We start from the raw sequence: 122,857 nt of genomic DNA on the forward strand, positions 1-122,857 counted from the left end.
GGCAGCCGATTGGCCGGTGGAGGGAGAGGCGGGCGGCGGGAGCCGGAGAGAGGAGGGAAACCCTGCGTGCAGGCGGCCGTTGCCATGGGCTCTCTCGCGCCTAGTAACCACAGCTCTGGGGGAGACAGAGAGGTGGAGGGGGTGAAGGGGTGAAGGGTCCCCCGCCTCCCCTGCGGCGCCTAAATCGGAGCGCTCTCAGCTGCGCAGACCTTGGTGACCCATTCTAAGGCTCGGGATGCTGACAAGCCCCCGCGTTTCAGCCTGGCTGGGAAGACAGACTGACCTTTCCCCACACCCTAACCTGGCCATACCCATTTGTGCTTCTCCCTGTGACATAGTGGATGCCATTCTTTTATTGAAGACACAGATAAATCAGTTGTGTCCACGTGGCTTTGGAGAATGGCAGCAGTTAACTAGAGATGGACAAGCCATTTTTCTCAAAAACCACGCGTACATAACTGATTTATCTGTGTCTTCAATAAAAGATTCTAACTCAGTTGTGATTTGATGACAGTTGCCCTTGTATGTATCCTGTCTAGGCATTGGGGGGTGAGGGTGGAGAGGGTGTGTTAAAGGGCAGCTGGTGGGAAAATAAAGGAAGAGGAGAAAAAAAGTAAGAGAGGTGAGAGCAATATATGGGGGTATGAGTGTGTTGGGCTGAGGAGGAATGTTTAGGAAAAGGAAATAGAAAATATTGCCTTTACAGCCAACTGTCTCTAATCTGTCTGTGTCTTCTAAATTTTTTAATCCCATAATTCTATTTTTATGGCTATTTATACAGGGAAATTGGAAATATTGTCAAAGTTGGGAGAGGTGATTAAAAACATTTTCGGTCTAAATTTTAGAACAATGTAAGTTCTTGCAATGTATTCTTTATCGTTGTTCTTGGAAATTACTCAGAAACAGATTTGGGACATTTTATTCCAATTTGTACCATCAATATCAATGGTATTCTTTTCCTTGAGTGCTGTGTTGAGAATCAGTAGTTTTGGAAACTATGACCTGTAACTGGGTATGGGATCCAAATGGCCTGCATGCACAGAATATAACACTAATATTTACAGAAAAGTGCTTTGTGGGGTGTTTCTTGGCAACTTAATTGAGTGTGTGATGTGTTCATTGAGAATTTTATCATTTACAACCACAGGAAGGTAGTATCAGTTGTCACTTTATGTTTTGCTTATGTTACTAGGTTATTTATAGGGGTGTGAATCACCATTGGCTTTTTTCATTGAATGACTGTTTCATGACATGAAATTGCAGCGCACACCTCGTTGAGAGTATTCCCAGAGAGCCAAGGTACACAGACTCTATCAAGTTCAGATATCATATTCTAGTTCACTTATTTAGCAAGTGAGGAGCTGTGTCCTAGAGGCTAAATGACATGCCCAGGGTCGCATTTCTGTGTGTGTCCTTCAGATCAAGTAGAAAACAGTAGACTCCCACAGCCTCTCTTTCCTTATGTTTCCATCAGAGCCATTATGTCACCATCGTATGTTTTCACGTATTGTCTTCCCCATTAGACTATGTCCCTGCAAGGGCAGGGACAATGATTTTCCAGCCTTAGTCACAGGAACCATTTTTGAAGCACTTGCTCTGTGCCAGCTTCATACACATCATTGATGACCCTCATCATAACCCCATAAGGTTGAAAATATGATTCCCCTTTTACAGGGACTTACAAGTTAAGTAACTTGACCAAGGTCACATTAGCCAGGAGGTCATAGAGCTGGAGTCTAACCTAGGTCTGTCTGACCTCAAAGCCCATGGTCTTCCCCCTACATCAAATAACTATATTCCTTCTTGTATATTCTCCTTTCCATCCTCAGCACCAGCCTTCGAGCTTGGCCTATGGTGTACTCCTAGTGCATGTTTGTTGAATGAATGAATGAGCACTTGGAGAAAGGGACCAGCTTCCCTCCCTGATACTTAATAGTGATGATTTGGGGCAAATCCCCAAATCACGCCAGGTCTGTTGTATCTCTCCATAAAATGGGGCTAATGATGCTTCACTGGCCTGAAAGTAAGAGCATTAATCAGATGCTCTATTGAAATCCTTCCCAGAAAATAGATTGAAATTCAGATGCTCGCTTATGAGTAGTTCTGGGAAAGCTAAGTGTATTTAGCCCACCTAAGGGGAATGGCACCCACTTCTACAGGGACAGTTGGACTGCTTCTCTTTCTCCCTGAAACAAATAAAACTCAAGGGAAAAGCAACCCAGATTGGAGCTATCAGGTGAGGTGTGTTATGGAGTATTAATCAGAAGCCACCCCAGCAGCTGAGATAGCTAGACAATTAATTGATCTCCATGACCTAAAGTCTTATATGATGTGGGATGCCTCTGAAATCTAATCTTAAAGTTCCATTAAGATTAGACCATTTAGAAGGTCCTGGTATTTATTGGCAGTCCAACGTCATCAATTAATCATCATCCACAATAAAGATGACTCATTTTAAGTGCTGCAGGGAGATCCTGACAATCTAAAGGAGGAGAGAAACAAAGACACAAACAGGACACTTTAAAGATGTTAAGAGTCATGCAGTGTGAGACTTCCCTGGTGGCTCAGTGGTTAATCATCTGCCTGCCAATGCAGGGGACACGGGTTCAATCCCTGATCCGTGAAGATCCCACATGCCGCAGAGCAACTAAGCCCGCAAGCCACAACTACTGAGCCCACGTGCCACAATTACTGAAGTCCGCACACCTAGAGCCCATGCTCCTCAACAAGAGAAGCCACCGCAATGAGAAGCCCACGCACCGCAACGAAGAGTAGCCCCTGCTCACCACAACTAGAGAAAGCCTGTCACAGCAACAAAGACCCAGCACAGCCAAAAGTCCATTTTAAATTAATTAATTAATTAATTAATTTTTAAAAAAAGAGTCATACAATGGTATATGTTAGGTTGTGGATTATACTTCATGCTACGTATGAAAAAACAGGGCTATATCAAGGCTACTTAAAATTCTGATCTGGCATTTTAGGAGCTGAGGCCATTTTGTAATATTCTCGTGAAGATTCTGCAGAGACTGCATTATTTTTTGAATGTGACTGTTACAAGACTAACGGGTCTGCGTAGGCTGGTTTTTATCAGCGATACACTGTATTTCATCTAGATGAGCCTTCATCAGTTAAGAAAAATTAGCTTCTGAACTCAGCTACCACTGGGAGGTTGTTAAACTTTAGTCAAGGAGATAGAACATGTCAAACAGAGAGTCAGACAGTCAATGTCTTGAATTTACTGGACCAAGATCCCTCATGCAATAGCTGAAGGCATTTTAGCTGTGGGCATGCAAGGCAATGAATTAGACAGGTAACTGGCAGTAGTTTGATTTATAGTGGCTCACAACAGCCCATTGTGAAATTTGCAGGAATTTTGCAAGGCCATTGTTAAAGAGTCCCCTTATTAAGAGCTAAATTATATCAATGTATAATTAAATAAATTATATCGAAGCAATGGTAATAAATACTCAAAACATCACTTTCTAATTCTTTTACAACACTTTACTGTTTTTCATCCTTTTGAGTTTATCTTCATCTGTTGCATCATTATGGTGGAAATACTACATAATGACGGTATCCCTTACCATTTTTAAGTTCAGCAATGTCACATTGGTAAATTGGGATTGACCATGATGGGAGTATTTAAACTATGGAAATCATTAAAAGCTACAAATCAAGGCTTCATTTATTGTTTCCTTGATTGTCTAGACTCAAGAAAGTCATAGAGAAAATGCTATAATGCAGATGAAACTTTAAAAATGTCTTGTGTCTGTGGCCTAAAACACAAGCTAGGAATCGCCTCAGGTGGACCCAATTTTCTGGTCACTCATCAAATTCTTAGGGAAGCGTCCTGAAAACTATCAGGGAGGCCGTAATGATTCAGCAGAAGCAAAGTGAAGTCAGGATAGTATTCAAATCAGTGGAGCGGTGAAGATGGAAGGGAATCTGGTTGCGATATCGAAAAGCTGAAAGGATGCAGACGAGTGTTCGTGCTTGCGGTAGAAGCAGCAGCTGAATGCCCTTGTCTTCCATGTCCCCTCCTCTCCCAAGGTGAGGCTATCAACCTAGGGAGGAGAGCGGTAGCAGAAAGAAAGAGCAGGAAGGCTATAAACCAGGAAACTCTACAAACCAGGAATGTTGCGCCCTTTGGCCCTTGGCTCTCTGAGTCTTTGGCTGCCTTTTGCTCAAGAAAGCATGTTAGTTCTAGGGATCAATGGAAACTCAGGAGTGTTGTCTGGGCTTGCTCCAGGTTCACCCTATAACTGAATTTAAAAGGAACTTCTGGGCTTCCCTGGTGGCGCAGTGGTTGAGAGTCCGCCTGCCAATGCAGGAGACACGGGTTCGTGCGCCAGTCCGGGAAGATCCCACATGCCGCGGAGCGGTTGGGCCCGTGAGCCATGGCCGCTGAGCCTGCGCGTCCGGAGCCTGTGCTCCGCAACGGAAGAGGCCACAACAGTGAGAGGCCCGCGTACCGCAAAAAAAAAAAAAAAAGGAACTTCTGACCTAGCTCTGCTCACCAGGGCCCCAGAAGAGACAGGGGCTCAGGGCAGACATCTCTGTTCAGAAATGGAGGTTGAACAGTCCTTGGGGTAACAGGTCAAGCAGGGTGTGGAGAAGAGAGATACCAAACTACAACCCTCCATATCGAAGATGGAAGGCCAGCACTTTACAGGCTGCGGCAAACAAAGAGAAGCTGTGCTTGCCTGGAATCAACATCAGCTCCTGCACGCCCACCCCGCACTTCTCTGGAATGCTCGTAAAAATACTAAGCGCTCCACATAGGCCAATAATTAGCTCGCCAGAGTCACAATGCAGGGACATTGTTGCTCTGCTAGGACATTCCCAGGTGAAGAACGGGACACATCAGAATTTCCCAGAGATCTTTAAAAATGCATATTTCAGGATCTCAGCCCAAGAGGATCTGATTCTGTAAGTCTAGGGCGGGACCTGGAGATCCAGGCAAACTTCAGTACCAAGGAGGACTTTACTTGGATTTGAGCAATGATACCTGATCTTACATTTTTGTTCAGATGGCCCTTACTTTAATCTTTATTAAAAAGTTGGGGAATTTTAAAGGCGAAGAAGACACCTGTATCCCGTTTGAGATGAATATTTGTCTACTTACCTAACTTGCATTGGAAATAAGTTGCCCATTTTTTGCTTGTGGGTGAGAATTTTTTAATAGTTATATTTCTCATTTAAATTAAGTTTAAAAAATTTTTTTAAGTATTCAAGAGGGATCTTTACATCTCTCCTGTTTCTCTCTTACCTGTCCCATTAAGCACACAGTGTCTTTGGAAAGAGGTTTCGGGTAACTGAATCGAAGTTAATGGAATCACAGAAAGTGAAATCTAGAAGGATCTTAATACCTCCCCAGTTCAGCCCCTTTATTAGATGAGGAAACAGACCAACGAGTTTAACTTGCACCATGTCACCCAAGTGGCCATGGAGACCTGCCCCCAACAGCCTTTGATGCTCCCCTGCACCCAGAGGCCTGGCGTGAGTATTATCATCTCACTGAAGCTTTTTTCCTAGTCTTGTTCTGCAAACAGCACTTCTGGCCCAGCTGAGCAGGGGTAGGCTTGCTGTCTCTGAACTCAGCTCATCATGGGGTGCTCCGTCTCCCCTCTGCTTGATCAGACCCTAGCCACGGGGATCCATCCATCACCGCTTGAGGCTTCCCTCAGGAAGAGCCTTCAAGGTGAACATTTTTTAATTAAAAAAAAAAAGCAGACTTCATCATGCCTCAAGATACTTTCATGTCTTCTCATTTACCTAAATCCCTGGAGCCTGCTTTCACATATCTTCTGAGAATATATTCACCTATACATTCTCTCTCTCTCTCTCTCTCAATATATATATATAATATCTATATATATACACACACATACTCTCTCTATATATATATATACATATATACATATATGGATACACACATATACATACACCTATACATTCTCTCTCTACATATATGTATATCACATACATATATACTCTCGCTATATATACATACACATATATATGTATACACTACATATAGGCACATATTCTCTACTTCCTCAGAAATTATTTATTTGAGTCCAAAGTGAGAGTCATCAACCCCACGCTGTATTAGTTCTTCTTATCTCATTTTGGACTGTCGTCCATGGAGAGAGAAGGAGAGAACGCTGTGGGCAACGCCATGACCAGTAGGCAATCTCCTGCCACCTCCTGCTCCCAGGGACAAGGGCTGTCACTCATAACCGCCTGCAGTGTCCCTCCACATTCCTCCACCATCCGAAGTCACCACTGCTCCAAGGACACTAAGTGCGTCATCACCGTGAATTCGAAAAGTGACCATCCATTGCTTATCCCATGAAGGGACGCAGCTCTGCAGAGGTCCCACTGCGACAGAGGCTGTTTCCTTAAGACCAGGTCTGCATGGCACCTGCATGGTGGGTCAGCGCCCCAGCACCCAGGCCAGCACAGTTACCAGGGTGCCTCCTTCAGCAGTCAGATCAAGGTCAGGCCCCTGGCCTCCAGCCTTGGCCAGCTTCTGCCGTGTAACCCAAGCTGCCAAATACACGTTTTCCTTTTCTCTATGAGCCACGATGTGGAAAGGGTGAGGCAGCCCCGCTCCGGACTCACAGCTGCCAGGCATCCCTGAAGAACGCAGCATCACCTGCAGCCACTTCCCACGCCCCCACCCGGGCACCTGCCCCAGCCAAGGAGCTGCGTGTTCCAGCCAGGGAAGAGCTGTGGAGAAGTCTTTCTGCCTGAGGTGGACCCTCTGTGTGTCGGAAAGAACATGGGGTCGGCAATGACATGGACCCAGACTGCAGCCTTGCTTCTGCCCCTGCTGGCCCGAGACGATGAACAAGCCATTTAAACCTCATTGAGACTCAGTTTCCTCATCTGCAATGCTGGGATAATCATAACACCTTCCCAGCTTCTTACGCAAGTTCAACGAGAACACAGGTGAAACAGTACCTCCCCTCCCCTCCACAGAATCCTGTTGTTCCTGTGAGACGAGAGAGGGGTACCTGAGGGCAGGTTTGGGAACCTACACAGCCCCAGGTAGCTATTTTCTCCTGGCGGGAAGGGGTGCATCACATCATCTTACAGCAGAACCACAGCAGGATGGGACTTAATTATATGTGGCTGCAAGTCAGCCACAACCTGGGAGAGTGCATCAGCTCTTCCAGAAAATGACCAAGGGCTTCTTGAAAGGTGACAACTATTTTTAAATAACTAAACTGGAAAAAAAAAAAGAGTTTTCTTCTCTCTCCTCTCAGCTTAAGGCAGATGGGCCCAAGGACTAACTTAGATCAGGGTTTATTATGAATCTTGGGGCTAATTTTTTTTTCTCCTAGAGTTCCTAAGCGTTCCAAGCACACAGCCTAGAAATAATCATGGAAACAGATTACCTGATTCCTGACACACACGTCCAGGAAGTTTAATTTATCTGGTAGTGCAGTCTTTCCCTGGAGTCTCTAATGGAGCCCAGAAGAGACGGCAAAGGATGGGGATGCAGTGAGGCTACCATGGCTCGAAGGGCTGCTCTCAGGAGGCACAAAGCAGAGGAAGGGGCAGGAAAGTGTCTCACTGGGTCTGGGGCATTGTCCGAGGTGCAGCCCAGCTCCCCTCTCCAGCCCAGAAGAGACCAGCGGACTATTGGACTCGCCCGCTAGAGGTACTGAAACACTTTCCAAGGGCCAGGCGGGCCCTCCAGTGGTTTCAAGGCATCCATTTCCATTCTGTACATATTCATTTCTACAACTGATCTGACCGGAGGGGAGCAGGGTCCTGGAATCCTCCTCCTGGCTCCCCGCCCCTTTCACAGACACTCTTCTGACTTTCAGGAGTGTGTTGCCCTTGGGTGAAAAACATCCCAGGGTGTCCAACCAAGGGACAGTTCAGACTTGGTAATGGGTTCAGCAAGTGTATCACTCTGATAATTAGGTAGTGAATTTTGTTGCCAATCCAGTGGTTTCCAGTTTGCTTCCTGCAACAAGGAAGGAAGAGCTAAACACTTTTCCATTCATCAAACAATTTTTGGTGATAGATGATCTTGTCATTTTTGACACATAACTCAGGTGTTCTATTTCCAATTGAGTAGCATTGATATAAGAATACTCCTTCCATCAGTCAGAAAGAGAAAGACAAATGTCATATATCACTTATATGGGGAATCTAAAATAGGACATAAATTAGCTTATCTACAAAATAGAAACAGACTCACAGACATAGAGAACAGACTTGTGGTTGCTGAGGGGTAGAGGGATGGGATGGAGTGGGAGGTTGCGATTAGCAGATGCAAACTATTATATATAGAATGGATAAACAACAAGGTCCTACTGTATAGCACAGGGAACTATATTCAATATCCTGGGATAAACCATAATGGAAAATTATATATATATATATAATATAGTATATGTAGTATATAAATATATATTATATAATATATAATTTCTGTACACCAAAAAATAACACATTGTAAATCAACTATACTTCAATAAAATAAATTAAAAAAATAATAATACTCCTTCCAGGCCTATCTAATTTGTGTGAACAAGGTTTCTCAACACCAATAGCTCGAAAAATGAGGCACTGGCACAGAACTGATACTGAAACTAAGGTCAGTTTAGCAATGATATGTGCATTGATTAAATAAGTAAATAATATCCCATCCATCTCATCAAGAAGAGCATTTCCAATAAAGTTTTGCTTTGGGGGTTTAACAATAAATTTATGTAGTTTCGATTCACAGTTTGTTTGACTAAAAATAACCACAAGATTTAAGAACATGTTTTGGGTTTAAATATTAGCCAGAAGTGAAAGAAGGGGCTCAGGCCAGTGCAAGAGAGCCTTTTCAAGACTTCAAGAAAGAGAGCAACTGGTGCATTTTTACTTGGTAGTTCTGTTCCACAATCATCACACTTATATAGACCAGCCCCAATTCCTTTGGGTTACTCACCCAAAGGAAGGAAGAACAGACCTTTAGAGCTAGAAACATGTCAAGTGGCTTTATTTTTATTTCTGTCTTATTCCGGTATCAATGTTTTTGTTCCACAGGAAGTGAAAAGTATATATGCTTGCACTTTTTTTCTGGAAAAAGTTCATCCCTGACCTCTTCCTCTTGTTCTGCAAAGCAAAGACTACTGGAAATCTAAGGAAACTCAAAAAGTATACCGTTCAATCTCATCTCTTTACAAACAAGGAAAGAAAAGGGGAGCCCAGGGAGTTGCGACAGTCACAGTGTTGGAAGGTTCTGGACCAGAACACAGATGCTCTGACCCCAGCCAGGAGGAGCATTCCCCACCCCCAAGTCATTATGGCTTTCACGGAGCACATGTGAGCTCCACTCTGCACAGCTGACATCCTGAGACTTTCATTTACCTTTTTTTTTCTCCATTAAATATTGTTTCCTGGCTCCATTGCTTTCCTCCATTTCTGGTTTTCTCTCTCACTTTAGTGGAATAAATCTTTACAGTTTCTTATGCGAAGGTTCATGGTCAGTAAATGTGTACTTCTCTTTTCATCTGAAAATGTCATTATTCTTCCCTCACACTTGAGTCCCAGTTGGTCTCAGTAGTAAATTCTAGGTTGAAAATAATTTCCCCTCCGAATTTTGTCATCTACCGTTCAGGGCTGTGTGATACCATTTTGACTCCTAATCCTTTTTGTATGTGACCTGGTTTCCCTCTTGTAACTCTGTGTCGTTAATCACTATTGTTCTGCAATTTCATAAAAGTAGACTTCTTATGCGTTTGATTTCTTGTTGATTGTTTGTTTGTTTTATTTGTCATGATCCCGGACACTTGGTTGGTTACTATGCAGACTGTCATGTCCTTCTGTTCCAGAAAACCTTCTTGCACTATTTGTTTGATAATTTTCTCTCTTCCATTTCCTCCGGAACTGATATTAGATGATTTTTTGTTTCTTTTAAATTGATCCTTTTAATGTTCCCATCATTTCTCTCCTGTTTTCCATTACTTGGTCATTTAACTTTTACATTGTGGAGTATTTCCTCAATTATATCCCCCATTTGTTTTACTCCCATACTTTTAATTTCCAAGAGCCTTTTAGCGTGACCTGATTTCTGTTTTATTCTGAGAGCAACACTCTTGCACGACTGCAATGCCATCTTGTACCTGTTTGGAGATATTAAATTACACAGTATTTTAAGTTTTCTTCTCTGTCCTGCATAGTTTCTTTCCTCTTCTCCTGTTCATTTTGGACCCTTGCCTCAAATGCCTGGTAATCTTTGACACCCTTTTATTATATGTGTCAGAGCAAGGCTCTAAGAAAGACACTGGAAGCTCTAAATATGTGAATAAGGCTTCTCACCTGGTGGCCTCCACATTGGGCACTTCCAGATTTCACTGTGTGGAGCTATTTCCTCTGGGAAAGAATTCCCAAATCCCCACGCCTGCATATAGCTGCAGGGACTCTGTAAGCAGAGCAGGGAAAAGGGGCAGGGAGGGGGTTAGGGGATCAGACGTTCATTTCATACCTGTTTTTATACCTACACCACACCCCTTCCCCCCCAGATTGTACCTGAAATGTCCAGGACCAGAGCTCCTTCTATTTAATTTGTCCAGAACATAAACCTGCAGTCTTCTGAGTGGAGCGGGGCAGAGCTAGAAGACCAGGAGCCCTGGATGGAAGCAGTGGTCCTGTTTCCCATTTCCAGCCTCCAGCTTGCCTCCAACTTTCTGGGATGCTACCAGGTCCAGAGCCTTCAAGGCGTTTTATGGAAGTAAATAGCTTGTTTTCCTTCAGTATTCCCTGCCTACACACATTAGAATGTAGTTGCTTCCTCTTTACTTAGTTCCTCTCTCCCATCTGTTTTCCATCTTGTAGAAATCTGTTTAAATCTCTTGTCCACTGGGGGCTCCTGTCTGCCCTTCTTAGCCCTCAGAAGCCTTACACTTTTGTCCTCCTGTAATGTTATTTTAGGGCGGTATGGGCAGAGAGGTGGGGAGAGAGGAAAGATACATACATGGATTTAATCTGTTATCTTTTATTGGGTCTTTTATTTTCTTCTATTGTTGTCTAGTTTCAAAGTTAAGCTCATAGTATGAACTGGGAACGTTTACATCTTTTTCTAGGCTCTGGGAAAGTTCCTATATTTCTTGGTAGAATTTGTCCAAAACAGGATCTGGGCCTTATATCCTTTCAAGGGTTGGATTTTAGACTGCCTTTTCCATTTTTCTATGGTAATCGGTTTATTTAGGTTTTCTACTGCTTCTCAAACTTTTTCAAAATGTGGTGTTTGGAGCTCCTGGGTCTCCAGTCCAGATCTTTTACCTTTTGTTTCATTCTTTCTTTCTTTTTTTTTTTTTTTAATATATTTATTTATTTATTTTTGGCTGCATTGGGTCTTGGTTGCTGCACGCGGGCTTTCTCTAGTTGCGGCGAGCGGGGGCTACTCTTTGTTGTGGTGCACAGGCTTCTCACTGCGGTGGCATCTCTTGTTGCGGAATACAGGCTCTAGGCACACAGGCTTCAGTAGTTGTGGCTCTCGGGCTCTAGGGCGTAGGCTTGGTAGTTGTGGCGCATGGGCTTAGTTGCTCCATGGCATGTGGGATCTTCCCAGACCAGGGCTCGAACCCGTGTCCCCTGAATTACCAGGCGGATCCTTAACCACTGTGCCACCAGGGAAGTCCCTGTTTCATTCTTTCATCTGTTTGTTCTATAGTATAAAAATCCAGGACATAGAGGCATTATTCACAATAGCCAAAAGGTGGAAGCAACCCAATTGTCCATCAATAAGTGAATGGATAAGCCAAAGTGGTGTATGCTTACAATGGAATAATATTCAGCCATAGGTAAGAGGGAAATTCTGACACATGCTACCTCATGGATGACCCTTGAGGACATGATGCTAAATGAAATCAGCCAGTCACAAAAGGACAAATGCTGTAGGACTCCACTTATATGAGGTCCCTAGTGTAGTCAAATTCATAGAGACAGACAGTAGAAGGATGGTTTCCAGGGCCTGGGTCGGGGGAGGGGGGCAGGAATGGGAAGTTAGTGTTTAATGCGGAGTTTTCAGTCTTGCAAGATGAAAAGAGTTCTAGGGATGGATGGTGGTGACGGTTACACATGATGTGAATGTACTTAATGGCACTGAACTGTACATTTTTAAATGGTGACAATGGTAAAGTTTATGTTATGTGTATTTTACTGCAATTTTTAAAAAAATTAATCTACATTTTTTAAAAATCAGGGAGAATTTCTTTTTTTAATTAATTTTTTTTCATGGAAAGGCATTTTATTTGAAATGGAGCAGTGTGTACATGTCAATCCCAAGCTCCCAAATTATCCCTGCCCCCTACCCTTCCTCATAAATAGAATAGTACAGTCTATAAATTTTTGAGGCTGAATCCAGCCCACAGCAGTGAAAGCGCCAAGTCCTAACCACTGGACCGCCCAGGAACTCCCCCCAAATCAGGGAGAATTTCCTGCTTTGACCATTTGGTGTCTAGATTTATTTTTTATATTTAGTTACTCATTCCATATATTGAAGTATTTTTTAAATTATCTTATTTTGAATTTATAAAATTTCTACTTGATTCTTTTTTAACATCAGTCATTATTATGTTGTGATGATTCCTCCCAATTAGCCCATCATAAGATAATAATTATCTATATTTTAAAGTATTTTTCTGTTTTCACTATTGGCAGGGGGATGATTTTCACCCTTGTTAAGCTTGGTGGTTCTCTTTCATGAGGTTGATCTTCTGGAAAGGCCGGTGATTCTTGTGCTTCCCTTCATTTGGGGGATTCTCTCTTTGCCTGTAGACCCGTTTATTCTGTGGACCTCACTATAGGGGATTGTGAGCAGGGGTTTTCTGGGTGTGAGCAGGTCTCCACTCCTCCCTGGGTTCAGTAGCCTCTGGGGACACCTCCTTCCTTCTTAGCCCCAAATACTCACTATCCTAGTCAGTGGACAGAAGTCATTGTTTCTTGAAGTAGGAGCTGGAAAAGGGGGTTGTCTAGCCCAACTCACCTTCCAAAGGCAGCTTCCAACTATACCCCTAAAGTAAGACTAGGGGTCTCCTACCTGAGCCTGTGTTTCTGTCTGGAGACTCTGGGCTTCCTCACATCACTACATCTCATGGCAGCCTTTCAATGGATTGTCCCGTGCTTTGGCTTTTCTGCTATTCTGGTTGCCCACCCACTGCATCTTCAAAAACTGTCCTCCATCCTTACTGGCTCATGGTGTGCCATCTTATTTTTTCATGCTGTTATTCTTTCAAGAAACTTTCATACAGGTGTTCAGCCCACCCCCTCATGTCATTCCTTTGTCTCCTTTAGAGAAGCCTCTCTGGGTAGGACCAGGTTTCTTCTTAGGCCAACACCCAGTAGGTGGACTGAATATCTTTGCAAGGTGCTGACTGTTCCCCATGCTGGGCTGGACCTGTAGAGTTAGTGCCCAGGACATGGGCCCAAACAGACAAAGGGGACCTTATGGCCAGTGGAGGTGCTTCCCACCAGGCTGCTAGGTGAGTGAAGCTCATCATTTCCCACTTCCCCAGCCTCACAAGCACGTCCCCAAGAGCACAGGAGACCCACGGCTGTGTCCTGTGTCTGGGAGCAGACCGTCCAGAGGAAACACTGGCAGTTTTGATACCAACACCATAAAGAATCAATGCACAGCCATGGGGTAGAGAGGACACAGGCATCCTTTTGTTCACAGCAATTAATGCATTCCAGCCAAGCCAGTTCTGGGCAGGGGGCAGAGGGAGTCACCACAAAATGGCCTTTGTCTGAACTCCCATAAAAAATTCCAGCCAGTGGGAGTGAGCACAGACAGAGTCCAGGGACTCGACTGTAGATGTCCCGGATCTCGGCTTTTACAGTGAAACTATTCCAGGAATTCGTGGACCGTGGTCTATCCAAGGAGGAGGAGAGCAAATACCTCCTCAAGAAAAGGTGCCGCTTTCAAAAGAGCTGATTTGATGGTTGAGGATTTATTGTTCTAAAAAGCTCTAGATCTCTCTAGAAAGCTGGGTGGGTTCTTTTGTTAATGCACTTAGATAGAGCCATAGAGAGACATCTTTCCATCTTCCCTCACCCGACACCTACACCCAGTTCCCTCATGACACACAGAAATAGGTATGTGGCCATTTGGTTCACAGCTAAATAACCTTAAAACTGTGTTGCATCTTTCTAATGACAGACACACAATAAAACTTGCTCACTATGTAGCATTATCCCTGCTTTAGAACTGGGGGAAATGATGATCCAAGTGGTTAGGTAGCTGGATGAAGGTCAACTGGCAGGGCTGAAATGTTAATCCAGGTCCACCTGCGTTACCTGGACGTCAGATCCACCACACGGTAAGACGGCCCAGGTCGGAATATTGCCTCCTTGACCATAGGCTGTAAGGTGAGCACAGCTCTGTGCTTTGCTTTCCTCGGCTCTACAATGGCCACGACCACACTGCCTCCATCACAGAAATTCTCCAGTGATGGACAGTGGGGAGTCCTATAGAACAGAAGCTGGCACTTAGTGAGCAGTAAATGGACCTATTTCAATTAGGTCAAGGGCACAGAGGAAGAGCCTGCCCAAGATTAGGAGGATGTGCTTCGAAAGATTTTTCCAACTTGGAGGGATTTGCACTGATCCACATATTTTTAGTCTCATTTTGAGCTAATCATGTACACTCAGAAGGGGGCTGGCCGTATTAACGATGCACTTTGTTTTCTTTTCTTTTCTTTTTTTTTTTTGCAGCATTGGGTCTTCATTGCTGCACACAGGCTTTCTGTAGTTGCAGCGAGCAGGGGCTACTCTTCATTGCAGTGCGCGGGCTTCTCATTGCGGTGGCTTCTCTTGTTGTGGAGCACCGGCTCGAGGAGTGCGGGCTTCAGTAGTTGTGGCTCGCGGGCTCTAGAGCACAGGCTCAGTAGTTGTGGTACACGGGTTTAGTTGCTCTGCGGCATGTGGGATCTTCCCAGACCAGGGCTTGAAACTTTGTCCCCTGCATTGGCAGGTGGATTCTTAACCACTGCACCACCAGGGAAGTCCCTAATGATGCACTTTTTGACGACCAGGACATTAGCTGAGGGCAGATGCCTTAAGGGCTGACCACCACTGGGCAGAGTGCACAAGAGGGATGGGGCACATCCTAGTGTCCTAGTGTCCACTCTAGAGGGGACGCCCTAGCTTTCCTTTTGTCCAAGAAGATAGGATTTGCTCCATGAACTCTCCTAAGAACCTTGAATAGAAGGCATGAGATCCTTCTATGCTTCCTGGGGCTTCTCATTCACTCAGTGGGGGCCTTCACTTCTTCATCTGAACAAATAACAAGAGGAAAGGAGTCCTCATCTATGCTTTCCTATAGTTCTAGAAACATAAAATTCTGCAGCATTACTTCTTTGTGAAAATCAACCATGGTTTGTCTCAAGGCTGGATTCCAGCCAAGTACCATACAAAGGAGCAAATCCAAATCTCTGAGTGATGCACAGTGATTTCAGGTGAATTGAACCAACTCTCAGCTGTCAAACCAGAAACAGTGCGAGCAAAGCCTTTGCAAAATAATAATAAAGCACAATAAGACATACTTGGGCTCTTCCTAGGTGGTAAATTCATCTTCTTACCTTGTACAGAATACTTTTTGGATGTTTCCCCTCTAATGATTCATTTCCACTGGACTTTGGCATATAACTTAATTCTTATGAAGTTTGAACTTTTTATTAGTGGGAGGGTAGGAACAGGTTGTGAGTTTCATGCCTACACTGAAAATCATCTCACGGGTCCGTCCTGACCCACCTGAAATGATTCACAATGTCTTCATCGCCATCTTCAGAATAGCTGTCCTTCCTCAGTCACTGTGTTCCCCCCGGGGCTCACAATAAATATCCTTACACGACTCACAACCCTGCAAGGGAGGGGGCCTCGAGTTCCTTAGACCTGAGGAGTCACTTTCCCATCCTGCTGGAGGGTCTTCACTATGATGAAATATATTAATGCAGTTGAAGTTTAGTTATTTTGAGTTACAGATAATCAATATATAATCAATATGAGTACAGCAGATTCTTGTTATTCACGGCATTTCTGTTTTATAAAGTCATTGAGAACACTGAATTAGCAAATCGTGAGCCTTTGCTCCTGGGGGAAATATAGGGCTAGGCTCCTGGGAGCCTTTGATGACAACATTTTCATCGACCAATCGACACATAACCTTGTTTTATGTGTGTTTCTGTTTAAAGACACTTTAATATATATCGTTGATTCACTAAACTCATGGCCATCAGCACTACAACAGGTGCCCGACAAAGCCTCCCTAACACGTGTGTTTCCTCCATAAGGGACCATCACAGCCTACTTGCACTTCGGATCACTGGACAGGAACTCAGCACTATTCTTGGAAGCCATTCTAAACACAAAATCACCGGCAAAAAGCGCAAAAATCCACACAGCTGTAAGTTTGTAGACATTTCTGAGCATACCACCCTCTCGCTTTTGTAATAACTTATTTCCACTGGACTTTGATATATCATTTTCTTTTTATGAACCTTAATATTCTGCTTGCTAGAAGAATAGGAAAAGGAGTGACGCTGATATTTACACAACATGTGGCTACACCCATTTGGCCCAGAGTCAGGAGGCATGACTCACTGGGTCCTACATGGTTGTTTAATCTCAGATAGATTTAATCTCAGATAGGTAGATCTCAGATAACACATGTGCCTTATAGTCTGAATTGTGGAGCCAAAGAACGACCATCAGGTGACAGCTCACCACATCACAATTCTGTTTCCTTAGAGTATCAACAAACTTCTTTTCAAGGTTGAATTTGCAGACTGAAATGTTGCATATTCACTGTGCATGGTGACTGGAGTTAATAATACTGTATCTCATCACAAGAAAAAATAAAGTGTAATGATGAAATGTAGGACAAGATGGCAGTTGAGAAAGAGCAGACAAAATAAAAACTACAAATAACATTATGAATAGTCATCTCAAATACAAACCGTACAAATTCATTTGTTAATTTTCAGTGCACCTTAATCCAAAAAAAACAGGTTTATCGATGGTATCAGAATAATGAAAATCACCATGATCACCATGCTTATTAACATCTGAGCTGTCCCTGGGGAAGGAGAAGGGCAAGAGAGCACAAGGGTTATGGTAGGAGTTTGCTTCAGCACAGGAATGGGGAAAGACAGCCGTATTCAACCAGAGCTTGCATTTTTATTGTTTGAAATGACATCGTAAGAACATCTAGGAAATGCTAGCCCAGAGATGGCAGATACGAGAATCTGCTGCATCAGCTCTAGCTCATGGCGGGTGGTCCCTCAGAGCCCTGTTGCAGAGGATTCTGCCATAAAGCTTAGTGGGAAACGGAGCCACACACACAGGACGTCAAGTCTGACTTCATCCGGGCCCTGTGATCACTGCTTTCTATGCACTAGCTCGTGGATTCATCCCAAGGAGCACCGTTAATATCGCCATTTTATGGATGAAGAAAATTGCACAAGATCCATCGACTAACAAAGCTGCCCAGGGGGATTGTCAAGATGCTTCACTGTCAGACCCTCTAGCTGGGAGGCAGTGCCTTTGAATGTAGTAGTTCCTGCTTATAACACTTAGTAGCCTTGAGACTGTGGGCATTTTTTTAACCTCTCTATGCCTTCATTTTTTAACCCACCTCATAAAGGCAATAATAGTATCATAGTATAATAGGGTTGTTATGATGGGGACAGTGCCTGGCAGACAAAATGTGAGCTGTTATTATTGTCATCACTGAACTGCCAGCCAGCACTGTCCATGGTGACTCGGATGCTGCATCCCCAGCCCCACCCGAGGAGTGAGCGGCCAAAGTCCTTTGATGGGAAAATAATGTAAGTTCATCCAAAAAGGATGACGCTGCCTCTTAGCAGATCAACTTTGCTCAGACTACATAAAACTGCCCATCAGGTAATCTGCCTTTATGGCAGATCATCAAACTATGCCAAACAGTACAAAACTCCTTTCCCAAAGACCCCAGAAATGACACCATATGTACAATTTGAATGTGCTTTTATTGCAGAGATGATCATAGTACATTGTAGAAAACAGAAAACGCAAATGAACAGAAAGATGACACTGAAAAGGACCCACAACACGCCCTCTGAGATAACCGCTATCAATGAGTTTGCATATATCCTTCCAGACTTTTTCTACCTCTATATGAGTATTTATTTTTCACACACACACACACACACACACACACACACACACGAAGTAATCATACGGTTTTGCAGCTTAGCTGATTTCACTGGCTGCGTTCCATCTTTTCATGTGACTTGATCACGCCTGCCATTTGGGACCCTGGCAGCCTGCCAGCAGCCGTCCCAAGCACCTGTCCAATTTTCCTGACCCAGTGAGGTTGGCATCCTTAAAACCACTCTCAAAGGGGAATATTAATGCTTTGAGAGCTTAAGTAAACTCGCCAAAGTCCGCAGAGCCGGCAGGCCTCGGAGCCAGGCCTCATTGCCGGCACCAAGGCCTGTTCTGCAAACCAAGCCTTATGCTTCCGCAGAGGCTTTGCAGACATGAATCCACTGGGACAGAACCAGGCTTTATTTAACCCGCCTCCCATGACTGTGCACGTAGAATGTTATCAGTTCTTTTCACTATTATGAACAACGTGGTACCAAATATCTTTATATATCCTTTAGTTATTTTCTTAGAAAAAAAATATTTCTAGAACCAGAATTGCTGGATGAAAAGGTTTGTATGTTTAAGGCTACTAATACATAGTACTAGGTCAGCCTCCAAAATACTGCACCATTGAAAACCCTCCATAGTCCCTTTCCCACGTCATGTACCCCTTTCATCAACAAGTATGTAGTAAGCACCTATTAGATGCAAGGCACTTATTAAGCACCACACATTTGTAATCATTGGATTTTTATTATATGATAATATAACATAGGTGGAAAGGTACATATTTGTTCACTGACACAATAATCCAGGAGAGAGGCAGAGAAAGAAATGCTTCGGAACAGGAAATAGACACCCACGGAGTTTCAGGAGCCCACCTGAGGTCACACTGCTGGCAAGGGACGGAGCAAGGATCAGGGCCAAACCCATCAGGCTCCAAAGCAGAAGAGGTCTTGCCTTTCTGCCACCCAGCCAACCCCAGACAGCAAGGATCATCTGAGGGGTTTTGTGTAATTTCCTGTCCCTTCCCCACACGCTGCCTATTTTGACCATTAAAGGGAAACATGCAGAAGAGCTGACTGAGGGAAAGTTGAAAATGGGGTGACACTTCCTGAACTTCAAGGCTGGCTGGAGTAGGGTGGTTGTCCAGATTCTGTCCATTGAAAGAAACCCAGCAGCAGATGCATGGCAAGGTGATGGCTCCGCATACCAGCTGCAAATAATATTGAAACTGGAAGAGATTCCAGCTAGCATCTGGCCCAGCTCCTTTATTTTACCTCCTCAAATGGCAGCCCTGCTCTCTTTCCATAAATCTTTTCTGAACAAGCTCAGATGGTCCTGAATCTTTTCTCCTAATGTCCAGAACCCTCCTCTCATCCCAGTGGCCCATCAGTGCCAAAGGAAAGTCCCTGGAATCTTTATCTCCACGTCTCACCCTTCACAATCCTGCTGGAAAAATGTAAAACTCTGATGTGAAAAAAATGTCAACAAAACATAATAAAAAACTGGTAAAAAAAAATCTGCACATCATGTGAAATATATATGTAAATATTAATTACTAAACAAATCATACAAATCAACAACAACAAAAAGCCAAACAATCCCATAGAAAAATGGCAAATAGTAACAAACAAGCATTTCAGAGAAAAAGAAACACAAATGGTCAGTCCACTTAAAAGATGCTAAATCTCACTCATAATTAAAGTCAAACCAAAATAAAGGCAATTATTTAATGAATAAATAGTAAAAGTGTAGTGAAAAATAAAACAATGGTATCTCATTTTAAATAAAGCTAGCAAATATTTAAAAATATTTCTCAGTCTTTGGCTTCTCCTTGCTTTTTTTGTCATCCCGGTAACATGGAGGGAATGTTTCTATTATTTGCTATACTAACTGAACAATTTTTTTTTAAGTTAAACATATACTTACCATATGGCCCAGCCAGTCTGTGTCTAAGTATTTATCCCAGAGCAATGGAAGCATATGTTTATACAAGAACATATACCTAAATGTGTATAACAGCTTTATTTCTAATACCCTTAAATCAAAAACAACCCAAATGCCCATCAACGGGTGGGTGAATAAACTAAATGTGGTCTATCCATCTGACAGAATACTACTTAGCAATACAAAGGAATGAACTATTATTACATGCAGCAACATGGATGAATCTTAAAATAGTTATGTCAGATGAAAAAAGACTACAAACTATACTGTATGATTCCCTTTGTATAATATTTCAGATAATGCAAACAAATCTATAGTGATTAAAAAGTAGATCAGTAGTTCCCCAGGGAGAGGGTAGGGGCAGGGAGAAATGAGAGGGAGAGGCAAGGAAATTTTAGTGGGTGGTGAATATGTTCATTACCTTGATTGTGGTGATTGTTTCATGAATATACTATATGTATGTAGGTATGTATGTATGTGTAAGAACTTAAAAATTCCTTATGTCATACCCAGACAAAATTATAATTCAAAAAGACACATGCACCCCTATGTTCACAGCAGCACTATTCACAATAGCCAAAACATGGAAATAACCTAAATAAAGAAGATGTGGTACATATACATAATGCAATGGAACATTACTCAGCCATAAAAAAGAACAAAATAATGCCATTTGCAGCAACATGGATACAACTGAGATTATCATACTAAGAGAAAGACAAATACCATATGATATCACTTATATGTGGAATCTAAATTATGGCACAAATGAACCTATCTACAAAACAGAAACAGACTTACAGATGTAGAGAACAGACTTGTGGTTGCCAAGGGGGAGGGGGAAGGAGGAGGGAAGGACTGGGAGTGTGGGATTAGTAGACGCAAACTATTATATATAGGATGGATAAACAAGGTCCTACTGTAGAGCACAAGGAACTATATTCAATATCCTGTGATAAACCATAATGCAAAAGAATATAAAAAAAGAATGTCTATATGTGTATAACTGAGTCACTTTGCTGTTCAGCAGAGATTAGCACATTGTAAATCAGCTATACCTCCATTTAAAAAATTAAATTAAAAAAATTTTTTAATTTGTTTCTGTCAATCATACCTCCATTAAACAAAGGCTAGCTACTAAACAACACCATAACTTGCCTTGTTCTCCCCGGCATAGCCATCTACCTCGTGTTTCCCTGTGATTTCTAGTTTCTCCTGCCCTCTTTCTTGGGGCTTCCATTCTTTTACAGTTGTTTGTACTTCTTTATTTGTTGTTTGAATATTTAAATATTCACTGCATGAATTTTCTTCATGTTCCTATATTTTTCCATCAGCTTCTCTCGCTTATGAATTTGAACCAAGAAAAAAACCTGGAAATAACAGTAAGATCATCGCAACAAATGCAAGGCGGGGAGAGCAGAAGTGACTATCACCCATCATGGAGAAGGACACTCAGTTCAGAGCAATTCAATCACCTGTGTAAGATCCTAGTCGAGTGCCGTTTCTACTACACCTCATGCCATCCACCCTCTTACTCACTCAGATGCTGACAAGAAGGGAAAATATTTTTCCCTTTGTCCCCACACTTCAGCCTCAGCCCAGAGGTCAAAGAATCATTGAAACTTCCAGTTTACAACCTGTGATTTCCACAGGAGCTGGGGTTGATGATCTGATGTGGGGGAGTCTGTGAAATTCACTGGGTCTTGTTTGATGGGGGAGGTGGTGTACATCCATGCACGGGGTCTCCCTGTTCCCAACCCTCTGCATCCCAGACTGTAAGTCCAGTCCTGTCCGCTCTGCATGGACCACCCTAGATTCCTAGAGTCCATGTGGCCTCCTGACCAAAGCTACAGCCACCCATTCAGCTTTCCCAGGGAGCTCTGCCCTGGGACTGGGGCATATCTGCCATGTTCCTGGGCCTTTCACTCTGTCTCAGAGGGGAGAAGGGTATGCATCAGAATTCATGCATCAAAACCAGTTTGTAAATCCCTAACTCTAATCTCCATCACTCTGCCACCTCCCACCTCCTCCAAAAGCCCACTCTTGACACCTACAACTCATGCATTCCTTCCTTTATGAGGCAGGCACATAGAATCTTAAGCAACATTAATTTTACGATCCAAAAGGACTCCCCAGAACCCATGAAATGAGATTAGTGTGGCAAAAACTGCAGGCTAACCGAATTAACATCCATTCCCCGCTTCCTTCCTTGGTAATAGAACCCTAACTAGTAGTTGGGAACATTGCTGATCGGAAAAGGAAAAAAAACCGATTTCCAGCCACCCTCACAGTTAGGTCTGACCACTGAGACAGGAACAGGAATGCTGCATGGAACTTTCTGGAAGGAAGGCTGCTTAAAAGAGCTGCCTGAGATGCGAGGGGCTCGTCTTTGCTGCCTGGAGGGCAGATGCCCTGGTGGAAGTTCCATCAGCCTCGGAGGACCAGGGGGCGAGGAAGCCACACTTTGACGATGGTAGAGCAGGAGACGAAAACCTGGTTTCCTGATGCCCGAGAGCCTCATACCAGCTCTGAATTGCCCATTTCTGGACAGTTTTTATGTGCAAGAGAAATACACTTCTATCCTGTGGAAGCCACTGTTATTTTGAGGGTTTCTATTCTATACATTGGATCCTGATCTAACCAATGTAGTTTGTCTTCTGTCTCTGTGTCCACAGCACTTTGATGGCTTATTGAATTCTACTGGGATTATCATCCGATGTTCACATCTCTCCACTAGACTGTATCTGGTAAGAGCACGGACCGTATTTTAGTAGTCTCCAGATGCCTGGTACCCACCCCCACCCCCCCACCCCCCGTCGAGCATGCAGCAGGTACCTGGGGAATATTTTTAAATATTTGAAGGAATGAATTTCCAAGATGAAATTCAAAAGCTGTCTGAAGGTGGGGAGCTCTATAATCTTTGCCCCTGGGGTAACCCCTGCTCCTCTAGGTGACTCATGATGTCTGGCCCCAGGGCTTCCCTCCCTGGCAAACTCAACTCGCTGGAGACCAGAAGTATGGGTGTAAAAAAAGCCATTGTTAGCTCCCCCGGCATCTTCCTCCTCTCTCGCTGATGACAAAACAGAGGCTTTGTTTAGGCAAAGTACAGTGTTACATTTCTGACCTCTCAGACCCCAAACCTTCAGGAATGGAGAAAAAAACAATTTTACCATTACTCCTTGTATATCCAAGCCAACATTTATTTAAAATATCCAAACACTGTTTTAGTATATTTTTCTCTGTCTCAGATTTCTACCCAGTTATTGAAAACTGCCCCCCCCACACATCTACCCTTCTATCTGCGGTATGTCCAACATTCCTATCTCCTTATTTACTACGCTCCTTTTTTTCTGTAAATGAATTACGTTTAAAAATATTTGTTGGGCATTCATAAATGCTAAACACTGTGCAAGGTTCGGGGAATATGAAGATAGCTTTGATTACAAGTTGGGATTGGCCACTAGGTGTAAACAACAAAACACAACTTGGCAATTGCTGTAATGGGGGTGCCAAACACAGTGGTTGCCTTGAGGAAGGACCACCTCAGTTTTTCCAAGACAGTTGGAAGAAGCTTCATGGAGACCATGGTGGCTGGGAGATCCTTGAAGGACCATCAGGAGGTCAGCAGAAGAGCAGAGTGGGCAAGTATTTTGTGCAAATGTGAGTTGAGTGAGAAATATTCTAGGTGGCATGGGTGCATGTGAGGAATGAGGCAGATCGTGCTATGGCAGGTGGTCAGAGGTGAGGCTGGATGGCTGGGCATGGGTTAGACCAAGCAGGGCTCAGAAAGCATCGTATCCCAGTTTGGACCATCACCTGCAGGCACTGGAGAGATATGGAAGGGATCTGTGCTGTAGAGTCATCTCCATGATGGTGTCCAACTTTAGAACGATCTCCCTGGCAGGAGTATGGAGAACACACAGGGGTGAAGCCCAGAGCAGGCAGCCATCGTGATACTCCAAGTGGGGGATGGTGGGTAGGGCTCTGAGAGATGTTAAGGTCTTGGAAACAGCAGGGCTCAGTGCCCACTGAATTTGGGGGTGATGGTTTTGACTTTATGCAAGTACATGGTAAATACATTTGAGACAGAAATCACCCCATCACTTCTACTTGCCTTGGATATTATCTTACCTGAGAGAAGAGGCTATGGGTGGAGGGATCATCTCCCTCAGCAGAGAGGCTGAGCCAGGGGAGATGCTGGCCCTTCATTTTACACTGCCCAACCATCCCTCCCCACTTTATGCTGACCTGTATTGACCTCCACCTTCCCTAACTCCCATGCCTGTGTTGCCCATCCCACCCTACTCTCTCATTTCCAGTAGGTCTCGCTTTTAGAGAATAGTACATGGCAGATCATGGGCTGTCTCAATCACCAGAGCATCTCTGAAGCAGGGAGACTGGGCACTTCTTCATTGGAAGATGCCCAACACACAGTAATCAGTCCATGAGAACAAGACAGGTGCCAGGTGGGCAACCACTGGCCTTGGGGACTGGAGGTTGGGGGCTGGGCAACCAAGAGAGTTACCTGGGCCAGGTCTGTGCTCCGACCTGCCTGATCTCTTCACACTCTCTTCTAACATCCCCAGTGACTACAGGGAATAGTTGTACTGCCTGGGGGAGAAAAGAGAATTGAGTCCCTCTTAGGCAGCAAAGAATAGGAAGAATATATTTTCATTCTATACATCTCTTTGAACTTAGTCACCTGGTCACATCTAGCTAGCTGCAAGGGAGGCTAGGAAATGCCTTTATTGTGGATGAGCATATTCCCAATTAAAGACTGGGAGTTCTAGGCTTGTGGTTGCCAAGGGGGAGAGGGTGGGGGAGGGATGGATTGGGAGTTTGGGATTAGCAGATGCAAACTATTATATAGAATGGATAAACAACAAGGTCTTACTGTAGAGTACAGGGAACTATATTCAGTATTCTCTGATAAACCATAATGGAAAAGAATATGAAAAAGAATGTGTGTGTATATATATATATATATATATATATATATATATATATATATATATATATGTATAACTGAATCACTCTGCTGTACAGTAGAAATTAACACAACATTGTAAATCAACCATACTTCAATAAAATAAGTTTTTAAAAATTGGGAGTTTCTGTTGTAGGAGGTGGGGAAAATTAATATTGGACGACAGCTCTGAACATCTGCTGCCCCCTTGTTCAGGACTACTTGTTCTACCCAGCCTTTGCTCACACCCCCACCTCCTCCACAAGCCACCTTTCCATTTCCTGAACTCCTAGTTTATCTGACCTTCCCTCCCAGCACATGTCTCTTCCTACTCTCTTATGGCCCTCTGTGTTCTTTTATTATATCCCCCGCTGTACTTTGGTCACCCATAGGGCAGTATTCTGCGCTGAACTCACTTGAACATCTCCTGTCCTCACCAGCAATGGGTACATACGGGGCAATGTTTATCACAGTAATCTACAGTGCTCTGGCTCTTGGCCAACCTCCAAATTCTGACCCAGTGTCTGTGAGCAGTTTCCACGATGACGATGATGATGATGATGATGATGATGGTGATGTTTCAGGTGTACAGAATCATAATTCAACATCTGCATACACTGCAAAGTGATCACCACAAGTCTAGCCACCATCCATCACCAAAGAGTTGACCCCTTCACCTATTTTCCCCAGCCCCCAATCCCCTTCTCCTCCGTGTTTGTTTTATTTTGTTTGTTTGTTTTTTTGATTCCACATATGAATGAAATCATACAATATTTGTCTTTCTCCATCTGACTTATTTCACTTAACATAAGACCCTCCTGGTCCATCCATGTTGTTGCAAATGGCAGGATTTCATTATGTTTATGGCTGAATAGTATTCCATTTTGTGTGTGTGTGTGTGTGTATCTCACATCTTCTTAATCCATTCATCCAACAAATAAACACTTAGGCTGTTTCCGTGTCTTGGCTATTATAAATAATGCTGCAGTGAACATGGGGGTGCAGACATCTTTTCGAATTAGTGTTTTCCTGTTCCTTGGATAAACACCCAGGAGTGGAATAGTTGGGTCATATGGATTCTTTCTTTTCCTGATAATCCGTTAGTAGTGTATAGAAATATCATTGATTTCTGTATATTTATTTTATATCCTGCAACTTGACTATTTATTACTTCTAACAGATTTTTGGCAGAGTCTTTAGGGTTTTATATATATATAATGTCATCTGCAAATAGTGACAGTTTTATTTCTTCCTTTCTACTTTTGATGGCTTTTCTTTCCTTTCCTTTTCTTTTTTTTTTTTTTTGCCTAATTGCTGTGGCTACGACTTATGTTGAATAAAAGTAGTGAAAGTGGGCAACTTTGTCTTGTTCCTGATCTCAGAGGAAAACCTTTCAGCTTTTCACTGTTGAGTATGATGTTAGCTGTGGGTTTGTCATATATGGTCTTCATTATGTTGAGGTATGTTCCCTCTATACTCACTTTGTTGAGAGTTTTTATCATAAACGGATGTTGGATTTTGTCAAATGCTTTTTCTGCTTCTATTGAGATGATCATGTTGTTTTTATCCTGCTTTTTGTGAATGTGGTACATCACATTGACTGATGCGCAAATATCAAACCCTCCTTCCATCTCTGGAATAAATCCCACTTTATCGTGGTGCATGACCGTCTTAATGTATTGCTGGATTCTGTTTGCTAATATTTTGTTGACAATTTTTGCATCTATGTTCATCAAGGATATTGGCCTGTAATTTTCTTCTTTTGTAGTGTTTTTGTCTGGTTTTGGTATCAGGATAACACTAGCTTTGTAAAATGTTTGGATGTTTTCCCTCCTTTTCTACTTTTTGGAAGAGTTTGAGAAGGAAATGTATTAATCTTCTTTGAATGTCTGGTAGAATTTGCCAGTGAAGCTCTCTGTCCTGGGGTGTTGTTTGTGGGAGATTTTTTTTATTACTGTTTCAATCTCCTTACTAGTCATCAGTCTATTTTCTATTTCTCCCCAATTCAGTCTTAGAAGAGTGTATGTTTCTAGGAATTTGTCCATTTCTTCTAGTTTGTTTAATTTGTTGGCATGTAATTGTTTGTAGTAGTCTCTTATGATTTCTGTGGTATCAGCTGTAATGTCTCCTCTTTCACTCTGCTTTATTCATGTGAGCCCCCTCTTCTTTTCTTGATTAGTGTAGCTAAAAGTTTGTTGATTTTGCTTATCTTTTCAAAGAACTGGCTCTTAGTTTCATTGATCTTTTCTATTTTTTTTTTAGCCTCTGTTTCATTTATTTCCACTCTGAGCTCTATTATTTCCTTCCTTCTATCAGCATTTTTAAAAGAACATCTCTTTTTTTTTTAAACTTTCAGATCCTCTCTTTTCCTTGAACCCAGAATTATGTCCATATACTGCACTGTATATACTGTACTGTAATGGGAATGGCTTTGAGTGACACCCACACAGACTCACCCCTTATCATACTTGGTTCCTCCCAGGATGCCCTCAGACTCTTGTGAATACACACAGTCCAGGGTCCACCCCATCCCTCTTCTGCAGACACATCTGAATTCCATCTCAGGCTCATAAGCTGTTACATAATCCTAAGCTGTTACACAAATAATCATAGACAGTTACATAAACAATACCCAGAGCCTCTAATTCCGTGCAAAAACACAGTGTTATCAACATTTGATGGGCAGATGATTATTGCCTCCAATTTACTGACTCTAGGAATCATTTAGTTGGGCCCAAGTGCAGAACTATTTTTGAAATACAGATGGATAACCATGGAGTCTCAACTGGAGGTAAAGCTAGTGATAGTGGAAAAGACTAGTTGTAGATAAATAGACATTTTGTCAGGTGAGGGAAAGGAAGGGGCCCTGGGGATGTGCCCGCAGAGAGGTCTTTTCTGTCTTTAAACAAAAATGATGTCCAGAGCCTCTCATGTTTCGTGAATGATGTTGGATGCTTTCTGTGCATTATTTCTTAGCCTATAACAACTTGAGGGTAGGAACCCCACTTTACAGAAGGGAAAATTGAGGCTCAGAGAACAGAACTGATTTGCCCTGGGGCCCATTAATAGATTTTAGATTGGAACTCAGATCTGACTACAGAGCCTTTGGGGTTTCTGCTACTGCATGACTTTTCAGATATTTGACGAACTCTCCTGTGGAACCAGGAAGAGCCTTTGGAATGTGTTCAGGTGGGCTGAGCGGGGGTCAGTGGGCAACAGTACAGAGAGGTCAGCGGGGCTCGGGGGCACAGGAGTGGCCTAGGAGGGAAATGGTCTGGCTTCCTAAGTGATGAACTTCCCATCGGGGGCGCGTTTGAGCAGAGGTCTTGAGACCAGATGTCAGGAAGCTGCAGAGAAGGTTACATCTGGCTGGAGGTTGAAACATGGTTTCTAAGTCTCTACCAAGTTCAAGACTGCAGCTAGAAGAGGGTTCTTCATCCGGGCAGACAGAGCAGGCTGCTTATGAAGAATGTGGGCATGAGATCAGGCCTAAAATGCCTGACGAAGGTTGCACAACAGCGTGAATGTACTTAATGTCACTGAACCGTACATTAAAAATGGTTAAGATGGTAAATTTTACATCGTGTATATTTTACACACACACACAAAAAAGTCAGTAGAAGAAAAAAAAAGTGACAGATCCACTTCTAGACTGAAAACAGTGCAAACAAAGGAAGCTTCCAGTGTTACTATAGAGGACGATGGTCCTGTAGACTCGGACAAAAGAAGCCTCTCTGCTACAAGACTGGCCATGTCTTGGAATTTAAATAAAGAAGGAGGACTTCCCTGGTGGCGCAGTGGTTAAGAATCTGCCTGCCAATGCAGGGGACATGGGTTCAAGCCCTGGTCAGGGAGATCCCACATGCCGCAGAGCAACTAAGCCCGCGAGCCACAACTACTGAGCCCGAGTGCCACAACTCCTGAAGCCCGTGCGCCTAGAGCCGGTGCTCCACAACAAGAGAAGCCACCGCAATGAGAAGCCCGTGCACTGCAACGAAGAGTAGCCCCCGCGCGCCACAACTAGAGAAAGCCCGCGCGCAGCAATGAAGACCAAAGCGGCCAAAAATAAATAAAATAAATAAATTCTTAAAATAAATAAATAAAGAGGAGGGATGACCAAAAATTGGTCAATAGCAGTCTTTGCCCACCCACTGTGCTTGTGTAAACAGCCCTGTGACGTCCGGCAACTCTGAGTCCCATTTCCCTTGCAATTCAGAGGCTGGTCCATCAGAGGTGTCGGGAGGGTCAATGAGGTTTTGTTGTAATGATCAAACATAACAGCTGGCTTGACTGGGCACCTACTACCTGCGAGGTGCATCACGCTTACCTTACTAGAGCAGAGATGCACAGGGTCAGCGGTAGGGAGGAGAGAGGTGGGCCCAGAAGGAAGGAAGGGTGGGAAGGAGCACCTGGGGGAGGCTTCAGGCCTGATGACCAGTGAGCATGACTTCACTGCCTTTCTGGATGCTTCCCCTGGGTGGACAGTACATCCAGTGCTCTGTGGGTGGACAAAGGTTGCTAACAGATTTTTAAAATCTAGGAGAATATTTTTTTCTGTCTAAAGACAAGTTCTTTTTTTTTTTTTTTTTTTGGCTGGGATTCCTTCAAATAATTCAAAGAGCTGGGACTTTGCTTTCATAAATCTAGTGTTCTTACCTGCCAAAATTCTTTGCATTTATGAAGAGTGGCAGTGTCCTAGGAGAGCCAGTGAGCAGAGTCACGGGAATAGACAAGCCTTTGCCTTTTGGGTTTGTAGGGTTTTTCTCACTTCCATCCCACCCCTGTCTTAGCCTGCACCCTCTACGCCTCGGTTACAGTCAAAGGCATCTTGGGTTCTCTGCCACCAGCTTCCCCAGACCCCAACCTAGACCTTCAGCTGCAGAAAAGTCTTCCTGAAATCCCGGGTCCATCATCCCATGTCTTGCTTATGAAGCCAGCAAGGATCTTTCTTCCCAAATAAGAGCCCCCAATTTGGTATCATCACAGCCCTGGGGGCCCGCTTCACCCTTTCCATTCCTGTCCACCCTGTACCATCCCCCTTTGCTCTGGTCGAGCCCATCTCCTCCACACTGGCCCTTCCTGGCCTCTGTGCTTTGCCATGACTCATCCCTCCCATCATAAAAGCTCCTTTCTCCTCATCAATTCAGGGCTACCAGCTCCTGCGAGACCCAGCTCACTGCCTGCAGGAAGTATTCCAAAACGGCCATTTGAGTTTTGGGTCATTGTGTTCAGTGTCCTCGGGTCCAGAAACATCTCCAAAATGAAGAATGTCTGGTTTTCTATCAGGCTGTGGGCCAGGCAGTCACCTGCTGTGCAGAGCAGAGGAGGAAAGGGATGGGGGCAGGGGAAGGAGTATCATACTTCTTCTTAAACAGCTTTCCAAGGAATACACTCTTTTGACGTCACTTCTAAAGGCATGTGGGGCTGCCGTTCCTGAGGCTTTGGAGGGTTCCAGGGTGGACACTGGGCTTCACCTCTCTCACCCAAGGTTAGCAACGAGCTTCCCATGTCTGCTAAATTACTGACTGTGTGTCCATATGCTTCTATCTTCCAAAATGTGGTTGCAATCAACTCCTCTCTCATTTTCCTTATCCTTCTGTTCATCTGCCTTTCTTCCCAACCCCTCTTCTGTGATTGATGGCATTTTCTGCCTTCTTTAATTAGAAGTCCCAAGTGGCTGTTTGCACTTCGCTGCTGAGTTTTTCTGCCCTGAATGTATCTGGCCTCCCAGCTACATTATAGACCCTGGTGGCTGTGGCTGCCTCTGTGGAAGGTACTTCTCTGGACAGACACAGACATGGTTTTCGACTGATGACCTGAGTAGCCTCTGCTGCCTTTGGTGGGTGGAGCTGGTCATGGGTGACTGAGCCCTGGGAATCACTGAATCCTCCAGCATCGTATTCTGGATGGTCCTGCCGGCCACAGCCCTGGGGGCCTCTGTGTGGTGACATTTACCAAGACAGGGAGCCCTGGGGCAGTTCAGCAGGATGTGCTGCATCTTTCTTACTTAAAAAGGCAACAATCAAGACCAAAGAAGCCCCTTCGCAGAAACTCCACTCCACAAACCTGAGCAAGGGGCCGGGTCTACCCTGAGGTCATTCGCGCTTTCTCAGCACCGCCCTGTGCCCATTCATGGCCCACCTCCTCACCTCAGCCTCTAATTGGATCTTCTGATCAATGAGAAGCCAAAAAAAACCAGCTCCTAGGGTCAAACTCCATAACATCCCCAAGCTAAGCCCCAGCTACACCTGGGGATGTCAGCTGTCACTCTGCAGCCCCTCACTGCCCTGTGCTTACACACAAGCACATCCCAGGCATCATAGCAGCCTGCAAACCCACCGCGTCCCCTTTACTTCTGAGACCTGCATGCATGCTGTCCCCTCTGCCTGGACCACTCTCCCTAGCCCCGGAACCTCCCTCAAAGCCCACTGGATCCCCGGGCCTTCTGAGATCCCTTTCTAGCTGGAGGCAGAACAGGGGACTGCGGCCATCTGTTTAATGACACACACAAAACATTCAGGTAAAAGCAAACTGACGGGCTTCCCTGGTGGCGCAGTGGTTGACAGTCCGCCTGCCGATGCAGGGGACACGGGTTCGTGCCCTGGTCTGGGAAAATCCCACATGCCGCGGAGCGGCTGGGCCCGTGAGCCATGGCCTCTGAGCCTGCGCGTCCGGAGTCTGTGCTCCGCAACGGGAGAGGCCACAGCAGTGAGAGGCCCGCGTACCACAAAACAAACAAACAAACAAAAAAAACTGACGTCACTCATCCTCCCGCCACACACAGTGACCCTCGGGCTGTCGCGGCTCTCAAGGTCCAGACTTGCTCAAGAGTGTAAGTGTCTTCTCACAAGTGCTGAGCGGGATTTAGCACGGGAAGGACACAGGGCTGAATCAGTCTCCATGTCACCTAAATCACTACGGTCGAGAGTTGACCCCAATCCCTGCTGCTGCAGGCTGAGCTGTGTCCCCCAAAATTCATATGTTGAAATCCTCACCCCTGCCACCTATGAAAGTGATGCATTTGGAGATGAAGCCTTTAAAGAGGTAATTAAGTTAAAATGAGCTCATGAGGATGAGCCCTCATCCAATATGACTGCTGTTCTTCTAACAAGAGATCAGGACACAGATGTGTACAGAGGGACGTGTACAGAGGACACAGAGAAGACGGCCGTCTACACACCAAGGAGAGAGGCCTCAGAGAAAACCAACCCTGCGGCACCTTGATCTGGGACCTCCAGCCTCCAGAACTGGGTGGAAATATATTTCCGTGGTTTCAACCCCCTTGGTCTGCGAGCCGACTCATATGGGTGCTGTGATAGGAAAAGGCAAACTGGACTTCGGGAATGCAGAGGAGAGAGAAATCAGGCCTGACGGGGAAGGAGTCAGTGCGGGGGTCATTCGTGTGGGTTCCAGGGCAGACTGGCTCTGTTCAAACTCCCTCACCTGCCCTCCCCGGGGGGACAGTCCCACCGGGCATGGTTTTCTGGAGGATGAAGTAAGAAAAAGCAGGCACAGAGGAAGCCCACAGTAAAGGGTAGCTATTGTGGGGGAATCCCAGGCCATGAAAGCTGAGAACACAAAGACAGGTAGGAGGATTACAGGGTCCGAAGCTGGAGGGAAAGGCCTTCCCAGCAGAGGGGACCCCGTGGGCCAGGCTGGGCTGATTTTGCAGGAGGGGAGGAGGGGGCCAGAACCCGGGAACAGCGAACACCAGACTAGACTCTGCTCCCGAGAAGAAGGAAACAGGTCAAGGTGTGTCAGACAAGGAAGCAACAAGCAAGAGAGGAGGTGCTGACCAGCGGGTGGAAAAGGGCTCGGCAGGGAGAACGGCAAAACGGAGAGAGAGAGACGCAGGCTTCTTCTGTCTCTTCTCTCTGCTCATCTTAAATATTTTTTTCAACGTTTGCACGCATAAGCAAGAGCACAGAGGCAGCCACTGCCCTCCAGCTCGTAAAAGATTCCTGGAGAAGTATTCCTGGGAGAGACAGTTAATGCCTTTGCTTCCGTGCCCCGAAATGGATTTCTGAGAAGCAGCGCCCCGCGTCTGCGAGCTGGCTGTCAGTGGCGTTTCTCAGGCCCATTGCGTCTTCTGGGTGGGTTTGTGATGAGACTCAGAAGGTCAGGTTTCCAAAAAGAGAACAGACCTCGGGGAATTCAGCTAGCGTTGGCTAATGAATAAATAAAAGTGCCCGAGATGCCCCGTCCACCCTTTACCAACACTCTGCTGTTTAATCTTTGATCTGAAAGGTGAACATAAGCCCTGACCTTCCGCAGGAACAGAGACGGGCTGTGCAAACCAGCACCGCTTTCCGGTTTACCCACATTATTCAGGTAGCAGAGAAGTGGAAAGTGGTAGGTAGCTCACATGTTATCTAATTCAACTCTCTTATTTTACAGATGAGGAAACTGAGGCCCAGAGAAGGGATTTGCTTAAGGTCTTCCGGTTCGTGAGTGCCCGTAGATGATGCTGGAACTCAGACATCATGACCCCTGGTCCAGTGTGTCATAACTCCTAGCACCCAACGGGGAGGCACTGCTCCACAGCCACAGCTGTGTTTTAAACTTTCAAGTAGCCACATTGAAAAAGTGAAATGGGGACTTCCCTGGTGGTCCAGTGGTTAGGACTCCACGCTTCCACTGCAGGGGGCACAGGTTCGATTCCTGGTCGGGGAACTAAGATCCTGCATGCCGCGTGGCCAAAAAATAAATAAATAAAAAGTGAACTGAACCATAATAATATATTTCATCCAGGATATGCAAAGTATCCAGACCCCCATCTCTACACACCTCTCCTTCCACCAGCTCAAATCACGCTCTGCACCTGCTAGGACTTGCCGGGAAGGAGGGCGGGGAGCGGGGGTCAGGCTCTGAGTAGCAGCCTCTCCAAGGAAAGCAGTCAACGTGCAAGCCCACTAAGCCACACATTCTGCAGAAAATCTGCACTTCTCTCAGGAGCCTGAAGCAGAGCGAGAAATGTCCCCATAATGAAAGTGTAGGCCGTGGTAGACATTGTCCCCGCCTACGGCACACAGAGGACTTTTTATCCAGACACCCATTTCCAGGGCGCTTTTAGCTGACACAGGAGGCCCGTGGGCTACTGGAATCCCAGCCATCTCCTGAGGTGGCTGCCCGTGGGTGGCACAGCCAAGTCCTGGGAGGAATGCGGGGACAGAAGGGTCTGGGGAGATGGACCGGCTGGCCCTAGTGCTGGAGGCCCAAGAGTCAGCCCAGATGACTAGCGTGGAATTCCCAGCCCCTTGGGTCCAGGCAACGAGACCAGCTTCCAGAATTCCACTCCTTTCCAACAGCCTGGAATTCCACATCAGGCCCTTTAAAAGCGGCTGCCGCCACGGGCTCTGCTTCCACCTTGTCCGAAGGTGTCCTCGTGCATCCCCGGCCAAGCGCTTCTTCCCTGGCCCTCCGGACAAGTTCTGTGGGAGTCACTTAATGGGCGGGCTGCCGACCAACGACAGGTTCCCAGGTCACAGAACTCTAAGAGCGAGGCTGGTGTATCGCCCGCCACCAGCTGGCCCAAGGCATGGCTCTCCTGAGTGCCAAGCAAGGTGGGCGCTCCGACGGGTGGAATTAGCCAGCTCCTCAGACAACAGGCCATTACAGGGTTTGCCTGCAGGGTTTGCTTTAGACTCACACTGAAATGGCCACTGAGCCCTTGCAATGTGGCTAATCCAAGTTGAGATGCTGTTAGTGCAAAATACACACCAGAGGTCAAGGACTTCGTATGCAGAAAGGGTGTAGAAGACCTCACTGAAAATATGTATGTTGCTTCCATGTTGAAATGAGCATATTTTGCATATATTGGATTAAATACACTGTACTGTTATAATTAAGTTCCTGTGTGTCTTTTTACTTTGGATGTGATTACTTTAAATTTTTAAATTACACAGGTGGCCTGCATTTTATTCCTACTGGACAGCACTGTTCTAGTGGCAGCATTTTATTTGCAAGATCACTTCCTGGGATTTAATTCCAGGACAAGGGGTGTGAAATGAGAGTGTTTGGGCACCAGGGGTCACCACCCCCATCACTGGCCCTTTCTCCACCTTGGAGGCTGAGGCGTAAACTTCAGATGAGGAACTGTCACCTAGACCCAGGCTTCTCATCACTGCCCTGTGATGTCAGCCAGGGCATCTCCAGGTGAGGGCTGAGTTATGTGATTTCTTCTTACCCTTTAGAAATGGAACATAAAATCTAGGGCTGCACATTAGGGCCTTGTCAACACAGGGATCCTTGGGATGATGGAACAGACCTGTACCTTGATTTTGGTGGTGGATGTATGAACCTCCACAAGTGATAAAATTACACAGAATTAAGTACATACACACATACACACACATACACACCTGTATTATTTCTTACCACTGCATGTGAATCTACAATGATCTCCAAGTAAAAGTGTTCAATTTTTTGTTTGTTTGTTTTTGCGGTACGCGGGCCGCTCACTGTTGTGGCCTCTCCCGTTGCGGAGCACAGGCTCCGGACGCACAGGCTCTGAGGCCATGGCTCACGGGCCCAGCCGCTCCGCAGCACGCGGGATCCTCCCAGACTGGGGCACAAACCCGTGTCCCCTGCATCGGCAGGTGGACGCTCAACCACTGCACCACCAGGGAAGCCCAAGTGTTCAATTTTTTAAAAAACCTAAGCCATGTTTGCACACCCATGTTCATAGCAGCATCATTCACAATAGCCAGAAGGTGGAAGTAGTTTTTTTCTTTTTTGGCCATGCCACGCAGCTTGCGGGATCTTAGTTCCCGGACCAGGGATTGAACCCGGGCCACGGCAGTGAAAGCACCGAGTCCTAACCCAGGGAAGTCCCAGAAGCAACTGAAGTGTCCATCCACAGATGATGGATAAACAAAATGTGGTAGATACACATGCAATGGAATATCATTCAGCCTTAGAAAGGAAGGAGATGACGACACCTGTTACCACACGGACGAAACTTGAAAATATTATGCTGAATGAAATAAACCCATCACAAAAGGGTAAATACTGTATGATTCCACTTATGTGAGGTCCCTAAAGTAGTCAGATCCGTAGAGACAGAAGGTAGAATGGTGACTGCCAGGGGCTGGGGGAGGGGGGCCTGAGGAGTTAGTGTTTCATGGGGACAGAGTTTCAAATGGGGAAGGTGAGAAAGTTCTGGAGATGATGGTGGGAATTGTTGCACAACAGTGTGAATGTACTTAATGCCCCTGAGCTGTGCACTTACACGTGGTTAAGATGGTAAATTTTATGTATGTGTATTTTACCACAGTGTTTAAAATTTTTACAAATCAGGGCCTTTCGACTTAAAGATGAATGACTTTCTCTCACAAGTCACCCTGTTCAAAGAGGGAGAACCAATAAGCTATCGGGCACATAAGCAGGGACCAGACGGCCCACTTCTGGGCAATCACCCTTTAAGAGAAGCCAAGCAGGGCGTGTGCTTGGCAAACGTGTGGGCATTGGGACAGGTGAGGCCCAGCTAGTGCCAGGCCTCACCTCAAGTACGTCCCACCCCCAGCCGGATCTCTTATGCCACCTAAAGGTGGAACTAAACCTGTTATTACAGAGGTGGCCTTGATCAAAAATGTTCATAACCGTGGAGGTCAGGGAACTGAAAATCTAGGTGGAAACGTGCACGCCTGGAGTTTGAAGCAGCTGGGAAGGCGAGGGCTGAACCCTGAATAGGCAAATGGGATCTACTCTAACGTGGGAGGCGGGAACGGCGTTTGGGGATGTAGTTCTTAATACCAGCTCACTAAAGGTACCAGGTTTTTCCTGTACAAACTAAGGAGGGGTTGACCTTATAAGCCCCCACCCCAAGTTGTGCAGTTGAAGCAGGCCTGGGCTTCTTAGGACAGGGAGGGTGTGAACAAACCCGCTGAGAGGGGCAGGGCAGGGGAGGGGGTCTCTGCACCCCACCCCATCTCTGGGAGGTTAGTGGCCAACCAGAGATGACTTCAGGGTAACGGGGGAGGAGGGAGCTGCCCAACTGGAGTGTCTTTCTTATCCAATCATCAAAGAACACACGATACCAAGGGTCCATCTTTGGAAATGGGGGCATCCCAGAAGATAATTATTTCTTTCCTCTGAAATCCACCCAGGCTGGCCAGGAGCCCCGGGACGGCCTGGAATGTTTATTAAAAACGCCAGATGTCTCAGCATTCATTTTCAGCCACCGGGGCATTGATTAAGATACACAGTGCCTCTGCCATCCCGCTCCTGGCCTCCACCACGGCTGGCCATCACACGGACACTGTGCCAGGCAGCACTTTGGGTGGTCTTGCATCTGACCTTGGCAAAGGCAGGTGGGCACATCTGCATGATTCTGCTCCGTTTATGATGGTTCCCTGGCCCCTGCTCCCTGAGCCAAGAGATTCAACTTTTCATGAAAAACAGTATTGTTTTCCCTCTCGGTTGTCTAAATCATGGGAAATTTTTGTGTGGTGATGCAAAAATCCCAGAAAGTTTGGTTTAAAAAGTTCCCTCAAATGTGGGTGGTTCCTCAAGTCTGTCCAGATTTACTGAATATCCTGTGTCCATAAAACAAGCCTGACGCTTTCACCCCAACACCCCTCAAGGGACCCCTGGGGTGTGTGGAGGCTCTCATTAGCGAGTTCTGGCAGCTGGTGGTTGCATGTAGCACTTTTAACCTTGAAACTGAGATGACCCTACAAGCCTGAGTTCACAGAGTTCTCTTTGAAAAGTCTTTCTCTGATGTTTGTTTGTTTGTTTTTTTTTTTTTTGCGTTACGCGGGCTTCTCTCTGCTGTGGCCTCTCCCGTTGCAGAGCACAGGCTCTGGACACGCAGGCTCAGCAGCCATGGCTCACGGATCCAGCCGCTTCGCGGCACGTGGGATCTTCCCGGATCAGGGCACGAACCCGTGTCCCCTGCATCAGCAGGCGGACTCTCCACCACTGCGCCACGAGGGAAGCCCTCTCTGATGTTTTAATCTGTCAACAGTCCTTTCCTGAGCACCTGTGTACGGGACTGCGGCAATGCCACCGACCCCGATTCCCCCTCCTGTCCTCCCCTCCCACACCCTCCTCCTCACCCAGAGGATGACTTGTCTGAGATGCCTCCACGGTGACCAAAGCAGCCACTGAGAGTGATGGTGTCAACAACCTCTCGACAGGGAGACGATGGAGGAGGGGCTGACAAAGTAGCACGCCCTTCGAGCCGCCTTCATAAACACTTCAGTAGTACACCTTTGTAAACATGTACGTACAGATAGAGAGATATTCATGTGTATGTTTCAGTAAAACACATCTGAAAGGATACGCACAAAAACGCTCAGAGTGATCACCGGGTAGTAGAATTTTCTTTTCTTTTCGCTTCTCTGTATATTTTTCCTAGAGTAAATATGCATTACATGTGAAATCAAAGAATAAATATGTTTTAAAGGAAACATTGGCGTTGGTAGTAGATTTGGTAGCCATTTAAATTGGTTTACGTGTGTGGTTTGGGGAATTCAGAGTTCTGGCTGAGATTATGGGCACCTCTGAACAAACAGGTTAAGCCTGGACAAAGAGAAATGTAAATTTTGTGATTTTCCTATTTATCCCCTACGTCTATTATATACATAATTATTTATCAAGGAGGCTTTCCAACCATTAACATCGTCAGTATCTGTATTTATTACTGCACCAAGCTTAGCCCTCGCACTAGCCTTAACGATACGAATCCTGTTACCTATACCATATCCAGTAATTAACATAAATGTATGTGTATTGTTTAGATCAGCTGTATCAAGCTTAGTTGTGTATCCTAGTCTCTGATTGGAAGGATGGGCTTCACACTCAAAATACACCTTAATAGGTGTCCTGGGAGCAGTAGCACAAGCAGCTTCCCACGAAGAACCTCAGCAATCATCCAATTATCAGCACTATTCGTCACATAAATATTAAGGTTCATATTCATATTAACCTGCTCCCGGACCATGAGGGCGGGATCTCCTCTCGTCTGCTCAGGCTGGTTCCTGGCCCTGCCTTGGTTGCTCTGATGGGTCAAAGGCTGAGGCTGGAGAATAGATTAGGAAAAAGCTAAGAGAAGTTAAATTGATCTACATAAGAAAAAGTCTAACAAAAAAGTGGGGCAATACCCCATAGGGGAAGGAAGTTGAGAGTTTGAGCAGAGAAGGGAGGGGGAAGAGGGTAGAAGCAGTGCATCTGGGGTTTTTTAGAGAAAAAGCTGGGAGGAGGGCTTCCCTGGTGCTGCAGTGGTTAAGAATCCACCTGCCAATGCAAAGGACACGGGTTCGAGCCCTGGTCCGGGAAGATCCCACATGCCGCGGAGCAACTAAGCCCGTGCGCCACAACTACTGAGCCCACGTGCCACAACTACTGAAGTCCACACACCTAGAGCCCGTGCTCCGCAACAAGAGAAGCCACCGCCATGAGAAGCCTGCGCACCGCAATCAAGAGTAGTCCCTGATGGCCGCAACTAGAGAAAGCCCGCGGGCAGCAACGAAGACCCAACGCAGCCAAACATAAATAAATTAATTAATTAAAAAAAATAACTGGGAGGAAAGAGAAGAGATTTGTGGGAAGCGGAGAGAAGGCTCAACAGCAGCAATTGCAGGAAACGTGGACACAACACACACTGGCTCCCCATCAAGGAAACCTGCAGTAAAGAGTCACTTTATTCATCCAGGTCTGGGGCTCAAGGGTGTGTCTCTTTGGGATGTGTCTGTTGTCAGATTGGGAGTCACCTTGTCCTGCTAGGGTGGGAATCCAGGCGGCTGAGAAGATGAGGCGGAGCCCCGAGAAGCATCGGGAAGCAGCCCATCTCTGCCGAGCAGCCCGGACAGCTGGAGTCAGGTCCCCACGCCCCAGGGTCCCACCACCGTAGCACGAGCCACGCACCCACCGAACTGGTTTCCGAGGGCTGTTGTCACAAAGTGCCGCAGGCCCGGCAGCTTCGACAGCAGAAACTTGCTGTCTCACTGTTCTGGGGGCTGGAATCCAAGATCAAGGTGGCATCAGAGTTGTTTCCTTCCGAGCACTGGGAGGGAAGGGTCTGCTCCCCGGGCGCCTCCTGGCTTGTAATGGGCGCCTTCAGCCTCTGTGTCTGCCTCTGTGCCCCAAGTTCCCCTATTACAAGGGCACCAGTCTTACTGGATCAGGGCCCACCCTAATGACCTTATTGTAACTTGACTACTTCTGTAAAGACCCGATTTCCAAACAAGGTCACATCCCGAGGGACCAGGGGTTAGGACTTGTACATACAGATTTGGGGGTGGGCTCTGACACCTGCTGACAGCTCCACGGCCGTGCTCACCCTGCAGCTACACATCCCCAAGCTGTCCCATCCTCCCTGTCCTCAGTGTCAATTCCTTGGAACCCTGGCGTTGTGACCTCACCCTTCCCGGTCCTCAGCCGGGTCCTGAGTTTCTTCCTGTGCTGCCGGTTCCCTGGTCAATGCGGGGGTGGGGACTGAGGAGAGGGGAGAACCTCGCGGGTGGGCTCAGATCCCGCCCGGATGAGGCTGAAGTTGATCGCACGTTACGATGCCCGCCGATTACAGCTTCGTCCCTGGGGGGGGGCCTTCTGGGGGCTGGACGGACAGCCCTGGCCACCGCCCTGGGACACACTTGGCCTCATTGCTGCGGGGGTTCCTGGGCCCTCTTGAGGACAGGTCTGTGCCTCAACGCCTCGGTCCTCTGCCCTAGATGCCAGCTGGGGGTCTGCGGCTGGAGGGACTGGGGAGCGAAGGGCACATTGGGCCGCCCAGCATCACTTGGGTGAAGGCTGGGGTTAGGGTGGACAACTGGCCAAAGGGCACAGGGAGGAAAGGGGCCTGAGACAAGATGGGAGGAGGGGCTGGATGGCGGGGCGAGGCAGGGGGTGCTGCTTAGAGAGACATGATGGGTTTCTACAGAGGGGGAACCAAAGATTTGCACTAAAACCCCAACCCCTGGTGTGACACTGGGGACTGTGGTTCCTGAAGAGAGCAATTTACATTTGGGAAAGGTTTTAAATCATGTGTTAGAGGATTCCTAATTGTAGGCCTTCTTAAAACTACTGGTTTGCCTGCTGAGCTCCGAGGGTGTGCTAAGCCTCCTGCAGGGAAGTGGGGGAAGAGCCTGACCAGCCTCCAGAGCCCCTCCCACGCCCTCTGCCCCAGCCCCCTCCCGGCCTCCAGGCCGGCCACCCAGCTTTCACCTGCCTTGACTTCACCCCAGCATGACTTCAAAGGTCTCTGTGATTACAAAAAGTAGATAAACATATATTGTTTTATATATAATATCAATATATATTATTTACAATATTACACTGTATTATTTCATACATTAAAATATATATTATATATACATATGTATATATATGCCACTGATTTAGCTAACAAATTCTCCATGCATATAAAATCATTCAAAATATAAATATTCAATGACAAGGTCCTACTGTAGAGCACAGGGAACTATATTCAATATCCTGTGACAAAGCATAATGGAAAAGAATGTGAAAAAGAATGCACATGTATGTATAACTGAGTCACTTTGCTGTACAGAAGAAATTAACACAACACTGTAAATCAACTACACTTCAATAAAATAAAAAAATTTTTTTTAATATATATATACATATTCAACATACCTATGATCTCTCTTTTCTGAATCACATTTGCTACGTGGAGTCGACACCTGTGTCTGTAATTCATTCTGAATGAGAAAGGGCATCTTCAACACAACAGGAAACAAACTCTAACTCAAGAGGAGATCTGTCCCTAAGGAAGATGCTCCAGCTGTCAAAAACAAGAAATATTTGGATGGAGACAGTCTTTGGCTGGGATGCTCTTGGCTGGTCCTGTATGTACCACATCAAGGCTTCAAAGTTAAGCCAGCTGAGAGGACCAGCTCTTCTTCCCCAAAGAAGCCATGGACGCCGAGATGTTCTATAGATCTGATCGCCTCCGTGGAAGCCCCTTCTGGGAAAGGAAGGGCTGAGCTCGCAGGGCTGCGCCCCTTCCCACGAGCTGCATGGTCCTGCCTCAAAGGTGTACTGCCTGAGAAGCAGGTTCTGGGGCCATCTTCCTGAGTTAAAGTTCTCACGTGTGGGCCTGGGCTGCATGCAGCAAGCAGAGCGGCTGGAAGGAGAGATATGGGTGGCTGCCTGTGCTGGGCTCACTTTAATTCTGTTCCCAGTCCTTAGTTGGGCCTCCTGTCCGAGAAGCCCTGCGCTCCGAGCTGGGGGTCCCGAGGGGTAGGGAACAAGGGTCCTTGTTGTGTGGTCGGGGGAGGGGCCCCACGCACAGATGATGAAATGTCCTGTGTAAGGTGCTGTACTCTGGTCCCAGGGCACCGAGGTGGGGCAGGGCCCGTCTGGAAACGCAGCGAGGCTTTCTGAGCTCCTGGCAACCTCGCCTGCACTCCCATTGCGGGAATTAATAGACTCTGGGTCTATAAATACCTCCAGCTGTGGCGAATGCCCTTGCACAGAAGGATAGAATTTCAGCGTTCAAAGCAAGCACCATCTCCATTAACCTCTGCACTGGTCTGATGCAGGAAGCCCCTCCAGTACAGCCTCACGGATCGCCATGTTTTGATTGCCCTCAGGACAGGGTGCTCACTCCCACCTGGCAGGGGCTGGGACTACCTGGGCACCCACTCAGAGATGCCTAGTCTATAGAGCCTACATCCTGTTTGGGGCATGTGAGGCTGAGGAATGATGTTCGCTGTGTGTCTGGCTTGCTCGGCTTGCCCAGGGCCCCAGGCTCCGGGATGCCGGGGCCTCGGGTTACATCCCAAAGTGGTGCAACCGAGCGGCCAGCTGCCAGCGGTCCTTCTGGAGGCACCCAGATCCTCAGGGTACGGCATGTGCCTCTCAAGGCAGCCGGTCCAGCCAGAGGGTCGGGGCAAGCACATGGTGCCCCTGCATCTGTCCCTCCCGCTCGGCCACAGGCCCTGCGGTGACCTAAGCTCCGCCTGGCCTGGCCGTCAACTCAGCTCAGCCCGTAGTGCCCTGGGCCCTACTTGGATGTGCTGCTCGCCTGGCTTTGGAGAGTTATTTTTTTTTAAATTTTATTGGAGTAGAGTTGATTTACAATGTTGGGTTAGTTTTGGGTGTACAGCAAAGTGAATCAGTTATACATCTACATAGATCCCCTCTTTTTTAGATTCTTTTCCCATATAGGTGATTACAGAGTATTGAGTAGAGCTCCCTGTGCTATACAGCAGGTCCCTATTAGGTATCTAGTTTATATATAATAGTGTCTATGTGTCAATCCCAGTCTTAGCTTTGGAGAGCTCTAATCTCACATCTTTCGTTTCTGCTGTGGCCCGGGGGGTCCCCTTCACTATTCCAAGTGCATCAGAGTTCCTGTGAGCACAGGGGCTCTGCCTCTCCTGTAAAGTCACATCACTGCCACCGTCAGTCCCAAGTCCCCCCAACCCAGTGCATCTTCCATCCCCCCCAAAGCCACCCACTACTAACCCCGCCTTTTCTCAACTTCCATGGCACTTTCGTACTACACCTGCCCAGCCAGGACCCCACGGCATCCTCTCTCCTGCTACTTCCCACCGATTTTCTCTCTGTCGTCCTCTCCCAGTGAGCCCCTAACAGAATAATTTTGTCTCATGCCCCTTTAATCCCCTTTGAAGCACATCATAGGTTTCAACGAATGTTTGTTCAATGAAGAAATGAATACAGTTTGAGCCCTGTCCTCAAATAACCTCATAATCTATGGGGGGGGGGGCGTGTGGCCAGGGAAACGATAACAAGTCACTGCAAACCGGCAGGGGGGCGGGCAGCAGCACAGGGTCAATCACCCCAGGGTCCTTGGTGACGGTTTGATTGCTTGATAAGATGTGCACACGATCTGTCTCTTTCTTCTCGTGAGCCATCGCATCCAAACATCAAGTCGGCTTTATTCCTTACAACGCACCCTTGGGTTTATGCTAAAATACGGAGACGTGTCATCATGAAAATCACGGTAATTGCACTTGGGCGATGATTTGCAGTCTTCAGAGCTTTCTGTGAACATAGTGTTTGCATGTGGCAGTGACGGGCTAGATGGTTTCTAGAACTCTTTCTAGATCAAATCCCCTTACTTTACAGAAAAGAACAGGTTTTCCAAGTGACTTTCCCCAGTTCCTGCAGGGGTGTGGGCTACCAGGCAGCATCTTTGTTTTCAAGGCCTTATTCAGAAAACTACTGTGGCAGGCACCGTAACACCCCCTTACCTGGCGGTGACAGATTACCCCTGGCTTTCCCACCTGTACCTGGAGGTTCCCCAAACCACCTGTCCCTGAGCACAGACCCCTCTCAGGTGTTCTCCTGCTCCCATGGTTGAAGCCCACAGGAGTAAAACTCTTCTCTGATTGAACTTTATTAGCAGTAGAGTGAAGATGTTTCCTCCATTTAAGACATCTGGGAGGGTCCCCTCTGGGAGGGTGTATTGATTTTAGTAGGGGCCAAGTCTGAGATGATTTCTAGGTCAATAGGAGTATAATCTTAGTAGTCATGGTGGTGAAGTGGGCTCTTCAGGAAAAAAAAAAGGAAAAGGAGTCCTGATTTGTAGTGTCTGCTGATTTCTGTGGTGTAAATACTCCCACCGTGGTCGATTTCAAGCTGCCAACAGTAATGTGGTGGAGTTGGCAACATGCCAGCTGTACTTGGCATTGGAAAGAGACACGCACAGTTGGCTCTTATGAGCCTGCATGAGCAGCTGCTCCAGCCACCACATTTACTGAGATTTTTCTAGGAGCTAGGCATTTCTTTAGGCTCACTGAATCCTAGCACTTCACTGTGATTTATATACAAAAATAGGAACAATTAAAAATACCTTCCTCTCGGGCTTTGTGAGGATTGAAGTCACACAAATGACTTAGAGCATGCCTGGCACGTAGGACACTCATAGTAAACAGACACAACTGTAACTGTCCTTCTTACTATGTACATCATCTCAGTTATTTTTTTTTTTTGGCCGTGCCACGTGGCTTGTGGGATCTTAGTTCCCCAGCCACGGATCGAAGCCAGGCCCTCGGCAGTGAAAGCGTGGAGTCCTAACCACTGGACCGCCAGGGAAGTCCCTCAGTTACTCTTTTCAACAGCCGTGTGCTGCCGATGCCCGTCAGGTAGCGGGCAGGAGCCTGACTCGGTGAGCACGTGTGTGGTGAGAGCTAAGAGCACTGCACAGTCAGCTGATCTATTGAGAAGAGGATGCCACGCGTTTATCTTTTGTCTCCAACTCCCATTTTACCAGACCTCCCTGGGGATGAACTGTGATAGTTTTATATATCAGTTGGGCTGGGCTAAGGGATGCCCAGATAGCTGGTAAAACATTATTTCTGGGTGTCAGTGAGGGTGTTTCTGGAGAAGATTAGCATTTGAATCCATAGACTGAATAAAGATCACCCTCCCCTGTGCAGGTGGGCTTCATGCAATGGGCTGAGGGTCTGAATAGAACAAAAAGGTAGAGAAGGGGCAAATTCTCTCTCTCTCTCTCTGCTTGAGCTGAGACACGCATCTTCCCCTGCCCTCTGGCATTGATGCTCCTGCTTCTTGGGCTTTTGGACTCGGACTAGCCCTTACACCATCGGTTCCCAAACTCCCAGGCCTTTAGCTCGGACTCATTTAGACCACAGGCTTTCCTGATTCTTCAGCTTGCGGAGAGCCAACCGTGGGCCTTCGTGGCCTCCATCACGCCGTGAGCCAAGGCCTATAATAAGTCTCTCACAACTGTCAGTTGAGCCGGGCCCTCACTGAAGTTGGGGGGCGGTTGTGTGGGGCACTGGCCTGGAGGCAGGGGGCCCCCCTCACCTGACCTGTACTCGCAGCTCCTTCGCCTCCTCCCCCCAGCCCCATTATCCCTCCCGCCCTCTCCATCTCAGACACACGTCCACGTGGCCCTCGAGAAAGGGGTGAGCCCAGCTGGGCGTGGTGCCCATCAGCCTGGGTGGGAGGACCAGGTGGGATCCATCCTCTGGGCCTGCGAGTGCCAAGCTCTGGGCACCTCCTGAGGTTTGGGCGATTGTGCAGGACAGATGCTTGCGGGGAGGTCTGGGTGCTCTTGCAGCTGCTCCCCGGGGCCCCGCACACTCTCTCCTGGGGCGGCCGACGGCCCCCCGGCCAAGCTGTCCAGGGCGGGCGTGTACAATGGAGGCCTGTTCCTGGGGAACCAGTAATATTCTAAGAGAAAGAAGCCGGGAAGGAAAAAATGTCTACGTATCTGGTTTTGCTTCCCACGCCTCACCCACTGCAAACATTGACTTCATACCAAGCTCCCACTGAACCGGGGACCGGCGACTCAAGCAGCCCGGGCGGAGGAAGGCCGCTCTGCCCAGCTCTGGCCCTGCGTCAGCCTCACGGCCTTGGCCCCGTGCTCCATGCTTTCGGTTTCCTGGAACGCTTGACAGAATCGTCGGCACCAGTCATATTCCAAGGGTGACAAGGGAGGAATTTCTTTCTGCTTTGCGTTTTCCTTCTATTTTGGTATCATTTTTCTAAGTGGAAAGGGCGTGCCCTCAGGCTGACTGGCAAGTTCAAGTTCAGACGCTTCCCGTCACATCTGAGGGAGGCTCCCCAGCCCCAGCACACCTTCAGCACCTCAGGTGGCAGGCAGGCTATCACCTCCAGGAAGTGAAGGGATACAGATAGCTTTTATTATGCTGTCACCTTGTTATGGAGTTCGACCTTTTACCAGGAAACGGGGCTTATCAGTTAAAAGGATCAAGGAGCCTGCCTTCCACTCACCAGTCTGGTCACCTAAGAGACAAGAGGGCAATTTTACTACCTGAAAATCACTTTCATTCTCGCCAAAAGGCTCCGTGGCCACCAGAAAAAAATTTCAGAAAGGCCCTCGGGGCTTACACTCTTATCAGACAGTAAACGAGATTTTTAAAGCTGCAGTAATGAAAACAGTTTGATTCTGGCACATAGACAGACAGATCAAGGAGCTGAAATAGAAAGTCCTCAAAGAGATTGGAAAACATAGAATGATTTAAGGTATAAGAAAGGGAAATTCCCAATCACTGAGGGAAAGATGGATTATTCAATAAATGTTGTTGGAAAAACTGGCCAACCCAGAGGGGACAAGTTCAACTGAATCCTCCTTCATGTCTTTATACTAAAATCAACTAAAGGTAAAAATACATATTTAAGAAACAGAAAAGCTGTAAAAGTACCAAAAAGGAACATGAGGTAATTTTTTCATGTACTCTTGGGAGAGGAAAAAGCTTTTCTAATTAAGACAAAATTCAGAAGCCATAAATAAAAATATTGATGAGGTTGACTGTATAAGTATTTAAATTTTATCCATACCAAAAATACTAAAATGACATCAAAATACAAATGAAAAGGTGGGAAAATATCTGAAAGATGGGTTATGAACAAAGGACTGAAGGGCTTAAGATAAAAATAGGACTTGCAAACCTCAGGTTAAAGACCAACAAACCAATTTTTTTAAATTAGGAAAACATATAAACAAGTGGTTCACAGAGAGAGAGAGAAAGAGGAAATAATAGAAATGACATATAAACAAATGCAAAGAAGATAGAAGAAACAGATGAAAATCTGTAAAAATTTTTACTGATTAGGTTGGCAAAGATCAAAAAGTTTGCTAACACACGTGTTGATTAGGATGGGGGGAAACAGGCCTTCTCACCACTGTGGGGGGATGTGAATAGATGTGGCCTTTTCCAAAGGCAATTTGGTAGTTTCTGTCCAGACGAGAATGAAAAGTGGCTACCACACCCCAGGAACTCCTCGTGTGCTGATGTGTCCCCGTGTAAGCAGAGACGTGGGACACATCAGCTCTGTTTCTGGCTAAAGACCAGAAACCACCCAAACGTCCATCAAGGGAAGGCCAGCTAAATAGCTAAGTTCATGACCGACACTCACAGGACCTTACACCCTGCAGCTGCTTAAAAGGATGCAGTGATCCTATGTGTTCCAAGAGAAACAACCTCCAATATGGCTACATGGGAAAAGCACCGGGTAGGACAATGTGTATCATATGACGTGTGTGTACATTCATTCAACAAAGCTTTCCCAAGCAGCTACCTTGTACCAGGAACTGTTCCAAGCGCTGGGGACACAGTGGTGAACCAAAGAGACAGACCCTCTGCTTTCCTGAGCTGATATCCTACAGCGACAAACAATAAGTAGATGGTGGGGTGGTCCAGCAGGCGGAAAGTCATACGGAGAAAACCGAAGAGACGTGTGAGGAGTGCAGGGAATGGGCTGCAGCTTTAAATAATCTTCTCAGAGAAAAGCTCTACCGAGAAGGGGGTACTTGAGCCAAGACTCTTAGGACGTGAGGGAGAGAACTATGCACATGGATGGTAAGGAGCCTTCCAGGCAGGAGGGTGGCAGGTACAGAAGCCTGAGAAGGGAGCCTGATGGCTGGCGGGATGGGGTCCAGGAGGCTGGAGCTGCCAGGGTGAAGGAGAACGTGGAGAAGAGGTCCAGAGAAGAGACTAGAAGAGCTTGCTGGCTGTTTGAAGGACTCTGGCTTCTTACTACGAGGGGATATGATGTGATGTGACTTCAGGTTTTCAGAGGATAACATTTCCAAAGGGACACACATCTACTGGTTAGGGGTGGTCACCTCTCGGGAGAGGGACAGGGGGAGGCAGGCAGGGAGGTGGGGACAGAGAATTGTTTTTCATCATATTCCACGGACATCATTTTGGTTTCTTGACCGTGTACAGGCGCGTTGCTTTTTCCATTTTTTAAAGAGCCCTTTTGCCCTGAGTGAAACACAAAATAAGGAACTTCCCCTGGAAAGGGACTCCTTTATTCCCGGGTGGCTGGATAATCCAGGGATTGCCTGCATGATGTCTTGGGTTGCGTTCCCCAAAAGCAGACTCTGAGATGAGGATTCAAGAACAAGGAGTCTGCTGGGGACAGGAACCCGGGAGGCACAGCAGAGGAGTGGAAAAGCAGGGCAGAGGAGGAAAGGAGGCCGATGCTCAGGGCATCCTTGAGTGCGTGGCTACTCGGGTACCCGAGGCTCTGTCCCGCTGGGGACTCAGAGACAGCGTGGGACTTGCTCACTTATCCACCCAACTTAGGGGTGAGGAAGCTGGGCTATTTGTCCTCCACCTCCTGTTGGCCATACTGAGGGCAGCTCCAGGGACCTTAACATCCTGTCCGTCTGCGGCAGGGCATCAGGAGAAAACTCCAGGTGGAGAGTGACTGGTGCCTGGGATGTGGGCAGGGGAGGGGATGTGGACCAGCTGCCACAGAGCCCATTTTGCCTTTTTAAAGCCCTGGCGATGGTTTGTCCCTCCAGCACTTTTCACCCTGCCTTTCGTAAAGGATGCTGCTCTTTAATTCATTACACGTGAAGATGGAATCGATAGAAGGGAACGGGGTGGGCTTGGAGATGTTTCGAAAAACCCAAGTGTCCTGGAGCACGAGAGACGGGGATCATCCCGGAACGGGGGTGTGGATGCAAACACCACCTGCCTGTTTACTCTGTTGTGCTTCTGCCACCCCCAGGCCTTCAGGGTAGACTTGCTGATGCGACAACCTGGGAGAGCCGTGCTTTGAGAAACCACAGGGGGACCCAATGGCTGGGCTGGGGAGAAGTGGGACAGCAGTGACCTGGGACCTTGGGGCAACTGCTCTGGAGTGAGACGATGGCCAGGGTGACAGGGGCCCCGAGGGGCGGTTTTGTGAGCTACGCAAGCATTCCTCAGAGCTTCCCAGAGAGCATCGGGGCACTCCCCATGGGCCTCTGGAGGGAGGCTCAGACCCAGGATCCGAGCATTAAAGGGACCTGCTTCTCCTAAAGTTTGTGGAGCCTGGGCCATCTCAGTTCGCTTCTACCGCAAGGAGCCTGAGTCACTTAAAACAAGCGTCATTTAATTTTGCAATGGCAAAAAAAAATAAATAACAATGAAATTCAAATGGAAAAGAAGGAGGGGGAAAAAGAAGGAGGGAGAGGCTCTGCAGACAAGGGCAGAAAGAGCAGGGACCCTGCCTTCCCCTGGGTTGAAACGCACCCTTTGCCCCGGTCTACTGAGGGACCTCCACAAACCCGGAAATGCTGGTAGAAAGCATGGAAGGCCAGAACTGGTCTCTTTGCTCCGAGACCTGGGGAAGTTGAGGTGAGGCTCAGTGGGCCAGAGGCCAGATGCTGAGGGCTTGGGCCTGGTTCCCGCCCGGGGTCTGGTCAGGGAAACACAGGGCCTAGAGGCCTGCCTTGAAGCTGCCTCGCCAGCCCTCCAGCCAAAAAGGCAGGAAGTGAGTGGCCTGGGGTGAGCAGCGTGCAGATGTGGGCGCCGCCTCTGTGTTGCTTCGTGGGGCCGGGAGGGAGAGGCCATGCCCTGAACCTCGGCCCAGCCAGGGGACAACTCCATGGTGCTACAGAAACAAACAAGACAGCCGGGCAAGCATACACTGAAGGCAGCTTTGCAAAGTTCAAAAAATTCAGCAGGTCACTAAACTTCAGTTTGGCCAAAATTTCGCCATGACCTCACCCCTTTTCATGAGCAGCTGTCCTGATGCTAAGCCTGCTTCCTTCTCTAATCCCTTCCTCATGAGCCTGGGGAGGGCACATCAGGAGCTCAAAGCAAGAACACTCTCACAGAATCCTGTGCTTCTCTGTAACACCCCTCGCAACTGCGATGGGATAAAGTGATTGTCCAGTGTCTGCACCGCCAGACGGAAACCTGAGTGTCTGCACTGCTCACGGCTGGGCCCCCAGCAGGGTACCTGGCACGAGCCAGCACCCAGCGCATGTTTGTCGGGTGCCCTCGATCGGCATGGCTGCAAACGTGGGAAAGGGAGAAACTGTTAGGTCTATGAAATTTTTTCCCTTCTGATAAAGCCCAGAGGAAATATGTAAAATTAACTTGGAATTCCATCAGACAGGCATGGATTTGTCGTTTAAAAGGACAGAATAACTAGATGTTAAATTTTAGGAGACCGTGTGTCCTGCTCCTCTATCCCTCCCACGTCCTACAAGGAAGGGCACGTCCAAGGTACCAACTGGGTCCTTTGTTCGAATCACACTATCAGGACCAGAAGGAACTTTACAGCAAAGGTGCCTGCTGCTTGCCTCAAAGTTTCTACACAACTCGGCCAAGTGGCTTCTCCAGCCTCTGGATATTACAAAAGAAACCACCGCTTCGCCATGCATTCTGTTTCGGGTGTCAGGACCTCGTGTTGTAAATCATTCGCTCAGTAAGTAATTGAGCCCCAACCGTGTGCCAGGCTGTGGGCCGAGCTCTGGGAAGATGACCGTGAGCAGGGATGGCCTTGTCCAGATCTCACGGCACTTCCAGACCCTCCTTCCTAGCTCTGCTGGTCCAGCGACAGACAGTGAGTTAGCTCTGGTTGATGGGTCACACACGGGCTTCTAGTGAAGCCACTGCCTGACAGATGGAGTCATGGCTGAACCTGAGGGTCAGCAGCCACAGGCCGGACACACCTGCCCTCTTGAGGACGCGCCAGCAGGACTGCCGGTGATGAAACGGAGGAGGAGGGGAAAGAGGGGGAGGAGGAGGGGAAAGAGGGGGACGAGGAGGGGAAAGAGGGGGACAAGGAGGGGAAAGAGGGGGAGGAGGGGAAGGGGACCCGGGTACAGGGGAGGCAGCCTGGACTTGGGCTTGAGGGCCTGGGTTCCAGTCCCAGAGGGGCTCACTTCCTTCAGGGTCAGCTAGGAAAGCAGACAGAAACCCCTGGACAGTGAATGGACGTAGACGCGCTGCAACACACAAAAGTGTGCGCACAGGTGCTGGCGCACGCGTGGCAGGCAGGGCGAGCTTCCTTCTAGCCGCCACTTTCTCTGGAACCAACTCCTCTCTCCACAAACCCCTCCCAACTGGTGGTCCGCAGAAACCATGCTGACTTGCCGGAAGCGTTGTGCTTCTCACCTGCCTTGTCTACCAAAAGCATTGGAGGGTCCTGGGTGGCTGAACAGTTAGATCTGAAGAGGAAATGGATTGGTGCCACGAGCTCTGCCGGGCCCCCAGCAGTAGAAACGTCCTAGAAAGGCCTCAGGTGGAGTGGGAATTTTTATTTGCCCTGGAATAGAGAGCCTGGGAGAAGAGATGGGGGTCTCAGCACTAAGCCCAAGGTCATTTTCATGACACTGTTTATCCCGCCCTGTCCTATATGGATATCGGATCATGGTCAGGACCAAGGCACAGAATATGGGGTGGCAGCGGGCTCCACCTAAAGCTGGGGTGTTCCCGCATCCCCTGCCAGCCCTGCCTGCCCTCACCCCCACCCCTACTGCCCCAGAGGATCCCTCATGCACACGGCCCGCTGGTTTAGGGCACTGCAGTGTGATTTTCAAGTGCCCAGGTAGCTGGCTGAGGCACTGGGTCCCTGGGAAGAGATGCCGGTGGGGAGGGGTTAGTGAAGGAGGAAGAGGGAGGGTTTCCTGAGTATTTGACAAACACAAACCCAGGCCTGAGCTTCAGTCCGGGCTCTGACGACATCAGCTCACAGTAAACCCCAGGCCCCTGTTTACTTCCCCCCTCCGGCTCGCATCCTGTCTTATCTGTGGCCCCGATAACCTGCCGCCCCTGGCCGTCACTCCAGAAGGGAGGGGCTTCCAAGAAGCTTCTAGGAACGAACGACTCAGCTAAAGCTGAAAAGAGCCGCTCTGTCCTGACAGGCACCCTGGCCAGCCCACATCTCACAAAGCACTTTTACGATCTTTTTTTACCACCTCTGCTGACACGCGGAGCGAGGCTACGGGGCTGGGACTCTGCTGCGGGTCTCCGTCTCCAGGGACACGGAGCCAGTCCCTGGTTGGGGTCCCTGGGCTACGTGGGACTTCTCCTCCACCTCCCAGGACCCCCACCAAATCCCAGGGGTCAAAATCCCTACCTTGGGGTATCCAGCTTTTATCCATGTCCTAAGAAAAGATTAAGGGGACTGTGGGGCAGTCGCGCCTCCTACAGTAAGGTCCTCCAGCCCACGAAAGGAAGAGGAGGATTTGCTGTCAATCAAGTCCATGGCTCCCCTAGGCCCCTGGGTTTAGGTCTTCCCCCCGCCCCCACCCCCGCCTCCCTTGCCAGGTGGAGGGTTCCCAGGCCACCACCAAGCACCCGGCCCACACCCACCAGCACTGAAGCCTTGTTTACACAGTCACCCCCCCAGGGACCTGCGAACCCAACTTGGCCTTGAAGGGACTCCCTCCTTTCCAAGGAATTAGACTGTTTCTCTCTCAAAAATGGCCTCAGGAGACAATGCGTCTGGACCGCAGTCACAGACACAAGCCATTTTCATCACAGCACAGAGTGCGTATGTCCTTGGCCTCTGCTTGTGTGGTTGTAACAGGCTGAGAATTAAACTAATCTAAACAATACTATCTATAAAACAACCATTTTAACTTAGAGAGTATATGCGTGTAACAACTATCAAACACCTAGAGATTTAAAAAAAAACAGAAACAACAAAACACCAAAAAACTCTGTAACTACTATGCCTTCAAAGGAATTGAAAGAAATCACCCCAAATCCCTGCAAACACTAACACAATGAGGATCTATAATCCATAGCTTCCCAAATATACCCTGGCTATAAATCCCCATAAAAGGATAGAAGAGAGAAGAATTCTCGTTGGGGATTTATCACCAGCCTCCATGTCTATAAATGTTCCGTGGACCCAAATACAGTCATTCAGATTCACTGGAAATCACCTATTCTTTTTGCAAAAATTCATTCTGGCCAAGAGCTGGGAACCCAGGAATGGGTCTGGAGCTCCTAATTTGTGCAGCTCCTACACAGCTCACAGCAGCCAGCGTGGAGCCCAAACGTTTCTGCAAGACTCCTGGATGCAGCGAACGCGCTCGTAGGGCAAATTCAGCCTCTTCCAGCAACGAGCACATTGCATCTTCTGTGTCTCCGTGAGGGAAACAGGGTGAGTATCAACTGCTTCACAAATATAAGCAGAGAAACTCAGGTGAGGGCGAAGAAGAGAGATGCTACCAGTGAGGCCATGCTCAGCAGACAAGCCCCAAGCCCAAGACCGTGTGGTCTGCCTGTCATAACTAGATCCTCTTTCTGTCTAAAGACAAAGTCTTCTGCATCCAGACTGAGTACAGCATCGTTTGCTTTGAGGCCAAGTGGGAACAGCTCAGAACATGGGTGGACCAATGCCAGCTGCGTCTGACAAAGCATAGCTGGGGTCCAGCCGGGAACCTCTCCCCCAGCCAACTGAGCTCCACAAGTCTTAAAGAACTACAGGGGAGAGAAATCCTCCATATCTCAGCAGGGGACGCCCGGGTCGGCACTGCCACTTTGTAAACCCTCCAAGGAACAAATATCCCAATACCAGGTCCAGGTGCCAAGGGGGGCGGCAAGGTGGGATCGCCCAGAACCCCACCGGGCAGGTAGTGAGCTCATCTTCCCTTGCCTCCAAGCCCATCCTTTTGCACTCTGCTTTGAGATGCAGGGCTTGGGATCCTGCAAATCACGTGAGGCTCTGCCCATCAGAAAAGAGCCAGAGGGAGTCCGGAGGCTGGAGGAAGAAGAAGGAACTCGCTCCTGATTTGCTTCCTGTTTACCTTTGTTGGTTTCCTGTCCCTTTCTGTTTCCCCCAGCAATTCTCATTCACTCGGACGGTGTCAATTCCTTCCAGAAACAAATATTTGAGTCCCATTTTGGTTTTCCCAACACTCTCAGAACCAACTTCGGGGTGTCCGTCAGCCAAACAGCTCCCCCTCCTCAGAGGCAGGGCTGCCACCCCCAAAGGGGTCTCCTGCGAGCTCAGGACACCAGCGTCCGGGAACTGAGATGCAGCCCACCTGCCCCTTCTCCAAGTGTCTAACTCTTAATGAGCTCACATCTTCTCTTTGTCCCCCCAGCCTGCTTCCTGCGGGCGCCCCCTCCATCCACATCTCTGTGCCCTCTTCCTGACTTTGCAGCTACCTGACTAGAAATTCTTTCTATCAAAGGATCTCTGGGTGATTGCTGTCTCCTGCCTGGACTAGGACTGATTCACCCCCAGCTGGGTCCTAAGCGTCTCTGGCAGGATCCAGAGCCTGGGGCTTCCCACCTGCACATGACTGCACTGCCAGATGGGGTGCCCTCACCCCCTCCATGGCCCACATTCCATCTGGTTGATCTCAGCCGACCTCTGCCCGAGCAGGGGCAAGTCCCAACGCAAAGGCCGTCATGAAATATGTGGTAAATGGCCCTTAACTGCTGTACAAGCTTGGGGGGCGGCTGCAGGGACTCCCTGTTAAACGTCGGGGTGTTTCTCCTCGCCGGCCAGCAGTGATCGGTATGGAAGCATCCTCATCCTCGGCTTCTGGGGGAAGATGATCTTGTTGTAGTCGGCGGTGGGACTTGCCCTAGCATCCGCGTGGAAGTGGGTGTGCTCTGGAACCACGGGGGGACCCACGGCCGACATGGAGAAAGGGCCCCACCCCGAGAGTGTGGTCTCTGACCTTACATCCTGGAACGTCATGTTGCCTGAGGACTTGGAGGACTTTCTCCTTTTCAGCTGGATGACGCTGGGAGGCTTGCTCTGCCTGCATGTCGGCCGGCTCTCCTCAGCCGTTTGCAAGCGTTCCATGTCTCTGGCTTTGCTTTTCTCAATCAGTCTTTCACCAGCGGGGAAGTGTACGCGACATAGGCGGGCCACGGGTCATGTTTCTCAATCAGATCCACGGGAAGCCCGATGTTTTCTGTCAGTTCTACCGGCAAAGAGAAATACGGGCAATTTAGAGGCACTCGAGGCCAATGATTCCATTCTTCAAGGCTCAGAGGGTATTGGAACTACATGTTGGATTTCTCCCCATCATGCATGATAGCCCTTCCATCCCCTGTATTCAGTGGGAATAAAATCAAATCCAAAGTTGGGAGACATGGACTCTCCTGACAGTCCAGTGGTTAAGACTCTGTGCTTATCGGAGAATGGATTACTTGACAGGTTCATCCGTGAACATTGGAAAGTCCCAGGGAGTGTGTCCACTGCCTCCTGCCAACGTCCAAGGACTAAGAGATCGAGCGGCTTCTAACAAGGTCACGGGTGAGGTGGGGAGCTGTGGCCAGGAGCCCCCACTTTGAGAACCATCGGTCCAGGGCCATGCCACTCCACCTCTGTGAGCACTAAACCCCGGGAGAGCCTGGGAAAACACGGCCGCGGGGTCCTGCCCCAAGGATGCAGCCTCCGCAGAGCTGCTCTGGGGACTGGAGAACTTGCATTTCTAAGTCACTCCCAGGTGCCGCTGCTGGTTTGAGCACCTACTGTGAGTGGCCCTGGGTGAGGCTGAATAAGCTCTAAATCTTTCTTTTGGCTGCAACATACACGAGGACCGGCTTGTGCAGGTGGGAAACACGGCCCTCAGGTGAGCGACTGCCAGACTTTCCACCCCTTTTCCCTCCTCATCGAGGAACCACTGTGGAAGGCAAGGGAGCGAGCTCTTGACAGGGGTCACCTTCAACGCCACTGCATTTATAAGTAAATCACTCCCAATGTCAGTGTTTTATTATAATATACCTCATGAAGCATAGCATCCTAAAGATTCATTCAAACTCTTAAAAAAAAAAAAAACGAGTTTTTGTCAAACTTAGTAGGATTCAGGCCTCACGGACTCCTTACTGCTAAGCCTTAGTGGCAATCTTTCATGACAATACGTTCTTAGGAGAATTCACAATATTATTTTTCTGAAGCTAGGGAAGAAATAATGCTCAAATAGTCCTCTAAGCTAGAGAGAGTTTCATGTAATAATAATAATGATAAAATGGAAGTTGAAGCATCTTATGTCTCCTTCTAAGACCTAGAATCTCAGAATGTCAGGCCACCCATTCCAAGTCCCCAGCAACACAGAGTATGTCATCCAAGGGGTCACCGTCCTTGCTTGCCCACCTCCAACCAAAGGGAATTCCTGGCTTATCCTCCACATTTGTAGAGCTATTAGAAACGTGAGTACCAGGAGTCCCCTGGCGGCCTAGTGGTTAGGATTCGGTGCTTTCACTGCCGTGGCCCGGGTTCAATCCCTGGTCAGAGAACTGAGATCCCACAAGTCATGTGGTGCAGCAAAAACAAAACAAAACAAAAACAAACAAACAAAAAACATTGAATTATACAATAAAAATAAGTGTATTTTTTTAAAAAAAGAAGGAAATGTGAGTACTTCTCCCCATACATACAATAGGATTAATCAATCATGTCAGACGGTGGAAAAATGCTCTGAGCCGGCGATATCTGGGGGATGTGGGATCATTCATCCTTGCTTCTAAGCCTCTAGTTTATGAGCCCTGAAGCTTCAAAGAAGCCCAGTTGCTAGGGAATCGTTTGTTTCAACAGCATCCCCCTCAGAGCCCCTTGCCCCATCCTGCTGCCCCCATAACAGCCTCCATGGCTGACAGGACAATTCCACAGACTGGTAGGTGTTCTCACGCCTGCCGATGCAGAGACTAGGATACTGTAAAATCAAGGGTGGGAATGTCCAAGACAGCCTCAAAACTCACGGGGAGGACTTGTTTAAAAATCAAAGGAAAGGGGCTTTCCTGGTGGTGCAGTGGTTAAGAATCCACCTGCCAATGCAGGGGACATGGGTTGGAGCCCTAGTCCGGGAAGATCCCACATGCTGCAGCGCCACTAAGCCTGTGCACCACAACTACTGAGCCTGCACTCTAGAGCCCGTGAGCCACAACTACTGAGCCCACACGCCGCAACTACTGAAGCCCGTATGCCTAGATCCTGTGCTCCACAACAAGAGAAGCCACCACAGTGAGAAGCCCACGCACCGCAACAAAGAGTAGCCCCCGCTCGCCACAACTAGAGAAAGCCCACACGCAGCGACAAAGACCCAACGCAGCCAAAAGTAAATACATAAAATAAATAACTTTATAAAAAAAATAAAAAATCAAAGGAGAGAAATAGTCGACGTTTAGTCTGAAGACAAGCTGTGGGCTCTGATAATTTCCTCCGACTCTGGCACGCAGGGTCCATTCTGCGTCCCTAGAAATGAAACGCAGACCAGTGGTCCCCAGACAGAGGCAGCATTGCCGGGGCAGGAGGCATGACACTGAAGGGGTTTTCTTGTTTCTCCTTCAGGCACGAAGGCCTGTGTTCAATCCTCTGGGTTTTCAAGCCCAGTTCCTCCCAACCACCCCCCGGTCTCATATCCCAACATCCCCAGAATCTAGTCTGATTGGCCGGGTTTGGCCCAAGTAAGGAATGACACCTGTCTGGAACCTGATCTGTGACCTGGATCATGTCTCTTCACTCCGTACGACCTTTGCTATCTCACTTACGAGATGAGGACGAGCTCCTGTCCTGCTTCTCTCCCAGAGGCGTGGTCGTTATAATAAAGTGTTATAATAAAAATAAAGTGCTTCTACATCAGTGCCCCCAGTTTCGTTGCATGTTGGGATTACTGGGGATCTTTAAAAAAATTCAAATACCTGGCTCCGCCCTGCCCCCACCCCACCACATTGTGATCTAATTGGAATAGGATACAACACAGGCAGCGGAATTAAAAGCTGGATACTAATGTGCAGCAAGGTTTGGGAACCAACATCGTAGAGTCTAAACCCCCAAAAAACACTGAAGATTTATAGGGTTTTAACTACTTCAGAGATAGGAGACAGGTCCAGGAGGTCACTTCAGTCCTTTTTAAGTTCTGAGACACAGATTTAAGAATTTACACATTCAATTCAGACGTATATTCAAGGATTCTTTGTTAGGTATGTTCGGGACTGCATATCAGTGGCCTTTAAACATTTTAAAGGACCCTGGAGCATTCCCACCACCACCTGCCAATACGGGAATCACTAAGACCAAAGAACCAGTGTCTTTAAAGTGCTGAGCTAAGAACACTGGGGCTGAGGATGGTGCTTTGGTGCAGAACTAATTCACGCTCTATCTGTGGCCACAAGCTGCATCCTTATCTTGGAAAACCATCCTGCAAAAGGATTTTGTGGGTTCCAGGCAGGACTGATTGGATGAGTGGGCACAAGTCCACCCCACTCAGACTGTTTCCCCCCCAAAATGCTGTGAAAGTAGTGCCGTTTGCGCACCCCTGATGGGCAGGACAGTATCTTACTCCAGTGTCTCCTGAGCTGTGCCCCCAGAGAATGCAGGCATCTCTCAAGATGTTAAGAGGTGTTACTTACAGGAGGGGGAAAGTCCATGGCAAAGACCACCCTCCAAGGGCTGCATATACTGTTTAATCCAGGGGGACCCATCCACATAGTCTGTGTGGTTTTGCAATAGAAATACAGCAAGCCCGTCCGCAGTCCAGTTGGCTTGAAAGATGACGTGTTAAATTCCTTTAGTGCAGGAATTTCAGAGCCTGTGATAGGCTAACCTGTTCTGTAACTCTCCAAAGGGAGACTGGGATGCAGCATCCCCTAACCTCATGTGACCAGGGAATCATTCATTCATTCTCTCACTGGGAAGGGCATCTCAGGGAACTAGTAACCAGGGAAATGGTTGAGAGAACTCTGAAGCGATGTCCTCGCCAGCCCTTGTTTTGGAACCCTGAGCATCAGAGAATGTTCTGCCATAAGTGGACAGAGGGACAAACTTGCTCAGGGTATAGCTGGGTCTTTAATGACTCACTTCCTGCAGAATCAGCCTCAGAAGGTTGGCCTCACGAAGGTGCCCATACCCAGAAGAGCCAAGCCAATGCGAGGGCCCAGCACTGCCTGGAAACCAGACCCACTTCCCTCTGTCCTCTCTGCTCTGTTCTAACCTGCAGGCATCTTGTCGTGCTTTCGTCTCCTCTCACTTTTCTCCCTGAACCATCCGGGGAGCTTGTCTGGCCCCCGAGGGAGAACCACATTTTCCCCGACAGGAAGCTGATGCAGAGTTTCTTTTCACCTCTGCGTGTTACCCTCCTCAACCTCCTGTTTCCTCCCCTGCCCGCTCTTTCCTTATCTGCCCTCGGGCTATTACTCATTTATTTGGGGTGAAGAGGAAGCTTCCACTTAGGCCAGAAGTGCCTTGGGAGGCTTATCTCTAAGAGCTGGGCATGAATCAACTTGGTGCCACGTGGGGTGTCTGTGCTGATCTTCATCCCGCGCGGCGCCCCCATCTTACAGGCCGAGTGTATGCTTTGAACCCCTCCCCGCACTTGAGACCGGGGGAAGCCCAGTGTCCCCCACAGACCTCCCATGAGCGCCACTCCCATCACGACTCTCTCCACCTCTTCACCCTGCCCCGTCCCCCCAAGACCATGGAACTGATGGGCTCCAGGGGGCCTCCACGAGATATGATTTGATGCTAGGGAGCCCTGAGAATTCCAGAGCTGTTAACACGGAGGGAAGTGGGATGGGGAGAGGCAAGTTGGTGTCCCCTCAGCCCTCACTATGGGACAACGTGCTGGCCACCTTCTCTTCCGCAAACACATATACTCCAGGGAGAGGGGGAACAAGCCCATTACTGAGCTCTGTTAAAAAGCCAAGTTGCACATGACGGGCAGCTTTGGTAGCTGATACAGACCACGCCTCTTCCTGGGGGGGGCAACGATCTCCAAGCACACCATGGTGGGGGGCGGTGGGAGATGGGAGTCTCATGAGATGGGACGGTCTTCTAACACAGACCTGGCACCACCGATTCACCATTGTGGCGGGAGGGAGGGGACATGCCGCTTCTCGAGAACCCTTCTGTACCCTCCATATTCTCTAGTGATTATGCACGGACTTTGAGGGACACAAAAGCGGAAACAGAGTTCAAGTACCCACGGCCACACAACATCAGTTCACTCATGCACGCAGGCGTTCCGCAAATCTACGCCGAGCTCCAAACACCGCACTTCTAAGAGGTGCGGGTCCCGCGCTCACCCAGCACCCGTTGTGGATGCTCCATGCCCACCTCTTGCCTTGGGGGGTCTACCCTTCTCAGTGTCAAGGGTCCACAAGGCACGTTCGTTTCCCATGCTGATAACAGATCAAACAAGACTAATCCATGCCATCTGAGTCATCAGAAACAAAAGCAGAGAAATTCCTGTACAGACCAGAACAAGTCCCCTCGGCCACTCTGCAGATGGGTGTCCAGTGCCTGCACGTACCAGGCCCAAAGCAGAAGGAGACCGAGCCTTGGTTCAAGGGGCTCCCTGCTCAGTGAGGAGACAGACCACAAGCTTCCTAACTCAGCCTGGGTGGGGAGGGATGGCAAGAAACAGGTTCAAGAAGAGATGATGATCTTGCTGAGTCTTGAAGGACCGGGGGCGGGCGTGGTGGACGGCAGGCCTCGAGGGTCTCAAATTCCGAGTGAACTGTGTCTCTGCTTGGAGCCCACATTCTTCTTCTCTGTGTGAGGATCACACAGGCTGTTTCCAAGCGGCATGGATTCTGCATAGGAACCGTGATGCTGAGTTGGCTGAATAAACGCTTGACAAACGCGTTACAGGAAGAAGCACTGGGCACTGGATAAAACTATGAATCTGAATTTTATATTTACCTGAGGAATGTTCAATTATAAATATTAAAATTCCCACTTTAGGGCTTCCCTGGTGGCGCAGTGGTTGAGAATCTGCCTGCCAATGCAGGGGACACGGGTTCGAGCCCTGGTCCGGGAAGGTCCCACATGCCGCAGAGCAACTGGGCCTGTGAGCCACAACTACTGAGCCTGTGCGTCTGGAGCCTGTACTCCGCAAGAAGAGAGGCCGCGACAGTGAGAGGCCCGCGCACCGCGATGAAGAGTGGCCCCCGCTTGCCGAAACTAGAGAAAGCCCTCACACAGAAATGAAGACCCAACAGAGCCAAAAATAAATTAAATAAATAAATTTATTAAAAAAAAAATTCCCACTTTAAGATGTAATACAAAGACCCGTTAGGCTAAAAGCACACATGGCCGTAAGTGTCTAGAGATCAAGTTTCAAATTTTTTAATTTAATTTCCAAAACAAGCCCAACAGGCCTGATCAGAGGAGAGCTTTTCAGCCTTTTCCTTCCGTGGCCGTTTTGGGGCAGCCGGGTACACTGATAGGTTAGACCGCTAGGAAAGAGATGAAAAAACAGGCAGCAAGAACTAGCCCTGCATTTTCGTACTCAGGAAACCAGACATGAAAGGCTTCAAGCAGTTTGTGCTCGGAGACCCTGTCTCTGCCGGACAGCTGGCTCAGGAGTAAAGGGACCATGAAAATGTGTGGCTTCACAATGTGTAATCAGTCAGAAAGAGGAAGTCCTGCTTCTCTGGAACAATGAGGGAAACAGACAGGCATCTCCCAGGGCTGGCCGCAACCAGTGGGCCCTGCCACCCCCTTTTACGATGCTCAAAGCACTAGCAACCCCGGCCAGTGTTTGCTTTGAAGAAGGTGACTTGCTAACTGCTAACACTGGTTACCGTCAGGTCAGGGATCAGAGGACCAGAGAGCGAAGGAGGGAATTCAAATTTCATTTTATCCCTTAATGAAAAGTGTGAATTTTTAACATGGCATATATTACTTACATTTAAAATATCTTTAAGAAAAAATATAAAAGAAATCTCAAGCAAATCCTAGAAACAATGCTTTCTTTTACAAAACAATATTGCAGGTAATAATTAGGAGCAAAATATTATTTTTTATCCTTGTATTAATTTGATTTTTCTGCCTGTTTACCTGTACTTATTTTTCATAATTGGGGAATTTTTCATAAGGCCTTGTTCCACCTGATTATTTTTTTAAACTTTGCTTTAAACATATTAAAAGCCTTTATCTTGTTAAAAAAAAAAAGAAGTGACTTTCATTTGAGACTCTGCCTAGAAGCAAAGTACTAAAGTGGCTGCCTTCTGCAGGGTTCAATTATCCCATCAACACACTGACAGCTTGGCCTCAGTGTCAGGCTTTATTCCAGTTCATGCCAGGATGTGAGACAATCCCAGGCGTCACACTTAGCACCCAACTCTTGGGTCACCCGTAAACACAAATTGCAATGAAATCAAACTCCCAACTGTCTGGGGTGAGTTGTCCGCAGCTGAACCACAATCGAGATAAACCACCCTTGTGAAAATTAAGGGTTTGACTTTGGCTGTACCTTGCCCTGAATCTCTTCATTCATACTCAGCAATGATTTCAGTCCTAAACAGCTTACAAAATGGAAATGAAACAAAAGGAAGATGCGATGTTTGGGGATGAAGCAAAGGAAGGAAAGTTGCGTAGATAGATACGCAGCACCGTTAAAGTTGGAAGATGGAGTGAAGGAGGCTGAAATCAAAGCTGTGCAAAGACGACCCTGTTCAATAACTGGAGTCCCACACTCCTTCCCACGTCACCAGCCCCCCGTTCACTAGCAGATTGTGAGCAGGAAATAGAGCAAATCATCCCCTTTCCCAGAAAAGCAACTCAAGGCATATGTCGTGTCAATGACGGTCAGCTGCATTTTGCTGTATTTCTTTTCTTTTTTTTTTGGCCGAGAGGTTTTCGGGATCTTAGTTCCCCAGCCAGGGATGGAACCCAGGCCCCTGCAGTGGAGGAGCAAAGTCCTAACCACTGGCCCACTAAGGAAGTCCCTATTTGCATGTCTTCCCATAATGGGCATTATAAATCAGCATTAGAGAAAGTTTGGAAATGTTATGTTTTAATCTCACAATCCCATTACCATCACACGACTCTGACCTATGTGCCCTCACCTAGCTCTAACATGGTTATGGGCATGAAACGTACTTTCGTCTTTGAATCCACCATTTTTGCTCTAACATTAAACTATCTACCCTTGTGGTCTCAGAGATTCCTCTGCTTAGTCATCCATCAAATGAATGAACCATTATTAATCATATTATTAATCATTCCTCCGTTCGTGTTTTTAACTTTAGCCGCTATGAGTGCTGAGCAGTGACTGTGAAAGATGGAGCGCTCCCTGGCGCCCTTCTGCTTTTATAAACCTGTGCGTCGCAAGGTGCTCAGAAAATGTTGGCCACTGAAGGTTTCTGGTCCCCCAGAGTTCTCGGTACCACCAGAGCCCCTCTCCTCTCAGTCCTGGGAGGTGGGTAGTGTCCTCCCTGATCCCCTATCCTCCCTGAGCGGCAGGATATTTGCCACCACGGTCTCTGGGGTTCCTACCAGCTCCAAGGCCCATCGTTTACTGCAGCACATTCCACACTGATGAGGCCAGAAGCTAAAACAGAGTCTGTGGGCAACTGGCAAAGTGAAGCCGACTTCAGGCAGGAGAACCACAGCTAAAGCCCCAGATGCCACCGTCACAGAAGGTCAGTGAAGAAGTTAGAGAGAATCAGCTCCCTGAGGCCAAGACCAGCTGTGCACAGGGATATCGCCCAAGAAGCACGCTATGCTCTGTGAGGCTTTGTTTTGGGGGTTTTTTATTTTTGCACAGATATTTAGGTTTTTCCTTTAATTGAAGTATAGTTGATTTACAATGTTGTGCTAGTTTCAGGTATACAACAAAGTGATTCCGTTTTATATATATGTATATATACATACAACTGAATATAACAGTTTTATATATATAACAGAATATATATGTATGTGTATATGTGTACGTGTATATACATATATGTATGTGTATGTGTGTAAATATGTATACATGTATATGCATACATACATGTATATATGTCTGTGTGTATACATGTATGTGTGTGCGCGTGTGTATACTCATGTGTATGTATGTATGTATGTATGTATGTACACATATACATATATACACACACACACACACACACACACACACGCGTTATTACGAAATATTGAGTTCCTGTGCTGTGTGATGCTTTGTTAAGACTGGATGTGCTAGAAGGGAAACAGCAATGGGATCAATGAAAAATACTGTCTAAACTTTCAAGGGGTGGGTCCCTAGGGCTCCAAGCATAGGAGCCTCTCCCAACCAGGAGGGATGAAATACTCCAGCCGATGGTCCAGACAACGTGCGACCAGGGAGGGAATGAAAGAACTTCGAAAAGGAAACCAAGTTCCTATAAAAGCACAAGGAGCGCAGGCCACTTAGTGAAGGGCCACCAGCCTCAACTCCCCGCCCCAGCCCCCCGCCGTGACGAGGCTGTCCCAGCACGACCACAGCCAATAAAAAGCACAGAGGTCCTCAGTGAGGTCCCTGAGCCATCAAGAAGTTGTCGAATTGTGTCCCATATTTTCTATTAAGAAAGCAAGGACATGTGGGACAGATCCTTCCACAGTTTGCGCGTTTCCTCCACGCTGTGCGGGGGAGCAGGGACTTGGGAAGGCAGGGCTGGTTCTCTGAGAAGTGATCGAACACAAGGGGGGTCTCGTTGGCTATCTGAGTTGATTAAAGGGGCCCCTTCTGCTCTTGTGCTCTCAGCAATCTTCTAAAAATCAATAACCCAACTAACTCATAGGTACAGGTCCCATTATAAATTAAGCTGTTGGCATCCTGAATGATGATTCATTTTCTTTTGAATTTGGTCAAAATTAATCTTTCCACCTGAGCCTTATCACTCTGTATCCTCACTTCCACAGGGACCTTGACAATGAACCAGAACATGCTCCTGGGACCCATCTCTTCCCTGAGACTAGACCCTTGTCTCTAACTGCTTATTAAACAACTTCCTCTAAGCACTTGTATTTCCATCAAATTCAAAGTTGTTCAAGACCAAAGTCAGTAGCGGTTACCACCCAACAGGTCCACAGATGCCTCCTCTGTCTCCACACCCTGTTTCTGTCAATAGCATCAGCATCCTTCCCGATGCTCAGAGTAGAAACTCAACTCCTCCTTCCTCTTTCACCCCAAATTCAGGTGCCAAGGTGACATCCATCGGTTCTGTGGCTTGGCATCTCATCTATCTGCCGAGTCTTCACTCCAGCCTGACCCCCTCCCCAAAGTCCACACCTAAACGTCCTAGCTGCTGTCTTTACATTTTCACTGGTGTGTCTAATAGGATCTCAACGTTTTCATGGCTCAAAAGGAACTCTCGGGCTTCCCTGGTGGCGCAGTGGTTGAGAGTCCTCCTGCCGATGCAGGGGACGCGGGTTCTTGCCCCGGTCCGGGAAGATCCCACATGCCGCAGAGCGGCTGGGCCCGTGGGCCGTGGCCTCTGGGCCTGCACGTCCGGAGCCTGTGCTCCGCAACAGGAGAGGCCGCGGCAGTGAGAGGCCCGTGTACCGCAAAAACATTCCTCTCTGGTCTTTTCCATCTCAGAGAGAGGCACCACCATTCACCGAATTGCCCAGTTCAAAAATTGGGGTTGGGACTCCCCTGGGGTCCAGTGGTAAGATTCCACACTTCCAACACAAGGGGTGCGGGTTCGATCCCTGGTCGGGGAACTAAGATCCCACGTGCTGCAGGGTGCGGCCAAAAAAAAAAAATCAGGGTTGCCTGATTCCTCTTGCTGCTTCACTGAATACATGCAATCCATCATCCTGCCCCCTACCCACTGCCCCCACCATCACCCTCTCCCATTACCTGACTTCCCGACCTCTCCATCCTTAGCCAAGAATCAACAGCTGCCTACCGGCTGACTGGTCTCCCTGCTTCTCTTCTACTCTTGTTCCCTGCTAGGCCTTCTCCCCGGGGGACACAGAGTGATCACTTGTAAACATAAATCAGATTAGATTATCCCGCTGCCAACACTCCAATGGCTTCCTGTCCCATTTAGGGCACAAGGCAAATCCCTTCCCTTGACCTACAAAGCTCCCTTTGGTCTAGCCCCGCCCACCCTGACAGCCTTCACTGCCCCCGACCACAGGGGCCTCCTTCTCGCCTCAGACACACCACCAAGCTTCCCATGTCGAGGTCCTTCTCCAGCTGCTCGCCCTGCCTGGGAGGCACTTTCCCTGATTTTCGCATGGTTTTTCCTTCCTAGGAGTCAGGACGCAGCTAAGTGTGAATTCTTCAGTGAGGACTTCAGGACAGCATGAAACAGCCCGCAGTCACAACTCTGGCTCCCATTCTAATCCTCTGTGTAGCTCTACCCCTGACCGACATGTCTCATGATTTACTCATTTGTTTATTTTCTCTGAACCAACTAGAAGGCAATTTCCACAGAACAGGGACCTCACCCATCGCATCCACTGCTCTGTCCCCAGGCACTTGGATCATTAAATTAAAGGATGTCACTGCAGTTGCCACAGCAATTTCCCCAGAATCTCTAAGGATTATTAGGAATCCAAACACCAGGCAGCTCCCCTTGTACAGGACCCAGAGGAAAGCATGAGCTGGCTGACTTGATAACAGCCACGACAAGAGGTCGGATGGCAAAACATGGAACGTGACCTAATAAATATGAGGAACAGACATGGTGCATGGAAAGGCCTCGGTTTACTTCCCAGCTCTGTCACTTACTGCCTTTAACTGGGCAAATCACTTCCCCCCCCTTCTCTCGGAGCTTTAGGTTTTTCCATAGGCAAAGTGGGAATGACACCCCTCTCCTTTGTAGGATTATTGTGAAGACTGAATGAGACACTGCATGGGAAGTGCCCAGAAAAGAGCAGCAAGGCAGTAGCTTGGGGCCACCAAGGCCAGGATTCAGGCTTCACTGAAACCCTGTCTAACACGGAAAGTCCACAGGGCCTGAACGGACCAAATTCCAACTCAAGCCCTACTCCGATTTTCCTCAGAACCTCCATTTCCTTTCCCACCTGGTCCAACACGTGCTCCAACCCCTGTGCACCTACCAGACATGTCAGATGTCACCACCGCCAGACGCGGCAACTGGGGGGTCGGCCATCTTCTCTTAGTGGGTGAAATGGCCTTTTCTTCCCTCAGAATGATTATACATTTAGACGTGTGGCCCCCCTCTCTAGTCCCTTTGTCTCTCCTTCCGGGACTGTTCCAATGACACTTCTTTTGGGAGGCCGACCAGCCCCCTAGGTGGGCTTACGCCTGCCCCTCCTCTGTCCTCCCAAGTGTCCTATCTGTGCCTCATCTACCAGAGCCATTTATCCCATTGTGCATGACTTGGTATAGGGGTCTCTCTCCCTGGGCTTGCTCACGTCGTTCTGATTGCCTCTGGTCCCCACTTCTCCCGCATGGAAGCTTCTGAAAGTCCCTGGCGTGGCTCATTTCACAAGGTTTCTGGATAAACAGTTTGAGGAAGGCAAACTGGCAAAATATACTATCATGTAACTACCGTGGATGGATTGAGGGAACATGGACAGTTGAATACAGAGGAAACTGTTGCCTATGGTTAAAAGAGAAAATAGCAATGATCAGTTCCCCAGAGATCAAGAAAGAGGTCTTTTGAAATCAGGGAGAAATATTGTGCTACTAGTTTCAAATGAATCTTTCTAGGCACAAATATACACAAATAGAGCACAGCGACCCGTAACTGCCATCCACATAGAAAATATGTGTGGGTAACATGCCAGGAAATTCTGAGGTACTGACAAAAGGAGTTTTTGTTGAGTCAGAAATCCAGTCAAACAAGGGCTTTAATGTGTGTCTTTGGCACAGCGGAGGGATGCATGGAATACTTTTACAATCCGGGAACGGGTCCTCCACGGCGTGTGCTGGGTGGACGCTCTCTCCCAGTGAAGGCCTGGCCCTGCCAACCCGCCCTCGTGCAGCCTTGCAGGAAAACCAGCTCTCTCCTTGCTGCTTTCGTGTTTCTGTGATCTTATTGTGTATGTATTTCAAAATCTCCGGAAGGCGACATACAAGAATTAGCCAGAGTTCCTAACGGGACAAGGCTGCCTATGAAATCATTGTTTGGAGTAAAGCATAGAATTAAGAGCAAGAGTGCAGGACAGGCAGCTGCTGCTCAGCTGTGTGACCCGAAACGGGATACCTAAACTTCCTAAGACTCAACGATCTCATCCGTAAAATAGGGTCAATGACAGGAACTCTCCTGCCACAAGGACGCTGTCATGAGGTGTGTCATGTAAAGCACAGTGCCCGGGGCCCGGGCGCATGTGAGGGTGACTGGTTGGACTGTTCTCACCCTCGTTAACACGCAGGACTGTGACATCTGCGAAGAGGCTGGAGCAGGGCGAGGGGGCAGAATGGGCTCAGGGTGGGGGGCGCCCAACACAGCTGCTGCCACACTTCTGTCCCAAAGTCTCACTCAACCCCCATATCCGCCCCACTCCCATCAGCTCCGCTTATACCATCTGCTGACGGAAAGGACACCCTCTGGAGGTGACCCCTGAGGCCGGCAGCTCTGAGGCATGGGGGTCCACCTGCAGCCACGTGTGTTCAGGTGCACAGACAGGTGCACGGCCCTGAGCCCCGGGGGCAAGGAGGGGTCTATGACCTACACACACACACGCCCCATGTTAAGTCTGTGACATCCCTGGGTGTGCCCGCCGGGTGACCCTCAGCTTTGACACCCTTGGTCCCAGCGGAGCCCCGTTTCTCTTCTCGGGCCACCGCAGCTCCGGCCTAGAATGACTTAATGAGCAAACCGGGGCCAAGGAGTCTCGCCAGATTCCTGTTGGGAAGAATCTAGAGAACTGGGTATGCAAGCAGCTTAAAGGGGACGTGGAGTGTTTGTTTTAATTTTACTGGAGTATAGTTGATTTACAGTGTGGTGTTAATTTCTTCTGAACAGAAAAGTGACTCAGTTATACATATATATTCTTTTTCATATTCTTTTCCATTATGGTTGTCCATTCACGGAATATTGAATGGACCTAGCGGTTATCATACTAAGCAAAGTAAGCCAGAAAGAGAACAACAAATACCAACTTCACTTCTTCTGTCCAATCTTGAGCAGGTTACTTGATTCTTCCGAACTTCCGTTTCTCTGTGAGAAACACCCTGCCTCAGGGGATGTTACTCAGATCCAATTAATTCAGGTGGAAGGATTTCATGACTAGTAAGCTCTCTCTAACCATCTGCTTTTGTAGAGAAGACCAGGAATCCTGAACTAATGGTATAAACTTCCCTCTCGGGCGTGTGACCCGGGCTCGTGTTGGTAACAAGAATATGATGTAACATTCGAACCCAAGGCAAGAACTAGATAAGTTCCAGAGAGAGTAGCAGTGTCGCAGAGCTTTATCCAGAGAGTGGAAGAGACCACAGCAGGGGTCGCTGTTGTGGATGCTGCCTGAGGCTCATTCGCTTTCCTTGGGGTGGAGGTGGGATGGGAGGGGAGAGTGGAGTGTAAGTGTAGCCAGTTTAGAAGCGCAGAATCACTGGCCCCTGAGAAGTCTTTAGAATGCTGTGTCTTACCCCCAGGAGGAGTAAGGGTGACCATGGAACTCGTTTCCCTCTGCCCCTCACAGCCACGGGCTTATCAGAATAAGTGTGGGGTGGCAGAGCCCATGGGCTGAACAGACTCAACCGCAACTGGGCCCACAGGCCTCGGTAGGCAGCCTCCCAGATGGCCCCCAAGGATCCCCCCTCCTGGAATTCACATCCTCTGAAACCCCCTCCCCCTGCATCTAGCGACTCACTTAACAAATAGAATGTGGTCAAGTGATGGGACATCACATCGCAGATGAGGTTACACAAAAACCTTGGCTTCCATCTTGAGCTTGCTCTCTGTCTCTCTCTCTCTCTCTCTCTTTCTGTCTCTGTCTCTGTGTCTCTGTTTCTCTGTCTCTGTTCATCTGAGGGAAGCCAGCTGCCCTATTATGAGCTGCCCTACAGAGAAGCCAGAGGCAAGGAAGTGAGGGGCATTTCCAGCCAACAGCCAGCAAAGAACTGAGGCCCTTAGTTCAACAACCTGTGAGGAACTTAATCTCTCCAATAACCACACGAGTGAGCTTGGGTGGGGACCCTCCCAAGTTAGCCCTTTGGATGGGACCACAGCCCTGGGCAAAACCACGACTGCGCCCACCCCTATGGAGAGACCTGGAGATACAGGCGCAGTTAAGTCTCACTCAGATTCTCAACCCACAGACACTGTGAGATAACACGTCTGTTTTAAGGAACTAAGTTTGGGGGTAATTTGTTACACAGCAAGAGGTAACCAGTACAAGGCCCTTATCAGACTTTCCAGGAAGATTCCTAGTCCTGAGACTGAACAGAGACGTGGAATCTGCCAGCCGTGGGTGCAATTCCTCTGCGTGGTTCCCTCTTCCGCTCTGCCCCCGTCGCGGCGGGGACAAGTGCAATTCTTGCTCCAAGGGAACACATGCACGTCAAGGATTCATGGCTATCAAACACCACGGAAATGAAGCCATCCTCCAACAAAGCCAGTTTCAACAAGGCCACCTCAATACTGTGGACACACTGCCAAGGCCGGACGGATCAGGGTCGGAGTGAGGGACAGGGTAGGCTGGGAAGCGGGGGCTCAGAGATGGTGCCAGGGTGCTTTTCCCGCACATTCTTGAGAGGTTCAGGAAGCAGAGCTTTTAGTGGTTTGTTTTTAAGACCAAGGAAAAATGACTTTGGCATCAAAATGGCTTTGTGAAAGCAGCCAGATTATAAAGTCAAGTTCTATCAAGCAACTATTTTATCCACCCCTACATAAATACTCTTTGGGCCCTGGACCTGGGTGGATGGCCACCCATCTTTCTCTCCTACTTGTGCGTGCATGAGCGCATGTGTGTGCACGCACGCACCCACCCACTCACATACACACACACACACGTACACACACCATAAAAGGGATTCAAGAGTAGGATTCCAGGGTTTGAGAGCGCAGGGTGAGAATGCCGGGGGCTTCAAGGCCACTACCTGCCCCCTGCCCGACGTGGATTTGGGCTGTTCCAGTTCAAGAGGCTGAAGGGCAGCTGCCCCGAGGCGGGGGCTTCACCCAGGACCCCACAGAGAGCAAGTCATCGTCGATGAAGAATGAAGGAACGGGTCACTGTGCTCGGAGGGAAGAGCGCCTTTATCTTTGAATTGACCCCATTAGTTTCCCGAAAGTCTCTTGTATCTTGACTAAAGAGAAGAGCATCTCCACGGCCCTGTGTAGTTGTGTGGTCATCCTGCTCGGTAATAAACGACCGTAATAGCCACAGGTTATCACAGGCACTTACCAGCTCGGTCCTGAGACCCAACCAGCTGTGTTGGGGTCTTTCCAGCCCAGCTCTCTAGGCCTCACCTCACTAGACTTCTCTGTGAAAATGAGGGTTCCCTGCCTCCCCCACCACCGAGTGCTGACCTCTTCCCCACACAGCAGGCCAGTTTCCCAACATCCTACCAGATGAATTCCTTATGAGCCCAACTTCTGGGTTTATCTTAGCTGAGAAGACACAGCAAGCCCTGGCCTTCAATACCCAGCTGGTTCTCCCTTCCTGCCGCGTTTCAGAAGAGAAAGCTCACTTTGCCCTCTAGGGCGGGAAATGCGAAAGGCAGGGCGCAAAGCTGGGGCGAGGCCGCCACCAGCCCCTCGCAGGCAGGCGCAGCGCCCACAGGGTGGCTGGCGGTCTTTCCATCCGCCCATGGAGATTCTAGATGCAGAAGGTGCCCCGGACGAGCCTGCTTTCACGCCCTTGCCAACTGCCGTAAACCTGTTTCTGTCCCATTGGAGTTGCGACATGAAGCCAGAAATCTGGAAGAATTTAACACCCAGTCGGTTCAGACAGAGGAAAACATTGTTCAGAGTAAACACTGGAATCCCTCCCTCATCACCCAGGAATGCAGAGCCAGTGGGGAGGGATCAGCAGCTTCTCAGCGCGGCTCTGCTAGGGCTGCCACGGCGGGCGGGCCAGGAGGGGCTGTGGTCCAGCCTGGAGCCCGGGCTGGGGGGCTTCTCCCTTCCCTCCCTCCAACCTGGGCCTCGGTTCCAGAGCCCCCGTTTGCCGGCAGGACCCTGCCTGCCTGCAGAGGCCTGCACGTCTGTGAACTTGGGAGGAGGCTGGAAGAGGCAAAGGGGGGACTTCGTGGAACCCAGAGGGGCTCAGGACGCTCTGGGACTTTCCATTTCCTTCAGCTGCGCAGGCCGTGAAAGAGTCACTTTTCCTCGAGGAAGAAAGGAGGCTCTGTGTGCACGGCAAGGGTGCAATGCCCGCAACCTGGAGCCGCGTGTGCCGGGCGGGCTGTGGACGCCGGTATCCATCTGGCTTTGATGGAGCCTTGACGGACTCCATCTCTCAAAAGCCACAGGCCGGGCCCCACCCCATTTCCTCTGGCCCTGGAGTGGGGAGACGAGGAACTGGCTTTCCCCAGGGCTACATGGGGGTCCCAGGAAGAGGGCACTGTGTCACCACGTCCCTCTGCCTAAAATTCTGCCTAAAGTCCACCCACGAACATGCAGGCCTCACCTGAACTGCTAACGTTTCTGACAGTCAAGGTGAAGGAGGAAAGCTGCGAGTCGGGAAGGCTTCAAGAAGGTGGTGCAGAGTCCGAGGACGGCTGCTTTGTCGCAGGAAGCTCTGGTGGGGCTGCCAGGGAGCTCAGGGGCGGCAGCAAAGCTGGTGACGGCCGCCCTGCGCGTCCCTGAGCCTCACCACAGCCCTCACCCCACTCTTCAGCCCCGAGGGATCCACAGAAGGCATACTTAAATGTACTTACTGATGCCTCCCACTGATGCCTTCCCGGCTCTCAATGAGTGTATGACCCAGCCCAGAGGTCACCAAGGGTGGTCCAAGCACCAGCAGCAGCAGCACCTGGAAGCTTGTTAGAAATGCATGTTCCTGGTCCACCCTGGCCAGGCGCATTGGAACCTCTGGCATGGGGCCCGGGGACCTGTAGTTCAACAAGCCTGCCTGGTGATGCTGGCACACAAGAAAGTGCTCATCTGCCACCTCCCTCCCGCTGGGTAACAGAGAAAGACCGAAAGGTTAATATTCGCTTCCGGGAAGTCGGAGAAATGGTGTGTGAATGTGTGTCTAGATGCAAAACTGCTGCACCAAACTCAGGGGTCAGTGGAAATTCTGATTCCGGTTTTAGAAACACTCTTTCCACCTCAGTTTGATCCCCCTTTACGGGTGGTTTCTAAAACTTTATTCTGAAGCTGAGGCAGGAGCAAGAAAACAATGGGATTTCTTCTCACTTGGAGCAACCACCAGCCCTGGGCCATAGCTGCCCCCTCTGGAGGCCACTCTGAGGGGCTGGAGGCCCTGCTGCCCCCGGGGCTCCCACCTCACCCAATGCTTGACGGGCAGCAAGGAGAGGATACAACCAGATTCTCTAATTGAGCTGATCTGTACATTGAATTACCAACGGATAGAGTAAAATTTCATTCGTCCCGCTGGCAAATGACCTCCATGTGGCCAAAATCCATCATCTACGCTGTAATTTGGTGCTTGGCTTGTCTGCTGGCAGCAATGGAACCCGCGGCCTCTCCTGAAACTTCCTCTTCCCTCAGCCCCATCCCTCCACTCTCTCCCAGTTTCACCGGCTCCTCGTCAGATCCCGTCCCCCTGCTCCACCTTTAAAGCAAGAGGCCCGGGGCTCTGTCCTGGGCTCCCCTTCCTTTCCCCGTCAGCACCCTCTCCCAGGGTGACCCCATCACTGTGCTGTGGCTCCCACCTGTGTGTCTCCAGCCCTGGGCTCTTCCCTGAATGCCAGGCTCAGACGTCCTACCCCACCCTTCCCAGATGTTTTATAGGTGCCTCACAACTACCCTGTTCAAAACTGCTCAGAGCTACCCTGCTCTGATACACACACACACACACACACACACACACCCCAAAAACCTGCTCCTTCATTGGTCTTCCCCATTTCATTTAAGGGCACCACCCACAAACCATTTTCACAGAAAATGAGTCTTTTTTTTTCTCTTTCCTTCATCCTCAAGATTCAATTTATCAAGTCATGTTAACTCAGCCCGTAGAAGTATCCTGAATCCGTCACTTCCTCTCCTTTCTACTCTGATGATAGGTGCTGCCGCAGCTGCTGCTGCTACTGTCCCTCCCGGTGATGAGGAGGAGGAGGATAACAGCTCAGGGCATGGATGCTGGGAATCAGTTGCCCAGCCAAGAACTCTATTTCCCCCACCTTGTATCCACAAGATAGAAGGAATCCTTGGACCACCACATGGCAGTTGACCACAAAACACCCAACTGAATTCTACAGGAATGAGAAATGAACATCTATTGTGTTAAGTCCCTGATACGTGGAGAGTTATACACATATAACATCTCAGGATATCATGATAGATTCCTATGGCTTTGCTATGATAATGAACTGGAGGCCAACAGGACTGGCAGAGGGAGATCAGTAAATAAGCTGTTTAGCAACTGGGGGAAAAATTATGAGAAACTGAAGCAAGTTAGTGGCAGTGAGAATGAACAGAAGGGGACAGAAGGTGACCACAACTAACTATAAGGATGAAGGAGAGAGTGGAGTCTAGGAAGATGCTCGGGCCTCTGACTTGGGTGATGGAGACAAGCAAAAGAGAAAGAGAGCAGGTTTGGGGAAAGGGTGCTTATCTTTATTGGGGGCATCATAGAAAAAGCAGGTAGTCGTGCCCACTGGACGGTTGTCCAGATGACCCTGGAATCCAAGATGGCAGCCATGGTTATAGGCACAGAGATTTGGTAAAAGATGAGGCCAAAGGTTGTCATATGTCTCATTTTCATAGGGTGAGTTGAGAAGAGGCATGAGAACGGAACCATGAAAAAAATCAGCATTTAAATCATGAGAGGTGAAGAGGAGCCTGAGAGGGGACCAGGCAGAAGAACTGGAGGAGCTGTCTCAGGAAGTCAAGAGAAATTACCTGCCAAGGAGACTGTGGTAAAATAAAAAAATATGTGGTCTTTGTCCCCTGTTCCTGGCACAGAGATCCTAAAACCTTTGGAGCTTATTGCCTTTTGTGTGCTAATACGATTGCCAGTGGGGGAGCCCTTGATAGCTTCAGGATGGGGGCTGGTGGCAAGAAAGGTGGTCATTAGAAGGTTAGGACTTTTGGTACCCACCACCCCGCCAGCCCCTGGAGCAGGGAGAGGGGCTGGAGATTGAGTTCAATCACCAATGGCCAATGAGCTAATCGATGGTGGCTACATAAAGAAAACCATAAAAATCCCTCAACGATGGGGTTCAGGGAGTGTCCAGGTTTGTGAACAATCCATGTGCTGGGGATGGCACCCCTGGAGAGGGCATGGAAACCCTGTGTCACCCCCATCTCTTCCATTTGGCTGTATCTGACCTGTATCCTTTACAACAGCGGTCCCCAACCTTTTTGGCACTGGGGACCGGTTTCGTGGAAGATCATTTTTCCACCAGAGGCGGGGGCAGGGGCGGATGGAAGGTTCATGCGGTAATGCAAGCGATGGTAAGTGATGGGGAGTGGTGGGGAGCGGTGGGGAGCGGTGGGGAGCGGTGGGGAGCGATGGGGAGCAGTGGAGAGCGGTGGGGAGCGGTGGGGAGTGGCAGATGAAGCTTTGCTCGCTCACCTACTGCTCACCTCCTGCTGTGCGGGCCAGTTCCTAACAAGGCACCAACCGGTACCGGTCCACAGCCCAGGGGTTGGGGACCTCTGCTTTACAATAAACTGATGAACATCAGTAAAGCATTTCCCGAGTTCTGTGAGCAAACCTAAGGAAGAGGTGATGGGAACCCCCAAATTTATAGCCAGTTAGTCAGAAGTAGAGGCAGCCCCTTGAACTGAAGTGGGAGCAGTTTTGTGGGGCTGAGCCCTCTATCTGTGGGATGGGATGCTCTCCAGGTAGATAGCATCTGAATTGAATTCACTTGTAGGACACCCAGCTGGGGGTGGAGGATGGAAGAATTGTTTGGTGTGCAAAACCTCACACACTTGGTGTCAGAAAAAAGACATCACAGAGATGGACATGTCAAGGCCACAGAAACGTCAAGAAACTCAAGGGGGCTTCCCTGGTGGCACAGTGGTTGAGAGTCCGCCTGCCGATGCAGGGGACACGGGTTTGTGCCCCAGTCTGGGAAGATCCCACATGCCGCGGAGCGGCTGGGCCCGTGAGCCATGGCCGCTGAGCCTGCGCATCCGGAGCCTGTGCTCCACAACAGAAGAGGCCACAACAGTGAGAGGCCCACGTATCGCAAAAAAAAAAGAAACTCAAGGACCAAATAAGCCTGTTGACGTTGACCCTAGGAGCAAGTTTGAGGGCAATTCCATAAGAGGACAGGGTGAAAGCCAGAATTTTGAGAGCTGTGGAGCTCATGGGAAAGGTGGGCATGGGGACAAGGACTGGAGTAACAAATGGAAAGGGAGGCCCGTGAGTGCCAGCACTGCCGCCAGAGGGACATGCTCCATGTCATTCATTCCTCATTGCTGTACACCTATGACATAGTGTCCCTGTTCTGTAGAGGGAGAAATGAGCCTCAGAAACATCAAGCAACCCTCTCAAAGCCCTACATTTGTCAAATGCTGAGGTTAGGATTCAATCTGACTCTAAAGCCAGTGCTCTTAACTGGTGTACGGTTGCCTCCCACCCACTCTCCATGGATGCTGAACCCGCAGACACCGGGCCAACCATAGGGAACTTGAGCATCCATGGATTTTGATAACCACGAGGGGTCCTAGAACAATCCCCCGCACACACAGAGGGAAGACTCTGACTGCACGTGTAGATACCCGGGTGAATCTACAAATAAACTATTAGAATTAGTGAGTTTAGCAAGCTTGTTGGAGGCAAGGACAACATACCAAAATCATCTGCGTTTCTATATACCAGCCAGAAACAAATGACTAAAAGGATACTGTTTACAATTGCTTCAGAAATGCCAAATCCAGGAATAAATCCAACAAAAGATGTGCAAGTCCTCTCTGTAGAAAATTATACATTATTGAAAAAACATGTTTAGACATCTAAATAAATAGAGGGATATGTCATGTTCACTGTAAAAATGACAGTTCTCCTAAATTGGGCTGTAGATTTGATGTCATCTCAACCCATCTAAGAGTGTCTGCAGAAACTCACAAGCTGATTCTAAAATGTGTTGAATATATGGACATAGGGCAAGCTAAGAATAGAGGAGGTAATCTTAAAGGTGGACAAACCTGAAGAATGCATTATGCTTGAGTTTCGAAACTTATAAAGCCAGAATAATTAGGACAGTTTAGAACTGGTACACAATTGATAAATAGACAAATGGCATAGAACAGAAAGCTCAGAAAAGACCCACTTCTCTATGGCTCTGCAGAGCAGCGAGTGAAGAACATTATTTTCAAAAATGCTGCTAGATCACTTGAATAATCATGTGGGAAAATCATTACATTTAACTCCTACCCTCTCCCAGTACCCAAAAATCAGTCCCGGGTGGGTTGTCCATCTGTATGTTAGAAGTAAGACATAAAACTTCTAGAAGGTAAAATGGGAAGCTATCTTCATGCCCTCAATGTAGGAAAAGATTTCTTAAAGTTAAGAATTTCTGTTCACTGAAAGATACCATTAAGAAAATAAAAAGGCAAACCTCGGTGTGGAAGAAGACTTTTGTAGTCCATATGACAGAAGAGGGTTTATACACAGAGTATATTTAAAAATTTTTTAAATCCCTATAATCAACCCCCCAAAAAAGACAAAAAAATAGAGAATTGGTCAAGAGACTTTAGGTATATCACAAAAGATGATATTCCAAATGGCAAAATAAACAAAGAAAAAGGTACTCAACCTCTGGTAAATTCACATTAAAACCACAATGAGATAGCTCTATACCCCACCATATGAATGGCTAAAACTTTTTAAGCTGACAAGTAGAAAGAAGACGTAGCACAATGAAAAAGCTCATAACTGCCAGTGGGAATGAATTTGAAAACAGTTGGACCTCATCTACTGAACACAAACATACACCCACTCTTTGACCCGGCAATTCCACACCCAAGTTCAGAACTGTGTAACATGAAAACACACAGTCAAGAAGATTTATAACTGCATTACTTATAATATGCCCCCAAACTGGGAATAAACCAAATATCCATCTAGGGTGAAATGGATAAAATACACAGCAGTGCATTCATTCAATGGAACACTGCGTAGCAATGGAAATAAATACGCTACACCTGTGTGCAACCACACGACAGAATCTCACAAACAAAATACTGAAAGAAGCCAGGCACCAATGAGTATACGTAGTATAAGTCCATTTACATCCAGTTCAAAAAGCTGGCAAAATACATATGATCCAGCAATCCCACTCCTGGGCATAAACCTGGAGAAGACTCTAATTCAAAAAGATACATACACCCCAATGTTTATTGCAGCACTATTTACAATAGCCAAGACATGGAAGCAACCTAAATGTGCATCGACAGAAGAATGGATAAAGACGATGTGGTGTGTGTATATATATATATATATATATATATATATATATATATATATATAATGGAATACTACTCAGCCATAAAAAAGAATGAAATAATGTCCTTTGCAGCAACATGGATGGACCCAGATTATCATACAAAGCGAAGTAAGCCAGAAAGAGAAAGGCAAATACCATATGATATCACTTATATGTGGAATCTAAAATATGACACAAATGAGCTTATCTACAGAATGGAAACAGACTCACAGACATAGAGAACAGACCTGTGGTTGCCAAGGGGGAGGACAGGGTGGGGAGGGATGCATCAGGAGTATGGGATTAGCAGATGCAAACTATTATATATAGGATGGATAAACAACGAGGTCTTACTGTATAGCACAGAGAACTATATTCAATATCCTGTGATAAACCACAATGGAAAAGAATATGGGGAATGCGAGCCTTGCGGAGGAGTGACTGTTGGAACAGAGCTGGTGGCACTAGGCTTAGTCAGGTCTTGCAGCTGGGAATGAGGCAAGGAAGAAGAAAGGATCCTCCTTGGTCTTCTCATTCACAGGTTAAGCCTACCTTTCCAGATAGTCCAACAATTAAGTCACCAGTTTCCAAGGGCATTTGTACTACCTACGGAAAACACTGGATCTGTGCACACCAGACAGATCCTTGACAACTCGTCCCACCATCCCCCTGCACAAAAGTTGCTGCACCAGCAGACAAAGAAGGCGGCCACTGAGTTTCATTTCATTACCAAATAGATATAATATCCCTGCCAACAAAAAAGAATACACAAAGTGTCTCTTCATAATTTCACAACCAGTTGAGACCATGCTAAGAAAATCAGCTTGCCTAGATGAGGACCCCTTCTCTTCTTGGGTAGCCAGGATTTGAAGGAGAGACTCTGACCTGTGCCACTGGTAAGTGACTAACTTTTACACACTGAACTGGTCCTGAGAACTAAGCTGTCTTCTTTGTAAGTGAAGAACATACAACATAATCTTGAAGAACTGCACAGTGGTGTGAGCCAGAGGCATACTGTGTGTGTGTAACAGACTGAGAAACAGACAAATGAATCCTATTGAAAGGATTTCTCATCTTCTGCTTCTGTTTGCCAGTGTTAGAGTTTTACTGGCTTATACTGGTAACTTTTTCTGGTACTTTTTTTTCTATACCATTGTTCTATTCTAACAGGTCCTAGAAATCCCTCTCCTGAACCCTTATCAGAATCAGAAAGTGAGGAAGAAGAAAACACTAACTACCTAAATGAGAGTTCTGGGGAAGAGTGGGATTCCTCTGAAGAAGAGGACCCTGTGGTGCCCAATCTAACACCTCTTGAGAGTCTTGCCTGGAAGGTTAAGTGCCTTTTAAAATATTCTACAGCTTGGAAACCTTTAAATCCTAATTCCTGGTTGTATCATGCTAAACTAAACTCTTGGACGCTAGCACACCAGTCCATATACTTCGAGAGACCGGACTAAGACAAAATGGAACCAGTTCCTGAATGGCCTCCTCTAGACTCTTGTGGAGTCCCACCTTTTCAAAAGCCTCTTCTGAGTCCCAGCCGGCTTTCTAGAGATCATGCCACTCTAAACGGAGCACTGCACTTTGCCACCAAACAGTTAAGTCGAACATTGAGTAGAGCCACTCCCATACCTGAGTACCTAAAGCAAATTCCTAATTCGTGTGTTTCTGGTTGTTGCTGTGGCTGGTTAACTAAAACAGTTAAGGAAACAACCCGCACTGAACCCATCAACACTACTCACTCCTACACTGACTTCCAAAAGGCAGTTAACAAACTCCTAACTGCATCACTATAAAGATCCACCGTTCCTTCTCATATCTCTCATGTTGCCAGTTGAGAAAGGAATACAGTTCCACAGCCCACAGTCGAGAAACTAACGTCTTCTCCACCAAACTATGCCCTGTCCTGATAGGCGAAAATACGATCAAGTACTGAATGTAATACCCAAGAGTCCTGTAATTCAACTACAGAAGATGTGCATTGTGAGAATTCCCTTTGAAAGACCTAAAATGAGAACTTCAGTAGAGAATTAGTCAAAAGGGACCTTATTACAAGAGATAAGTTGACTATTCTCCACGCTCAGTTCTCCCCACAATTTACTCTGCCTATCTAATGGACTTAACTAGATACCTAATTATTAATGGGAAGGAAAAGGAGGCCACTACCCTATTTGTTACCCAACCTTCAGAACAGCCATTGTGGAAAGTGATAAGTTAGCTACTCCCAGTAATACCTTTCTGAGCAGACTTTTCTCTGATATTCATTTCTAGGGAGGTAGTTGAATTAAATTGAATAACTAGATTTAAAAAATGGTGGGAATATGGATTTATCTCCCAGTTTTTATATTGGTAGACCTACATATGGCAGGCACCTTTTAGGAGTTCCTATTTTGGGGGGAGGGAGTGCAGTAGTGCAGTAGTAGCCTACACTGCCCCAGACCTATTATGGGACCTGCAGTTATAGCATAAACATTTTATAGGCTCCCACCAGGCTGTCTCTAGCTAACCTGGCTTATAAGATCATACCTGGGGATTAAACAGACACCTGTTCTGTAGGGAATATATTTCCTGCATCTTGGCATCCAGACCTTAGTCAAGAGCAAATTAAACCCATTCCAAATACCAATGGGAAAAAACTAAGAGAGCATTTATGCTAGTGGATTAAAGTATTTCATCTGTATGATGTTTCCTGGAGCAGTACTTCATGCACTTTCCACATCCATTGCAAACTTTTCAGGAACACTTCTAACTTTAAAGAAACTTACTACAGAAAATCTCAGCCTAATACAGTCTGAAGTTGAAGAGTTTTTTTAGCATCATTGTTTTTCTACATCTAGCTGTAGATTTTTTTTTCCTGGCTGAATAGAAAGCATATGTATCCTTGTAAATGAGTCTTGCTGTGTTTATTTGGATGAGTCAAAACATAGAGATCAACATACATAAAATGCATGAGACCAGTAAGTCTTTTCACACACCTACAATAAAGAGTGAACCTTTGTGTGATCCTGGTTAACCGGGCATCTAAAGGGAATCAGAAAACAGATTGTTAAAGATATATCATATATCCTTCCTTATTTTAGTTTTGCTTTTTCCTATTCTCCATAATTAAGTGCTGTATACACTGTGGCATCAAAAAATGGAAGCATTAATGGAATCACAAATTCTATAAATGTATAGCAACTTTAAGGAGAGAGAAGAATGTTTATAACCTAATGAGTAGTTTCTGCTGAACCTTAGTGGTCTCCTCTTGAGGAAAAAGGAGGGAACTGTAGTAGGTAGAAAAAACTATTTGTTAATGGAAAATTGTTACTGAACTGAAACCATATAATGTTAGTGTAACTGAATGTACCAGTAACTGTTCCTTTGTAGATGTCCTGTGAAGTTAGTTTTTAAAATGTTACAAAAACCTCTTTCTTTCTTTTTCTCTTTCTTTCTTTCTTTCTTTCTTTCTTTCTTTCTTTCTTTCTTTCTTTCTCTTTCTTTCTTTTTTTTAGGGGAAGGTGGGAAGAGGTAGAGGGGTCTAAAACTTAAAATATGTTGATCGTTATGTAACGATAATATGTTCCTGTGTGTGTGTGTGTGTGTGTGTAAAAGTGCCTTGTTCATGAACACATTTTTGCTGTTCATTCCCAAAAGAAGCCTTTCCTCCACTTCCCAGCTGAATAAACCAACAGCTTTGTACATGCAAAAAAAAAAAAGAATATGAAAAAGAATGTCTATATGTGTAAAACTGAATCACTTTGCTGTACAGCAGAAATTAACACAACATTATAAATGAACTATACTTCAATTTTTTTTAAAAAAGCAGGCAAAATAGTGTTTAGGAATACATTTCCTCAGCGTAAAGCACGGGTATAATTGATTACCATAAATTCAAGAGAGCAGTTACCTCTAAGGATTAAAGAAGAGGGAAGTGATGGGAGGGGGCTGGAGGGGAGCTCCTGGGGGTAGCACTGTCCTACTTCCTGACGTGGATGGTTGTTGTCAGGCGTCCACTTTTGAAAAATCACAAAGATATAAAATGTATGCCTCAGTGCACTTGATGTATTAATATATCTCAATTTTTAAAAAATGCTTTAAAGATATAAGGATGGCAGGGCTAGAAAAAGGAGTAGGGAGGGTGGGCAGGACTGGAGCAAAAGTTGGAAGGGAAAGGGGAAACGGAGGATTGTGGAGGCTAACTGGGTGTCACCCACAACCCCGCCACTGGTGGTAGGGCCACCAGTCTGGGGTGGGTCTGGATGTGGGGGAGGGAGTCTCTTTAGCATCAGAGAGGAGACTTGGGAAGAAGGGTGTGGGATGAAGAAAGAAAGGATCAGGTGTGGTCGAAAAACCAGAGGGCCACGGGGTCGGGGAGGGTCAGGGTCTCGGTGAGTCGGGGCGGCTGGAGAAGAACGCAGAGCCTGGAGACGTCCTGTAGGCAGCCTCCCCCTCAGAGAAGCCCTGGCCACCAGCCAGTGACTTTTAGGCTGTAATTAGCTAATTAGGTCTTGTCTCTCCACAGCCAAAACTAAGTGTCAAAAACCAGAACAAAGTCATTCTTTCCCATGTTCCTAAAAACCTTGAGAATTACAAAGGTGAAATAAACATTTATGCTAGAAATAAACAATGAAAATTGAAAATCAAAGTGGGCCAAGTATTTGCCAGGCAGCCGGCCTGACCTGCTACACATTCCTGATGTCTGGTTTCAACCACGTGCTCCCCGCCACTTGGCAACCCGTCCTTCCTTTCTCCTTGATTTACCGGCACATTCCCCACAGCGCCAAGCCCTGTGAGCTCTGGGTTCGGCTCCCCATTTTCTCTCTCTGCAGCCCACTCCCCACCACGCATTTACCAGGGGCCATGACGCATGACACTGGCCCGATCCAACTGGAAATGCCTTGTCATCAGCACCCTCCTGTCTTCCCGCATGAGGTCCTGGGGAAGAAACAGGAGCCACTAGCTGGTGGGAAAATCTGAACTGGCACACAGGCTGGCTGAGGTTTCAACAGTGAAGGACCAACTCAGGAGCAGGCAAAGCAATATTAGAAGATCAAGCAGGCAACAGAGCCAGAGGTCAGAGGGGGACCAGGGACCAGGAACCCAATGCTACAGAGGCATTCAGAGCTTGAACACTGGAGTCAGATGGCGCTGGGCTCCAGTCCTGGTTCTGTCATCTACCAGCTGTGTAACTTTGGGCAAGTTACCAACCTCTCTTGGCCTCATTTTTCTCTAGTGAAGTGAGGATGTGGATGGTCATGGGGATGGGGATGTGGATGGGGATGGAGACAGGGATGGGGATGGGGGTGGGGACTGGGGTGGGGATGGAGATGGGGATGGGGTGGGGTGGGGGAGGGGTACAGAGGTGAGGATGGGGTGAGGATGGAGGTGGGGAGGGGAGGGGGAGGGGGAGGGGTGAGATGGGTGGGGGGGAGGGGTGGGGATGGAGCTGGGGAGGGGGAGGGGGTGGAGGTGGGGAGGGGAGGGGTGAAGATCCATATGCCAGGCAAGCCTTCGGGTGTGAGAGGCTGATACATCTTTGTCGCATGAGATGCTGAGCCTGTTAAAGGCAGAGAGCAGCTCCTGGCCTGGGCTTGGTGCTTGGCACCTTCCACCTGCCCCTTTTGCTGGTCAGGGCTCATTCCCAACAGCACCAGCACAGCGGCTGGCCGTGTGAGCAATCTGGGTGCTTGGTGACCAGCCCGGGACGGAGAGCAGCTGTGCTGACGTCCACTTTCCACGGTCCGTCCCCTCCGCACGCCCCACCCATTGGCCCTACTCCCTGCTCTCATCACCAGCATTTTCCAAATGTCCCTCCCTTTCTGCTTTCAAACATCCCCAAGTCTCCCCTCCCCTAGAAAATTCTTCTCTTGACCCCAAGCTTCCCTGACTTCTATTTTCCTCCTTTTCTCTGCCAAAACTCCCCAGGGAGCAGCCTGTACCAGCTGCCACTCCTTCCTCACTCCCCAAGGCCCAGCAGCCTGGCGCCCACTGACAGCCTCCGGGCGGGAAGGACAGAATGCACAGCCTCGGGGCTTCCCTGGTGGCGCAGTGGTTGGGAGCCCGCCTGCCGATGCAGGGGACATGGGTTCGTGCCCCAGTCCGGGAAGACCCCACATGCCGTGGAGCGGCTAGGCCCGTGAGCCATGGCCACTGGGCCTGCGCGTCCGGAGCCTGTGCTCTGCAGCGGGAGGGGCCGCAGCAGTGAGAGGCACGCGTACCGCAAAAAAAAAAAAAAAAAAAAAGAATGCACAGCCTCGGAGGGGCTCGAAAGTGGGAGGGTGGGCACACACCCATACAGGGATGCACACACAGGCGCACACACACATGCACACACAGACACACACGCACACAAAGATGCACACAAACATGTACACACAGGCATGCACACAGAAATACAGATGTACACACACAAACACGTGCATACACATACACAGAGACACACATACACACACAGAGACATACACATACACACACAAGCGCATAGAGGCACACAGAAATACAGACACAAATACACAGGCACAAAGACACACAAACACAAAGAAACACACACACAAACATGTAAACACACAGGCACATACACAGATGCTCACAGTCACACACACACAGACACAAAGACACACACAGACACAAAGACACACACACACTAATCCATTCCAATACGACAGCCGAGGGCCCGCACTCTGACCAGAGAGAGGAGGAGGGACCCCCGGGGCCATCTCTTGCTCAGCCTGAAGGCTCCAGACCCCTCATGGAAGCACCAAGAGCACAAAGAGAGGCCGCTGGAATCGCTGCCCTGCAGGCAGACCCAGGCCATATGGGCCTGACCATCCACAACTGGGGAGGAAGCATCTTTATACCCTGCACAAGTCCCAGCTGTGAGCGCTCAGAAGACACCCCTGAAATAATGTCAGCTGAAAAGGAGGGAGCGAAGTGCTGGTGGAGGCCTGGAGGAAGACTGTGACCTTGGGACCCAGAGGGTCAAGCGTGCAGGACCAGCTCCCTGACCCAAGGCTGGTCAGTGACCATCTCCCAGACACGGGGCAGAATCCGAACTGAACCCCGGGCTCTGGCTCCCTGCGTTCTTGCCCCTCACCTTCCTGCTTCTCTCTCACCAACTCCACACAGCTCAGCAAGAGCAGAACCAGAGCTGCCGCCGGCATAGAGACAGTGGCCTCTGGGGACGTCTGGGTTGTGGGCCCAGGCCCCCCTCTCCCGTGGAAAGGAGTCCTCGCTCTCCTTCCCCTCGCCCGTCTACACTGTGGCCTCACTGATCTCAAGGTTTACAGATTGTTGTGTTTATTTACTGACCCTTTTTCCTCCTGTTCTTAATTATTTTTAAGTAAGCAACTGGAATATTCATCACCAGTTTTTTAAAAACCTACTGTCCGGATGGCTGTAACGACCTTCTCCCCTATGGGTTCCTACAGGTTCTTAAGCGTCAGAGTTAAGGAGATGCTTTCCCAGTCCTGGCCGAGAGCATCTTCTGGGTCCTGAGCTCCGAGGGAACGTGATAGGAGCCCCGCCCCACACCGCCAGCAGGAAACGTGGGTATGTTTTGTGTGTTTGTTTTGGTTTGTTTTGCTGCTCAAGTAGACTTGTCGCCTTGACTGCACTGTGGAGTCACCTGACCGTTTTTGTGACCGCCTGGAGGGGTGGGATGGGGAGGGTGGGAGGGAGGGAGATGCATGAGGGAAGGGATGTGGGAACAGATGTATATGTATGACTGATTCACTTTGTTATAAAGCAGAAACTAATTAAAAAAAAAAAAAGTGAAAAAAAAAATAAATAAATAAAAAAAAATAAAAATAAAAACATGCCCGAGTCCTCTGCAAAGTTAATCAGACTCCGGACCTCAGTAGGGTTACAAGAGTCCGGGGGTGGCGGGCAGAGTGCGACCAGACCAATCGGGAACCGGCAAGGAATGCGGAGGCTCCAGGAAGGCTCCTGCTGTGAAGGGCTCGGCCTCGGGCCGGTTGGGTCTGTGCTTTTTTCATGTTCATCCCTGACTCTCCTCTCCGGGACACCTGGTGTTCCAAGGTGTGAGATAGGACCCCCACACACACCCAACTGTTACCTGAGATGCTTCTGCGGTTCCCCATACTTCCTTCAGTTTCCTGGTGGTTCTCCTGCCCAGGCCTTATTTCTCCCCCGCAAACGTCCCCCGGTCCTGGATCCCACTTCCCCTCTCGGTCCTCTATTTGCTGCCACCAGCCATCCTCTCTCTGCTGCCCCCAGGTGGTCCAGGAGCCTGGAATCAGAGTAAATGGGGGCATTGTGACATCAGCACTTGCCATGCTCCCTGCCCTGGAGTCTTCTGCCCTTTTCTCTTCTTCCCCAGGGAGCTCAGCCGGCTCCAGGGTTAGCCCAGGTACTGTGTGCACGACCTCACTTGGGTCTCTGCCCCCAGAGGAGCAAATACAAAACCTTACTCTGCGCCAGACCCAGCCAGATGGAGAGCAGTGGTCGCCTGCCTCCGTGTGGTCACCTGGAAGGTCTATTGAGACTCGGCTTGCCGGGTCCCACCCCAGAGTTTCTGATTCAGTAGATAGGGGGTGAGGCCCAAGAATTCACCTCCCCAACAAGCTCCTTTCAGCGGAAATAAGCCTATTTCTCTGGAAATAAGATGCTCTTTGGATGAACAGCAGAGAATTGCTGTCACCAGAAGCTGATGGGAATCAGCCCATCTCCTCCACTCCAGTGCCATGTCCATGTTTCTGTAAGGAATGTTCAACGTGTAAATTCCAACCTCACCTGAGACCCCAACTCTGGAAAAGTTCCCCACGATTCCAGGAGGACCCGGCACAGGGCAGTGTAATTGTGGGTGTCAGCTTGGGACCCATCTGAGAGCCGGGCTGGACTTCTCTGCTGCAGAGTCATCACGCCCCAGGTCGTCCCTCCCAAATGCCTCTCTTCTCCATCCCCCCACGGCTCTGTCCCTGCCTGCAACCTGCCCAGCCAGGAATCCAGCGTCCTCTGGCCTCTCTGCACCCAAGCAAGCACTTCATCTCCCTCACGATGGTCAGCAATGTCCCTTTGTCTCCAGGGTTCTCTGGCACGTGCTGGGGAAAGCCCAGGACCAGGAGGCAGACGTGTCTCTCTGTGTCACAGCCTCATCACTTAGTGGCAGGAAAACACACACCCAAGTGTTCTGCGGCACAGACCCACGTTTCCTCCTGCCCACGAGCCAAAGCCTGGTTGCTGTCCTTCTCTGAAAGCCTTCCTCTATCCATCCTCTCTCCAGATTGTAGTTCTTCACGTCCCGTCCCTCTCCCTGGGCATCCTTCCCCCTGCTAGGACCCCGAGTCAGTGGGGCCTGCCTGTCACCTCTCCTCGGGCACCATGAAGGGCATTAATAAGAGATGGAGCCTGCAGGGCCTGGCTGTGCGGGCACACTGTGGGGTCTGCACGGGCAAGGCAGGAGATGAGTTCTGAGAAGCTCTACCCTCTCTCCCGGCGGGTCTAGGGAGACTGTGGACACCTTCGTGTGCAAAGGCCAGGGGCAGCGGTAGGTTTGCAGTGTTGGGGGTGGCAGGTGACCACGGTTTCACAAGAACCTCCACAGACACAACCCATAAAGCCTTCCACAGCTTGAAGTGGCTCTTTGAGCTCTTCACAGGACTAGCGCTGCAGGTGACAGGGACCAGGGCCCAGCTGGGAGCCAGGTCCCTGGACCGACCAGTTAAAGAGCCTTTGGGGAGTGACATCAGCCCCGCCACCTGCCAGCACACAGGGGAGGCCATGATGCTAACCACACCCGCGTCTGTGTCGTTCATGGCGAGGCTCCAAATCTCACAGAGAAAATCCATGGCCCGAGTTATGTTCCTCCTACAGGGCCTGCCGGGCCTTTGATTGTCGGCTTGGAGAGGTGCATTCTTCCCTCCTCTGTGGGCAGCAAATTCCCCGAGGGTCAGCACGCTGTGCCTCGGGGCTTATCCCCCCACTGCTGTCACCTCAGGGGGGCCAGCCGAGGCAGTGTCAGACGCCCCAGGGCTTCCAGGGTCCCTGGTGAACCCGACCGGCCTCAGCAGGTGCTGAGCCCAGCCCTTCCCTTCACTGACGGCACAATGAGTCAGGGCACCCGGGGGTCAGGAGCTGGCTTCGGGTCACCCGTACACACACCCCGTGCCGGGGACTGTCCTCAACTTCCCACACACTCACCGATCTGACGTTCAAAATCTCCTCCACGGCCTAACAGGTAGGTTCTACTACGTTAGCTTGACAAGTGAAGACACTGAGGCACAGAGACAGTGAGTGAGTTTTCCGTGGACACACACTCTGTAAGTATGAGAACAGACTCCAGAACATACGCCACCGAGAAGGGGAAGCCCAGGCAACTATCTGCATCAATTCATCGTCAGGTCCCACTCGAAATCCATGCGGGGACTGCCCGGACCCCTAGCTCCCACCTCTCCTGCAGGCCCTCCTCTTTCCCCTCCCCCTTCCCAAATCACTGGCTAAACAGACTCAGAAATGTCTCTTTAGCACTCAGACTTTCTAGGAAAAATGAGAAGAAAATCAGTGCTTTGGGTCAGAAGTTGATCAAACCTCTCTCTGGGTCCTCAAGTTGCCTTCCAGGTGCTAAACACCAGCACACATCACCCCTCCCTACGAGAGTCCCCCATGGCCCTGCACCTCCACTTGAGTAAGTCAAAGATGGACAGACGATCCCAGCAGGTGGTCCCCTGCCTGGTCTCTGACCTGTGGCCTGGCCTGGAACAAAGAGAGGACCTGGGCCAACCCGGTTCTCTCAGGAACGCCAAGAGGAGGGAAAGAAAGGCCTGGCACTGACAGCTGGAGCCCAGCTGAAAGGATGTCCTGAGGAGCACAAGGCCATGAGGGGTCACGGCAAACCCAAACAAGGCCTGTGGGCTGCCATCGGTCCACCCACCTCTTAAGTCTCTTTTATTGTACAGGTTTGTACAATAAGAACTTTGGTTCCTTGTGTGTACAAGGAACTGAGTTTCCCCAGTCTGGATTGTACTGATGACATCCCCATGGTGTCCTTGAACTACGTGTTCCTCTGTCCCCTATGAACTGGCTATAAGGTAGAGAGCCTTGACCGGGTCCAGTTTTGCTTTTCCAGAATCGGTGTTGTAAATATCAGCAGGCATGTCGTCTACTCGGTAGTGTCTCCTTTTGTGATGTTAGCAGCTGTGGATGATCCATGACTAGAAAAGTTACTTCATGGGCAGTTTCAACAGGTAATATTCTAATTCTATCATTCCTTCTTCATTTTTCATCCAGAGCTCTTCTATAAGGAGACACTTCTCGCCGACTCCTTGGCTACACTGAGGCGCAGTTCATGGGAACAGCAGGACAAATCCTGGATTGTTTCCCCTTATCAGTTTTCTTTTCTTTTTTGGCCGTGCCACGAGGCTTGTGGGACCTTAGTTCCCTGACCAGGGATCGAACCCATGCCCCCTGCAATGAAAGCACCGAGTCCTAACCACTGGGACTGCCAAGGAAGTCACTATCAGTTTTCAAAATAATAACCTGGGTGCTTTGCATGCCCCAAAAGTGACTAGAGTTATTAGGTTTTGTAATGAATTCATGGGTTTAAATATATTTGAATTGTTTCAATCCATTACGGCTCTTATTCTTAGGGATGTTCAAGTATCCCTCCTCTAGCCAGTCAGAGCCTTTTCACGCTGGTTCCTGAGTCCTTTTGACATGACCCTCGAGGTCTTTGATAGCTTCCTTGCTATTTTTACAACAAGCTGCTCCAGGCTCATCTACAACATGAGATAAGCAATTTCCCTAAGGAGCCCTCTTCCTCTGGTGGGGATTGGTTGTCAGAGGCTGCATGGAGACTCACTCCCACTGCTGTCTGTGGACCTGTCCTCACCCCTCCAGATGTTCTATGCAGGACCTTCCCGCAAAGCCCCGCCCAGGGACAGCCTGCAGACCCCATAACATAGTACCCCAAGGTAGATTTCCAGAGATCCAGTGCTGTGCTAAAAACCATGCTTATTTCACTTAAGCTCTTATGGGTCTGGAATTCAGGAAGGACTTGGCTGGTCAGTCCATCTCTGATCCACGTGGCATCAGCCAGGGCAGCGGGACTGGAGGATCCATTTCCGAGACGACTTCTTTATTACACGCTGGCTTCTGATGCTCCTTGGTCTCTCTCTCTCTCCCCCGCCATGGTGCCCCATCCTCCAGGCCTCTCCATGTGGTCTGGGCCCCTCAGCAGCAGGGTGGCCTCGGGGTGGCCACACCTCTCACGTGGAGGAAAGCAGTGGAAACCTCAAGGCCAGTTAAGGGCTGCTACCAGAACCAGCAAGGCATCATTTCTTCCATATTCTATTGGTCAAGGGGGTCACAGCACTTAGCCAGACTCAGCGGGGTGGGGGGTGGGGGGCAAAACAAACCACACCTTCTGATGGAGTGACAAGAACAAGTTGCAGAAGAGCACGTGAGGTAGGGGTATTATTGTGACCGTCTTCAGAAAATAAAGTCTGCCAGAGTAACTACCTCACAACCCTAGGAATCACGCACACGTTCCCTTGACTCATTCATGCATCCATCCAACAAATAATCTCTGAGTGAGGCCAATAACTCTTGCTAAGGACTTTATACAGAATTTTTGAGAAAATGAAAAAGTTTCGGAAACAATTTCAATTTTTTAAATTGACTTTCCCCTTTAAGTCCCAGCTTTTTTCTTTTAAATCTCATAGAAAGAAAACCTTGTCTATCTTGGGCCAGCTCCATCGTCACCTCCTCTAGGAAGCCTTCCTTGATCTCCCTTCAGGCATACTGTTAGCCCTCAAGCACCCTGTTCACAAGCCAGTGTGATGCTTATATCTGATCTGTATCTGAGTTCACATCCACCACAAATAAAGACTACATTTCCCAACCGCTTTTGCAACTAGATGGCCACAAGACTACGTTCTGGTCCGAAAAATGTAAGTGGAAGTGGTATGTGTGACTTTCCATAGAGGTCCCTAAAGAGAGGAACTGTACCTTTATCCTTTCTTTTCCTCCTTCCTGCTGCCTGGAATGCAGTCCTGATGGCTGGAGCTAGAGCAACCATTTTATACCATATGATGACTTTGGGAACAGAAGCCACATACAACAGAACAAGATAAAGAGCTCAAGTTCTTGACACTATGGAGGGCCACTCCCACGCTGGACTTCCTACACTCAGGTTTTTACATGAGACTGAAATGAACTACTATCTGGTTTAAGCCACTATTGGGATTTTCTGCCACTCACAGTTGAACCTGATCCTAGCTGATATGACACATCTCAAGTGGGGGAAAAAGGCAAAAATGCCATGTGATGCCTTCTTCACTGAACTATATGCTCCTTGAATTCAGGGTTTGTGTCCCTGTCATGCTCACGTCTCCAGAGCCCACATGGGTGTACAGTAGGTGCTTGATAAACATTTTCCAAATTAAAGACAAGCACACAACATTTTAACATATCAGGACACATAGAAATGAATTATATGAGCTTCTAACAGACACAGACAGAACTTGCAGCTACTGGTGGGAAATACTAATTCTACTAACAGCCCAGGCAGGAGAACGAGTACCTCAAATAGTAACATAATGGCCTCCAACAATGCATCTGGGGACATTGTTTATAATGTCAAGAGTCTGGAAACAACCTAAATGCTGATTGAGGGGGCGTGGATTAAAATATGGAACATCCCCATAATGGAAATTCTATGTCTCTATTTAAATGAATGAGGCAAATCTATATATACAATGATCACAGTAACTATTGAAGTAAAAATGGCAAATACTATCACCCTAAGGGAAACCAAAGAAAGTAGGTTAAAAATGAAAAAGGTGGTCAAAAGTGGATAACCGCTGAAGCTGGGTGATGGGTATGTGAGGGGTTGCTGTATTTGCCTCTCTAACTGAAGTGTACATTTGAGAAAATCCTGTAATAAAAGTGAAAACAGAAACAAAACCATGTGGTTCTGAGCCTTGTTTTTGTTTTCACATTTGATTAAAAATATTTTCAAAAGGCTGCCCTTGTGAAAAACTACAGGGAAGAAGGGAGATGAATATACATTTCAGTGCTTAAGTATACACAGAAGATTTGTCTCTGGCATGCCACAAAATTCCAGCTGCAACTGAGGAGGGGAAGATGGGAGACGGGAAACTTACTCTTCATTCTGTCGTTTGTTTCACCATTCGCCTGCGCAGCCCTGTCATTGTAGACAAACTCATTGTAAAAGGAAGCATGGGAAAGAGTGTCACTAATCACCGGTAGGGTTGTAGGCCTGGAGGCAAGGACATAAGAAATCCCCATCTCCCTGCCGGCCCCCCATTTTGCTCCCTGTCTGGCTAATTCAGAAACAACCTTTAAGTTCCAGGTCAAAGGCTATCTCCCACGGTGGGGACCAGAACCTAGGGGCCTTGATGAACAGGCTGGAAACAGAAATGCCCCCCAAAAATGAGCTTAATTCACTAAGGAGCGATGGGGATGACGGCCTGCCTAAAGATGTTGAATTTGAAAATCGTTAAAACACAACAGCAGGGCTTCCCTGGTGGTGCAGTGGTTAAGAATCCGCCTGCCAATGCAGGGGACGTGGGTTTGAACCCTGGTCCGGGAAGATCCCACATGCCGTGGAGCAACTAAGTCCGTGAACCACAACTACTGAGCCTGTGCTCTACAGCCCGCGAGCCACAACTACTGAGCCCACACACCTAGAGCCCGCGAGCCACAGCAAGAGAAGCCACCACAATGAGAAGCCCACACACCACAACAAAGAGTAGCCCCCGCTCACTGCAACTAGAGAAAGCCCGCATGCAGCAATAAAGACCCAATGCAGCCAAAACTAAATTAATTAATTAATTTAAAAAAAAAAACCCACAACAGGGCTTCCCTGGTGGCGCAGTGGTTGAGAGTCCGCCTGCCGATGCAGGGGACACGGGTTCGTGCCCCTATTCCGGAAGATCCCACATGCCGCGGAGCGGCTGGGCCCGCGAGCCATGGCCGCGGAGCCTGTGTGTCCGGAGCCTGTGCTCCGCAACGGGAGAGGCCACAGCAGTGAGAGGCCCGCGTACAGAAAAAAAAAAAAAAAAAAAAAACCCACAACAGCAGCCCAAAAATATCTGTGTGTCGACGAGGTCTGAGCCTTGACTCCAGGCTGCCATCCTGCAAAATTGCCTCCCCTCCCCTTCTACCTGTCCCTTCCCCACCTAGAACTGACTGTTCCCTCCACTGGGCCCGTGGCCCTTTGATCATATGTCTTGCAGGGAACGTACATTGTACTACAGGCGTTCACGTGCCTATCAGACTGTAGGTCTTTGAAGAATTAATGACAATTATTGTCAGCCTTTACTGAGGGCTTATCAGGGTCCAGGCAATAGGCCAAGAGCTTTACATCTATTTTCTCACTGGGTCCTCAAAGCCAGCCTAGAAAGTAGGCTTTTTCAGATGAGGAAACTTGAGTCTGAGGAAGGTTAAATAACCTGTGGTAGGTCACAGAATGACCATTTGGGTGGCAAGCAGAGCTAGGACTTGAACCCAGGCATTTTCGCTCCAGAATCAACTTGCTTAACCAACACTTTATTTTAGAAGAGAAGGCGTCTGTCCCAATCCTACTGGGAGATTGGGCGCCTAGCACCTTAGCTGAAATCCACCTAAATTAATGCAATAACACTTTATGGGGCAACTATGACATACAAAGTTTGCTCCCTACCCTGATAAAAGTCGTAACAGGGAATCATTTTCATCGTGTCGCACCTGACCCACAGGTTCTTCTCAAGAAAAAGAGCTGCTACGTGGATAAACCTTGAAAACGTTAGGCTAAGTGACAGTAGCCAGTCACGAAAGACACCATATGGTATTAAAACAGAGCAGGACGCTATGGTCCTTGCGCCCCCATGTCCTCAGCCTGCCTTTTTTTTTTAGAATTTGGCCTTTCTTCTTTTCTTTTTTAAATTTATTGATTTATTTTTGCTGTGTTGGGTCTTCGTTTCTGTGCGAGGGCTTTCTCTAGTTGTGGCAAGTGGGGGCCACTCTTCATCGCGGTGCGCGGGCCTTTCACTATCGCGGCCTCTCTTGTTGCGGAGCACAGGCTCCAGACGCGCAGGCTCAGTAGCTGTGGCTCACGGGCCCAGTCACTCTGCGGCATGTGGGACCTTCCCAGACCAGGGCTCGAACCCGTGTCCCCTGCACTAGCAGGCAGATTCTCAACCACTGCGCCACCAGGGAAGCCCCAGCCTGCCTTTTGTCTGTGGAAAAGCTTTAGCCAAAGAATAAGTTTAATCAGAGAAGTGAGAAAATGCAGAAACAAAGGAAAACAGTCAAAGGAGACCAAATAATAATAGTTTAGTCATTAAGCAAAGTCAAGGACTTTCCTCCTTAAGGGCTATAGGTAATATTCTGAGCCATGTCCTGGGAGCTGCCTTATAGATACTGAAACCCCACCAGGTGGAAGAAGTCAACTACATGATGACCAGGCTGTAGCCATGACATAAGCTGCCACAATTCCAAAAACTGGCCTCAAGGAAATGGAAACAAACTGACCCTGGAACTGAAGACTAACTGTACCTGCAACAATCGAGATGATGCTGGTCAGACCACCGGTGACCAATTTCAAGGTGACTGTCAGAGCTGACGGCACTGTTTCTGCAGGCAGCCCCCTCCCTCTGTCTATAAAAGCTCTTGCCCCCTGATTGTCGGGGGGGGGAGTCGGCCTTTGGACAAGTGTCCACCCTCCCCGCCGCCCCCCGGTTGCTGGCCTCCGAAATAAAGCAACCTTTCCTTACCTACCAACGCTTGTCTCTCGAGAACTGGCTTCCGAGCATCGAGCAGCTGGACCTGGGTTCGGGAACAGATTTTGGCGCCCGACGTGGAGCTGTACTCTCGCGGCATCTGGCTTCCCCGGGTCTCCCAGAGTAGAGCCACCGGCTACGGCAAACACGCCGGGGTAAGCCGCGATGAGCCAGCTGCTTGTGGCTAGCCAGCCCCGAGAGGGGGATTTCAGAGGATGTTCCCAGCACTGCCAAAAGCATTTGTTTCGGGGATCCTCCCTGTTCCTCCCCTGCTCGGCACTGGCTCGCTTTTGGTTGGTGGAAATGAAACGTGCGTTTGGGACGAGCTGATGAGCGCCAAGGCTGGGAAAGTCCACCCGCGTGCACCCGGGCAACCTTCCCATTTGTGAGCACTAAGGGCTATCTGGGCCTTTTTGCCAATTGGTTCTGATGTGTGTCTGATGTTGAGGACCGTTTGTGAGCACTGACTGCTCAGGGGTGGGGCAGTTGGCCTTTAGACAGGCGTTCGCCCTCCCCCCACTGGCGGCCGGCCTCTGAAATAAAGCAGACTTTCCTTTCCACCGACGTGGCCTCTTAATTGGCTTTCGAGCGGCGAGCAGCCGGACTGGGGTTTGGTGACAGTATGATTCCATTTATATGAAACATCCAGAATAGATAAATCCATAGAGACAGAAAATAGGGCTTCCCTGGTCTGGGAAGATCCCACATGTCTCAGAGCAACTAAGCCCGTGCGCCACAACTACTGAGCCTGCACTCTAGGGCCCGCGAGCTACAACTACTGAGCCCACGTGCCACAACGACTGAAGCCCGCACGCCTAGAGCCTGTGCTCCACAACAAGAGAAGCCGCCGCAATGAGAAGCCCGCGCACCACAACAAAGAGTAGCCCCCGCTCACCGCAACCAGAGAAAGCCTGCGTGCAGCAACGAAGACCCAACACAGCCAAAAATAAATAAATAAATAAATTTAAATCAACTGTACTTCAATAAAAATTAAAAAAAAAAAGACAGCAAACAGCAGAGAGAGAGAGCCTTAGACACCTAGCTGTGTATACACAGCACATTCTGACCACTTCTGATGCCCCATGTCATCTGGGTTGACTGTTACTCTGTGCACCACAACTCCCAGCTTGGAATGTGTTATCATGTCAGAGCACAAGACATATTCTACCCAGTCAGCCCTCACCTTTCAACTCAAGAAAGAATGCTGCGATACAGTGATCCAGACCCAGGCAAGCCCACAGGAATTTCTTTTATCTCTGGAACACTTTATGTAATTTATTTCTCAAGACATCCAGACACCTAATTCCATCTTTCATTGGTGACTATCAATAGGAGTTCACGCTGCTCCCAGATGAAACTCTGGAGCTACAGGGGGTGCTGGTGGAGGGTACGGGAGAAGAGGTGGGGAGAGAGCAGAGTCCGCATCAGGAGCCCTGCAGCCCTGAGAGGAAGGGACTCTGGCCAACCTGACCTCAGCTGTGGACCCTGACTGACCCATCAAATGCAGACACCTACCATCCAACAGCCCCCTGAACCAAGCAGGAGGAGGGATTCAAACGCCTCATAAGGGGTTGGGGGCACGAAACCAAAATCTTTTTTTTTTAATTTTTTAATAAATGTATTTATTTATTTATTTGGCTGCGTTGGGTCTTCATTGCTACTCGTGGGCTTTCTCTAGTTGCAGCGAGCGGGGGCTACTCTTCGTTGTGGTGCACAGGCTTCTCATTGTGGTGGCTTCTCCTGCTGCGGAGCGTGGGATCTGGGCGCTCAGGCTTCAGTAGTTGTGGCATGTGGGCTTAGTAGTTGTGGCGCACGGGCTTAGTTGCTCCGCGGCATGTGGGATCTTCCCGGACCAGGGCTTGAACCCGTGTCCACTGGCAGGCGGATTCTTAACAACTGCACCACCAGGGAAGTCCCATGAAAGCAAAATCTTGCCCCGTAGGAACCAAACAGAACCTCTGGGGGACTTATTTCCCTCTGAGCCCAGTCAGTGGGGCCAGCGTGAAGCTCCGAATGCTCCACATTCCCAGCTCCATCAGGCATGTTCACACTGTGCCCTCCACCTGGAAAGCCCTCTTCTTCTCAACTGTGCACAACTGTGTTCACCCTTCAAGGCTCACTTCACCTCTGTGAGGCCTCTGACCCCACCAGTCAAAGCCCCTCATTCCCACCTGGAGCTCCCCCAACACGCCACTCATACGTGTCTCACTGTAACAGCATTGCTTCTTCACATGTGTGTTTACCCCAGCAGGTCAATGGCTTCTTGTTTTGTTTTCGTTTGGCCGTTAGGTATTCATTGGTACATGTGGTCTTAGCAATTCTCTCCTAATAGTTTCAGAAGTGTGTAAATAGAAATAAATTACACAAAAACAAAAAAATCTAAAGGCATGAGAACAATATTGTAAATAGTGTCAAAGTGTTTACAACACAATAATATATATGATAGAGCTTAATTTTGTCTTTAGTTTTTTTAAATTAACTTTTATTGGAGTATTGCTGCTTTACAGTGTTGCACAGGGAACTCTATTCAATGCTCTGTGGTGACCTAAATGGGAAGGAAATCCAAAAAAGAGGGGATATATGTATACATATAGCTGATTCACTTTGCTCTCCAGCAGAAAGTATCAATGGCTTCTTAAGGGTAGCAATCGTGTTTTTAGTTACCATTCCATCCGAGGCATAAAGGGCTGGCGATGTGCCTGGCACACCTCCTGCCGTACATTATTGAGCTACTGTTTTTTAGAAATCCCATGATTAATTTAAGATACTACAACTGTACTGCACTGGGCTTTTAGTCTATTGAAAAGTATTATCTTTTTTAAGACTTAATTTTTTTAGAGCAGTTTCCAGTTTAAACAAACCTGAGAGGGTGGTACAGATCTCCCTTTTCCCCATGCCTCCACACGTGCATAGCTCCCGTACTATTAGCATCACTCTCCAGAGTGCTACATTTTCTGCCGAGGATGAATCTACACTGGCACAGAATAACCCCCCAAAGTCCAGAGTTTACCTTAAGGCTCCTTCTTGATGTTGTGCGTTCCATGGGTTTGGACGAGTGTATAAATGACCTGTGTCCATCAGTACAGTCTCATCCAGAGCATTTTCACTGCCCTAAACATCCTCTGTGCTCTGCATACTCATCTCACCCTCCAAGCCCCTGGCAACCATTGATCTTTTTATTGTCGCCATAATTTTGCCTTTTCCAGAATGTCATGTAGTTGGAATCACACAGTATGAAGCTTTCTCAGATTGGCTTCTTTCACTTAGTCATATGCTTTTAAAGTTCCTCCATGTATTTTCATGACTCGATAGCTCATTTCTTTTGAGCACTGAATAGTATTCTATTGTCTGGATGGACCACAGTTTATCCGTTCATCTACTGAAGAACATCTTGGTAGCTTCCAAGTTTTAGCAATTATGAATAAAGGTGCTGTAAACACCTGTGTGCAGGTTTTTGTGTGGACATAAGTTTCAGTTCATCTGGATAAATACCAAGGAGCACAACTGCTGGATCATATAGTAAAAGTATGTTTCATTCTGTAAGAAACTGCCAAAACGTCTTCCAAAGAGTCTGCACCATTTTGTGTTCCCACCAGCAGCGAAGGAGAGTTCCTGTTGCTCCACATCCTCTCCAGCATTTGGTGTCATCTGTGTTCTGGATTTTGGCCATTCTAATAGGTGTGTCGTGGTATCTCATTGTTGTTTTCATGTGCAATTCCCTGATGACATACGATGTGGAGCATAAAATTATTTTATCAAATTAAACATCAAAAATATCACAGTGAGTTTGGAAACTTGTTTTCTCATTCCTGCTTTTTACAAGTCCAGGAACTCTGAAGCGGCCTGTGGCTCTCTTGACCTCCAAGAGACCCTATGCCTACATCAAAGTCCATACAGAAGGTATTCAGGAGATAACTGCTGATCAATTGCTACTTTTTGGCAAACTTCCCTTGAGATGGACCAAAGCCAGAGACGGTAGTTTTTCTATAGGAAGACAAACGTGATACTTCTCGATTTGCTTTATGGAACTTGATTTGCTTCATGAAACTGAAAACTTAAGCGTGTAAGGCTCTCAGCTGCAAGAGATGCACTCTGGGCTGAATTGCGTCCCCCCAAAAAGATGTTGAAGTTCTAATCCCTAGGACCTGTATGTGTGACTTTATTTGCAAATAAGGTCTGTATAGAGGTAATCAAGTTAAAATTAGGTCATTAGGGTGGGCCCTAATCCAAAATGCCTGGACTTCTAAGCCATCCAGTTTGAGGTACTCTGTTATGACGGCCCTAGGAAACTTATAAAGATGGACACTAGCTGAAGCAGAAAAAGCAATGTCATCAGAACTTGGTGTTTCTCGGTTTCTCTAAGCTCTGCTTTCCTCATCTGGGCTCCACTCCCAGGCAAGCTGTCATGACATGGTGGGCCCCAACAGCAACAGATACACAGCCTTCCGGCTTCAAGTCCTCTGCGGGGAGAGCTTCTCTGCCCAGGAAATCCAACAGAAGACCTGGGATCCAGTCTTAGTGACTTGAATCTTTAGGGTGAGATTAGCCTCCTCCCACACCCCAAGGTCTGAGAGCAGGAGGAGGATTTTTCTTCATGGAAAACCAGGGTTCTCATCCCAAGAGTGGGGGAAACAGATGCTGAATGTTAGGCAGGTAAAACACAGGAAGGTCTCTGGAACACATCTGAACACAAAGGATTCATGCATCCATATTCAGTCAGCAAGTCTTTCTTGAGTGCACGGCATTATTCTAGGTCACTGGTCCTACGTCAGTGGGCAAAATGGACAAAGATCCCGGCCCTCCTGGAGCTTACAGTCTCGTAGGAGAAAGAGTAAGTCGCTGAAGGCCGAGGAAATCACTGTGGCAGATTCGGTGCCGGTCATCCTGTGGGCTCTGAGTGTTTACTGAACGAATAAATGAACAGCAGTGAGAGCAAGTGACTCTGCCTAGTGAATCCCCGCTGCGTCTGAAGCCCATAGAGACGGGTTATGGGATTCCCACATGTCACGTGGGATGGGACTTCAGTACAGAGAGAGCCAGGTGGACCTCTGAACCCCAGGGAGGTGATAAGAAATAACTTCACCCAAACTGGAGAGCCCAATGCCCGGTGATGTGACATTCTGTGACAAACACACGGAAACGTGATAAAAGTGGACACACACACAGAAAAGCCTGTTACAATGGTCCTTTTATGGAGTGAAAACCGGATGTCACTGTAACACTGTTTTTCTGTTCTTTCAAGGAACGCTTGCTAGGCTGGCCCAGTGAGAAGAGAACTGTGCTTCTTCTAAGGGCAAAAAAGAAGAGCATGAACTCACCCTATTTGGCAATCAGGATTTTTCAACATCCAAACATGTTTAAATCCAAAACGCTCCCTCCCGAATGAGATCACGGACGGAGTGAGAACTTGCAGCTCAGTCGGTGAGCTTTCAGAAAAAGCAGAATTCTAAAATAACGGCCCCAACACATGCAGCTCCCTCTGAAATTCTGAATCATTCAAACAGGTTCTGCTCTCTGAGCGAAGGACATAGTCTCTTTGTTTGCTTTAAACCAAGGGCAAAGGTGGTGCCACTGGCAAAGGCTTTAGTGGAAATTCACCACCTTCCAAATCATCAGTGGCATTTTACTCATTTATGTATTTGCCCATCAACAGATTTTTCTGAGCACTGTGTTCAAGCATGATCAGCAAAAACAGACTCAGTTCTACTCCGATGGAGCTTAGGGCCTATCCTAACTTACAGTTTGTAAGAGCCTACAGACTCCCATCGACCCATCACAAGTAAACATAGAATTTCAAGTTGCATGAGAACATAAATGTGGAGATTTGACCCAATCAAAGGGGTCAGAGAAGACTTCTCTGAGGAAGTGATAACTCAACTGAAATTTAAAGGATGGACCAGAAGGTACATGATGACGAGAAAGGAGAAGCAATCATTCCAGGAAAAGGAACAAAATGTACAAAGCAGCAGATCTTGCTGATTAGACTGGATGCAGAATTGAGTGTGACAAGGTGTCAAGGTCAACACCTGGATTTCTAGCTCACATAATTGGATGGTTGGTGGAGCCATTCACTGAGATAGGGCTGGAAGAGGAGCGGGGTTGAAGAAGTTAGTTGCCGAGTTTGTTGTTGTTATTGTTGTTGTTGTTTTAATTAATAGACTTTACTTTTTACAGTAGTTTTAGTTTTACAGAAAAATTGAGAAGTACAGAGTTTCCATACAGTCCCTCACCCACTTTCCCATTACCAACACCCTACACTAGTATGATGCATTTGTTACAACTGATGAATCAGTATTGAAACATGATTATTAACTAAGGTCTGTAGTTTACATTCGGGTTCACTCTTTGTGTTGTATAGTTCTGTGGGTTTTGACAAACGTGTGATGTCATGTATCCACCACGGCAATACCACACAGAATAGCTTCGCTGCCCTAAAATTCCCCTGTGCTTCATCTGTTCATCCATCCCTCTCTCCTCCCACCCAAATTCCTGGCAACCAGTGATTTTTTTTACTGTCTCTATAGTTTTGTCTTTGCTAGAATATTGTACAACTGGAATCATACAGAATATAACCTTTTCAGATTATCAATATGCATTTAAACTTCCTACTTGTCTTTTCCTGGCTTGATAGCTTATTTCTTTTTCACACTGAATAATATTCCACTGTGTGGATGTACCAGAGTTTATTTAGCCATTCACCTACTGAAGGGTATGTTGGTTGCTTCCAAGCTTTGGCAATTATGAATGGAGCTGCTATGAACATTCTGATGTAGGATTTTGTGTGACATAAGTTTTAAACTCATTTGGGTAAATATTAAGAAACCCAATTCCTGATTCATATGGTAAGAGTATGATTAGTTGTGTAAGAAACTGCCAAACTGTCCTCCAAAGTGGCTGCACCATTTTGCATTCCCACCAGCACTGAATGAGAGTTCCTGTTGCTCCATATCCTTGTCAACACTTGGTGTTGTCAGTGTTTTGGATTTTAGCCATCCTAATGGGAGCGTAGTGGTGACTCCTTGTTTTCACTTCCCCTTCCCTGATGGCATACGATGTTGAGCGTCTCTCCATGTGCATATTTGCCACCTGGATATCGTCTTCGGTGAAGTGCCCATTCGGATCTTTTGCCCACTTTTTAACTGGCTTGTTTGTTTTCTTATTGTTGAGTTTTAAGAGGTCTCTGTATATTTTGGATACAAATGCTTTATCAGACATGACTTGTCTGTGGTTTGTCTTTTCTTTCTCTTAACAGAGTCTCTTGCAGAACAGAGGTTGGTGAGTCGACTTTGAACTTGATAACCCTGAAGAGCCTTTGTGGGGTCAAGGTGGAAATGCCAAGTAAGCAGGGCAAAAGCCCTGGGACAGGAGAGAGCGTGGGAAGTTCCAGGAACCCAAAGAAGGGAGTGTGCTGAGCAGGGTGAACAAGCCCTGTGGGTTTGGGAGAGGAGTTTGGTCTTCATCCCATTGAAGGGTTAATTCCCAAAATGCTGATGAGTCACCTCTGAAGCCAAGCCTTTCATGTTATTCTGATAGAGTTAACATCGTAGCCAAATTCCCTTCTCAAAGGCCGTGGGAAATCACACCTCAGGGTTTAATGCAGTGCCTTGGGTTGCATATGTGTTTAATCAATATTTGTTGAGTAAATGAATTAAATGTCTGATTATGTTGTATGGTGGCATTTATATAAATATCCACATAAATTATTTCATTCATTCAAAATATATTTCATGAGTGACTAACACATGCCAGGCATTATACTAGTTGCTGTGAACCAAACAGACTAAGATCACTGCACCCCTGGAGTTTATATCCTAGCAGGAGGAAATGGTGAATAAAATACAAACATAGCAAGTAAATTAAATCAGACATGAAAGGGATTACCAAGCTCTGGGAGAAAAGCAAATGTAAAGCAAGATAAAGAAAGTGCCCAGTTTGTGACGTCCAATGGAAGACCATAGCATGCTCCACTGACAGGTGACCTTTAAACAAAGGTTTGAGGGGGAGGGAATAGCTGTGTGTGGACACCACAGGGGGGGGGGGTAAGAGCTGAGGTCCCAGGTGGCAGGAGGCAGGCCCCGTAAGGTTGTGTGTGTGAACCCAGGCTTTCTTTGGGTGAAACGAGGAACGGTTGCAGGGTTTTGCCTGGAGGAGTGATGTGATCTGGGCTGCATTTATACAGTGTCCCCCCGTCTGTGGAGGAGGGTGGGAGGCCAACCAGCTCATGACCACAGTGATTGGAGCAGGAGGTTGAGAGCGGCTTCACTCTAGGTCAATGCTGAGGACAGGTTTTCCCGACAGACTGGACATGGGATGACGAGAGAGTGGAAACCAGGACGACGTCAAGGGCTTTGACCTGAGCAACTGGAAGGATGGACCTGCCAGCAACTGAAATATGGGAGCAGACCTGGGGCAGGTGACCAGGAGCTCAGTCTGGAGGCGCCGGTGGCAGGTGCCTGGAGGAGGGCTAAGGAGTAGAGGTGTCGGGTGGGCAGCTGCGGGGACCCTGCGCTGGATACAGGAGTTGGAGGGCGCGTAGAAGACACTTAACACCGTGACACCAAATGAGGTCACCCAGCGAGGACAGACGGAGAGGACAGCCCACACGGAGCCCGGGTTCTCTAGCGCACCTCTCCTCACCACCTCCCCGCTACCCCCTGGTCCACAACCCAGCATCACCTGCATCTCACAGCCTCCAGCCGGCCCCCCTGGTTCCACACCTGCCCACCTTCAGCCCACGCTCCACGCCGCGGCCAGGGTGGGCCCGTTAACGCTCAGACCCTGCCGTGTTAGACAACCAGGATGTCTGTCAGCGGATGAACAGATAAAACAAACGTGGTGCATCCAGACAACGGAATAGCATCAGAAACGTGAAGACTCAAGTGTGGATACACGCTACAATGTGGACGAAACTAGAAAACCTTACGCTTGGTGAAGAAAGCCAGTCACAAAGATCCCATATTACAAGGCCCATCTACATGATACGGCCGGAACAGACAAAGCCATAGAGATAGAAAGTAGACTGATGGTGGCCACGGGTTGGAGGGAGGGAGGGAAGGGGAGTGACTGCCGACAGGGAAGGGGACTGAAAACTTACATAGTGGTGACGGTGCATAACTCGGAATGCACTAAAAACCATTGAATGGCACAGTTTATTTTGTTAACTTATTATTATTATTTTTTTTTTGTGGTACGCGGGCCTCTCACTGTTGTGGTCTCTCCCCTTGCGGAGCACAGGCTCCGGACGCGCAGGCTCAGCGGCCATGGCTCACGGGCCCAGCCGCTCTGTGGCATGTGGAATCTTCCCAGACCGGGGCACGAACCCGTGTCCCCTGCATCAGCAGGCGGACTCTCAACCACTGCACCACCAGGGAAGCCCTGTTAACTTATTTTTTATTGACGTATAGTTGAATTACAATGTGTTCATTACCGCTGTACAGCAAAGTGACTCAGCTATACATATATATACATTCCTTTTTAATATTCTTTTCCATTATGGTTTACCATAGGATACTGACTAGAGTTCCCTGTGCTATACAGTAGGACCCTGTCATGTATCCATTCTGTATATAACAGTTTGCATCTGCTAATCCTAAACTCCCACTCCATCCCTCCCCCCCACCCCTTCCCCTTGGCAACCACAGGTCTGTTCTCTATGTCCATGATTCTGTTTCTGTTTCATAGATAGGTTCATTTGTGTCACATTTTAGATTCCACAGGTAAGTGATATCATATGGTATTTGTCTTTCTCTGTCAGACTTACTTCACTTAGTATGATAATCTCTAGGTCCATTCATGTTGCTGCAAATGGCATTATTTCATTCCTTTTCATGCCTGAGTAGTATTCCATTGTATAAATGTACCACATCTTCTTTATCCAGAATGGTACAATTTAAATTGGTGAATTGCATGGTATGTAAATTACATCTCCGCACAGCTATTGAAAACGCCTGCAGGGCCCCCATCGAGTGCAGACAGGAGCCCAGTCACTCAGGCCCCCACCAGCTCACACTGCTTGTCTGCGGTCTGATCTCTACTCCTCTCCCCTCCCCCATCCTCCTGCCCCAGGCTTGCTGTCCCACAAACATGCACACTTGCTTTTCCTTCCTAGTTCACCACCTCGGGTCCTCATTCCAATGTCACCTTGTCACCTTGGCATCCCACACGTGCCTGTGGTGGCTGTGACTCCCCTTACCATTTTCTCACCTCATCCTCTTCTCACCACCTAGCCCACTGTGGACTCACCCATGGGCTTTACTGCCTGTGTCCCTGCTGGAAGGGATGCTCCCGGGAGGCAGGGAGTTGGCATGGGTTGTGTCCACTGTTGAACCCGCAGGACTTAGAACAGAGCTTGGCACCCAGAGGCAGTGAATAAATAAACATGTCTTCAGGAATAAATGGTTATCTCTGTGGGCTACCTTGTACGTACCTTCAGATTTCTTTTCTGACATAGTTGGTTTTTTTCCTGTAAGCTTTCTAGAATGAATATGCATTACTTATACAGTCAGAGGGAAAATGTCATATAAGGAAAAAAAAATCCTGACACTGCTCCCCACTGCCCACAGGATGAAATCCTAAACTCCTTAGCAGATCCTGGCTTTTCTAAAAGACAAGCTCCCCAAAATGGTACAGATGAACCAGCCTGCAAGGCAGAAATAGAGACACAGATGTAGAGAACAAACGTGTGGACACCAAAGGGAGGGGACGTGGTGGGATGAATTGGGAGATTAGGATTGACATGTACACACTGATATGTATATAACTAGTAAGTATGTAACTAGTAAGAACCTGCTGTATAGCACAGGGATCTCTACTTCACTTCGCTGTACAGCAGAAACTAACACAACATTGTAAAACAACTATACTCCAATAAAAAATAAATAAAAAACAAAAGACAAGCTCCCCATCCCCTCCCTGCCCAAGGATGGGATGCATCCTACGTGGTTCTGGTTCACCGAGTTAAAAGTAAATGTTTTCTGAAACAGAAAGGGAGGCTCCTTTGCTTACAAACAGTTAAACAGGTTGTGTCTCGTTTTGTTTGTTTTGCTAAGGGCCTTCCATACAGGCAACGCTGCCTGACTTACTCGCCCGGGAGCCCCTTCGGGGCAGGTGGCTGGTGTCCAAGGAGGAGAGTTCCACGGAACAAGCCTAGGAGTACCACCCCAGGCAAGCAGGGCTCCCGGCAATCCAGAAGCACTTCATGGTCTCTCAAGAGATGCGGCTGGCATCCTCAACCCTTTTCCCCGCAGAGACACTCCTCTTGCTTCAGAACCCAGTTCAACAAGGCCCCACCTGGGAGGACTTCCCCCACCTCCTAATCCAAGCTAATGCCTCACTCCCTTGCATTCCTACAGGACTCTGTTCATACGATTTGAGCTTGTGTTATAATCGTTGCTTGAGCGCTAAGCAATTGTTTGAATGTGTCTCCAGCACCAGACCGTGAGCCCCCCGAGGGTAGCAGTGGTGCCTCCGCTCTTGGGTACCAGGGGCCCAGCGAGAGGTGTTTGTGATCCTGGACCAACTCCCTGGAGGCAGATGGGTCCCCCAACCCTTGTGGCCGGCGCCGGAAGCAGGCTGGAGAGAATCCCATGTTCGCATTCTTTCCACTCGCCCTTCTCCAGGTCTCTGGCACCTTAGGGGTGAGCGAGCGTCCAGATATCTTTTTCTTAGCTGTTCTCTTTCTGCATGTTTGGAATTTCTCTAAAAGGCTGGGGGATTTTCTCCAGTTTTACTGTGATATAACTGACAATATAACATTCTACTCACTTCAGGTGTGCAACATAATGATTTGATATATGTCCATATTAAGTCTAGTGATCACAATAAGTCTAGTTAACACCCATCACCTTGCACAGTTATAACTCTTTTCTCGTGATGAGAAATAAGATCTACTCTCTAAGCAACTTTAAAATATATGTGTATGCAGTATTGTTAACTATCATCACCACGCTGTACATCACATCCCCAGGACTTACTTATCTTGGAACTGGAAGTGTGTACATTTTGTCCACCTTCACTCATTTCCCTCACCCTCTGTTCCCCGTCTCTGGCAACCACCAAACTGCTTTCTGTATTTATGAGTTCAGTTTTTCTAGATTCCATGTATAAGTGACATCATACAGTATCTGTCTCTCTGCCTGACTTGCTTCACTTAGCATAATGTCCTGAACGTCCAGCCATGTTGGCACAAATAGCAGGATTTCCTTCTATGTTATGGCTGAATAATATTCCATTGTACACATATACCATGATTTCTTTATTCATTCATCCATCTGTGGGCACCTAGGTTGTTTCCATAGCTTGGCTATTGTGAATAATGCTACAGTGAACATGGGGGTGCATATATCTTTTCCTGGTACTGTTTTCATTTTCTTCAGATAAATACCCAGGAGAGGAATTGCTGCTTCATGTGGTATAGCTCTCCTTTTAATTTTTTGATCAGCCTCCAAGCTATTTTCCATGGTGGCTGCACCAATATCCATTCCCACCCACAGTGGACAAGGGTTCCCTGTTCTCTACATCCTCGCCGTCACATACCTCTTGTGTTTTTGATGACAGCCATCCTAACAGGTGCGAGATGATCTCTCCTTGTGATTTTGCATTGCATTTCCCTGATGGTTAGTGACGTTGAACACTTTTTCAGGTACCTGTTGGCCATCGGTATAAAAGAGCTGTTTTTAAATCAGAGGATCTGGGTTCTGTCATACTGAGCCTGTCATGCCGAGGCTGACATCTTCTACCAACTTATTAGTTGGCAAAGGAGCTGTTTAGAAAATAAAAACTGCCCACTCTGTGGAAGGAGGGTGGATCTGCTAGAAACTGCACTGGCCTGTGAGTCAGGAAACTCACATTTGAGTCTGAGCAACATCACGAATACCGTAAGGATCTGGGTCAATCGCTTAGCTCTCCTGAGCCTCTTATTTCCTCAGTTCTAAAATGAAAGGAGCTCAGAGATCCTTAACTCTTAACTTAGCTCCAAGACTAAAGCTCAGCTGAAAAGCAATAGCCCTCAGGGAACACATTTGCTGAGAACTTTCCCTTGAGACAGTCTGATGACTGTACAGAACCCTCTAGTGCAGAAAAGCTCCATGGTCTCCACCACCATAAACAAGAAAAATCAGATGGGATTTTCTCCCCCCTTGCTAGCGCCTTCCTAGATGGTCTTTGAGGAGGTGTGTGGTCATCTTCTATCTGGTAGAACATGGGTGGTCAGGTCAGAGAGAGCTTGGCTGTGCCTGGCACTCACCCTACACCGCCACCCTCTGGGCAAACCATGTCCAGAGAACCCATCACGAGGCCGGTTTACAACACGTGCTCCTCACGCACCATCAGCACCCTCTCTCCATCCAGGCCTCTTGTTCTGATCTAGTCTGGAAGCAAATGGTTGCTAGAGAGATGGCTCTGGCCCTCCTGCAGGCGAGAAGCTCATGGGAGAATGAGTCAGCTCCTCCTGGACTTCCAGCAGCCTCCGAGCAGAGGGAGGAGGACAGGGAAGCAGAAACAATCAGAAATTCTGGAGAGACAGTCACCGAGTCTTGCCGTGGGGCCGATCCTGGGACCCTCCCTGCACAGCGGGGAAGGGCCATTGATCTGGTTGGGGGACGCGGTGATACCACGGGGCGGTGTCTCTGGCGAGGAAGGCACAGATGTCCGTGCTGGCTGAGATAAGAGGCTGCTCGGGAAGCCTGAGTCACCGTGGGCCGACCGTCTTTGGAAGCAGGGAGACCTCCAAGCAGTGCAGCCCAGAGGCAAGGTCGGGCTTCCTCCCGGCCTGCAGGCCCTGGGAGGCAGCATTTCCTGTTGGTGTCCTCTGACCTGGGTGGCCACCACCCCTGGGAAGTTTCCGGCCACCCTCACCCAGGCACTGTCAGCTTGCTGCCCCGAGGTCTTTGTCTCTCTGCTCATCTTGCGTTTGTTTCCTCTGGAATGTTCCAGGCCCCCTGTAGCGCCCTGTGCCGTGAATCTGAACATTCCAGAGCGGGAGAGGCCTCACGGCACTCATTCCTCCTGGGGTTTCCTGATGAGGATCCAGAGAGCTGAATTCTGGTCCAGGTCTACAGAGTACTGGCGGTCACAGTCAAGGCCCCCTCTAAGCCTTAATTTCCTCATTTACCTAATTGAGGGTGAGAGACAGGATGGAACAATTTGGGGAAAACAGACTTTTAGAAGTAGGGTAATACTAGCACCCTATGCCTCCTGCAAATGATTTGCTACCTGCTGGCCGACACCTGCCATTCCATCATTGGATGGAAAGGAAGTACTTCAGGCTGTTCTCATTCATGATTTCTGATGGAAGCAGAAATAACGGTAAATTCCACAAAGGCACTGGTTCCCTTCGGGGGTGCAGGAAGCCCTGATGAAGATTGGGGAAGGAAGGAAGCACAGAGGGAAGATTCCACTTCACGCATTTCTTAGGCTGTGACCCAAGTGAAGGGACTTTCAGAAATTAGGGTGTAAGGGATTACATGTGAGAGTAAAGAAGTCCCTGAAGGTCAACTAACCCACCCTGGATTTTCCAAGGAGGGAGACCATTACGTCAGTCTTATGAAAGTTCCCAAAGCCAGGAAGGGTGCCTGGAACCTCCACTCAGCAACTCACCACTCTGGGCAAACACACAATCTGTCGGGTCTCAGTTTCCTCAACTGTCAAATGGGGACGACAGCAGGATTATGAGGATCAAGTGAGACGCTACCCATTACGTCTGGCCAGCGGTCGCAGGTGGTAAATGTTAGAAGGGTAATAATAGCAAGAACAGTAATAATAGTAGATAAGTCACCCGGCTCTCCGACAAGTTCTCCCCCAACAGCCACAGCTAACCAGCACTCTTGACCCTTCGGTGAGACTTTTTTTAAATGGAGGCAACACAAAATTGTTCTCAAATGAACCTGACTTCAGTTTTTCACATCCCCATTTCCCCAGACCTCCCTGTGCTAAAGAGGCAAAAACAGCCATCACCATCTTGCCCCCGTGGGGGTCACTCTGGGGTCATTCAAAGGAATGGCGCTGCTGGAGGTGCCCCTACCGCCCACCCTCACCAGTGACCCCAAACTCCCGGAGAGAAACTGGCGTGGAGGTGCGATCACACAGCTACCAGGCTGAGGGAACCAGAGAGGAGCTTGTGTCCTCAGAGACCTCGCACGGTGGGGAGCGGGCCCCCCAGCCCAAGCCTGGTCCTGGCGCGAAGGCCGAGGGCTGCTGGCGGGGAAGACAGCCAGTACCTCCCGGGCCCAGGGAGCAGGACACAGGGACCAGAGCCCACCCTGGGTGGCAGCCAGAGCCACTGCTGGGGCCGGCGTCCACTGCTGAGCTGTCCTGCGCCCCAGAGCGCCAGTCTTTGTCAAAAGAAGGGATTTGTGCGGTGCAAACCCCCAGGGCCTGGCTTTGTGGAGCTGTCCGTCTGCGTTTCAGCTCCGGGCTTCACCCTCTGGTGAAACTGATCCCTCAGTCACAGCGCATCCAGAGCAGAAACAGCAGCCTCACCCTTTTCTGCTGAGAGCTTTGCGTGATCCGGGGCAGCGGGGGGGGACTCCCGGAATCGGACACCTGCCCCTGCCCGCAGGGTCCTGCTGTCCTGCTGGGAGAAGGACCCCTGGGCGTCTGGAGTCACAGGAACAAAGTGCTGTCTTTCTCGGCTCTGGCGTCCTCGTCTGAAGGAACACTGCTGACTCAAGCTCCATCTTTCCTAAAAGGGGCTGAACACCACCTGTCCTCCTGGAGGCCTGACAGGAACCTGAAGGCGGCAATGCCGATGGTGCTATTCTGGGCAAACTGTGATGAAAGCGTCCTTCACTGCATGTCACGCTTGTCGGGAGAGCCGGGTGGCATTATCACTGGCCGCCACCCAGGGCGGGCTCTGGCCCCCGTGCCCTGCTCCCCGGGCCCGGGAGGCACTGCGCTCTAGGGCCCGCGAGCCACAACTACTGAAGCCCGCGCACAAAGAGCCCATGCTCCGCAACAAGAGAAGCCACCGCAATGAGAAGCCCAGGCACCGCAACGAAGAGTAGCCCCCGCTCGCCACAACTAGAGAAAGCCTGCACGCAGCAACGGAGACCCAACACAGCCAAAAATTAATTAGTTAATTTTTTAAAAATCACTTCCAGGTAAATCAATTAATTTTTTGTAGAAAAAAAAATGCAAAATCATGTTTCCCAAGGAAAATAAACTTACTTTGTCACTAATGGTAGAGACCAAAACACAGAGACATTATTCTGAGTGAAACTAGAGTAGCAAAAACAGTTCACACTATTTCAAAGATGCTGGGGGGAAAAAGACTAAAAGATATGACAAATGTTGGGCTTAGAATAAAAGAATGCTTTTATTTTAATTTATCAATAAATTCCTTTATCACGTGATCCTACTGGATCCATCTGATATAAAATCACTGACCATAATGTCAGTGATTATGTGTAAGAATGATTACTGCTGAATGACAGCAGATACTTTCATCTGTAATTTGTCTCAACTGGTGTTTCTCAACTGGGGGTCAGTTTTGCATGCCTCCCCCTCCCCAAGGGACATGTGGCAATATCTAGAAATATTTTTGGTTGTTATAGCTGGAGCGGGGGGCGGGGGAGTGCTACTGGTGTCTGTGTGTAGAAACCAGGGATGCTGCTAAAATCCTACAATGCAAAGACTGTCCCCACAACGAAGAACTATCTGCTCAAAGGTCAGCAGTGCCAAAGTTGAGAAGCTCTGGTCTAAACCACTAAGGTGCAGACGGGTCATCTATGTGGGTAGATGGAGAGAGGAGATGATGGGGGGGAGAAAGAGCACAAAGATTCTTGGTTCTGTCTTTTCTTGGAAATCCATGCTCTAGAAGAAGACTGGTTAAGATAATGGTTCTGTTCTGAGCCACGATGCTCAGCTACAGGTGCAGCCTCTCTGCTTGATGAGCCGACCAGCGCCCTCCCAGCCATGACTCAGCGGTGAGGTAAATCATGAAAACTGTGGATGTGGTCAACTTGTGGTCACTGAAAGCTCACCTTTTCAGCTCACCTTGTGAGGAAATGAGCCCAAGTTCAAGGTCCTCCTTTTCCGCCCTGCAGGATGCAGGGACTCAGGGAGGAAGCACATTCTTGAGGTTTTGAAAAGAGTACTTGAGTTAAAACTTCCTGGATGAAAATTATATCAGGAAAGGCCCTTTTCAGGATTCCGGGTAGCTCACGAGGGAGGTGTATCTCACTGCTGTGTTGAGGATGAATTTTCAAGGCAAAAACTGCCTTTGCACAGGAGGGAACGGAGCGAGCTGCCCTCGTGGCCCTCTTGCAGGGTTTCCAAACCCGCCTGGGGCTCTCCCATCGTCCCCACCCCCGCTTTGGAGGTAACTTGGTGGGGGGCGGGGGGAGGGACCTTCTAAGGGAACTTAAGTCTGTCCTTCTCCTTCACCTGTCTCTCCTCCAGACCAGAGGGAGTGTCTAAGCTGCTCTCAGGCAAGAGTGTTTCCATTCCCCAGGGGAACGTGGCCCCGGGAGAGTAGGACAGAGACCCCTGCAGGGGGGCAGTCCAGATGGCTAAGCTCCTTACAGAGTCCTGCAGACCCCGGGGTCAGGGGAGCGGCCACTGCTTGAAGGGGAGCAGACAGGGACCTGAGAGCTGGCGCACCTGACGTCCGAGGGCCAGGACACACATGCGGTAGGGACCAAGCGACTTGAAACCCGGTAAGGATAAGGACACATCAGTGGGTATAGTGCTGATACAGCATCCCTGGGACTGAGGCCTCTCCACTGCCCCCGCCTGTGTTAGATGATGGGTGACAGGACTCAGACACCTTTCTGGAAAAACAAAGGCAGTGTGAGAACCCTAGATCTGAATTTTAGCGGAAAACACAGAGAGTTCCTGACTTGACTCTGAAGCAGCCAAGTTGTGTTTCCTACTCTCAGGTGGAACTGAACCTCAGAATCGAGAATCTAAGGATGCTAATAATGTTAATATCATGATTATAAGAAACAGAGCTCCCCTTCTTGCAAAGCCGAGTACAAAGTTTGAAAACGTGAGCCCCTGGCACTCGTGAACTTACTGGAAATGGAGAAGCTTGAGGGAGACGTGGCTTTCTATCCTATGGAGGGGGCAAGGCTCAAGAGAGGGAATACTAGCCCTTGAGGCTCCAACGTCAGAAGTTAAAACCCCAAACCCGGGGACAGCTGTTCCTGCCTTGGCTTCGAATCCAAGCACCACCCAAGCACGTGCTCAATGCCTGCGCTGGGAGTGCTCTAGGCCCAGAGACATTTGGAGAACACTGAGAAGAAACATCCGTCATTTGCACTGTTTCCTTCGAACAGATTATTTGGGTGTTGGAGTCTTCTGAAACCTAGAATTTCCTTTACAGAAAGCAGGGTGAAGGCCAGGAACTGGGGAGAGGCGCTGGTGACGAGAAGGAGTCCAAGGAATGCGTGGATTCTGCTCAGTAGAAGAACACGGGCAATTGCGTCCTGTAACTTCCAAACAGCTGCCAATCCCCCAGGAGCACAGGTTCACCCTGTCCAGTGGCAGGGGGCAAAAGTGTACGATAGCAATCACTTCCAAAGCCACGCTTCGAAGTTCACTCCAAAATCAAGCACACACCCACATAAAACAGACCACAAAGCTCATCAAATGTTAGAGCTGAGAAGTGCTTCCAAAATTATCCAGTCTGGCGACCTCATCCTGCAGATGGGGACTCAGAGACCACGTGCCCTAATCTTGTCACCAAGTTCGGGACCGGGAATAAAGCTGGGAGTAAAACTGGTTCTCCGGTTTCCAGGGCAGGCTGCTTTTATCCACGGCTAACACTTTTTGAAAACAAACAAAACAAATGTTGGGTTTTTTACTATATTTTTTTCAGTACTGACCTCCTCCAGGATGACAGCAGGACACAGCAAGGAAGTAAAACATGACAGTGTGACCCGGATGCTTCGCTCCCCGAGCTGGTTCCAGCTCCCCCTCCAAAGCGATCAGGGTCTGGTTGTGGCTCTGCCAGGGGGCGTGTCTGAGTGTCGCTTCGGCCACGACTGTGGGACATCAGGCAAACCTCTTCTCGGCTCTGTGCCTCAGTTTCCCTACAGTAAAACCAGCTTAGAAACATGATGACTCAAAGCCCCAAGGAAATTCCTGAGCAGCTCTGTGTCTCTGTGCCTCCAAACCGGCGAGTCCCCTTCCAGAGAGGACGGATGGACCTTCCTCTGGGGACGTGTCAGGTGGGAATTAGCACAGAGAGACCCAGGCCTCCCCGGGGTCACAGAGCTTCCCTGCTGCAGTGGCCCTAACTCTCCCCCGGAAGCCTCTGCCGGTCAGAGCCCCCGTCTTGTTCCGGGACTATGGCCCCGGCTGCAGGAAAGGAGATTTATGTGGTTTCTCTGCCTCTGTTTTGATTTTTTTTAAATTGTCCTGCATATCAACCCAGCAGGCTACAAGCTGTTTTATCTAATTTGTATTGGATGGAATCCAATGGGAGACCTGACCATCCAGGGCATACAACGTATGACAATTATTATGCTGGATTCTTGATTACTTGATCTCTTTGAACTTGCAAAATTGTTTTTCATTCTATGATTTATTCAATCATTCAATAAGAATTTGTTGAAAATTCATCGTGTGTGAAAATACCTTGTAAACTCTTAAGGATATATGCAATTATTAAATTTTAAGACGTGTGGGAGATACGACAGATGTAGAAGGCACAATCTCTGCCCTTAAGGAGCTTATAACTTCTTTAGCCTATAATGTGTATTTCCCCTAAACTTCTTAGACCAAGACTTGAGCGTCTCCTAATAACAGAGAGAAGGTGCCAGGTGCAGCTGGAGCCTTTCCATCGGGGTTTTCCCAGTGTGCCTCCCTAGTCATCACTGTCCCATCCCAATGACTCATGTCAACTTGGGATTCACTATGATCACTAGATGCTTTTCTTTTGTCCTCTATTCCATTTGGAGTTCATTCTGACCACTTGGAGATTATTTAATTCCATAGACACAAAGCCTACCTCCCCAATCTCGAGCTGACTTTGACGACTTATTAACAGTAGTTTCTATTTCATTCAATGTGTCATTGGGGAAAGAGGGGGACATCACATTTGTGGGACCGGCTGCAGCAGGCCCCCAATCCGAAGGCTTGTGACCTGCTACTAATGACATTTCCTCGGGAAGCCCCTGGGGAAGGGAGTCAGAGAAGAGCCTCACAAAAAGCCAGCCTGGCCTGGCCTGGAGCTCTGCTCACAGCTCTGAACACTCTTCCACACGCTTTGCCAAAACACAGCCTTCAGGAGCAGTGAGAGAACAATGAGTTTGTCCCCAGCGAGGCAGCCAGCTGCAGTGGTTGAAGACAACGTGGTTTAGGTGGGAAGGGTGAAACAACCAGATTCAGGGGGTGCCACCTGCCTGAAAGCAGGTGTAAACAACCCCTCAGCGGGCAGGGCTACAGGCAGAGCTCCCGTCCACCTTAGCCACGAAGGCATCTCTGGACGCAAGAAGGGGAAGGAGAACTGGACCTCACTCCCTACCTGGAGAGGGTGCCTGGCTGGCCCTCTGTCCCCATGTCCGTCCCCCTCTGACCCCTGTCCCCACCCAGAAAGGTGCCTGGACCTCACTGGACAATGGATCACATAGCCTATTAGGCACTAACCACTTTCTACCATCAAGGCCCAGAAAAAAAATAAAAGGGGAAATCCAATGGGGGGAGGGGTGATTGAGTGACACAGAAAGTTTCTGGAATTGGACCCCTTCAGCCATACCCATCAGTCACCCTCAGAAGCAAGGGTACGCATGCAGAGGAGGAAGGTGGACGGCCTCCGCCTTTCCCTCTTGGTCCCCGCCTAGGAGGGACCGCCATGCCAGTATGAGGGGGGCTGGCAGGGCCTGCGCTCTGGGGACCCTGTCATGTCACCCTTTGTTTGGAACCCTCTGGCTCACCGCTTCCTTCCTCCAGGCCGTGCGCCCCGTCCACCATCCACTGGAGCGGACGTGCCAGGGGTGGGGCTGGCGGCGAGCGAGGGGCGGAGGCACACCCTGCCCTCCACGACGCCGGGCTGCTCTGCATCTGCTCGGCCCTCTTCCCCTCCCCGGTGTTTCAGGCTGTTTCTCTCTCTCCCCACGTCTCTTCCAAGGAGACGAGAGTCAGACCTGCGAGCGTCGCTAATGCGTTCCAGGCGCCTGAAGAAAGCCTGGCGCGGCCTGCCCCGCACCCCACCCCTGGCCCAAGCAGGCAGGTGGCGCCACCCGATGGCCGCGGCCTGAAGCTCAGCGGGAAGGAGGAGGCTTTTAGGGTGGGGCTGGAGGTTTCCGGCGACCAGCTCAATTCTGAAGCTCTGGGTGGAAGAATTCCATTTACCCCATCAAAGAGGTCCTTGTGGCAAAAGTTCCATAAACGAGAACGCTTCAGTCCTTAGAAATGAACGGCGAAGAGCACTGAAGATTTCTGGGCCGTTCGGACGGCCCTCTTTGTTCCGTTTTGCTACCTCCTTACTTCTATCAACCTTTTTTTGTTGTTGTTGTTAATTCCAGTCTGGAGCCCAGCTGGGTTGTTTCTAATGTCCAGTCCTTTGAAGAGTGGAGATTTGTGCTTCCAACCTCGTGTTAAACAAAACAAACCAAGAGAAGACGCTGTGCAAATTAAATTACCTAGTCAGTGTGTGGCCTGGTGAAATCTAGAGGAGGGGAATTTGCAGTAAACGAAGCAAGTGGAAATAAATGATGGTCCTGTCTTGTTAAAAAGCCTCTGGAAGGAATGGAGAGACACCACAGGCCACTGATGTCCACTCGGACCCCAGACACGTGGGCCAGGGGGGCTGTGTCCTGCTCAGGCCCTGCAGTTGCCCACGTGTCCTGCTCCAGCCTGGCCAGGAGCTGCGCTCCCGTTCCTCAGACACCAGTCTCCAGCGTCCAGACTTCCAGCTGCTCTTTCTGTTACCGAGTCCAAGCTTGCTCTGCTCGCTACATGACAGACCAATGAATGGGAGACGAGGTGTTGCGGCAAGGAAGACGACTTTATTGGAAAGCCGGCAGACCGAGAAATGGCGGACTAGTGTCTCCGATAAACAGTCTATCGGGGTCTGGATGCCAGTTTCTTTTATAGAATCAGAGAGGGCAGTGAGGAAGTAAAGTAAAAAGGCCATCAGTCTTGCAAAACATCGCCTGGAATGACCGGCCTCGGTGAGGGGATGTGTTAGTTTCTTTTTTCTTGTCAGCCATTCACAGGTGGGCACCGAGGGGATGTGTTAGTTTCTTTTTTCTTGCAGCCATTCACAGGTGGGCAGGGTTCCCTGAGGCAGGTCATTATGTACAATTATAATGACAAAAGCAAAGGTTAAAGTCAAAGAAGCAGATCCAACGTGGAGTCCAACTTAGCTCTTCCCTGTTACATTTCCACGGGGCTCACAAGCCCCCGGACCCCTCTGTTGCCAATCCCCATGTCCTACCAACCTCCCAGAATCCTCCTCGCTGGAATCCATCTTGGCTGAGTGATGCACGCGCCACCAGGAAGGACCCTGAGTCAGAATGATTGGCCAGAGACAACCCGGAAACTAACCCCCATCACCATAAAACCCGAGACTGCGAGCCACGTGGCAGAGCAGTTCTCCTGGGTTCCCTGACCCTTGTGCTCTCCACCCGGGCGCCCCTTCCCAATAACGTCTCTTGCTTCATCAGCAGGTGTGTCTCCTCGGATAACCCATTTCCGAGTGTTAGACGAGAGCGCACTCTCGGGCCCTGGAAGGCGTCCCCCTTCCTGCAACACCTCCCCATGGCTTCCCTATTGTTTCTCTCTGTGCACCCAAAGCTATAGGTTATAAGACACACCGTGCTTTCAGAGTTGTTGGAATGTGTTTTAAGTGCTACTTAGAATTAATGAAACACGGGGCCTGGTTTATAGCTGCCTTACCCCGTGTCTAGGACAGTGTTTTGCATGCAGTACGTGTTCAGTTAATCTTTCTGTGCTTTGTCGGAGGTGCTGGCATCAAACCCCAGGGCAGGGAGTGGTGGAGCAGAGCACGGCTGGAGGAAGATAAAGGCAGAAACGGACGGAGCAAGACCAGGTGAAACCCGGGGAGCCCTGCTCTCGGGTCGGACACGTCCGCTCCCCGTGGTTCAGGGAAAGAGCTCGGGGCTGAGGGCCCCGTCACCCCAGAGTTCCAGCTCTCTGATGGCCTGGCTGTCACCAAAAAAGCCACTTCATCCCTCTGTCATGCCCCACATTGAACAATGACAAGTGAGTAACAGCTAATCTTTACCAAGTCCTAACCACACACCTGAGATTTTACATGTATTAATGTATTTTCCTTCAAAATGGAGAACCAGAGTCACTGGCCCTTTTCATTTTAAGAAGGATAATGGGAGGGGCAGCCACCCACAGGTCATGTGACCTTGGACAAGCCACCACCCACGCTTCACAGCTAAGGAAACGGGATCACAAGAGTTCATCACAGATACCCTGTCTCCACTAGAGGTATTTTATAAAGACAAAATACAAGACTGAACATCAAAGAGCTTTGAAAACCTCAGAGCCAGACAACTGTGAGAGGTTATTATGGGCAAACAATGACATTACAGATTGGGAAGTGCTCACTGCCATCAAGGACAAGGGTCCTATTTCGCTCCAATGCATTACCATAAGAGAGACAGTCCCTGATCTCAAGGCATAAATTTGCCCCAGTGAAGCCTTCAGAGACTGTCCAATCGTTAAGTCATTATTAGTATCAGAAAACAGAATATAGGGCAAAAAAAGCATCAAGATGATCTTATTGCAATTTCTAAAGACGTTATAATAGATGTGGACATTTATGTATTAAATAAAAGTGTGTTGTGTGTATACTTTTTTAAAGGTGAATTAATGGACACTTCTGGGATTTTGTAACCAACTCAATTTATAAATATTAAATTTTATATGGGCTTCCCTGGTGGCGCAGTGGTTGGGAGTCTGCCTGCCGATGCAGGCGACACTGGTTCGTGCCCCAGTCCGGGAGGATCCCACATGCCGCAGAGCAGCTGGGCCCGTGAGCCATGGCCGCTGAGCCTGCGCGTCCGGAGCCTGTGCTCCGCAACGGGAGAGGCCACAACAGTGAGAGGCGCGCGTACCGCAAAAAAAAAAAAAAATTAAATTAAATTTTATACTTATATTTTATATGTTTTTCCTTTTCATCTTTCCAAGATTGAATCTTCTAATAAATAGTTCATTAATAAATCATAGCAGGAAAAAAAAAAAGCATCCTAGATGTTTCTACAGATTCCAGGAAAGGTCCTGAAGAATTAGAATCATTAAGAAATATAAAGTACCAATAGAGATAATGGTAGTCCTACAAAGATGGAGGATAGAGGGGTTTTTAATTAGTCCCATTTTCCCTTTTCTCTTTGTTCTAATTAGAAAATCATTTCAGTCTCTATCTTCCTCCAGATCAGTATGGCCTTGAGTTTACAGGATGGGCTTCCCTTGCCTCCACCTGACGGCTCAGGAGCCACTGTAATACTGCTCATCTCCCCTCTTCAGTAGTATTTGTGACTCTGTAAAAATAACTTACAACAGCTAATATGTAAAAGTTCGGCAATCTGATACCTTTAAATAAGCTCAACATCAGACTTAATATATAGAAGGGCAAGAAAGACTCAAGGAGTTGGAAAGTACGGCTTCTTTAGCAGTCATGTAGAGGAGTGATTCTCAGTGAGCATCAGGACCCCTGGACCACTTGTTAAACACAGATCCCTGGCCCCATCCTCAGAGGACTGGGGTGGGATTCCAGAACCTGCATGTCTCATAACCTCCCAGGTTACGGTGGTGCTGCTGGCCTCGGGATCCCACTTTGAGAACTACTGACACAAACAATGGTTACTGGAAGAGCCAGCAAAGACAAACCATGGAAGCCTTCTCTTACGTTTTCCTTGGGATGTGGGTTGCTACGGGCAAAGGGGCTGGGATTAGGAAAAGACTAGGGAAGACACATTGGGCAGGGGGACGGGTCTCGTGTATAAAACCTTTGCCACAGTGTCTCTGAGTTGGGCTGTATATGCGCCCTGGCATTCTCCATCAGTGGGCTAGACATCATGAGATCTAAGGTTTTTCTTTTGGGACCAGATCCTGTCTGCCTCCCTGGGATTCCAAAGGGGCTTTCCCTGAGGTGACTCAAAGAGGCCAAGGCTCCAGGGGGAATTCTCCAGCACCAGTAACCATGACAGAGCCCACACAGCCCCTGCAATGCTCAGGGGCTCATAAAGAAGGGGAGTACACTGTCCCATCTGGTGGTACCCAGCCCCTGAGTGGGAAGGGATCTGTGTTGCTACAATCTGAAACTACTGGGAGCATTCTCTCTCTGCTGTGCATATTGATTATTAGATAAACACTATAGATAGGTAGACAGATAGATAGATAGGAGAGAGAAGGGGGAGAAAGAGAGATAGAGAAATTTTAAATAGCCCATAGATCATTGAGATATTTTGCTTAACGCAACATAGTTCAGATTTGGAAATACTGGGTCACACTCCCTGTTTACCACCTCCTGAAGCATCCACGTGTGTCAAGCAAACCAGTGCTACCACCATGACCAGACCTAACTGCACCAAAGGAAGGTGCCCGGATTAGGAGCTCCACTGAATCAAGAGGGAGCCGGCCCCCCACTCCCCCGCTCAGGTCGCTGAAGGAAGGGAAGCAAACGGGCATCATGAGGCTTCCGCAAGTGCCTGGCCCTCCCTGGGCTCTCATTTCTTCCTCAGCAACGTGAGGATGCTGACTTCCACCAGCCCAGGGGCCCTTGCGGCTCTGACCAACATGAACACAGTAACCTTCTGTTCTTTCACACGCCACCACAGGTCCCCTCTTCTCTATGCTATGCCTGGAACTTGCTCTATCATCAGATTTGAGTTGGGGGGTGTTGGATGCTCAGAAAGGCTGAGAACAGCCCATAGGAAACCAGGGCCGACTTCACACTGTACGGTCAGACTCAAATGGCAAGGACCTTAGACAATGTTACATTGTGGGGTTTAAAAACACTCATTTTTAAGAGCCTGGGCTTACTGAGTCAGCGATCTGGAACATTCTCAAGACACTAAAAATATCCTGAGAGTGGACTGAATTTTAAACTGTGCTTTAAGAAACTTTCTGTGCGAAAACAATTGGGCATTTCTTCTTTAAAACAGTTATGCATTTTCTTTATTTAGATTTTTCACTACTGGAAAGAATAAGAAATATAGAGGGTGTTCGAGCCTCAGAGGGGAACTGAACGTCAGGGCCCAAAAGGCCATCCAGTCCTAAGATTCTATCCAAACAGCCAAGATTCTACCCAGAGGACCAAGATTTATAACCTTAAATCTCTCAATTTACATTTTCAAAGCAAAAAAGGTAAAATGCTTTCTTTCCCTGCTGACTGATAGTTTGAGGGTTCCTGTTCCAGGCATCAACTTGCAGGACAAAGGGTTCTTTTCAGCCAGGAGTTGGCATCTGCTGAATGCTTAGTTCTTGGAATTGCCTGCCTGCTCCTAGCAAGACGTGAGCAAGATATCTGTAAACGGTCTGAAACAGGTAAAATGGACACCTGGGTCTCACCACCACCCAGGCAACCTTTTCCTAATTCGCACTAAAATACATTTGGGGACATAGAGAAGGCAAAAGTTCATGATACTGAAAACTGAACCTGGTAGACCACTGCCTGGATCCCAGCACAAAACAGAAGGAGCTGAAAGGAGAAAGTGCCTCCTGTGATGTTCTCAGATGGGCTCTGAATCCAGGGGCCGACAGTGAGGGAGGCACAGAGACCCAGCGGCCGTCACTCGCCAGAAACCGGGGCATCGAGAAGCTGCCAAGAAGACGTTCCTTCCCATTCGGGCGGCTCGCCCAGGGCCTTCCCTTGAGCCTATGGATTCAGACTCCAAAGATGAACGTGGACCATCGATCTGGCAGCAAACACACCCTTTAAAACTAAAATAATCTCCTCTCAGGCTGGAGCAGGCTCTTCATCCGTCTGGTCTTAGCTCGGGCTGCCAGAACAAAACGCCATAGACTAGGCGGCTCAATCAACAGAAATGTATTTTCTCACAGTTCTAGAGACTGGAAGTCCAAGATGATGGTGCCAGTATGGTCAGTTTCCAGTGAGGGCCCTCTTCCTGGCTTGCAGGTGGTCACCTACTTGCTGTGTCCTCACAGAGAGCGAGCAAGCGAGCTCTGGTGCCTCTTCTTTACAAGGGCACAAATCCCATCATGGGGGCCCTACCCTCATACCCTCATATAAAACCTAATCATCTTCCCAAAGCCCCATCTCCAAATACT

General features: G+C 48.3%; 1 protein-coding gene and 1 pseudogene across 2 annotated transcripts; one reads left to right on the plus strand and one right to left on the minus strand.

Annotated features, from left to right (window-relative positions):
- Window positions 1-45,950: 45,950 nt before the first annotated feature.
- On the minus strand, window positions 45,951-72,814 carry CDRT4 (CMT1A duplicated region transcript 4; the record flags this gene model as incomplete). Its single annotated transcript, XM_081218623.1, is given in 7 exon segments — window positions 45,951-46,192; window positions 46,757-46,768; window positions 55,180-55,210; window positions 55,214-55,578; window positions 55,581-55,667; window positions 72,498-72,582; window positions 72,740-72,814. Coding segments are annotated over 7 exon segments (897 nt in total).
- Window positions 72,815-72,975: 161 nt separating this feature from the next.
- LOC308607029 (DDB1- and CUL4-associated factor 16-like) lies at window positions 72,976-80,722 on the plus strand (annotated as a pseudogene). Its single transcript has 2 exons — window positions 72,976-73,141; window positions 80,097-80,722. The product of its transcript is annotated as a DDB1- and CUL4-associated factor 16-like (transcript).
- Window positions 80,723-122,857: the final 42,135 nt, after the last annotated feature.

This window comes from Mesoplodon bidens (genome assembly GCF_964165515.1).
Source record: "Mesoplodon bidens genome assembly, chromosome: 19".
Taxonomy (NCBI): Eukaryota; Metazoa; Chordata; class Mammalia; order Artiodactyla; family Ziphiidae; genus Mesoplodon; species Mesoplodon bidens.